Here is a 144,179-nt window from a genome sequence, read left to right on the forward strand (position 1 = left end):
AAAAATTTGTATGTTACAAAACAGTTTTAAGACTTTTTTAAATATATTCATAAACTAGTTTATCAGCTACCAACTAACTTATCAACTAGTTTGTGAAGCATGATCTTTACTTTTATTGATCGATTCGTGTAAAATGCATACAAAATTGTAGCTATAAATCGTTATTGGCACTTACATCGTTATATTGACAAAGTATGCTCACTAATCTAATCTTGATATAGAGTAAGGCCTTGTTTGATAAATGTCTGACTGGGTCGAGTCAGCAAAATGGGCTGACTCGGTCAGACCTTTTGGTGTTTGATTTTAGCTTTCTCGGTAAGATTGCTGACCCAAATCGCTTTCTGGCTCAGGCCTCAAATAGTTGCTGACTGGAAATTAGACAATATTGCCCTTATCTTGCCCTGCGTCGTTATTAGGTCTCGTCCCCCGTCGCTTCCCTTCCAGTTACCTAAAAGCACACCAGCCGCCAGGAACAACTCCACAACAAACGCCAAACAGTCGGATCGGACCTCCGCCGCTGGATCGCCGGACCTCCGCCACCGCCATCAGTGACGCCTTCTCGATCCGTCACACAGGTTACATGATTTTTCTGTTAATAATTTTCAAAATCAGATATCATTTATGCTTTGATGGTATGAAATTTGTAGTTCTTTATGAAATCAAATTAGTATTTGTTAGAATATTATGAATTCTTAAGCTGTATGTTCACATGATAAGCTTTTTTTTGTTCTTTTTTGTAGTTCTTTGTGTACAAGAAATCTGAAATTGTTTGTAAATCAAAAATTAGACTGTTTTTTTTTTGTATGTTCATATGATAAGCTGTATGTTCATATTATGAAATTGTTTGTTAGAAATCTGAAATTGTTTGTTCTAATATAATGAATTTCGAAATTATATGTGAATTGGAAGTTTGTTTATGTTTTGTTTTGTAGTTCTTTGTGTATAAGAACTGAAAATTGAAGTTTTTTTTTTTCTAATGTTATGAATTCTAAAATTGAATGTGAATTGTTAGTTGTTTTTTTTTTTTTTTTTTTTTTTTTTTTTCTGAATTTGAAGTTTTTTTCTCCAATTCACATTAGAAGTTTGTTTCTCCGGTTCATATTTTATAGCTTATGAATTGAAACTGAAAGTGAATTGGAAGTTTTTTTTTTTCTGAATTTTGATTTTATAGCTTGTGAATTGAAATTGAATGTGAATTGGAAAATACAAGTAGGTTTGTAAATCAAAAATTGGGCTGTTTTTTTTTTTTCTAATTTTATAGCTTTGATATTGTTGACCTTAATTGTTAGGTTGTTATCTTTTGTGAAATTGTTAGCTTGAATATTGATGTTTTGTGTATAAGTTATCAAATCATAATTTAGGATGATGTTAACTTCCTTAGTTGAAAATTGTTTTATGTTTAAAATTGTTCTTTAACTTGATAAAAACTATGATAAATTACTTTAAATATTAATGTTTTAGGATGTTGGTTTGGAACGAGAGTGAGGACAAAACTTTTCTTGATGCATGTATCCATGAACTAACCACTAATGGTCGTGAGGGTTCTGGGCTTAAGGCAAGTTCATGGAAGACAATACGCGAAAAATTGATAAACGAACACGGTAAATAGGCTGATCAGAAGCAAATGAGAAACCACTTTGACTACTACAAATCAAAGTATGTTGCTTGGGTGAAACTCAAAAACAAAACTGGCAATATATATGATCCTATAAAAAATAAATTTAATTTGACCGATGAACAATGGAAAGAGGAGGGGAAGGTAATATTTTTTTAATCAATACTATTATGATTATTTTTATAACATATACTATTTGATTAAATTTATTTTTTTAATCAATACTATTATGATTATTTTTATAACATATACTAATATTTATAAAAATTGTAAACAGTTGAACAAGTTCGTGTTGTCATTGAAAACTAAACCCCTATTGTTCCCTGATCTGTGCACCCATCTGTTTGAAGGGTCGACGTCAACCGGATTTCAAAGTTGGGGGCCATCTTCTACACTCCCTCGTCCTGTAGAAGAGTTTAGTCCCCATGATTTTGATGATGATGTTCCAATGGAAACCTCAACACAACACGTAGGTGCAAGTGAAGAATCTTCGGGGCGTTCAAAAAATAAGGAAGTTGGTGGAAACAAAAGAGTTGGTGGAAAAAAAGAGATGCAAGGGCATTAGAAGTTGAAGAGGAGATTGTCAAGCTTGCAAGGTCGTTAGTGGAAAAAAATGAAAGAATTGAAAAAAGTGAAATGGATAAGGATGTTGATGCGTGTATGGAGAAATTGAACAAAATGGAATGGGGAGAAGAAGATGAAAGACACAAGACCGCTCTTTTGCTATTTGGTGAAAGTGCTGATGTTCGAAAAGTTTGGTTACGACTTTCGCATAGTAGTTGTGAGTCGTGGGTGATGGGTGCGGGTAGGAAGTATGGTTACCTTTGATAGGTGCGGGTAGAAAAGTTTGGATACTAGTTTTTTTTTTTATGATGTTTACTAGTTTTCTGGATCCTATGTTTGATGACATTTTTGGATGATGTTTACTAGTTTTTTGGATCCTATGTTTGATGACTTTTTGGTTTACTAGTATTTTGTTATATGACTTTTGTTACTTTTGATGTTGTTTACTCATTTTTTTGGTGCATTTTTTTTTTACTTTAACATGTTACCTAATTGTTTGTAACAGATCAAGTATGGTTTCTGATGGTGAAGTTGTAGCTTTTCTTTTACTTGTGTTTTATTGGTTGAGGTCAAACCGGCGCAGACTAATCAGAATTCATAGAATTAGAGATAACGATTCAAGAGGGTATGCATATACACAAGATTTGATGTACGGAGACCCTACACAATGTTTCGATATGATGCGTCTTACACAAGAGGCATTTGCATTATTATGCAATCATTTTACCCTAAAAAATTGGTTGCAATCTAGTAGGACAATAAGCATTGAAGAGAAGATGGCTATCTTCTTACATGTTATAGGACATAATGAACGTTTTCGCGCGGTTAAGGGAAGATTTCATCATTCCACACAAACGATTCATCAATGTTTTCACGAGGTCCTAACAGCAATGATGTGTTTTGCAAAAGAAATTATAGTACCAACAACTCCTAACCCAACAAGACATAACTCGGAACGACATAGACGGTTAAAAAATATTTTTTCCGGAGCAATTGGTGCATTAGATGGAACTCTTGTACATGCAGTTGTACCTGTTGATCAACAAACTCGTTATAGAGGAAGAGGAAAAGGAGAATGTTTTCAAAATGTAATAGGAATTTGTGATTTTGATATGATATTCACCTTTGTTTGGGCTGGATGGGAGGGTATAGCATATGATTCAAGAGTTTTGAAAGAAGTTGCATTCAATTCGACTTCTGGATTTCCATTTCCTCCACCAGGTTTGTAATCTTTATATAATTTTTATTATCTATCTTCTTTATATAATACGTGTCATTATATAATGTGTCACATTCTTTTGCAGATAAATATTACTTTTGTGATGCCGCATATACAAACACCCGTGGGTTTATGGCTCCATACCGCAATACTAGGTATTGGTTAGCCGATTTTCGAAGAGGTAGACCTTTAACTAGAGAAGAAAGGTTCAATTATGCTTATGCACAACTTAGAAATGTTATTGAGCGTGCTTATGGTGTATTGAAGGCGAGATTCCCAATCTTAAAACAAATGGCTCCTTATCCTTTTACAGTGCAAAGAGACATAGTCATTGCTTGTGTCGCGGTCCATAATTTTATAAGGAAATACAATATAGAAGATGACTTGTTTAGAAATTTTGAGGAGGACACTATGGTTACTCCTGACGTTCAAGGTGGGGGAATTGATAGAGAAAACATACAAGACATAGAATGGGGTCCAGAAGCCGTTGAATATATGCGTGTTTTGCGTGATCAGATTGCAAATCGACTACTTTCACCTACTTTATATTAAATTATGTTATTTTAAATTTCATTATGTTTTTATTTGGATATTAAATTATTTATGTTTAATTTACATTTTGTATGACATTTTTTATTTGTGTGTAATTTAGATTTTGTATGACAATATGTATGTTTTAATAATTATTCAACAATTTAATCCATCAATATATATAACAGCAGGGTAAAATGGTCATTTTTCATCACTCAGCACATTCAGTCAGATGTACAATCAAACAACAGGATTTCTTAGCCAATCAGAATTTCTTACCCAGACAGACCTTTCTCAGTCAGCACTTTCTCAATCAGCAACTATCAAACGAGGTCTAAGATGTATTCCCTCACGACTTGCGTTCCCATGGGATATGTAAATTAATCTCATATTCTAGACATCATTTTTGCAATCCTCTCTAAAGACTGTTTTTATAATTTCATTACTATTACGCTAGAAAAATTATGGCCGTCTCATATAAGGACTATCTACGTAATTTTAGTATTATATGGACTATTTCTCTTATTTTACTATTATGGAAACAATTTATGTAATATTAATATTTCATGAGGATTATTTTTAACTTTATTTGACCGTAACTATGATTTTGTCTTATACATTAACTAATCCTTGATTGAAAAGGGACTGTTTTAGAGTGTGTCAGTCCAGGTTTTGGGTCCCAAACCGAGTTTCGGTTTTTGGACCAAATTGTAGCATCTGTTAGACTTTATATAACTTGTTTGACTACTAAATATTTGTTTGACTATATAACTTATTGGACTGTATGATTCATATATTCCATTTGTTTGTTAGACTTTATATAACTTGTTGGACTACTAAATATTTGTTAGACTATATAACCTATTGGATTGTATGATTCATATATTCCATTTGTTGTATTTCTTTTGCCCAACAATACCGTGTCCAAAATACAGTGAATTAGTAGCTAGATTTTCTAATCAAAACTAATAATGATTTTTTTAATCATACTACTACAAAATAAAATTTTCCTTGAATGTTAAATTTGTATTTATTTAAAAACAATAGTTCTTTTATATATATATATATATATATATATATATATATATATATATATATATATATATATATATATATATAATAACTACTACAAAATACGACAATCAATAACTTGTAAAATAGCTTATTTAATATTCAATTTTAAATATACAACAATTTATAATAAAGAGGGTTTAAGAGGATAATATGTAGTTAATAATAGAGAGTAGGAGATTAGTAGGTGTTTTTTTTGTATATTCGTAATCTACGATCAAACGGGAGAGAGAGTCGAACACAAAAAGTTTTTGACAAAGTGAAGGGAGTGCAAGAATTAGTTGATGTAGGTCGATCAAAAAAAAGTTTCGTCTACGTTTCTGTTGGGATAAAAACACATATTCCAAGTAAGGTCCAGTACAAACCCAAAAACCAATTTATGTGAAAATTAAAACCCAAAAACCGGCCCAATTAGATGTATTTCCGGTTCGATCAGAAATCGATCCTAATTTTTTGCTAATAGATCATATGTGAAAACTAACAAATGAAATACATATAACGGCTAGGGTTTCATATTATTATCAAAGAGAAGTACGAATATAATGAAAAGGAAAGACATAATATATAAACAAGCTAATTAGAGTTTCCTAGCGAAAAGGCCCAATCATAAAACCCAATACAAAATAAAGCCCAAAATATTATTAGGTTAACATCCTCCTTCAAACTCACAATGCAACAGCAATAAACATTGAGAGTTTGTTAGACAGAAAATGGAATCGAGGAGCAGTCAACGGCTTCGTAAGAATATCAGCAATCTGCAAAGAGGAAGGAACATAAGGAAGGGAGATAGTGCCCTTCTGGAGATGAGGACGTGTGAAATGACAGTCAATCTCAATGTGCTTTGTACGCTCATGAAACACTGAATTCTTGGCAATCATTATCGAACTCTCGTTATCACAATACAAAGGGGTAGGCTGAGAGATGTGAACGCCCATATCTACAAGAAGCCATCTCAACCAAACAATCTCACAAGTGGCGATACCCATGGCTCGATACTCAGATTCTATAGAAGATCGAGAAACAACATCTTGTTTCTTGCTTTTCCATGATATCAATGAATCTCCAAGAAAAACACAATACCCAGTAGTGGACTTACGATCATAAATATCACTATCCCAATTTGCATCACTACAGGCACGTAACTCAAGAGAGGATGAAGAAGGAAACATAAGAGTGCGGAACTGAGTACCACGTAAATATCTCAAAATACGAAGAACAGCTCCCCAATGAACAGTAGTAGGAGCAGTGACAAACTGGCTAACCACATGAACTGCGTGAGCAATATCCGGTCTAGTGACAGTCAGGTAAACCAAACTCCCAACAATGGTACGATAAAGACTTGGATCTGATAATGGGACACCATCAGTTGGAGAGTACTTTGCATTACTCTCTATAGGCGTATCAACTATTCGATTATCCGTGAGTCGTGCACGTTCAAACAAATCTGAAATATACTTCGTTTGAGATAAAAGATAACCCTTTGGAGATTGAGCAACTTCAATCCCCAAGAAATAACGAAGTAATCCCAAGTCTTTCATAGCAAAATGGTGAGCCAAATCATGCTTTAAAGACTCTATACCATCATGATCATCACCAGTAATAATCATGTCATCGACATACAAGGAAAGAATAATCCGCCCTGCATTCGTACATCGAATAAATAGAGCCGAATCATGGTTACTTGGTTGAAAACCAAGAGAAGTAATCACCATAGAAAATTTCTCAAACCAAGCACGAGGGGCTTGTTTGAGGCCATATAGAGCCTTCCGAAGTCGACAAACTTCACCTGGTCGGTGAGCAATACCAGGGGGAGGAGACATGTATACTTCTTCATGAAGATCGCCATTCAAGAAAGCATTCTTGACATCCATTTGATAAATCTTCCATTGACGAATGGAAGAAACTACAATCAAGGTGCGAACAGTCGTCATTTTTGCAACAGGAGCAAACGTCTCCTCATAATCCATACCATACTTTTGCGCGTACCCTTTCGCAACAAGTCTGGATTTATAACGCTCAACGGATCCATCAGACTTTGTTTTGATTTTATAAACCCAACGAAAACCAATCGTGTGTTTTCTAGGTGGAAGCGGAACCAGATCCCATGTATGAGCCTGATAAAGAGCTGCAAGTTCCTCAGCCATAGCGGTCTGCCAAAGGGGATCAGAAATGGCCTCTTTATAGGATGTTGGCTCAGAGAGACGATGTACATTAGCAATAAAAGAGGAAAAAGCCGGTGAGTAAGAGGAATAGACAAATTCAGGAAGCTTTGTGGACTTCTTATTACGATAAGGTCTCGATGGAGGGGGGTCTTGATGATTTGTAGGCAGAGGATCAACGATAGGTGCTGGATCAGCCACATGTGGTGGATCAGCAGCAAGTGGTGGATCAGTGACATGTGGTGGATCATCAATGTCAATGCTAAACGGATCAATAGTACAGAGCACCTCTCGGGTTGCATCATGTGACTAAACAGGAATGCTATAGAATGGAATATGCTCCAAAAAGGTGACATTGCGAGATACATACAGTTTCTGGTTTGAAGGATCATAGAACTGATAACCTTTCTGACCAATACCATATCGCAGAAAAACACAAAGAGATGATTTTGAAGACAACTTATCTCTCTCTACATGAGGCTTCAAGACAAAACATGTACACCCAAACACTCATAATGAAGAATAATCTGGGAGTTGTCCAAACAACATTTCATAAGGAGACTTCCCCGAAGTGTACGCAGTAGGAATGCAATTAATAACATAAGTAGCGGTATGAACAGCTTCTCCCCAAAACATATTGGGAACTTGAGCAGAGAGTAGTAAGGATCTAGCAGTTTCTAGGAGATGTCGATGTTTTCTTTCTGCAACACCATTCTGCTGAGGAGTGTCTGTACAAGATGATTGATGTATAGTGCCATCAGATGTCAATAATTGTTTAAAATCATTGGAGGTAAATTCTCCTCCCAGATCACACCGAAAACATTTTATGACAGCAGAGTGTTGAGTCTTGACAATAGCTCTGAATTCACTATATATGGTGAAAAAGTCAGACCTGCGCTTCATAAAATAAACCCACGTATAACGAGTGTAATCATCAATGAATGAAACATAATAGTTAGCTCCTGACTTGGAGGTTATCGGAGAGGGACCCCACACATCAGAATGCACAATATCAAAGGGAGCAACAGAACGAGTGACACTTTTATTAAACGGTAAAGCAGAAAATTTTCCCAGTTTACAACCACAACAATCAGAAATATCATCAAATTTCAAAGAGCCTAACACACCAGTGGAAACCAAAAATTGTAAACGAGACGCTGAAACATGTCCCAAACGAGAATGCCAAAGATAAAAAGGAGACGATGAAGAGTTTAAACAAAAAGACGACAAATCGACACTAGATGCAGCAACATCAACAACATGTAGCTGCTCCAAGACATAAAGCTCCCTGAGTCTACGGCCTATCCCAATCACCCTCCGAGACCGAATGTCTTGTACATAGCAGAATGAATCAGAAAAGAAGACCCAACAACCAGATTTACACAACTGACTGACCGATGCAAGATTCAAAGCAAGTGTAGGAATGTAATACACATCTGTTAAAGATATATAAGGAGTGACAATAGAACCAACACCCTCTACTGACATGGGTGTAGCACTAGCAGACATAACAGAGACAGGTGTACGAGAAGATAATGAAGCAAAAGATGAAAAATGTGGTGACATGTGATGAGATGCACCAGAATCCAATATCCACAAGGATGAAGGAATACTTGACGTGTTGGATGAAGACAGACCTGAATGAGACATGGAAGCTGACATGGCAGTTGGATTGGTAGCTAAGAACTGTCTGAACTGCTCAACAATCTGTGGATCCAAGGCTGATGGTGGTGTGAAATCTGTTTCATTCTCAACTGAAGGTGTAGCAGCAGCGTACTGTGCTGGCCTAAAAGATGAAAAAGAGGGACGTGACTGTCCAGAAGACTTGTTCTGCTGTGAAGACTGAGAGTGTGCTGGTGATCTTGTTTGTTGTTGCTGTTGATTTCCCTTGCTTGTCAGTAAAGGACAATTTGCCTTCCAATGGTTTTTCTTCTTACAGAAAGCACACTCATCAAATGCAACTCTGGGACGATTTTGGTTTGAAGATTGGGGTCGTTGTGAAACAGCAAAGACAGCAGGAGTGGCTGTCTTGGGAGCTTTGTCAGCATGGGACTTGATACGAGTTTCTTCAGCAATCAACTCGTGAACAACCGAATCAACAGTGGGAAGAGGTGTATGATGCAAGATTGATCCACGCAGACCTTCAAAATCTGAACGTAATGTCATCAGGAACTGAACCAAACGTTGCTCTTCCCTTCTATCAATATAAGGCTTAAAAGCCTTCAACACATCAGGTTCTGTAAGAGCTAACTGATCCCACAAATCCGACATAGCTGCATAAAATTCCTGAACACTAAGATTGCTCTGTTGGAGGGCTCGAATATCAAACTCTAACTGATACTGCTTTGCAAAGTTAGACTGAGTATACAACCGAGCCAAGTGATCCCAAACCTCCTTTGTCGTGTCATACTTCGCCAACTGAGTACCAATAGACTGGATGACAGAATTATTAATCCAAGTAATGATCTTGGAGTTATCAGTCTCCCATGAATCCAGTAAGGTTTCATAATTAGCGGCCTTCTCGTTTGTTGGTTTCTTCTTGTCACCTGTAACAATCCCCCACATAGTCTTGTCCCGCAAGAAATTTTTCATAACATAACTCCAATAGGCATAGTTTTTGCCATCAAGTTGAATACTAATGGACTGAAGAGAATCATCTCTTGGGGCCATATTTCAATATCAGTCAAATAGTAAATACGAGTAGTAGCAAAAAATGATCAAGATCTCAAAATCAACAAAGCTAGACGAAAACGAAACCCTCAAACCCGACAAACGAACAAATCAAACCAAACCAAATACAGAAACGAGCAAAAAAGGCATACCCCAAAATTGCAAATGGTGACAATGAACAGTACACGTGAATAGTTCCGATGAATAGTAACTGTGAATAGTTTCGATGAATAGTAACCGTGAACAGAAGTCGTTCGGTGAACAGTGTCGATGAACAGTAATCAGTGAACAGTACTCCGATGAACAGTAACTCCGATGAACAGTACTCGCCGCCCCAAAAAAAAAGCGAAAAACTACAGATAATCAACTGAGCTTTGATACCATGAAAACTAACAAATGAAATACATATAACGGCTAGGGTTTCATATTATTATCAAAGAGAAGTACGAATACAATGAAAAGGAAAGACATAATATATAGACAAGCTAATTAGGGTTTCTTAGCGAAAAGGCCCAATCATAAAACCCAATACAAAATAAAGCCCAAAATATTATTAGGTTAACAATATGTTCATCCCAAGTTTAAATGAGGCTGCCGAGTTATAAGATAGATAATAAAAAAGAAAATTGTTTAAAGAGGTCGACATTAGAGTCCATTTCGCACCCATTTGACCTATTTTTTAGGTTTATTTTCAGGTATGTTAACTGTTACTTAATTTTTTGTTAAATTTTCGAACAATTTAATGAAAAATAACTAATTGTCTTTTTCTCTTTAAAAAAATCATTTTCGCAAATTGCAACTGAACCATTGCTAAGTTGGAGTATTATTTTGTAGAAAGACTGAAAATTGTGATAGTATTTTGTTAAATTATATCATGCAAGAAAAACAAATATTAAAAAGAATGAGGTAACAAATTACACGTTTTCATAAATCATAGGCACCCAAACCCAACATAACCCAGAAAACGACTAGTTTTCCAGGTCACCTCTAATAACATTGTTTTCAAGAAACAGAAATCCTCCATTCCATGTGTTTGTGTTGTACTAAATTCTAGCTGAAATTTTTAAAACAGAGTAGAAGTCCGTGTTATCCATTTATGCACAGTTTCCAGTAATATATCTCTATCTTTATAACTAATAACCCCTTCCGGAGTGCTGCATCAAGAAAGCAGCGGCTGTTGGTGTAACTCGATGGTCTATAGCCTTTGTTCACAACAGTTTCCACGCTGCAAACGTAAAATATATATATATATATATATATATATATATATATATATATATATATATATATATATATATATATATATATATATATATATATAAAACCATCAATCTAACAATTTCCAATTCCATGGATTTTGTTCAAAAACATAAAATAAAAGGCAATATGCATAACAAAGTAGTATTCCCCCATAAACGGAAATCAGATGAACAAATAACGACAAAATGATAACCAATAGTAGTACAAGAATAGTCAGAACCAATAGGTAGATATATATAAGCTTTTACACCAAAGTTCCCCAACTTTCCATGGAAAGAACTTGTTTGCCAACATATTTACAACTTATTGATACCACAATTCGTTTCAAGATCTTAATGACATAAATTGATCGAGAATCAAACCCATAATATAAAAGCTAATCATTTACAAAGTCTTGCATGATGGAACCGAATCTTCAAACTATTTCACTCATTCAATTCTAGAAGATGTTCGACATGAAGGATATATACATACAGTGATACAGAGATAGATCATTTCAAATTTCAACAACTCTGAAGACTCGATGAGCATATAGTTACGTAAGGATTGTAGTTCAATTTACTGATCATAGCACATAAAAAAAATGGAGATTCTGAAGTTTAATGGAAAAGGCAATAATTGTATTTGTATGTCATACCAGGAACGCCTTTTTTAGGAGAAAAAGTATGGAAAAAAATGGCGCGACCGAGCATCGCTAGAGTCGAAATAATCCCAACAACATAAAACACCAAAACCAAGCCAAGCACCCAAGGCATCAATAAGAACCCTATGAAGAACGTTATCGATCCACACAACATCAACGACAATGATATCCCCAATAGCAACGATGCGAACCCCGCCGGCGTTAGTTGCGTTAACGGATGCCGTTGAGGCTGCCTTCGGGAAGACGTAGATACTTCATCAGAATCAGAGTATTGGATCGGCGTCGGAGGATACCGGAGTATGTTCAAAATTAAAGCCGATAGCTCGTAGAAAACCCTAGATTGTTGATCTTGCCGATGCTCCCTCCTTGACATATCGTTTAGATCCAAAACCATAATATTCCTTATCCAAAACCAACAACAACAACCAAATAATGATAAATACCCCTAAAAACAAAAACAAAACTCTGTGTTTTGCTACAATCGAGGTAATCGGATAAAATCTAAAAAGGTTTTGATGAATTTTCCTTTTTTTCCTCAAAATTTCGACATCCAAATCATTTCAACAACGATGGCTAACTTCTCTGGTCCAATCAGCGATCAAAACGCAGAAGATACAAACGTCAGAGGCTTTTGCAATCTGTTTGTTCGATTTTGATCGTAACTCATAAGAAATTCTTAAAACAATTTATGACACGTATAATCAGATCGCTTCAAACGACACGCCAATTCATTTATTTTCATTTATGTATAAAAAAATGATGAACAACAAATGCAAGATAAGAGATTAATACATGCGTGTGTGTACGCACATAATGGCGCGTCGGAGCCGTGTCGACTTGGGTTGCCTTACGTGGAACCTTATCGGCCTTTGGGTGACGATGACGACGTATTCTGTCATAGCGCGTGCGATTGCGCAAAAAGTGTAGGATGAAGAATGACAAAATTAACCTGCATGAGCGAACTGATTAGTATTGAAAGTGACAAAAGAAGTGATATTTGAAAACAACAATAATCTGTTTTAGAAATTATATGAAAAGATAAATTTATTTGTAACTTTTTATCATTTTATTGTATTTTTTGTTATGATTTTTATTATTAATACTTTTTTTTACTATTTTAATACTAATATAAATATAAAAATTCTTATTAACTCAAACTTAAGTCATTTATCTATTAGAAATTAATTGTCATCGTACAATGAGTTAGATGGCAAATGGGCATTATAGGACAAAAGAATGAGAGTTTCAAATGAATGTGGTGAAAGGAAAAAGACAAAATTGCAAAAATGGTCCCTGTGTTTGGCAAAATTATGCGACTTTGGTCCAAAACGATACTTTGATGCACCACTGGTCCAAAATTGGATTTTTCCATTGTTTTTGGTCCCTCCTACTAACTTCCGTCCATATACTCCGTTACATGCAATAAAGACCGGGGTATTTTCGTCTTTCCACTTACAGGGACCTTTTTTGCAACCTTATTTAAAATTAAAGCAGAGCTACATCACTCTTCCATCTTCAACTTCACGAGCTTCATAGTCTTCCTACTCTGTGTTCACAATTTCTTAGAGATCAAAAAGTAAAATGGTGATGTGTTTCTGTGGTAGGGAAGCGGTAGTTCGCACCTCCTGGACATCAACAAACCCTGGTCGGAGGTTTCTTTCCTGCCCTCAAAAGGTAAGTGTTCGATTTTGCTATTTTACCCTCATTTTGGACAATCACCCTCATGTTTAGGGTTTATTTTTTTTACGTGAAGGGTTCCAGATGCCGATTCTTAGGATGGATTGATCCTCCCATGTGTGCAAGATCTATATTGATAATACCCGGATTATTGAGGAATATCAACAATGTAAACTATCAAGTGGCAAGATTGAAGATGTGTTTGTTTGCAAGTTGGTTACTATTTGTGGTGGTTTGGGTGCTTTTCATTTAGTAATAAGCAATTAGGGACCCCTGTAGTTGCATGTAATTTTGGGTGTTTTTTGTCTTATGAAATTGTAACAAGGGAATGTGGTAGTTTTTGGTATTTGATAATGTAATATCAGTTTAGGGTTATTTAGGACAACTTCAGAAATTTGTACCTTTTTCAAGGATATAATGACATTGTATTGCAGTTATCACCTAATGTTAATGTTTATTTGTTGTTTCAGAAAAAAGTTGTTATAACCATAAATGTGTTCCATAAACATGACAACCAACAGTTGGTATAAACCATAAACATCATTCTTCAACAATGACAAAAGGCTGACATTAGTTTCATGACCAAAAGGGCTAAAAGACCAAAATAAAACCATTACAACAAACTAGTTTTAAACCATTACATCCAAATGCACAAAAGTTGTGTTAAACCAAAAGATAAGTTTTTAAACAAAATACACTAATTCCTGCATTGACTGCTACCTCCATTCCCTCCTTGACTGCATCATGCATTCCCTTCTTGACTGCTTCCTGCATTCCCTCCTTCATTGCTTCCTGCATTCCCACCTTGACCCTTGCACGTCCTTGAGTTATGACCCCTATTGTTGCATTTCCCACACATGACACTAACAAACTTTCTGGTAAGTTTTTCAGGTTCACCTGCACCATGATTTTGCATCTATTTATCATATTTTTCATCTGCACTTCTCTTTCTCTTGGTCTGAGGTCTCCCAGGTTGATTGTGATGTGGTGGTGGTGTTAATTGAAATGGACAGGTACTTTTTGGCCACATGGCTCTACCCTTTATAGGGTCAACAGTGTAAGAGTAAGCTTCATTCCATGTTTGAAGCCAATACACTTTGTTGACATAAGTGTAAAGCTCCCCAACATTGTCTCCACTATCAGCCATTTCATGTATTGTAGCTATGGCATGCCTGCATGGAATCCCATTCAATTCCCACCTTCTACATGTACATGACATATTTGTCATGTCAACCACATGCTGGTCATGCCAAGAACCATAAACTTCATACTTTGCAGTCCCATTCCATCTAGCTCTATATTGGACTGAAGCTTCCCTATTTCTCTCAAGTAACTTTGATGATGTTGGAGTGAATGGACCTGGAGCTTTGGACAACACTTTCTTCACATTGCAGATCCTCTTCATAAGGTACTGCCTGATGTACTCAAGAAAACTTATGATGGGCTTATTCCTACCATGAATAAGCTTACTGTTGAAAACCTCACATAAATTGTTGAGCAATATATATGATCCTGCTCTGCCTGTATTAAACAAGAAAATTATATGAACTAAATCATATACAATGAGCACTAGTAAAGCTTCACCTAAGTTAGGGAATATAACCTGAAAAGTGGCTTCTGGCCCAATGGTGAGGGGGGATTTTCTTCAACCACTAAAAAGCATCCTTATCAAACTTGTTAAGTTCATTCATGTAGTGTTCAAATTCTGGTACTGTGGTTGCTATTGCACACTGCCATAAGTGATCTTTATACTCTTTTTTTTTCATTTTTTCCTCATGTTCTCATAAATATGTCTTAGACAGAATCGATGCTCAGCCTGTGGGTATAGTTGTGCAATAGCAGGTAAGAGTCCCTATAAAGGATTATTCCACATAATCATTGCAACAATCATATACAAATAAACTATTAGTAATACAAAAAGAAGAAAATAGTACCTTTTGTCTATCACTCATGAAAGTAAAGTTAGAATTTGAGTACAACTCTAAGTCATCCCCCAAGCATTCTAGAAACCATTTCCAGCTACTCATATTTTCAGTCTCAACAATGGCATATGCAAGTGGGTATATGTCGTTGTTTGAATCCAATCCAACTGCAGTGAGTACTTGGCCTGGAAAGGGTCCTTTCATAAAAGCACCATCTAGTCCCAAAATATCTCTTAAGCCTGCTTTAAACCCTTTCTTTAATGCCCCTAAGCAAATATACACTCTTTTAAACTTCCTTGTTTCTCTAGTACTGTTAGGCTCATTAACAACCTCAAGCTTCACAGTTGTACTCACATTAGTTGCTTGTAGTTCCATAAGATAATCTCTTAACACCTCGTATTGCTTTGTGTAGTCACCACTCACTTGCTTTGTAGCTGTTGCTTTTGCTCACTGTACTTTGTGTATGGACACACCAACTTGAAGCCTCTTCTGAACTTGCTCTTGAATGCTTCGAAGGGGTACGGTAGGGTTAGACTCGACCATGTCTAAGATTTCTGCAGATATATACTTCGCAGTGCAAGCCCTAAGTTTTCTAGTTTGAACACAAGTATGTTTGTCCAGTAAAGTTTTCACATACTAATAATCACTATCTTTTGACCGTGAAGTCTGCATTGACCAAGAACAATTTAATTTATTGCCCTTACCTACCCCACTTGCATTTACATTAGGTACATTACCTTTACACACAACCCTAAGCCTTGTTTTGTCATTTTTCTTGAAGCCAAGATTCCTTCTAGTCTCAATGGCAAGTTTGTTGACTTTGTCCTTAATTTCCTTTTTACTTTTATACTTTTGACCCACTTGAAAAGTAACTGCATGGACTTCACCAAGAGAGCACTTCTTCTCCTTCACCATCTGTTTTAATATTGCTTTCCTTCTTTCATCATCACTATCTTCACCTAATGAGTCCCATTCATCATTATCAATTACTTCAACATCTTCAACATCTTCTGTATCAACAACTTCATTTTCAGTCTCAACACCTTTTCCTCTGTCAACATATTCAACATCTAGATCAACATTCATATAGAAATCACTCATGTCCACCTCCATATCACTTACATAGTTTTCTTCATCTTCAAGAAAGTCACTGTCTTCCTCACTCCCTTGACTACCCCCTTCACTACCTCCTTCACCAAGTCCTTCACAAACTCCCTCACTTTCAAATTAAACTTCACCTAGTCCTGTGCCAAGTTCTGCACCAACACCCATACTCTGATCATTACCATCATTAAAAGTATATTGATCAAAGAAAGGATCAAAGTCTTCAAATTGAAATGGTTGGTCATCAAAGGTATCAAAATCTCTTGTATTTACTTCTTGGTCACCAATATTTGCACCTTGATCATGAACTTCTGTCTCTTGATCACCAACAGGTGCACCTTGATCACTAATATTTGCACCTTCATTACCAATTTCAACATGTGCATCTTGACCACCAACAATTGCACCTTGATCACTAATATTTTCACCTTCATTACCAATTTCAACATGTGCATCTTGATCACCAACAATTGCACCTTGCTCACTAATATTTGCACCTTCATTACCAATTTCAACATGTGCATCTTGATCACCAACAGTCGCAGTGTGTTCCAAGTTGAAACATAATTTCTTACTACATGATTGACTCCCATCAACTAACCTCAATCTCTTATTTGAATTGTATTCGGGTGTCTCATATCTTACTAAACACAATTCAAGATTTGGGACATCTTGATCACCAATAGTTGCAGTGGGCACATCATCTGCTATTTCCTCAATTATGACCCTAGGTTTAACTCTTGGAGACATAAAGTATGTAAGTAACTTAGTTTCATTATGTTTAGTGTATACCTTGATGATCTTATGATGTTCAATGTATTGTGCAAGACTAAGTACATCAATATCATTCCCTAAAGCTCTAAGACCAAACTCCAAATCTCCATTTGGCAATTGATAGTGGTAGTAAATGACTGGTGGTACATCATAACCAAGCTTCAGCATCACCTCGTCCAACTCATGCACAGAGAACTCATCCATGTCTACCAAGTCAATGTGGTCTAATTTTCCTTCAATGTAGCTTATCCCTGGGAATTTTGTGAACCTCCCTCCATGATGGAGCTCAATTGTGAACATCGTGGGATGTCCTTCTGTAAAAATCATGAACCAAACCAAAAAAACATTACTTTATATGGATTGTAAAAGATTTTTTTTGTTTCAAAGAAATATGTAAGAAACAGAGTACGTTACCGTAAATTCGGATTGCATCAAAACACTGATTTCTTGGCCTGATTTCCCACATTTGGACCATACTCGTGGATTCAAACTTACGATTGCGGTTGATGATCAAATGCAAGATTTCAATGAACGATTAGGGTTTTCGATCAACAAAGTGGGTTTAGTGCGTAGAGTGAAGGGTCATTAACTATGTATATCATTCAATATGGCGGTAATCAATGATATGGAGGTGGAAAGACGAAAATACCTCCGTCTTTGTTGCATATAACGGAGTATATTGACGGAAGTTAATGGGAGAGACCAAAAACAATGGAAAATTCCAATTTTGGACCAGTGGTGCATCAAAGTATTGTTTTGGACCAAAGTCGCATAATTTTGCCAAACACAGGGACCATTTTTGCAATTTTGTCAAGGAAAAATGTTTCCTTTATAAGTATACTAGGTGAACGCCCACGCGTTGCGCATAAAAACCTATATCGTTGAAGTCTTTACAAATATAAGTTTTTTTTAAATATAGCAATAACGTTGTTAAATTTGATATAATAATTCGTATACTAAATTGATATAATATATTGATTATTTGAATTATAGGATAATATATACATCTATTATAACTGCATAATGTCAATCGTTTGAATGACTTTTATCCGCGAATTACACATGAATAAAATTAAATATAACATATGGTTTAATGTTATTTATAGTTGTTGTTGTTGTTAATTAATTTTTTAAAATTTATTTGCTTAATATTTTAATTTCCATTATTATAATTATTTAAAACATCAAACATTGTTTTTTTATTTTAAGGGTAGCAATATAATCATTTATATAGTGCTATTTTTAACTATTGTTATTGTAAGTTATTTTCAGTTACTTATTTGAAAACTTTTAACGATTATAAAAATATCTTTAGAAAATATTTTAGTTAAATTGAGATTACAATTTAGTTTTTGCATTTATCACTATAGTTTATCACTTTTAACTAATTACAAAATATTCTTTAGTTTTTTATGTGGAACTGAAATTTATATTTAAGTTGACATTTTTTTGTTATATTTAAATTAACAATTTAAGTAATTTGTCCAAACTGTTCAAAAGTTGTAACTTTAAACTGATAATGGTTTACATACAACAACATATTAAATCTAATAAATTAATTATAATATGTTAAAAGTTAAAGGTATAACTTTATAAGTAGAAGTAAATATATTATTTTAAAATTGAAATTTAGTATATTTATGATTACACTTTAGGTTTGATATTTATTTAACCTTATCAACCAACTTATAATCATTATTAGGAACACACTACACTTAAATCACTTTTAACTATTTACAAAATATTCTTTGGGTTGTTTAAGTTAAACTAAAATTATATATTTAAGTTGACCCGGTAATGTTATATTCAAATTAATAATTTAAATATTTTATACAAATTGTTCCAAAATTGTATCTTTAAAATGATAATGATTTACATCCAACAATATATTAAAAATATGAATTAAGTATAATATGTTAAAAGTTAAAAAACATAACTTTATAAGTACAAGTAAATATATTATTTTAATATTGAGATTTAGTTTATATATGATTATACTTTAGATTAATATTTATTTAACCTTATTAACCAACTTATAATTATTATTAGAAAGAAAATGAAAAGTCATGGGAGTTTCAAATGAATATGATGAAAGAAAAAATGTATGGGAATTTCAAATGAATATGGTGAAAGAAAAAATGTTTCCTTTATAATATAGTATGATATGATGATATGATTAGGCGTAACCTCGCGCGTTGCGCAAGAATGCATTTAAGTGGTTAAAATAATTATGGAAAAAAATAGAAATATTTTGAAATCTACGTTTTTAGTCATGTTTTGGGCATTCACCGAATTATCAAATAACATAAAAATCCATTATTTTATATTTTGATACTATCTAATATAGTTTATACCTTATAAACTTTACTTATACTTTTATAATATGCAATATATATTATAAGTTTTTGTATAACATTAATATAATCTACTTTTCTTATGTCCGATAATATTTTTGGATAAAATAAGAAATAAGTTGTTTTGAATGCGCTATTAATAAACAATATTGAACTAATAAACTTTGTATTACACTATTTATATTACACCAAAACATCCAAGGTTTCGTATATGAACTTTCAAATATTAAACATTGAAATTAAGAATGAAGTCATACAAAATATATCATTATACATAAATGTCATCAAGAGTTTTAAAATAAGTCGATTAGTAAATATGATATTTAATTTTAATTACGTATTTTGCAAAACGTACGTTTGACTTTATGTTGGTGCGCCGAGAATCATCTTCCTTAATTTGTACCTAAAAAATTAAGGTGAATAGGAATATAAAATAGATATTACTAAGCATTAATATAAATAATTAAAAAGGGTATGTGGATCTCCTACCACCAATTAAAGACAACATATCTCTCTAGTGGTATCAATTACTTGTGAAATTGAAGTAGTCATTCTATGTACACCATGTTTTCTAATTACATAAACAAATAAACACTACTAGAAAAACAGCCTTTTACGACGCTCATTGCGCGTCGTAAAAGGCTCAGACGACGCGCAAATGTGTGTCAAGGAAGGCCCTGTCATAAAGAGAGACGACACGATTTTGCGCGTCGTCTATAGACGACGCGCATTGTGACATCCCCAAAATCTCGGCCAGAAAAGACCGATTTTCATTTATGCTTTTAAAATAATTTCAGAGTAAATCCTTTTGATTTGAAAGAGTTACGGAATTTGTTCCCAAAAACAAAACATGATAAAACAATGTTTACCAAAGCATTTCATAAAAGAAATGTATTTTCATTATATAATCAAAACTCGGGGTGTCATGTTCCGATACAGACCAATAAGCATAAACGATAACATTACAAGTCATTCAACAAATATATACATATACAGACTTGTAAACAAAACAACTTGATGGTTCATCCATCTTATGCCCTTGCGCCACTTCCTGTAATACAAATAAAACTGAGTGGGTCAGGCTTGGGAGCCTGGTGAGCATATAGGGTTTTCAACCCACAATAAATAATTGTATTTAATTTCCACCAACCAACAATAACCCAATTACCCATTCCCGTTATTCTCACTTTATGTCCCTAAGACAACTAACATAAGGGACCTAGTATAAGAATATTTCATCGGGGCGACAACACATGCTTCGGGGGTTCCTCAGCAATATAAATCAAATAAGGCAACCATGAGGGGGATGGAGTACAGCGAATGAACACCCAAGTTCATTAACACCTACAGGTGGCGAACCTGCTAATGTTTCCACAAGACTATCTAGAAAAGTCCGTGGTCGTCATCTAAACTCCGCTAGATGACTAAATCAAACAACAACGAGGCCTCTCATCTGTTTATTACACACCAACTATCTACCCATGTTCTACCCAACATATTAGTAGATAAAAATATACATTTTATACATAGTTTAAAAACCTGTATAGCATGCTTTAATCAATATATATTCCACATAACAGATGAGGCACACACACACATAACACGTATTTCATAGAGAATAAATCTTCTCCATGAGATAGAAGAAAGTGAATACACATTCACACACATAACCACAAAATTATACACATAATACGTATTCCGTATAAAATACTTCATAATTATGCGTTAGAAGAAAGTAACTACACACTCACACATATAAACCACAATATACTTAATACACTCAAACCATACTTGTATTATTATCGTGTTTATGAAAGGTAGTATACACTCACTTGATCAGAAGATGATCGGACAGCACTACGACTTGCAGAAGTAGTATTCTTCAGCAGATCTGGAAGATCTCTACAAAATCGAACTTCTCGCGGGCAGAGCTTCGGATCGGGAATCGCACTTCTCGGGATCTTCGGGATCTCGGGACTTGCTTCGGGGCTCGAGAATATTACCGGGGCTTCGGGGTACTTCTAGCACGCAAATCGAGGTAAAACGGGAGAGAGAAGAGAGAAAAATTGCAAAGGAGTCGGCTGCCTTCGGATCCTATTTATAGAGGCTGGAACCTCGGAGTACGCGGGGCGTACGCCTCGGATCGTCATGGCTTACGTATCCGAAATACTCGAGTGCGAATGTCGACATACCTCGGTGTACGAGGGACGTAGGCTAGTACGTGGGGCGTACTTCGGATGAGTCCGATGACTCGTCTTCGGATAATACCGGGATTTAATAATTTAATTTAATTATTAATTATTTAATAAACTTCGAAAATTCATATCTTCTTCATACAAACTCCGTTTTCGACGTTCTTTATATCCACGCGAAGGTGAGACTACGCTCTACAACTTTTGTTTAGACTCCGTTGACTAATTTTAAATTAATTTTTATTATTTATTTTTAATAGGCCGGGACAGAAAAACTTCGTTATAAAATCATAACTTCTTCGTTTGACGTCCGTTCTCGCCTAACTTTTTATCGCTTCGATACCAACAACGAGACCTTCGATCCTCATTTAGATTGCTTCGGCTAAAAACCGCTCGATCTCAAATCGAGTATTTCAGGCTGCATACTGCTAAGCCGAAACTTCGATAAATCATAACTTCCTCATACGAAGTTAGATTTGGGCGTTATATATATATATATTCGGAAACCTTGTTTCAACTACTACAACATTAACCAAAGATATCAAGTTTATTTTACACTTAAATTTTGACGCTTATTTTTATTCTTAATTAATCAAACCACATAATTAAGCAATTAAGCACAAAACACATAATACTCAAATAATACAATCTTATTATTTCAAAACGGGTTACAAAGGTTAACCTAGACTATTACATTGCTAAAAATGGCAAGCCCGGAAACACAGGCGTTACAATTCTCTCCACCTTAGATTGATTCCGTCCCCGGAATCACACATCAACAAACAAATGCGGATAGCGACTCAACATGTCACTCTCCGTCTCCCAGGTGAGATTCGGCCCATTCGTGTGTTTCCATCGGACAAGCACTAACCCAACCATTTTGCGTCGCAACTTCTTAGTCTTTCGGTCAACAATTGCCTCTGGTTCTTCAATCAAACTTTTGTTCTCATCAATTCTCAATTCAGAAATTGGAATTATGTCGGGAACTTCCCCCGTGAACTTCCTCAAATAACACACATGAAAAGTGTTGTGAATTCCATTCAGTTCTTCGGGTAATTCGAGCTTGTAAGCTTGGTTCCCAACCCTCTGAAGAAATTTAAACGGTCCAATAAACCTTGGATTCAACTTTCCCCTTTTACCAAATCTTATAAGTCCTTTCCACGGCGAGACTTTAAGCAAAACCGAATCTCCAACCTCAAAAGTCATCGGTCTTCGCTTCTTGTCAGCATAGCTCTTTTGACGATCTTGAGCTGCTAACATTCTTTCTCTAATTATTTTCAACTTTTTAGCAGTTTGATGAACCATCTCCGGTCCCATAAACTGCTTTTCCCCAGCCTCAAGCCAACAAGACGGCGTACGACACTTCTGTCCATACAAAGCTTGATAAGGTGCCATCTTAATGCTCGAGTGAAAACTATTATTATAGGAAAATTCTACCAATGGTAAATGTTCATCCCAATTACCTAGGAATTCCAAGGTACATGCTCTTAGCATATCTTCAAGTGTTTGTATCGTTCTTTCACTCTGACCATCAGTCTGCGGATGGTAAGCTGTACTTAAACACAACTTGGTACCCAATTCCTCTTGTAGACTTTTCCAAAACCTCGAGGTGAAACGGCTATCACGATCTGATACAATCGTTAACGGAACACCGTGAAGCCTCACAATCTCCTTCACGTAAGAATTTGCAAGTTTTTCCATAGACCATTTCTCCTTGGCTGCTATGAAATGCGCACTCTTAGTGAATCGATCAACGACCACCCAAATCATGTCGTGGCCATTCTTTGTTCGGGGCAGTTTAGTGACAAAATCCATAGCAATGTCTTCCCACTTACCCATAGGCACAGGCAATGGTTCTAAACTCCCGTACGGTTTCTGATGTTGTGTCTTTACTCTCGCACAAGTCACACACTCAACCACATACTTTGCAACATCAAGCTTCATCGTCAGCCACCAGTAGTAGGGTTTCAGGTCCCTATACATTTTAGTGCTACCAGGATGAATCGAGTACATGGTTTTGTGAGCTTCTTCCATCAGAAGATCCTTAATTCCTCCTGACTTAGGTACCCAAATACGATCTTGGAATACCTTCAGTCCATACCGTTTGTACCAAACACCAACGTTTTACCCAAACGTTCCTCCTTTCGGTCATTTTTCTCAGAAGCTTCCTCTTGAGCTTTCTTTATACTCTCCACAATTATCGAGACAACTTCTATTCTCAACACTCTTGGCCTTTTCCTTTCAAGATTGACTTTCCGACTGAGAGCATCAGCAACAACATTAGCTTTATCGGGGTGGTAAAGTATCTCGCAGTCGTAGTCTTTAAGTAACTCCAGCCAGCGTCGTTGCCTCATATTCAATTCTTTCTGATTAAAGAGATATTGGAGACTCTTATGATCAGTAAAAAGTTTGCACTTCGTGCCATAGAGGTAATGCCTCCATATTTTCAGAGCGAAAACTACCGCTGCCAACTCCAAATCATGAGTTGGGTAATTCTTTTCATGCTCCTTCAGCTGTCGAGACGCATATGCTATCACCTTTTCTCTTTGGGTTAAAACACAACCCAATCCAACCCCAGACGCATCGCTATAGACAGCAAAGTCTTCAACTCCATCGGGTAGAGAAAGTATCGGTGCCTCGCATAGCTTCTTCTTTAACTTCTCGAATGCTTCTTTATGCTTATCACTCCAAGCATAAGTAGCTCCTTTGTGGGTAAAAGCTGTCAATGGAGTAGCGATCGAAGAAAAACCTTGGATAAACCTTCGGTAATATCTGGCTAATCCTAAAAAGCTTCGGATCTCCGTGGGACTTTTCGGTTGTTCCCACTTCATTACAGCTTCAATCTTTGCTGGATCAACCATTATCCCTTCTTGGTTGACCACGTGGCCCAAGAATTGGACTTCACGAATCCAAAAATCACACTTAGAGAACTTTGCATACAGCTTCTCCTTCTTCAAGACTTCTAACACTTCTCGCAAGTGTCTGTCATGCTCCTCCTGGCTTTTCGAGTAAATCAGAATGTCGTCTATGAACACTATCACGGATTTATCAAGGAAAGGATTACAAACCCTATTCATTAAATTCATTAATGCTGCCGGAACATTGGTTAGTCCAAACGACATAACTAAGAACTCGTAGTGTCCATATCTAGTTCTGAATGCAGTCTTCTCGATATCTTGCTCTCTTACTTTTAGCTGATGATATCCTGACCTTCGATCGATCTTCGAGAAATAGCTCGAACCTTGCAATTGATCAAACATGTCATCAATCCTTGGCAACGGATATCTATTCTTTATTGTTGCCTTGTTTAGCTCTATGTAATCAATGCACATTCTCATACTTCCATCTTTCTTCTTCACGAATAACACCGGAGCTCCTTAGGGCGATGAACTAGGTCTAATGAAACCTTTGTCCAATAACTCCTGAAGTTGCATCATTAGCTCCTTCATCTCTGTCGGTGCTAATCGATAAGGTGCTTTTGCTATTGGCGTGGTTCCTGGTAACAAGTCAATTCTGAACTCCACTTGTCTATCAGGTGGTAATCCAGGAAGATCTTCAGGAAATACTTCCGGATAATCACACACCACTGGAATACTCTGCATCACCTTCTTTTCCTTCTTAGCATCAATCACGAATGCTAAGTATGATGTACATCCCTTGGTCAAACACTTTCTGGCTTTCATTAGGGAAATGATTCCACAATTTACTCTGCGTTTGTCCCCATACACCATAAACGAATCTTTCCCAGGCGGGTTTACTTTAACTATCTTCTTCTTGCATAAAATTTCGGCATCATTGGCGCTAAGCCAATCCATTCCCAACACGATGTCGAAACCATTAAGTTTGATAGGCAATAATTCCTCATGAAACTTATTCCCATTAAGGTCGATTAAGATGTTTTTCATACGATGGCTAACAGGTACAAACTTGCGACTAGCAACTTCGACTAATAAAGCATTATCTAGTCTATCAACAGGCAAAGCTAGTTTTCTACAAAAATCATGCGAAATAAAGGAGTAGTTGGCTCCAGAATCAAACAAAATTTGAGCAGGTAGTTCGTTAACAAGAAAGGTACCTGAAGCGACATCAGCTTCATCTTTCGCAGCTCCGTGTGTCATCTGGAAGGCTCTCGCCTTCGGCTTTGGTGGAATGTTGGGCCTAGTTGCCTCCTTCTTCTTCGAACAGTCTTTCAAAATGTGCCCCTCTTCATTACAACCAAAACACATCCTTTTTTTGTTCGGACACTCATTAGCAAAATGCCCAATTTTTCCGCACTTGTAGCAGGTTACATCCTCGCTACATTTCCCAAAGTGCTTTTTCTTACACTTATCACACCACTTTGCTTCGCCTCCTTTTCCTCCAAACTTTTTCGAATCAGATTTCGAAAATTTTCCTTTCTTACCGGAACCAGATGTTCCCTCAAACTTTCTCTTCTCACCAACCTCAACCTTGTCGGTGGTCCTCCCCTTAATCATGTTCTCAATAGACTTGGTAGCCCAGATAGCTGCCTCTAGAGTATGTGCCTGACGCACTGGCACCTCATACTCCCATGGGAGTCCCTTCGCACACCGGTCGACCTTTGTCAACTCGTCTAGGACGATACGCAAGGCAAACTCCATTTTATCGGTGAAGTTATTGGTGTATTCATCAACTGACATGCTGCCTTTTGTCAATGCCAAAAACTTATTCTCCAACTCCAACAGATTTTGAGCCGAGCAGAACTTGCACTTGAACTGCACCAAGAACTCTGCCCATGTCAATTGTAGTGGCTCATTAGGGCTTAATGTCTTCCCTAGAGTGTTCCACCAACGAACGGCTCCACCTCGGAATTGACGCACTGCATAGATAGTCTGCAACTTGCCTCTGCAGCCACAAGTCATGAAGGCCAATTCCATTTCTGAGATCCAATCCATAACTCCAATCAGATCCTCCTTTCCATTGAAGGTCGATGGTTTGCAAGTTAGAAAGTCCTTGTACTTGCGTCCCATTCCATCATTCCTTCCATCCTGGTTATCTTGCCTAACTATTGGTGGGTTGGCTTGACCAACAGACCCACTTAAGTTTCCACCTTCCGAGTGCCCTTCATTTAATTCAGGCTCTTCCACACGAATTGACAGTTCTTCACGATTCTGCTGAAGCAACCGCCTAGTTTCATCCATCTGACGATCCAACATTGTTTGAATCATCATTTGCACACCATCCATGGTTATTGGCTCAGGTGCTACTGCTACGACAGGTATTTGTTCAATCACTGGTGGTTGATTCCTGTTTTCATCAGCATTTCCAACTCCACTTCTTGTTCTCACCATTTTTGATCTATACACCGAATAAGGTGAAATTAGATCCTCATTCACGATAGATATTCAAATCATCCTTATCACTCCAAAACGTTTACATGCTAGTTCTAAATTCGTAGACGTACGCTTAGAATCCTACACACATAAGGTTTCTAGATCCGGTCGGCAACAGACCATAGATCCGAACAAATAATATCATATATGGCAACATATAACATTTAGCACATAAAAGCATTTTAGGCAACTTTCCTAAAATAAACTAGTGCTCGTGTCTAAAACATAACAGACACATATCTCAAAATTTCACTTAGCATTTTAAGTTGAAGTCTAGAAATCCTACAAATTCCTAGTTCGCTTAAACTAATGCTCTTATACCAATTGTGACATCCCCAAAATCTCGGCCAGAAAAGACCGATTTTCATTTATGCTTTTAAAATAATTTCAGAGTAAATCCTTTTGATTTGAAAGAGTTACGGAATTTGTTCCCAAAAACAAAACATGATAAAACAATGTTTACCAAAGCATTTCATAAAATAAATGTATTTTCATTATATAATCAAAACTCGGGGTGTCATGTTCCGATACAGACCAATAAGCATAAAAGATAACATTACAAGTCATTCAACAAATATATACATATACAGACTTGTAAACAAAACAACTTGATGGTTCATCCATCTTATGCCCTTGCGCCACTTCCTGTAATACAAATAATACTGAGTGGGTCAGGCTTGGGAGCCTGGTGAGCATATAGGGTTTTCAACCCACAATAAATAATTGTATTTAATTTCCACCAACCAACAATAACCCAATTACCCATTCCCGTTATTCTCACTTTATGTCCCTAAGACAACTAACATAAGGGACCTAGTATAAGAATATTTCATCGGGGCGACAACACATGCTTCGGGGGTTCCTCAGCAATATAAGTCAAATAATGCAACCATGAGGGGGATGGAGTACAGCGAATGAACACCCAAGTTCATTAACACCTACAGGTGGCGAACCTGCTAATGTTTCCACAAGACTATCTAGAAAAGTCCGTGGTCGTCATCTAAACTCCGCTAGATGACTAAATCAAACAACAACGAGGCCTCTCATCTGTTTATTACACACCAACTATCTACCCATGTTCTACCCAACATATTAGTAGATAAAAATATACATTTTATACATAGTTTAAAAACCTGTATAGCATGCTTTAATCAATACATATTCCACATAACAGATGAGGCACACACACACATAACACGTATTTCATAGAGAATAAATCTTCTCCATGAGATAGAAGAAAGTGAATACACATTCACACACATAACCACAAAATTATACACATAATACGTATTCCGTATAAAATACTTCATAATTATGCGTTAGAAGAAAGTAACTACACTCACACATATAAAGATATCAAGTTTATTTTACACTTAAATTTTGACGCTTATTTTTATTCTTAATTAATCAAACCACATAATTAAGCAATTAAGCACAAAACACATAATACTCAAATAATACAATCTTATTATTTCAAAATGGGTTACAAAGGTTAACCTAGACTATTACATTGCTAAAAATGGCAAGCCCGGAAACACAGGTGTTACACGCATTTACGACGCTTATTTACGACGCGCAATTACGATGCGCGTTTACGACACGCAATGCGTATCAAGGAAGGTCCTGTCATAAAGGAAGACGACACGCATTCGCGTGTCGTAACCTTACGACGCGCGTGTTAATGACACGCAATGCGTATCAAGAATGCCCCTGTCAAGAAAGGCCATGTCATAAATGAAGATGACACATATTTTTGCGTATCATAATTTTAAATGTTTAAAAAAATATATTATTTATATATTTACTAATTTTCAAATTAAATAATACATTAAAAATCTCATAATACAAAATAAAATACCATAAATAACAAAGATAATTCATTTCACTAATATGTCAAATACAAATAATTATTCTAAAAGTGAGTAAATGTTTTAAAAAAATGAACTCATTTATATACAATTACGTCATCTAGCTTACTATGTGCCAACAATTCTCTATGTGTTTACTTTTGCTTGTGTCTCGTTTCCTCCAAAGCTTCTAGCCATGCCAAAATATGATATCTTGAGTCTCGTTTCAAGAACCAAAATCACCTTTAATCACCCAATTAAACTCTAATGTTGGTAGACTGAGAGTTCCAAAATCAAGTTTACATCCATCACCTTCAATCACCAAATTAAACTCTAGATCTTCTGTTGTTTGAAAGAAATTGGTGTTTGTAATCTATGAACAAAAAACGCAAAGACCAAGGTTAGCATTTGCTATATAGAAAGCACAACTGGACATATGAATATATAATACGCAACATAAACATTTTCATGAAAATGATATAGACAAATAAGTAAGAGTGATGATATTGATACCTTAATTACGCCATTAGTGAACGAAAATTTAATTAGTTGATAGCAATACTTGACCTCTGAAAACAAATAAACAAAGGATCGCATCATAATTAGCTCAATGAAGTAATTCTTATACATTGTCTCTACTAAAAGATTCATCATGGAAACATTTTTGTTGGAAATAACTAAACAAAAACCTAAATACTAAGCAAAAAATTATAGTAATCATCATTTAGAGCAGGATGAGGAGTCCGATCAGGCCATATGAGACCATTTAAGCAGAAATTTAAGTCTTTGGTGTATCTCCAAAGTCACCTCCATATGCCCAGTATTTACTACCATTTGCATTTTCCTTGAGTAACCCCTGAAACCAGATGCAAATATTTAGAACTACCCTTGCACCACATTTACAATTTTATAAAATTTAAGAGATGAGTTTCAAACCTGGTCAACCCAATCCCAAATAAACCCTCCTTGCAGACCAAATGTACAACTCTTGATGGATCCTTCCCACGAATCCACCCTGAAATACATGATTTTGTATCAATCAATATAAATTATAAAGTGAAAGATAACTTTGATGCAAAACAATTCGAATCATATATATATACCAGCAAGAGCAGCATGATTTGGTCCATAGCTTGCTTCATTTCCTAAAGACCAAGATATGATGCATGCATGGTTTTTGTCTCTTTACAACTCTTATTACAACTGGATGCCCATTAACAAGCAACTGTTTTGGAGCTTTTGAAATTTGTCGTATGCCTACTTGACATGATTCACAGTCGATAATGTTGCCTACTTGACATGATTCATAAGGTGTCCCACTTTTTGATGAAAAAAAAATATTGTAATTTTTGTCTTACTGTAATTAGTTATGGTCCCGTTGCAAGTCCAATACAGGTCAAACACTGTACAAAAGCATGCTATAATGTAAAGTAAAAAGTGCTAAAAAAGAATTTACTCTCAAAGCAAACATCCCAAATAGGGAAGAACCCTTTTGTCTTCTTATTAGAAGGATTCAAGCTTACTCCAGAGTACTTGCAGTCTTCTGTGAGTATATAATATAATATATAAACCTCAATTGCCATATAATATTTTAAACTATGATAATCAGAAGATACATTATTATTATTATAACTAGTATTATCATTTAGCCCAACTGACTATTCTATGTATTGTTTAAATCATTTTACTTTTTGACTGTTTAGAACAAGATTTTCTGGGTTATTTGGTTTTATAATCATGCCAAAACACCAAAAAGAACAATATACTTTCATCAGTTAATTGATTTATCCACTGAATGTTATGTTTTATTGATTTAGCCACCAAACTGTTATGTTTTATTGATTTAGTCACCAAACTATTATCATACTAATCATAAATAATGATTTTAGTTCAGTAGCTAAATTGATAAAATCTTGAAAGTATGTTATTATTTTATGTATTTTTCCCTTTTTCAAAACCAAGTAACCAATGAAAATGGTTTTCTTAAAAGGTAAAAAATAAGTATGATGGCTTAATCACTATAGATGGCAGTCAATTGGCTAAACTGATCAATGGTAAAGTATAAGTGCTTTTTATGTATTTTTCACAAATAACATATCCTACTTTCATCATTTCTTCCTATTATTTACAGCATAATATTTTCATTTTTTTCTCATTACAATTTATTATACCTTCTAACCCATTCAACTGTCCCAACAGAAGTTATCTTCTTCCCAATTGAAGTTACTGCACCAAAACCAGCTTCCTCCATATATGTACCATCATTAGCCTGCATACCATTAACAAATCAATCAATCATATTTATAAATAGAAAAAAGTAGTGATTTCATTTCAGTAAGGGAAAAACAGTAATTTTTATAAGGTACTGTTACATTGGGACATTTAGCAGCTTTGGCAGCTTCCCGGATAGCTTTTCCAATTGGATGTATTATATTAGATTCAACAGCAGTATCTAACTTCAGAACATCATTTTCTGACCATGTTTCTGTTGAACTTAGCCAACATTATAGTTGTTTATATTAAACGTTGTAAAATTATAAATTAGACACATAAGTTACAAGATTAGAACATAATTGTAATTCAAAATATTCTTGGGGTGTTTTTGTGAGTATTTTTGTGACAACGGGTTTACCGATTGTTAATGTTCCTGAAAAAAAAATCACCTGTAAGAACTATGATCATTATAGCCATGAACAAAAAAAAATCATTTGTATTAGGTAGTTACTGTAAAAAGGGGTGATTATTTACCTGAAGAAGCATATGCATGAGGTATATAAATTCGGTTATGCTTCTGAAAGCCACCCTCATTTTTGTCAAATATAATGGCTTTAAGAGTTTGAGTTGCTATGGTATAATAAGTCAAACAAAAAACACCCTTCTTTATCTGTCCGGATTAATACCATTAAGTCAAAAAGAAACACTTACTAAGATTATGCAGAACAAGAGTGAAATAATAACTAATGAGCATAAGCAACAAGTTTTCACACTACATTAATAACCTAACACAAAAAATGATAATTTCATACCAAAATTCAATTTTACCTTATTCACTAACAATAAGTACAAGAATAAGGGGTCTATGAAAATAGCAAATAAGTAAGAAATGACAATGAACTGGTTACGCTGTTGAACAACTTTGGCCAAACATAAAACGGAGAATAAGGGGTCTATTCACATAAATTAAATAGACCAATCAAAACCAAAACATAAAACGATTTTCCAGTGTCCTAGAAGTTGGAACCCAAACATAAAAGGAGAAACTAAAAAAATAGACCAATCAAAACCAAGAACCATGATATAGAACTTGCCCCTTCTGTATTTGTATTTTTCACAAATTCAAAGGGTAAACTACATGCAGCAACAAAGAACCTTGATATAGAACTTGCCCCTGAAATCATTCCCAGCATTAAAAAATCATTCAGTTCTGTTATAGTGGTTTTATTACAGTTTTATGGTTTATGGTTTTGTGATTTCTTACCTACAATTGTAGCTGCTTCAAAAAACCAAGATTGTCATTGAAGACCTCAACACTTTGATCATAGGAAGCAAGCATGCCCATGTTTAATGCCATTGCCCTAACCATAGTGGGACCAACACCTTTCCAGAGAGCTAAAACTCCTTCATCTGCAGTGATTCTGTAGAGGGTATGGAATGGGTTTGTGTAGTTACTACGTTGGGCTGGTATCAGCTTGCATCCGGATGAGTGCCAGCTCAGCAGGGCTTCCTACACAGGCTCCGATAGCACCAACTATCAGCCCGCGGAAAGATTTTTGATATAAGGGTAGTGGCTTTCCATCGTTGGCTTCAAGTGCCTTGTTTGTCAGAATCCTATCAAGTAATTAAAGAGTCACATAAACAACCAAAAACAATAAATCTGTGTTTTTTTTGGTTAATAAACCATTAATGGTGTACCTGAATGTACCAAGTTTGGTTTTTGTGTATGTAGCTTGTCTATGTAATCCATCAGAAAGAACCTGTTCAAAACAAATTGCTTCACAGATCAGTAGAAGAAGAATGATGAATGTAGTACTAAGGTATGATAAAGAAATGAGAATTAGGGAAGGGGTTATGAAGAATCAGAGTAAGAATCAGAGTCGAGGACTGAGGAGCAAGGGAAAAACCCTAACTAACCACAAATTAATCGGTTTTTACTAATAAAAGGCAGAAATCAAGAGAGAGTTGGAGTTTACCTGTAAAGGCGCTTGGTATGGTACCGCCGATCCACCGTCTTCTTCTACCACCAGTGTTAGTAACTGGAACGTCGAGAAAGCATCGATACAGTAGAACCGTAGTCGATGGGGAAGAAAACTGATGAATTGATGAAGGAGGTGTAACAGGTATTTGATATAAGAGATGGTGAGGGCAACATAATTTTTGAGGGGAACTATGTGTGGTCGCGAAGGGGCTGAAATCAATCAGACACAAGAACACCACCACATCTTCCCCTTCGTTGCTCACTTTTTCAGGGTCCAAGTAGATTATTCTCACTGGCGACGATGGAGGCAAGAATAGTGGTGGTTCAAGGCCGAATTTACGGATGAAGAAAGTTATTCCGAAAACCCTCGTAGAAGAAGAAAAAGAGAAGATGATGAATAAGAATAGTTATTGAAATAGGGAAGGAGGTGGAAACAAAATAAAAACCAGAGATTGGAGTGGTGGGAAGAATCGAAAGAGACGGTCAATGATATATATGAAATTAATAGGTGATAAAGGTGGTTGCTAACCCTGGTAAAGGATTAAGCTAAGCCCATGAACAATACCGTGTAAGGAAAGTCTAAAGAAGCAGCAATGGAGAATTCGGAGCACCTGAGAAGCGAAGGGATCTGATGACGGTGTGTTTGTGGAGACGAGGGAGAAGAAGGTGGGGGTTTAAAAAATTGATCCATAATTTTAATGTGAGGGTTGATTTGGAAGAAATCTCAAACCCTTAACCTTAAACATGATGTGAAGCAATTGATCCTTAATTTGAGGCTAGAAGAGGAAATGAGGGGTGCAGATGAAGGAGAAGAAGGTGGGGGTTTAAAAAATTTGGGGATTTCATTTTCCCTCCAAGACGCGCGACGCGCGTTTCTTAAAAAAAATATAAAACGACATTCACAGACGACGTACAAGTGCCTTCCGTGTTTTTAATATTTTTACACGAGACACTAATTTAAGGGCACTCAGTAACGCGCGACCTAAATCCTTAAATTTTTTGAAGATATGACATTTTTTTAATGTCGCTCTCTAATGCGTAACATAAATCAAAGAGCGTCGTGTTTTACGCGTCGTAAAAGGGTATTTTTCTTGTAGTGAAACTTTTCACTAAATGCTAATTAATCAGACCATCTTGTAATTTTTCTCGTACAAAATGACAATCTAATTCTGGAAGACGGGATTTTTTGCTATGTAAATTGCTGCTTGACTGTCACATTTAACTAGAATTGGGGTAACATTAGGAACATTCATCTCATGCAAAACCCTTGAAAGCCATGTCAATTTTGCAGTAACACGTCTCATGCTTCAGTATTCTGCCTCTGCAGATGATAAAGATATTGTGGTCTGCTTTTTAGACTTCCAAGAAATGGGGCTTCCACCAAGTAATATAAAGAAACCACTAATACTCTTTCTTGATTGTAGACATGATGCCCAATCAGAATCACAAAAAGCTTGTAAATTGAAATCATCTTTGTTGTTGAAGAATAAGCCTTGATTTGGATCATTGTTAATGTATCTAAGAGTATGCATTGCAGCTTCAAGATGTGGCAATCGAGGATCAGAAATAAATTGGCTAAGATGATGTACATCGAAAGCTAAATCAGGACGAGTGTGAGTAAGAAAGTTGAGTTTACCCACAATTCGTCGATATATTTCAGGATTAGGTAATAAATCTCCTTCATTAATCAAAATTTTGAGATTTGAAGGAAGAGGATAAACACATTTTCCAGAACATTCAAACTCCTTTAGCATTTCACCAGTGTGGCAAGGAGGGGCATTACGCGAAGGATTGTCTCCAGGCCGCCCCAGTTCAGGGTATGAGGTTATGTTATCACTTCAACCAGGTTAGTCACATGAGGGCCAACTGTCCACTACTTGTCGCCCAGTCAGTGCAGGCCGCAGCGCCGACTACTTTGAGGATCACGGATGGGAGACTAGTCAGGACAGAGCCTCCGAAGGCTCAGGGTCGTGCTTTCCAGCTTACGGCGGAGGAGGCCAGAGCAGCACCAGATGTGGTTGCTGATACGTTTCTATCCTCATCTCGTTTTATTTATCTATTGTACCTGTAATTAGGTACGTTTTTGGTGAACTCTTTGCCTGCTTTGGTCTTATTTAACTCAGGGGCGAGTCAGTCCTTTGTGTCTCAATCTTTTAGTAGAGAGTTCAGTGGGCGAGTTAGAGTGTCCGTTGCGATTGTCTATCGCCAACGAACACGGGGTTTCTGCTTCTTCAGTTTATCGAGGATGTAACTTGGAGATTTTCGGGGTGCCTTTTCCGATAGATCTGATTCTGATCCCCATGGGGGAGGTGTGAGTGCTTGTGGGCATAGTTTGGTGCTATGATTGATTGTGAGGGCCAGCAAGTAGTTCAGACCCCAAGTGGGGGAGAACTGGTTATATATGGTGAGGGCACCAGAGTAGGATCAGGATTTTGTTCAGCTGCTAGGGCTCAGCAGTACATTCAACATGGGTGTATGGGTTATCTAGCGTATGTGGTAGATACGCGAGTTAGGGACCAGACCTTGGTTTTCGATGTACCAGTGGTCAGGGAGTTTGCAGATGTGTTTTCGGAGGAATTGCCAGGGATACCTCCGGAAAGGCAGGTCGAGTTCAGGATCGACCTAGTGCCAGGTGCGGCCCTTATCGCTAAGGCGCCGTACCGATTGCCGCCACCAGAGATGCAGGAGTTGTCATCGTAGCTACAGGAACTGTTGGGCAAGCGGTTCATTCGACCTAGCAGTTCTCCATGGGGAGCGCCGATTCTTTTTGTCCGAAAGAAGGACGGTTCGCACCGGATGTGTATTGATTACCAGGAGTTGAACAAGCTAACGGTGAAGAACCGTTACCCACTCCCGAGGATAGACGATCTCTTCGATCAGTTGCAGGGCGCATTTTGGTTTTCCAAGATAGATTTGAGGTCTGGGTATCATCAGGTCAGGTTCAGAGAGGAGGACGTGGAGAAGACCGCATTCCAAACTCGTTATGGACATTACGAGTTCGTGGTGATGCCGTTTGGGCTCACCAACGTGCCAGCAGTATTTATGGACATGATGAATCGGGTCTGCAGACCGATGCTAGACCACTCGGTCATAGTATTTATAGATGATATTTTTGTGTATTCCAAGACTCGAGAGCAGCATGAGAAGCACCTGCGAGAGCTGTTGGGAGTCCTGAGGCGGGAACGAATGTACGCTAAGTTCTCGAAGTGTGAGTTTTTGTTACGAGAGGTCCAGTTCCTCGAACATCTCGTTAACCAGGAGGGGATTTTGGTCGATTCGGCCAAAATCAAGGCGGTTATGCAGTAAGAGGTTACGAAATCTCTCTCAGATATTAGGAGCTTTCTGGGATTGGCAGGATACTACCGGAGATTCATACAGGATTTCTCCAAGATTACAGTACCCCTCACTCGTCTGACGAGGAAAGGGGTGGATTTTTGGTAGGGCCTCGAGCAGCAGAGGGCGTTTGAGACCCTCCGACATCATTTGTGTGAGGCGCCGGTCTTGACACTCCCGGAGGGGGTTGAAGATTTCGTAGTGTTCTGTGATGCATCCATCACAGGTTTAGGGGTGGTCCTCATGCAGAGAGGGCGAGTGATAGCCTACGCATCGCGGCAGCTGAAGCCGCATGAGACGAGATACCCTATGCATGACTTGGAGCTGGGGGCGGTGGTGTTCGCCCTCAAGATATGGAGACATTTATACGGATCATAAGAGCTAGAGACATATCATGGATCAGCCGAACCTGAACATGTAGCAACGCAGGTGGCTGTATGTAGTCAAGGACTGGGATTGTGAGATCCTTTACCATCCGGGTAAAGCGAATGTAGTTGCGGATGCTTTGAGCCGCAAGTCGGCTGGTCTTCCACCCCTGCGGTATGTATGAGGATAGCAGTAGATTCCCCGCTTGTGAGTTTGATCAGAGATGCCCAGATAGAGGGAATGCGACCGGAGAATTTAAAGCTGGAGAGGATCAAGGGTGAGAACACCAGGTTCGTGCAGGATAGTCGGGGATTACTGACCCGATGTGGTCGGGTTTGGGTTCTGATGTCTGGTGGGGTTAGGCAGATGGTTATGGAGAAGGCTGATAAGTCTCACTTCTCCATTCACCCGGGGGCCACCAAGATGTATCGGGATTTGAGTTTGAGCTACTGGTGGTCGTATATAAAGCACGAGATTTCCTGGTACGTCGAGAGGTGCTTGAACTGTAGGATGGTCAAGGCCGAGCATTAGAGGCCGCATGGCAAGCTGCAGCCCCTGGAGATTCCCAAGTGGAAATGGGAACATATCACGATGGATTTTATCACAAAGCTACCAAGGACGATGAAGGGGTTTGACGCCATTTGGTTCATCGTGGATCGATTAACCAAGAGCGCCCATTTCTTGGCCATACGGGAGAGTTCGTCGGCCGAGAAGTTGGACGAGGTGTACGTTCGCGAGATCGTGTCTCGCCATGGGATTCCTGTTTCCATTATCTCTGATCGGGATGTCAGGTTTACCTCCTGCTTCTGGCAAAAGTTTCATGAGGATCTGGGCACGCGATTGCATTTCAGCACAACATTCCACCTGCAGACAGACGGCCAGAGCGAGCGGACTATTCAGACCCTCGAGGATATGTTGAGGGCGTGTGTCATCGACTTCCGTGGGAGTTGGGATTCTCACCTATCGCTTGCGATGTTCACCTACAACAACAGTTATCATTCTAGTCTTGGCGCCCCATCATTCGAGCTATTGTACGGGCGTAGGTGTCGCACCCCGGTTTGTTGGGGCGAGGTGGGTCACAGGGTAATGGGTCAGACGGAGGTGGTCTTGCAGAATACCGAGAAGATTCAGCAGATCAGACAGTGACTGCAGACAGCTCAGAATCGGCAGAATAGTTACGCCGACAGACACCGATCTGAGTTGGATTTCCAGGTAGGTGACATGGTACTTCTGAAGGTCTCGCCCTAGAAGGGTGTGATCCGCTTCGGGGAAGAGGGAAAAATTGGGCCCTTGGTATATCGGGCCATTCAGGATCATCGCCAGGGTTGGCAAAGTGGCCTATAGGCTTGAGCTTCCGGAGGAGCTTAGCCGGATTCACAACACATTCCATGTTTCATAGTTATGGAAGTGCATCACGGACCAAGAGGCGGTAGTATCACTGGATGACATTCAGGTTGATGAGCGCCTAAACTACGTGGAGAGGCCTGTGGCCATCTTGGAAAGGAAGAAGAAGATTTTGCAGAACAAGGAAATACCTTTGGTGAAGGTGCAGTGGGAACATCGGAAGGGATCCGAGTGGACATGGGAGCCGGAGGCAGAGATGCGCTAGCACTACCCAGCGTTGTTTATGCCAGAGGACTTCGGGCGAAGTCTAGTTCAAGTGGGGGAGAATTATAACGCCCCGATTCTCAGGTATGGATTTAAATAAAGAATTTCTTTAGTTTTAAAGGCTGCCCTACTCGTCGAGTAGTAGCGAGGTGGGATCGCGAATTAAGTGATCTACTCGCCGAGTCCACAAAGGGACTCGACGAGTAGGAGCTGGCAGATGAAACCCTAAATTTCAGGGCATTTCACCCTATTTAAAGGATCATTAGCCACCCTCTGGCATCCCCTTCACTGCCTCTTGTCCCTCTAAAGTCCAAATCGTGTGTGAGCTCATCTTGTGCATTTTTAAGCTTGAAGGAGAAATTCTTGGAGAGAAAAGAGCTTGGAGACCAAGCATTCAGAAGCAAGGAGCTTGGAGGACCTAAGATCTTCTCTGGTTAGCATCTTCTGGAAGGTATTAATCGTTACCCTAACCTCATTCATTCTATGGGGCAACTTCTAGGGTTTTCATAGTGTGTTTGGAAGCTATCATTCTTTGCAACCTCAGATCTAAAGTTGTAACTTCAGAACTGAGCTCCTTTGGGATTTTTAGTACATAAAGTTCCAGCTTGTGCAAGAATGAGACTCTCCCAAGGTGTAAAACTCCATTAGAAGCATAAATTGGTCATTTAGAGCCTTTAGAACCTTACATGTGCGTAAAGTTTGCAACTTTACGTGATAATCATGCCTTAGAGGCTTGGATCTGTAATTTGGAGCTTTGTCATGGCTTAAAAAGCGTCTGCATGGATGGAGGTCTGCGAGGACTTGGCGAGTTGGATGAACAACTCGATGAGCCCGATGAATTTGGCCATGAACTCGGCGAGTTGGATAAACAACTCGGCGAGCCCGGTGAACTTGGCCGTGAACTCGACGAGTTGATGAACAACTCGATAAGTCCGTTGAAGTTTGCCTTGTATGCGACGAGTTGTTAGAAAACTTGGCGAGTCGACTAAAGTTCCCCCGATTCTTGGACACGTATGAGCTCGGCGAGTTAAAGGAGGACTCGACGAGCCAATCAAGGATTTCACGACTTCTCGAGTCCATGAAGGACTCGACGAGTTGGTGAACTGTACTCAACGAGTCGAGTCAACATGGACTGTTGACTTTTACTGTGAGCATTGACTTTGACCAAGAGTTGACCAGATGACTTATGAGGGTGTTCTGTTAATTTGGAAACTTATGAAAAAGGATTGTATGGTAATCATAGGTAGTGGAGTTCGTGTTGGTGATCCGGGAGCTGAAGCTTTCTAGTTTTCTGACGTCAGTTGCGAGGTGAGTTATCCTCACTATACTAAGGGGTCTAAGGCACCAAGGCCCGCCCATTGGATTTGATATCCTAGTAGTTATTTATATGTTGAGTTGAGTTAGTAATGTATGCCAGTTGATATGCTAGTCGGGTAGGTCGGTAGGACTGCCTATGATACTAATTGATTACTTGTATGTGCATTTATATGTTACATGTCGACATGTTATGTGGGGTGGGTTGAGGTTGTACTGCTCCGTACGGTAGCCAACAAACCCGAGAGTATTCCAGATATGAGCTGAGGGCCCGGTAGGCATTCCAGACTCATATTGAGGACTCGGGAGCATTCCAGATATGATCTGAGGGCCCGGTAGGCATTCCAGACTCATACTGAGGGCTCGATGGCATTCCAGATACGAGTTGAGGGCCCGGTAGGCATTCCAGACTCGTACTGAGGTCCCAGGGGTAGTCCAGCTTGTAAAGTTGTGGGCCTAGTGCATGTTGTTCTGTTTTGATTGATATGATATATTAATGTTGATATTGCCATGTGGACTGTATGAGTATCGGTATTTTGGGGGTAACTCACTAACCTTTCGGGCTTCCAGTTTCAGTTTATTGTTTTAGGTACATCAGGGGATCGAGGTAAGGCCAAGATGTGATCGTACAGCTCCTCCTACTGTGTTTATGTTTCTGGGAAAAACTCTGATAATCAATATTTTGAAAACAAAGTTGTAATTTTTTATAACCTTGATATGTTTTAAAAAAGTTTAAATTGGTTTGAAATTTTGGATGTTACACTTGGTTTGAATTGATGTCACAGAATGCATACAAGCAGAAAAATGTGCACATTCATAATCATCCAAATATGCAGGAGGTCTAGAATGTCTTGAAGATCTTTGAAGTTCTTGTTGAGATGATGAAAACAGAACATAGTTGGACATGGTGAGTGGGGCAGTATCAGATGAAGAATGAACAGAAGATGATGAAGGTGATACATAATCATTATTGACCGGAAAATCACAATAATCCATTGATTCTTGAGCAGGAAACATTGGAATGGATTTGGGTTTCATGGAATGGAATGGGAAAATATTGTCATGAAAATAAACATCTCGTGAAATTACCACCTTCTTAGTGTCTAAATTGTAAAGCTTATAAGATTTCTTTCCAAATGGGTATCCAATGAAAACACAAGGAGAAGCTCAAGGGGTAAATTTTTCCCGATGTTCTTTAAGCGTACTCATAAAACATAAACACCCACATGCTTTAAGGTGAAAATATGACGATTCTGTCCGAGTTAACTTCAAGAAAGGAGTATCACCACTTAATAATTTTGTTGGAAATCTGTTTATGAGATATGTTGCTATGAGTACACATTCCCCCTAAAAGGCAATAGGAAGATTGGATTGAAAAAGAAGTGCTCGAGAAGTTTCCAACAAATGTTTATGTTTCCTCTCAACAACTCCGTTTTGTTGAGGAGTAATTCTACAGCTAGTTTGATGTAAAATGCCCTTTTCTTGAAGAAATAAAGATGCTTCTCTACTTGAACCAAGTTCAAAAGCATTGTCTGATCGGATGGTTTTAATTCTTGTTCCAAATTGATTTTCAATTAGTGAAATAAACCCTTTTAATACTTGAAAAGCATTACTCTTTGTGCTTAAAAGATGCGTCCATGTAGAGCGTGTAAAATCATCGACGATTGTTAAAAAGTAAGAGTAACCATCATAAGTTTTTGTATTATATGGACCCCATGTATCGATGTGTATAAGCTCAAATGGAACCCTAGAACGAATACAACTGTGATGAAATGGGAGTTTGCGCTGTCGAGCTTTAGGACAAATTTCACAAACAAAATCAAGATCAACATTTTCTTTGTTCAACACATTCAAGGTTTTGATCTTGTACATGGGTAAATGACCTAGCCTTTTATGCCATAAAGAGGCATTAGTGTCATTAGAAACAGAATTACAAAGAGAATTTGAAAAAATGACAAAGGAATCTAAAGAAGTTTTCGTAGAAACAGACATAACTCGACTCTTATTTGCTTCTTGTTTGGAATGATCAAAGTATAACCCAACATGATGTTTACCAAGAACCAGAGGCCTCTTCAGAGAAAGGCCGCCCTGCAACAGAAAACAATAGTGTTCTGAAAACATTATGAAAGATTTAAGATCTTTACATATCTTGCCAATAGACAAAAGATTGTAACGAAACATAGGAACATAAAGAACGTTGTGTAAAACAACTTCTTTAGTAATGCGAGTGCTTCCAACTTCAAATGAAATAGTCTTTTCACCATTAGGAAGAGTGATATGATGTGGAATATGAAGTTTGCGAATTTGAAATAATAAGGATTTATCAAAACACATATGATCACTTGCTCCTGAATCAATGATCCAGGAAGAAGTATCATTTGTGATGTCATGACATTTAGTTTCATTGAAAGGAGAAAATGTGTTACCAGCAAAGTTAACACTTGACTGGGGATGATTAGTTGATTCCTGATGCTTTGAATCTTGAGAATTCTGATCACCACTTGGCATTTTGAAATTGTTCAACATTGAGATGAATTGTTGATATTGGTCATTAGTTAACTCAGGAAAAACTCCCTTTTATGAAGAATCTTCAGCAACAACACTAGCAGCCACACTTCGTCCCTTTGTGAACTTGAACTCTTTTAGGAAACCAATTAGACGGTAACATTTGTTGATGGTGTGACTCTGATACCATGTTGATTCCTGAATGATGAAATGAAGTAGAGAGAGAAAAAAGGATATGTTTGAACATTTTCACTGTATTGATCGTGTAAGAAGAGTTACAAAACAGATTATATACAAAGTTCAAACTAAATAGAAAAATTAATCATCTAACTGCCTAACTAATTAACTAATCAGCTTAACACACGTGTCAAAGCATAAATACCAAAACTAATTAACGTTTCTAAAAACTACAAGTAACTCAATGCTTGGATGAAAAGTAAGCATTAGAAAAAAAAATAACATTTGTTTTTCAGCGAATTAAAACAAAAAACTAATAAATTTTGTTACACCTAGATTTAAGCCACTAAATTTCTAATGATTTTATTTTACAAGGACCATTTAGTAATTAATAAGCCTCTTTTTAGGTAATCTGGAACTTTTTATATTTTTTTTGTTTTTTATATTATGGCTCATTTATAGGACAACTTTTTGCCGTTAAACTTGGTTGATTCGTTTTTTTCTCAAACATTGACCATTTTTTAGCCTCTTTAATTTTTATTAAATATGGTCGATTCATTTTCTATTGTTCAAACAATGACCATTGTTGTCCTTTCGTTTATCATGTTATAGAAATGTATTTGGATGCTATTGTTTTGGTTTATGTGTAATAACAGTTGCAACAACCATATTGTAGCAATGTACTTTCAAAGTACATTGTTATTTTAAGGAAAAACTTAATTGAATAATACAAAGTAACAACTAACAACGCAGATGATAATGATGATGTAGTTGATGAAATAAAAAGCTATTATGCTTGTAGATATGTGTGTGCATGTGAAGCATCGTGGCGGATATTTGGATTTGACGTTCATACGATTCGAATGTAAAATCAATTTAAATGTTGTTTCAAGTGCTATTTATTCATTGTTATTGATAGAGGTAGGACATCACTCTCACTTTATAATTCCTCTAAATCTTACTGATGATTTTTTTCTATGTTGGGTAATGATGTTGCCAAACCATTAAAAAAATATCATTGATTATATGGGATGAGGCACATATGATTCATACGCATGCATTTGAAGCGTTGGATCAATATTTTAAGGATATATTGAGTTGTGATCTTTGTAGCAACTTAAAATTACCATTTAGAGGAAAAACAATTCTTTTCTAAGGCAATTTTAGAACGATTCTATCTGGTGTTCCTAATGGAAGTAGACAAGACATTGTGAATACTTCATTAAGTTCCTCTTACATTTGGTCAAATTGAAAAGTCTTAATAGTAACAAAAACATTAGGTTAAGTGTTCACACATTTGATATTGAAGAAATAACGACATTTGCAAATTGGCTTTTGGGTGTAGGACAAAGAAGGGTTAGCGGTTTAAATGATGATGATACAATTATTGATATCTCGGATGATCCTCTTATTATTGATTCATGTTATCCTATTGGTTCATTATTTAAATTTGTCTATCCTTATCTTATTTAAAATACCAAGAATCCGATGTTTTTTCTAGAAAAAACAATCATCGTACTGAAAAGTGTGGTCGTTCAAGAAATAAACGATCGTTTGTTATCATTATTTCCGAGAGCTAAAAAATAATACTTACATTTAGATACTCTTTGTTATTCAGATTTTGTTCATGATGACTTTGATAAAAGTTTGTAATTGTCTGATGTTCTAAATGGTCTTAAACTGTCATGTTTAACAATTCATAAGTTGGTATTAAAATTCATATTTCAGTTATGTTACTAAGGTAACATTTGGTTCATAGAATGTTTACGAATGAATTGGAATACGTCAAGGAATTGGAATCTTTTAGGAATTGTAATCCAATTCCATAGTCTATTTGTTTAGTTGGAAATGAATGAAATTAGAATTATGTAAAATGATATAATTGTCTTTTTTTTTTTGCTTTGTTTTTATCATTTTTGTTTGTATTTATTTCAAAATTTACTTTAAAAAATATTTAATGTTTATACATTATATTTTTTTTTAATTAACATGGGTCTCACACCTAAGATAATGTAGTAACAACTTTTAATTTATTTTTTTAATTCAAAAGCACCCTACTCGTTTTTAAGCAAAAAGTGTAGGCCGAAAAATGAGAAAATTAACCTCCATGAATGCACTAATTTATGTCGAAAATGACAAGGAAATGATATTTCAAAATGACAATATTTGTGTTTTGAATTATTTAGAAAATATAAGCTTTAAAGGGTTAACACCATCATTTCATGAAAAATTAGCTATCTTTATTATTTTTTATTCTTATTTACTTTCGTATTTATATAAGATTATGACATTTAGATACCATCAATTCTATTTCTTAATCTTTTTTTTTATTATTATTTTTTATTTTTATATATATATTTTTAATTTTAACACTTATCTTGACCTAATAAATAGAGGATTAATAGAAGTAAAAAAAATAAAACCTTAATTTTAACATTTTTCTTGACCTAATAAATAGAGGATTAATAGAAGGAAAAAATAAAACCAACTGAGTAGTAACTTTTAATTGTTTTATACAAAAGATTGCATTGTTATTATCAAATAATATATCATGCAACTAGATTTAACCAACTGATTATCAATAAGAGATTGTCTAAAGAAAACAATTACATGTCATCACAACCTCATACATCTATCTATCTACGCTATGTGGTTTAAGCGTTTAACTAATTATCGGCGATCCTTGGAAACAAGTGAGTCGATGTTCCAAACTGACTCTAAAAAATAAGTGACTAAATATAAAAAAGATAAATATCATCTACTCTTTCAATCACATTCATATAGAATAATGACATGTAGACATCACTAGTTTTCTTTTTTAACTTCATCTCTTAATTTTGACATTTATTTTAATTTAACGAGTATGAAGATGTGTATGATATTTTTCCTCCTACCTTTTGTTATATTCGACTTCTTAAAAAGATAAGTCAAAATCAAAAGAGTATATTAAGAAAATTAGATTACACATATCATTGTTCTAAATGATTACGAAAAAAAATAAGAATATTGGGATTAAGAAAAGTTCCGAAGATATGTTATTTCCAATACGTATGCGTATTTACTCTATCCAGGGTATCACCTAAAAAGGTTCGTTTATACGTATGTGTATTGAAATTTGAAGGTGCAGCTTTCCTGTAGGTGAAGCTATCACATTCTGGTTGACCATGTCATCCACTGCCATTTGAACACCACATCATCATAACCGATTATATATACTGCTTTGCCCCAATTTTTCTCCTTCCACGTATGACCTCCATCACAGTTTATGTTTGAAACATAAAATAGAAAATATACATATATTATTGTCCATATCATATTATTGTCCATATCATATTTGTAACATTTGAACACTTGTAGACTTTTAGTGTTCGAGGGTGGGTCAAACAAGATTTGTTGTTCTCTTTCTTTGTATTAACCAAGTGAATACGCATTCTATAAAAACCAATAAAGGGTAAATCAAAGTAGAGGGAGGGGGAGGGGGAGGGGGAGGTTTCTTCATGGGTAAGCTCTCTTGCAGGGCATGCTATTGCTATGATAGAGTGTCATCGTTGCTTTCAAAAAGAGGCCAACTGTTAAAGAAACCAAGATAAGCTAGCTTGAAGTTTTTGGCGATATATATATATATATATATATATATATATATATATATATATATATATATATATATATATATATATATATATATATATAATTCGGCATTAGGAATAAAAAATAAAGTCAAATGATACAGCAAGAGCACAAGCGTCTAGTGATGAATCAATAATATGCACAAAGTCTCCCCTTCTTTACTACTACATGCAGAGTATATAGTATATTTTTTCCAAAGTCGTTTTATTGATTTTGCAGGGGTGGGTACTCAAAGATTAATCCAAATCCTTGAAGTTGAAGAGAGGGAGTGTTATAAGTAGTTGAGATGAATTGGTCTTGTAGCAATGGCTACTTGCACCATCGTCCAAATATCCTTTCTGTTTTGCTGCTGATGCCACCTGTAATTGTAACTGTCACTGTAAGTCAACATCTAATCTCATTCTCATCACCTCGTCTTCCTCTTGCTTTTTTTTTTCTCACATATCCAATCCAATCAAAAACAAGTATAGAGTTCCATGTAATTGATTTACCTGCTGCTTCATTTCTTCCTTTTCCTCTGTTAATTTCTTTTCCTATATTAACAATGTATGAAAACTTAATTAGATTATTAACAGGGTATGTATGGAGGAAAAGTAAAATACCTACCTGTTCATGAAGGCTCGATATTCGCTCCATCATCAATTGTGTCTGCAAACAAACATTATTATAATTATTATATATTGTCAATTTAAATACAGATTCACTCCATATATAATCAACCCAACCTGGCAACCCAACCAATGACCATTCTATCTTGTTCAAAACAGAACAATATTGTATTTGTACCACAACACAACAAAACAAAACTATATGTACAATTACAAGCTAGCACACTATCATAAACAAAAATAAGAACCTTTCTAGAACGTGTATGCATAAGAGCAGCATTATATAAGTTCCTCCTCTAACTCTGTCATGTCACTCACAGATACCTTATTTCCCTCTTCATCAACCCTGTCAAGTCAACCTCTGGGCCGGATTAACATCCATAATATACATATTGTGAGTGCATCGATCCATCATGATTTGCTTACCTTCTCACTGATTCTAGAAGCTCTTTGCATGTTCGGAATCTTGTACAGGGGTAGTTAGTTCCCTCCTGTGAGATGGAAAGTTTTAGCGTTAAGATCTGGTGATATCTGATCAAGATTCAACAGAAAATTAAAATTATAGATAATAAATTACTTATTTACCATATAATCTTGGGAAGCCTTTTCTTGGGTGCTTCTCTCTTCTTCTTCTTCTTCTGTCTCAAGGATGCTTTTCTGATACCTAGAAAGGATAAGCTCCACACTGTACAATACCCATTTAGATAACATATGAGTCCATCCAATCATTATATTGCCGCCTTCAAAAATGGAAAATTGCCCAATAAGTTATCCAACTTTTGTAATTTCTATTCAAGGTAGCCAACTTTTTGAAAAAAATAAATCTATTTAGAACTTTATATATATATATATATATATATATATATATATATATATATATATATATATATATATATATATATATATATATATATATATATATATATATATATATATAAACTTCAGGGTTTTCAATTTAGGCAACCAACTCTCAACTTTTCAACCCTCATGAAATGAAAGTACAATTAAGTTGGCAAAAAGAAGAGGTAATGCGATCAAATATCTTATAAATATATACAAGAAATTTAAAGGCATATATATATATATATCCAAGTATTTTGAAACTACTGTTATGAAATAGCATGAGCTAGCTGATTTAAGGGCATAAAAACACATGTCACCTGGAGCTAATGATGTTGTGAGGATATGAAAATGCATGGGATAGCATACCACAAGTTGAATTTTACAAAATTGGAAAGTAAGGCTTTTTAGAAATCAAATTATTGTATGTCCAATGTTTTGTCTTAGGTTTCTATTTAAGCTCAAAATGGTGTTTTTAATCAACTTAAAGACTTATGTAACATTGAATTGGATTTTTTGTGGAAATGTCCACGTTAAAGAAACTTGATCTATATATACACAAAACCAGTGGCAGTCACATAACGTCTCCCATTCCTTTCACCTCCGCCACCTTCCCCACCATCACTATCACCACCTTTGCCACCACAGACACTACCACTTCCACCTGCATCTCTTATGTTACCAACCGTTATAATCATATATGATTAATCAATCGGTGAACAGACATATATGTATAATCATTTATGATTAGACATATATGTATAAACATGTATAATCATATATGATTATACCTCTCTGCCATATAATAATTTATGATTAGACATACCCCACTGTGATGTCGGTATGCTGGAACGTTAGAACGACAAATGAGGAAATATATAGTTGAGGTTGAATCTCAAGATCTCTATTTTTTTTTAATCTCTAGTGAACTATATATATATATATATATATATATATATATATATATATATATATATATATATATATATATATATAGCCTAGAAGGTATATAAGCTTAGGTACCCATCTTACTACGTCGTGTTTTGTGTATGTATGCATTGTAATCGTCTAAAATTCTTGTAATTCAACTCCTAAATTGATTTAGTTTCAAATTTTTTAGAACTTTCATCATTATCTTCTGCTAACATAATTTTCATTTAAAGCTATTATATATATGGCTAGAACTTTCTGCTAACATAATATATATATATATATATATATATATATATATATATATATATATATATATATATAGCCCGATAGATGTTCGACCAAAAAATGTGATATAAGAAGATATTGATGAAATTTCGAAAAATCTTTGAAGTAAATCAAGATAAGAGTTGAATTTTATGAACTTTGGACCATTACAATGGATATATGATACAAAAACGACGTAATATGGTGGGTTTGGGTACCTAAGCTTATATTGATTCTAGGATATACTCATGTTCCTTACACACACACAGACACACATTGTAACACCTGGTTCCTGGTATGAAAAATTTATCTAAGTATTTTGCATTTTTAGCCTTGGACTCGGCGAGTTGTAGGCCCGACTCGCCGAGTAGAGCCGGGATATGAGCACGTTTAAGTTGGCGACTCGGCGAGTCCATATTCTGGACTCGACGAGTCCCCGCTGTCTGATGAAACCCTAATTTTAAGGGTTTGCACCCTATTTAAACCATCATATGCGCGCCCAAGCTCGCCCCCTTCACCCTCAGAGCTCCCTATATCGTCCTAACCTCGTTCCTTGTGAGATTGAAGTGTTTTGGTGTGATTTCTTGAAGATTTTGAGAGAAAAAGGAGAGTAGATCAAGAGGAGAAGAAGGAGGCCAAGCATCTTGGTTTTATTTAAGAGATTCCTTGAGGTATAACTCAGTTTCCTTCTGTTTTCATGCTAAGAGTCCCTTAGAGCTCCATTAAAGTCCTTCTTGAACCATTTCCACGCTTGATTATGAATTAGGGTTTGTGATAAGTTGATTAAACTTTAGATCTAGGCATGATTGAGCTCTAAGAGGTCAGATCTACTGCCTTTTTGGAGCCATATTACTTGAAAGCCCTAGATCTACTCTTTTAGTGCATTTTGAGCCCTAAAACCTTCATTGGTGTTTATTTACACGTAAAGTTGGAAACTTTACGTGTTAATCAAGCCCTAAGAACTCAGATCTATGTATGGCATGAGATGGATTCAAGCAAAATCGAGTATATAGTAATTGCATGTGAAAGACTCGACGAGTCGTTCATCGGACTCGGCGAGTCGATTCGCGATTCCCCGAGTTTTCCCCTTTTCGTTTTTGCTGAGTAGGGTCGTGAGTCATGGGGGGTGACTCAGTGAGTCGGAAGCCAGACTCACTGATGGAGGAACTCGGCGAGTCAATGCCCTAACTCGGCGAGTCTAAGGCAATCTTCTTGTCTCAAGAACAGACTCGACGAGTTGTTCATACAACTCGGCGAGTCTCAGCATAGAATGTTCTTCGGATGAAGATGAACTCGACGAGTTGTTCATACAACTCGGCGAGTAGGATGAAGGACTATTGGACATCAGTTTAGAAGGAAAACTCGTCGAGTCAATGCCTAACTCGACGAGTAGAGACGGGATTATGGTCAATTGAATGGATAGGGACTCAACAAGTTGGCGAGCCAACTCGGCGAGTCGGGTCAACTGGAAGTTGACTTTAACCTTGACTCTTGGCTTGGGTAGGGGTAGATGGTCATTTTACCCTGAGGTCGGTTAGCAGTATTTGACTAAGTGTTTTGTGGGAATTATAGCCGAGGGATTTCCGGAGCAGCAGCAGCAGAAGGCAGTCAGTTCCCACGTAGATCAGCAACTATTTTGAGGTGAGTTACCTTCCAGTAGCGGTGGGTCTACGGCCACAATGCCGACCCACCAGTAGGGGTTGTATGATAGATGATTGTCTCTGTGATATTCATCTAGGGTTGCTACTACATGTGATGTGTTTATGTGCTAGTATGATATGATGCTATGTGCTAGTGACAGTACGGGGAGATAGTCCCCAGATTACCGGTCGATAGGGCCGAAGGGGCGGTCATGCCCAACCATGCTAGATAGATTATGTGATATGTGTTATGTGGTAGTAGTAGGGGGTGAAATAGTCCCCATCATCCGGTCGAGAGGACCGAAGGGGAGGCCAGCACCCAGATATGCTAGTCAGTATCCGGTCGAGAGGACCGAAGGGGAAGGTCGGGCACCCAGTTATGCCTGACGATATATGTATGTTATGTGGTTATATGGTATGTGGTACAGTGGGGGAACTCACTAAGCTTCGTGCTTACGGTTTACAGTTTTGGTTTCAGGTACCTCTTCTTCGAAGGGGAAGGAGCTGGCGCGGTAGCGGCACATCACATACATGCTTTGTATTCCGCACTATGAGATCTTCCTGGGGATTTGTACTCTGACATTATTATGTTTTATAAAATGGTTTCCAGATACGCGACATCTTTTATGAAATGATACGATCGGTGAATGTTTTATTTCTAATGTTTTGCAAAGTATATGCTTTAAAAATGAAATTTTTGGCTCGTATTTTTGGGATGTTACAAGTTGGTATCAGAGCCCTGGTTTGAGGGATTCGGACACACCTTCGGGGGTGTCTGAACTCAAATCGAGGGATTAAAAGATTTAAAAAAAAAAAAGAAAATGTTTTCTAAAAGACTAAGTAAAGAGTTTTAAGAAAGAACAAAGTGTGTGATGTGCGCGACCGGCCGAGCTCAAGTAAGTATTCCTCAAAGTACCCATACAAGCTTATGTTATGTTTATCAGTTTCATTAGATCAGCATGCTAGAATAGGACTAAGGATCTAGGAGTGATGCCTTATGTGCCTGCTTTATGTGCTTCAGTGTATGAAAAATTGCATGCTAGAATTGAGTAGACAACAGTAGGATAGCCTGTTTAGGTTATGCATGATAGTATGAGTTTATCATTGTATGCTAGTTCAGTTTCTCCCTATGAGGACGGATTTGCTTAAGATTGTTCCCTTTTGTCTAAATGCTATTTGCTTTGTGCTTCGTGGGACCCTGAGTGATGGGAGTTAGACATTAAGTGAATACATCACATCACATGTGACCAGGGTTGAATAATCCTAGAGTGCTGGATTTGGCCCTATTGCGCAGCTCTTATCTAAGTCTAACCGTTGTAGAGCCGAGTCTGTTACTCGAAAGATTATCTGAGCCTCACCACATGTGATGGTATTCAGGTAATGGCTAATTGGCATTACAAGGAGGCCTTTAGCAGCTGAGGACAGTAGGGTGGAGTTAGAGATTTCCCTAGGGCAAGCCTAGGACGAGTATAGTAGTGATCAGCAGTAGTGAAAAGGATCTGGTAGAGTCTAGGCAGTCCTTGAAGAAGGTATGGATAGATGTGGAAGGTAATATGGGCCCGTACTACTGAAAGCAAAGGATCTGTACACGAACCGAGGAGGGCCAAGATAAGACCAGGGAACTTGTAGTAGGTGTGATCCCTCCATAGGTATCAGTATCGCTAATGATTATTATTTACGTATTTCAGAATGGTGGTACTATGCTCGAGGCCAGCAGTTGGCAGTTCAGGAGAGGGATCGGGTTCGGGATCAGGTTTCGAGCCGGTGGATGAGGGGCTACGCGAGTTCATCGCGTCAGAGATCACCAGAGGCATCCTTGAGTCGACCCCCATTATCTTCGGGTCGATCAAGGAAGGGATAGTTGAGTTGATGGAGGATCGCCTCTGGGCATTCAGGAGCGACATGGCATCTGGCCAGTCGGGATCTCGCACACTGTCCTTTAAGGACTTCAGGGGCAGTGGTGCGCCGGATTTTCACGGGGCGAAGGACCCCATAGCCGCCAGGCGATGGATTGCAGACATTGAGTCTGCACAGTTGACTAGCTTCTGCCCTGAGGGGTCGAAGGTGAGATTTGCAGCGGGACGTCTGAGAGATCGAGCTAGGGATTGGTGGGAGTCCGTTGGTGACTTGTTGGGAGCCTCGGTTGTCGAGGCTATGACCTGGTCGGACTTCGTGACTAGGTTTAGGGCATAGTTTGCACTGGCTGTCGAGCTTCAGCAGCTGGCCAAGGAATTCCTAGATATGAGACAGACGACGAAGATTGTGGCGGAGATCACTGCCAAGTTCCGGGAGAGGGCGTTGCTGGTGCCCCAGTATGCGGGTGACGAGGATATGAGGAGGACCCGCTATCATGACATGCTACGAGCTGATATTCGGGAGCATGTCAGGTTTTCAGCTTGCCCTACCCTAGACTCTATGATTGCCAGGGCAAGGGAGAGGGAGATAGATCTGGAGCACATCCGGAAGAGGAAGGCGGAAGAGGGGCATGTTACGGGGGCTGCGGGGGAAGAAGCCCAAGGGACCAGATGCGGGGCCGAAAGGGCAACAGGGGCGGGGCCACTGCAGGAAATGCGGCAAGACGCACGAGGGAGCGTACAAGTTGGGATCGTCAGGCTGCTACAAGTGCGGCAAGTTAGGGCACTTCAGCAGGGATTGTACCGCCCCTGCACTTGTGATACAAACGTCTGAGTTGCTGTGTTTCCACTGCAACCAGAGGGGCCACAAGAAGGCCAATTGCCCCCAGTTGTCAGCATCAGCGCCAGTAAAGGCGCCAGCTCCAGCTACCCTGCAGATTACTGATGGCCGGCAGGTCAAGGCAGAGGCTCCAGTGGTGAGGAGCCAGACATTTCAGCTGACTACCGAGGAGGCACGCTCCACACCCGATGTTGTGACGGGTATGATTCTTTCCCTCTATTTTATTTTCATGATGTTATGATATTGATATGTGCTCTGTGTATATGCGTTAGGATCGTTCCATGTGAACGGTATCCCTGTTCAGGTGTTGTTTGACTTGGGTGCCACCCGATCGTTTGTTTCTCTTGCGCTTAGCAAGAAGTTTACTAAGTCCTCAAGCATGTTGGATTGCCCTTTAGAAGTCGAGATTGCCGATGATCGATCGGTGCGGGCCTCATCGGTGTTTAGAGATTGTGTCCTGAGGTTATTTGAGGAGCGCTACTTGGTGGATTTGGTTCCCATTTCGTTGCGTGGGAACAAAGTGATTATAGGCATGGATTGGTTGAGCCCTAATGGGGCGGTGATAGATTGCGCACATCAGCTAGTGCGGATCAGGACCCCGAGTGGGGGAGAGTTGGTGATCCACGACGAGAGGCCACAACGTGGACCCACGGTATGTTCAACAGCAAGGGCTAGGCGCTACCTTCAGCAGGGTTGCACGGGATATGTCGCGTACGTTATGGACACCCGGGAGGCGGGTAAGGCGACGGTGAGTGAGGTTCTAGTGGTGCGAGACTATGCTGATGTGTTCCCAGAGGAGCTTCCTCGAATACCTATGGAGCGTCAAGTAGAGTTGAGGATCGACCTAGTTCCTGGTGCGGCTCCGATAGCCAAGGCACCCTATAGGTTGGCTCCTCCCAAGATGCAGGAGTTGTCTACGCAGCTGCAGGAGCTGTTGGACAAGGGATTTATTCGACCGAGCAGTTCACCATGGGGAGCCCCGATCCTATTTGTAAAGAAGAAGGACGGGTCGCATCGGATGTGTATAGATTATCGGGAGCTGAATAAGGTAACGGTGAAGAACCGTTACCCACTCCCGAGGATTGATGACCTCTTTGATCAGTTGCAGGGAGCATCTTGGTTCTCCAAGATCGACTTGCGTTCAGGTTATCATCAGATGAGGGTCAGAGAGGAGGATGTGCAGAAGACCGCGTTTCGGACACGTTATGGCCATTATGAGTTCGTGGTGATGCCGTTTGGGCTCACCAATGCTCCTGCTGCGTTCATGGACCTCATGAACCGCGTGTGTAGACCGATGTTGGATCGGTCTGTGATAGTTTTCATTGATGACATCTTGGTTTATTCCAAGACGCATGAGGAGCACGAGGAGCACCTGAGAGAGGTTTTGGAGACCTTGAGGAGGGAGAGCTTGTACGCCATGTTCTCTAAATGTGAGTTTTGGTTGCGCGAGGTGCAGTTTCTTGGGCACCTCGTCAACCAGAACGGGATTTCAGTAGACCCGGCCAAGGTGGAGGCCGTGATGAGATGGGAGGTTCCGAAGTCTCCATCCGAGATTCGGAGTTTCCTAGGATTAGCAGGCTACTATCGGAGATTCATTCAGGATTTCTCCAAGATAGTCGTACCCCTAACCCGGTTGACTAGGAAAGTCGTGGTCTTTCGATGGGGGCCTGAGCAGCAGGCATCGTTCGAGATTCTAAGGCGGAGATTGTGCGAGGCGCCAATCTTAGCCCTGCCTAAGGGCGTAGAGGATTTTGTGGTATACTGTGATGCGTCTATCTTAGGCTTAGGCGTAGTATTGATGCAGAGGGGGCATGTCATTGCTTATGCCTCGAGGCAGCTGAAGCCTCACGAGGCGAACTACCCGACACATGATTTAGAGTTGGGGGTGGTGGTCTTCGCCCTCAAGATTTGGTGGCATTACCTCTACGGGGTTCGATGTGCCGTTTACACGGACCACAAGAGTTTGAGGTACCTCATGGATCAGCCGAATCTGAACATGAGGCAGCGTCGGTGGTTGGATGTGGTGAAGGATTATGATTGCGAGATCCTTTATCACCCGAGGAAGGCCAATGTGGTGGCCGATGCGCTTAGCCATAAGGCGGCACCGATTAGGGATGTGTGTATGAGGATGACGCTGGTGACTCCACTGTTAGAGAAGATTCGGGAAGCTCAGCAGGAGGCTATGAAGGAGGAACATCGGAAGAGCGAGCGAATAGTGGGTCAAGTCACCTCCTTCGATTATGATAGTCGAGGATTATTGACACTACATCGTAGGGTGTGGGTGCCATATCACGGAGGCGTGCGCCAGATCTTGATGGAGGAGGCGCACAAATCCCGATTATGTATTCATCCAGGGGCGACGAAGATGTATAGGGATCTTCGTCTAGACTATTGGTGGCCCTGCATGAAGTGGGATGTGGCTTGGTACGTCGAGCGATGTTTGACCTGCAGGAAGGTCAAGGCCGAGCATCAGAGACCGCACGGCAAGATGCAACTGTTGGATATCCCGTTGTGGAAATGGGAAGATATTACGATGGATTTTATCACAAAGCTTCCCAGGACTGCGCGTGGAGTAGATTCGATTAGGGTCATCGTGGATCGATTGACCAAGAGTGCCCATTTTATTCCAATCCAGGAGTGTATCTCGGCTTAAAAGTTGGCCGATATCTATATCAGGGAGATAGTAGCGTGGCACGGGGTGCCGGTGTCAGTGATTTCAGATAGGGATGTGCGTTTCACTTCCAGGTTTTGGAGGAAGTTTCATGACGAGTTGGGCACTCGTCTGCATTTTAGCACCTCCTTTCACCCGCAGACGGATGGTCAGAGCGAGTGGACCATCCATACTTTGGAGGATATGATGTGGGCGTGCGTGCTAGACTTCGGTGGTAGCTGGGATACCTATCTTCCCTTGGTTGAGTTCTCGTACAACAACAGATACCACATGAGTATTGACCGTCCTCCATTCGAAATGTTGTACGGACGGAGGTGTAGGACCCCGATATGTTGGGGTGAAGTTGGCCAGAGGGTCATGGGGAGCACAGAGGTGGTGCTCAAGACGACCGAGAGAATCCAGCCGGTTCGAAGCAGGCTTCAGACTACGCAGAGTCGGCAGAAAATTTACGCCGACAAGCGCCAATCAGACCTGGAGTTCCAGGTCGGGGATATGGTTCTCTTGAAAGTGTCGCCTTGGAAGGGCGTTATTCGATTCAGGAAGCGGGGCAAGTTGGGTCCAAGATACATTGGTCTGTTCAGGGTTGTAGCCCAGGTGGCAAGGTGGCATATAGGCTGGATCTGCCAGCCGAACTCAGTCAGATCCACAGCACCTTCCATATTTCCTAGCTGCGGAAGTGCCTAGTGGATGATTCAGCGGTGGTGCCGTTAGAGGATATCCAGGTTGATGACAACCTGAATTACATTGAGCGCCCAGTCGCAAACCTCGACTGGAAGTCGATGGATCTGAGGAACAAGAGGGTGGAATTAGTGAATGTGCAATGGCAACACCGGAAGGGTTCGGAGTGGACTTGGGAGCCGGTGGAAGAAATGATGGAGCATTACCCCGAGCTATTTCAGGATCGAGCAGCAGACTTCGAGGACGAAGTCTAAAATAAGTGGGGGGAGATTTGTAGCACCTGGTTCCTGGTATGAAAAATTTATCTAAGTATTTTGCATTTTTAGCCTTGGACTCGACGAGTTGTAGGCCCGACTCGCCGAGTAGAGCTGGGATATGAGCACGTTTAAGTTGGCGACTCGGCGAGTCCCCTCTGTATGATGAAACCCTAATTTCAAGGGTTTGCACCCTATTTAAACCATCATATGTGCCCCCAAGCTCGCCCCCTTCACCCTCAGAGCTCCCTATATCTTCCTAACCTCGTTCCTTGTGAGATTGAAGTGTTTTGGTGTGATTTCTTGAAGATTTTGAGAGAAAAAGGAGAGTAGATCAAGAGGAGAAGAAGGAGGCCAAGCATCTTGGTTTTATTTAAGAGATTCCTTGAGGTATAACTCAGTTTCCTTCTGTTTTCATGCTAAGAGTCCCTTAGAGCTCCATTAAAGTCCTTCTTGAACCATTTCCACGCTTGATTATGAATTAGGGTTTGTGATAAGTTGATTAAACTTTAGATCTAGGCATGATTGAGCTCTAGGAGGTCAGATCTACTGCCTTTTTGGAGCCATATTACTTGAAAGCCCTAGATCTACTCTTTTAGTGCATTTTGAGCCCTAAAACCTTCATTGGTGTTTATTTACACGTAAAGTTGGAAACTTTACGTGTTAATCAAGCCCTAAGAACTCAGATCTATGTATGGCATGAGATGGATTCAAGCAAAATCGAGTATATAGTAATTGCATGTGAAAGACTCGACGAGTCGTTCATCGGACTCGACGAGTCGATTCACGATTCCCCGAGTTTTCCCCTTTTCGTTTTTGCTGAGTAGGGTCGTGAGTCATGGGGGGTGACTCAGTGAGTCGGAAGCCAGACTCACTGATGGAGGAACTCGGCGAGCCAATGCCCTGACTCGGCGAGTCTAAGGCAATCTTCTTGTCTCAAGAACAGACTCGACGAGTTGTTCATACAACTCGGCGAGTCTCAGCATAGAATGTTCTTCGGATGAAGATGAACTTAACGAGTTGTTCATACAACTCGGCGAGTAGGATGAAGGACTATTGGACATCAGTTTAGAAGGAAAACTGGTCGAGTCAATGCCTAACTCGACGAGTAGAGACGGGATTATGGTCAATCGAATGGATAGGGACTCAACGAGTTGGCGAGCCAACTCGGCGAGTCGGGTCAACTGGAAGTTGACTTTAACCTTGACTCTTGGCTTGGTTAGGGGTAGATGTTCATTTTACCCTGAGGTCGGTTAGCAGTATTTGACTAAGTGTTTTGTGGGAATTATAGCCGGAGGATTTCCAGGGCAGCAATAGCAGAAGGCAGTCAGTTCCCACGCAGATCAACAGCTATTTTGAGGTGAATTACCTTCCAGTAGCGGTGGGTCTACGGCCACAATGTCGGCCCACCAGTAGCGGTTATATGATAGATGATTGTCTCTGTGATATTCATCTAGGGTTGCTACTACTTGTGATGTGTTTTTGTGTTAGTATGATATGATGCTATGTGCTAGTGACAGTAGGGGAGATAGTCCCCAGATTACCGGTCGATAGGGCCGAAGGGGCGGTCATGCTCAACCATGCTAGATAGATTATGTGATATGTGTTATGTGGTAGTAGTAGGGGGTGAATTAGTCCCCAGCATCCAGTCGAGAGGACCGAAGGGGAGGCTAGCACCCAGATATGCTAGTCAGTATCCGGTCGAGAGGACCGAAGGGGTAGGTCGGGCACCCAGTTATGCCTGACAATATATGTATGTTATGTGGTTATATGGTATGTGGTACAGTGGGGGAACTCACTAAGCTTCGAGCTTACGGTTTACAGTTTTGGTTTCAGGTACCTCTTCTTCGAAGGGGAAGGAGCTGGCGCGGTAGCAGCACATCACATACATGCTTTGTATTCCGCACTATGAGATCTTCCTGGGGATTTGTATTCTGACATTATTATGTTTTATAAAATGGTTTCCAGACACGCGACATCTTTTATGAAATGATACGATCGGTGAATGTTTTATATCTAATGTTTTGCAAAGTATATGTTTTAAAAATGAAATTTTTGGCTCGTATTTTTGGGATGTTACACACACACACATATATATATATATATATATATATATATATATATATATATATATATATATATATAGAGAGAGAGAGAGAGAGGGGGGAGCTAAAAAGTATAAAGTTTTTACAAGGGTTTAAATTATGTTGCTTGTACTATAGAAGGACATAGGAAACTACAGGGAAAATATAAGGAAGATTTTTATGGAAAATGTTATAAATTTTGTTAAAAAGAAAAGTGAAAGTAAACAAGGGAACACACAAATAACTTACCATATGCTTACAAAGGTGATGTAAGCATAACATAAGTAACAAGTCACCTAAAGCAAATAATGACAAATTCATGCCAAAAATAATGAACAAGCAAGTCCATACATACGTTGTACAACTAGAGGTAAAAGTTGTCCAAAAATTTAGGTGAAGAATCTGTGTTGTGCAAAATTAATTTTAGTTGATGAATCTAAGCTAGCTAGAGGTTGACATGGGAAAGCTAGAGGCTAGATATGTAAGCTTCTAATGAAAAAAGGTGAAACAAGTACATTGGTGTAACTCTCTCATGAATGTACCATGTTTTAAGCCTAAAGGACAAGGAAAGCAATACACATAATGTGCCTAATTACCTATAAATAGCATGCAAGGCTAAGTATTGTTCTTCATCCTAAAAATTTAGAGGTTTCAGTGAATGCATTTTTCCCATATATATATATATATATATATATATATATATATATATATATATATATATATATATATATATATATATATATAACACTTGTCATGTATTTTTACTGAAGTGATATTTCAAAGACATTCTATAGCATATTATAAAGTTAATATGAAAGTTTTATACATGTTAAGTATGGCCAAAAAATACCCAAAGTACATGGTATGGTATAAAGGACGGTCTTGTAAACGGACCTTATAGCATTACATTATGTGGATCATGAGGTTAGCTAATCTCCTAAAAGTTTGGCTTACTTATATGTAGCTATGATATCTTAAATTAATGTTTTTAAATTTCAAACATTAAAATTGTTACAAAAAAGAATTCATTAATTATTATTTTGCATTAATGTTCATGTTAAATGTTAAAACCATGACTAGTCACTAAGCTTAAAGCTTACCTATGGAAAGTGATTTATACAAAACAATTTGTTCCCATAAACAACAATTTATATTTTATAGAGTTATACAATACAACATTTCAAAGCATGGAGAAAAATTGATGTGTACAAGCACGAAGATAAATTGATGTGTACAAATCAACTCCCTTTACGTATCCATGTATCTATCAAAAGGAGTAGGTAAAACATTAAATAGTTCCTATTTTAACAACAATTTTGGATGTATTATAAGATGTTAGACAATTATTATGCATTTTCCCTCATGTAGTTTTGTTGTATCAAACCATGATGAAATAATATCTATTGAAGTTATGGAATTCCCTTGTTGTATTTAAAATAAAGCTGCTAAAAATAGATGACGGTGCTCGCAAAATTGAGGTGTCAAAATGCATAAAGTTTTTGCACATGTATTCATAAAATATCCAACTAACGTGATATGAAATTGCAGAGACGAGTTGCAGACCTTATGGGGCAACCCTTATGTGGACTCAAAGGCTAGTAGATAACTATGTCATACTTAAACCTTGCAACGAGATCTCAAAAGTTTATTTTCATGTGCTAATCAAATATGCTTAATGAAAATTATTTATTCATGAAACAATAACTGCTTACTAAGCTTAAAAGGTTATATATACCATGTGTGTAGGGAATAGGCATGTACCGACATATCAAAGCATCTCAAAATATTTAAGAACATGAGAAGAAGTGAAAAGGTTAAACGTTACCCTTAACGATCCTATAACCAACACAAGGTAGATAAATAACAATATCCCAAAGCAAAGGAAGGTGTTGCCTTCTAACCTCCTTATCACTAAGTGAAATACCTACAATTATCCATTAATTTATAATATTAAACGTATATTTTTATGTTGTATTGAATGGACATTCTAAAAGTATGAATTTGATATTAGTAAGAACCTTTTTGTAGCTATTACAATGTTGGGATTTTTCCATTTTCTCTTTCAGTTTTATAACTAATATTAGCTTTTATTTCTATATTTATACCTAATGGTTATTCTCCACATATTGTGGTCTAACATTTCATATGCAAGGGTCGTCCATCGTAGGCTAGCGTTTCTTATGCCATCAAACAAACATTAATGAAAGCAGTAGCCCTACCTTAGGGTAAAGGCTCATCTACACCTTATGTTGGAGGTCATCAATAGAAGCAATTCCCCTTACCTCATATCATATCAGACTTCATTATTGGTGTTGTTTTGTTTTGCAATTATAAGGAGTTCTACGACCTCAAGGTCTATGTGACTTACATATTTATTTAAGTTGGATCCCATTGAAAATAAGATTGAACAATAGGTCTAAGCAACTTGGCATGTGACTTAGGAAGATCAAGTAGGCACAACATAATGTCACTCAACTAGGCGATGTAGGACAAGCCATGTAGACAAATAATCAACCAAACAAAAAAAGTTCCAACCACATATAGGACATAGGCAAGCTTGCAAACAAACATACATTTAGCATTCTTTACAAGTCACTTACCATGAGTGGGATGTTTACACATGCTGTTTAAGTCAAGATGTGCTAGGTGAGTGGGAGAATTGAAGGAAACAATTTAGTGGTGGTTGTAATAGCAAAACTAGGAATAAATATTCTTTTTAACTTGGCTTAATCCTCAGTGAATTCAATTTGAAGTTAGGGTTTCAAATTAAGGTTTTGGTATTTGATGGAATATATATATATTTAATGATTATATAACATTAAAAAGCCATTATCTTAAAGATATATATATATATATATATATATATATATATATATATATATATATATATATATATATATATCGAGATATTTTCATAGTCCACCACTAATGTTAGGTATGTTAAGCATAATAAGAGGTTTGTTGGTAAAGCTTTAAATAATGCTTGAAGATTGAATAATTGTATACTTTGTTTTTTGTAGAGCAATACATAATCATTATACTAGTTGATAAAATATTATACTTTCATGTCTATAAACCTCCATATATGGTTGATGGTGGTGGAGATTCATCAAACTGGGATGTATATATATATATATATATATATATATATATATATATATATATATATATATATATATATATATATAAATAAAAGAAACATTTTTTCCTTTCACCATATTCATTTGAAAGTCACATGCATTTTTCATTTCACCACATTTATTTGAAACTCCCATGACTTTTCAATTTCTTTCTAATAATAATTATAAGTTGGTTAATAAGGTTAAATAAATATCAAACCTAAAATGTAATCATATATAAACTAAATTTCAATATTAAAATAATATCTTACTTTTACTTGTAAAGTTATGTTTCTTAACTTTAAAATATACTAAACTTATTAGTTTTAATATATTGTTGGATGTAAACCATGATCATTTTAAAGATATAATTTTGGAACAATTTGTATAAAATCCTCAAATTATAAATTTAAATATACATGATCAACTTAAATATAAATTTTAGTTTAACTTAAAGAACCTAAAAAATATTTTGTAAATAGTTAAAAGTGATAAATTGTAGTGTCTTTCTAATAATGATTATAAGTTGGTTAATAAGACTAAATAAATATCAAACCTAAAACATAATCATATAGAAACTAAATTTCAATATTAAAATAATATATTTACTTCTACTTGTATAATTATGTTTTTTAACTTTTAACATATACTTAATTTATTAGTTTTAATATATTGTTGGATGTAAACCATTATCATTTCAAAGATACAATTTTGGAACAATTTGTATAAAATACTCAAATTATTAATTTAAATATAACATTAAATGGTCAACTTATATATAAATTTTAGTTTAACTTAAAGAACCTAAAATATATTTTGTAAATAGTTAAAAGTGATAAATTGTAGTGTCTTTCTAATGATGATTATAAGTTGGTTAATAAGGGTAAATAAATATCAAACCTAAATGTAATCATAAATAAATTAAATTTCAATTTTAAAATAATATCTTTACCTCTACTTATAAAATTATGTCAATAACTTTAACATATTATACTTAATTTATTAGATTTAAAATGTTGTTGTATATAAACCATTATTAGTCTAAAGCTACAACTTTTGAACAACTTAGACAAAATACTTAAATTGTTAATTTAAATATAACATTACATTGTCATCTTAAATATAAATTTTAGTTCCACTTAAAAAACCAAAGAATATTTTGTAAATAGTTAAAAGTGATAAATTGTAGTGATAAATGCAAAAACTAAATTGTAATCTCTATTTAACGAATAGTAGTTCAAAATAACTTACAATAACAATAGTTAAAAACAACTCTATATAAATGCTTATATTGTTACCTTTAAAATCAAAAAACAATGTTTGATGTTTTAAATAATTATAATGATAGAAATTAAAACATTAAGTAAATAAATTTTAAAAAATTAATTAACAATAACAATAATAAATAACATTAAACCACATATTATATTTAATTTTATTCATGTGTAACTCGCGGGTAGAAGTCATTTAAACGATTGAGATTATACGGTTATAATAAATGTATATATTATCACATAATTCAAAATAATTAATATACTATATCAATTTAGTATATGAATTATTTTATCAAATTAAACAATGTTATTGTTATATTTAAAAAAACATATATTTATAAAGACTTCAACTATATAAGTGTTTCTGCGCAATGTGCGGGCGTTCGCCTAAGATATATATATATATATATATATATATATATATATATATATATATATATATATATATATATATATATATATATATGAGGATATGATTTTACCAAATGTTAAGCATTGTCAGGTTTACTGGTTTACATTACACAAAGTTCAGGCTTTATGTCTCTAAGTTTAAATATTCGAAAAAAAAGTGTTTCTAGTTTAATATGAATGGTATTGCATGATTTAGAAGATGGTTTAATGGATGCAATAACTTCATGTTTATTAATTGTAAAAATAATGATTTACATATATTGTGGAGTTAATGTGTCACACTCGTATGAAATGGTTCAAACAATTTTTATGTTTATATGCGGAACACATGACTAGTGTTATAGTGTACTAATTCTATACTCTCTAGTTTAAAAAATCGCACAATAGATACAATTTGGGTACAATCATGAAATTCCAACTTAGATCTAAGGTCGAGACATACTCTAAGGTAAGTCGTATGGTTACCGAAATAAGTGAATTTCCTGGTGCTTACCTCACTGGCCAATGGTTACAGGTTACAATGTTGGATGAGGGGTCGAGAGTGTTGTCCTCGATTTTGGATGTTTTCACATTTATTGTAGGATGCCATATTTGATAAAGTCTTGCTAAACCTTTTAACCACTTATGCCCGACCAAAATGTACCTCGAACTATACATTAGCATCATCAATTAATAATTTTTTATTTATTACTTCTAAACATTTGTCCTAATTCTTTTGTACGACACTCATGATAATCTAAAATACACCACCTCACTCCATGAATGTTATATAAAAAGTATGTGTTACCAAAAAGTTTGTCCAAATTCTTTTGTATGACACTCGCATAATATCATAAACATAACCCCGAGTAAATGATTCTCCTCTCATAAAAGTTCAGTTTTATCCTCATTTTCTTGAACAACGATCTCAATCTACTACAATCGCTTGTGGTACTCCCTAATACTTTGCTATGTTCTTATAAAAGAATTTACTCATCTACCATGCAATGGATTGGAGTAAATTGAACGTCACATGGAGTTAGAAAGCTATATATTGCTAATATAAAACTCCCACATCCATCAAAGGTAAGCATGTGATATAGTTGACACTTCCCCATACATCGCTTGAAGTTAGTAATGGATTTGGTTGGTGTTGCTCAATCTTGTCCCTCTGGGACATTAAGCATGTTAAGGCATAAGTTTTCAACATTTCCCCCATACATGGCCAATAATAAGTTTCTTCAATCAACGTTATTATCCTTTCAAGTCGCATCCATTGCTTTGATTCACTTTGAAAGGGGTTGTACATGTAGTGTATTTTTGAATGAACTGTCAATGACATCTTAATATATTTTACGATTTTTAATGTTTGAGCTTATTCCCTTTGAAAATCATGTGGATAGGTGTGTCTATGTAAGTTTCTCTACTATTAATTTCTTAAGGAAAGGAAAAAACAAGTTCTATATGATGAATAATGCATGAATGTAACAATCTCATAATATACTCTCTTTTGATAGTTTGGTATGTTGGTAACCTATAGTTTGGTTAATTTTTACATTTTCGTAGTTTGATATTTTGGTAGTTTGGTTTATATGTGTTGTTAGTTTGGCATTTTGGTTTATATATTTTGAAATTTTGGTAGTTTGGTATGTTGGTAAGTTGGTAGATTGGTTTATACATGTTAATATAAGTATATTAATGTACATATTTATTTTTTAGGCAGATTGTCTTGAGAGTATGCTTAGAGACCCGGTGCATAGAGATATATAGACTAGTCGAGTAAATTCGATGGTTCACGACACAAAAAATAATGGAGGCAACAAAAGAAACTAAGGGGATGAGGATGGTGATTCGGACTAGCTTTATTTTATGTTTGATGTATGTTTTAAGTTTGTGTAACAAACAACTTTATTTATTATAAAATTTGTACTAAGTGTGTTATATCATATTATCATTATTATGTTTTTCTTCGTTACTTTATTTGCCACTCTTTTTATGTATTTTTAATAGCCGTTTTTATGCATTTGTAGCTACTCTAATTCTAATAATAATAATAATAATAATAATAATAATAATAATAATAATAACAACGACAACGAAAACACTAAGACCATTGGATGTGGAGCAGGGAAGAGATGTGGGAAAGGAAACTGCACCTCGTCACACAATACCGCCACTGTGGTTCAGGGGGGTGCGGGGAAAGGATGAGAGAGGCTACCCCGCCATCTCTTTCCTCGTGTGATTGGACAGTTTGTTTTTTTTTTTTTAGTTTTTGTAATATATATATATATATATATATATATATATATATATATATATATATATATATATGTTCAGGTTCATTTGAGACCATACTAATTTTATGAGATCGTAAAACCAAATTTAAAAATAATTTTAAAATGCAAAATAAAAGGAAAAATCCAAAAATTCTTTTTTTTAATTGTTATTTTCAGAACTTTAATTACCTAAAAAATGCATTTTTAGAATGTTAGAATATTATACTAGATTTTTTTACACTATAAATATTCTTATGTGATTTTTAGAATGTTAGAATATTATACTAGATTTCTTATATATGTAGAATATTCTATTTATTCTACTAGAATATGTAAAAAAATGTATTTTTTTATTTATTTTTTATTTTTCTGGTATTTTTATTTGGAAAATATAAATTCCGAAAATAATATTTGAAAAAAAAGTTCAAAAATTTTCAATTAATTTGCATTTTAAAAATGTTTTTTGTTTTATCTACTAAATGAATGGCTATGATTACGTCTCACGGTCTCACAAAATTAGGCCGTCTCACATGAATCTAACCCTATATATATATATATATATATATATATATATATATATATATATATATATATATATATACACACACACACACACACATACACACACACTATAATTTATAAAAGAACAATATATTAAAATTCATGGTTTTTAATTTCCTACAAACGAATATAATATTCATATAAAATATACTTTTTAAAAAAAAATAAAAAATTTAAAGATAATGAAAGGTGAACATTTCCTGCATTTTGGTGAATGAAAGAAGAATAACGGTAAAACTGACATGACATTCAAAAAGTGAAAGGAGAAAGATGAGTATACCCTATGACCTAATAAAGGCGACATCACCATCGATAATAAGGGCATTAGTCGTGGCAGCTTTTGGCCGCAACATATGAGCAATAGCGATGATGCAATAGCAGCGAGCTTTAGGGTCTCTAGCGACGATATCTGTCGCCCATATGGACGCGATTTCTTGCACCGACACCTCATCTAAACTTTGAATTATAAAAAGGCCTTTATGAAAGTTCATATCAACTAATTCCAATATAAATTCTATTAAATACCTACCAATTTCTAATAAAAAACGTTCCTAAACCCATGAAACAGAATTAGTAAGTACTACAACAAGCATGGAAGAACAAATGCAATACCTATGGTATAAAGTGAGCATAAACGACTAATTTACCCTGAAAAAATAATGAAAATAAGTGTGTCGATAGGCGATAGCCTGGCTTCAAAATAGAAAGAAAATTATGAAGTTGTTATGGAAATTCGAGTCGAACATATCACATCTCCATTAATATCACCACAGACGACACAAGTTTTTCAGTTCACCAACCCCATGTCAATAGCCCTTATGAATTAATCGGATGATCGATTGAAACCTACTATATACATCTCAATAATCCGAACTCGCCACAGATTAGACATGACAGGAAATAATGAAGTCATCAAGTACATCGCTACCTGCTAATATTATATATGCACGTGAAATCGCTTATTGTGACCATTTGGATCGCAGATATATATGTCGGAAAATTTTATGCAGATAACCAACATATAAGCACACGTGTACAGAGCAGAAAGCGCAAGAATTTAATATCATCAAACAAAAGTCAAAACACAAAACGATATATGAATCGCTTGTTCGTACTGCCACTGCAATATTCATAGAGCTTGCCAAGAGAGGAGAAGACGACGACGGCGACGTCGACATCGCAGAGAACGAAAAGATGTCGGGTTTTCTTGTTCAACCCTGATCTCCGCTTTGAAAACGTCACTTGTCTACTATTCTTATCTTTGATTCGCTTCATCTCCAACTTCCTCCGTCCCATCTTAATTATATCCCCTCTCCAAATCAACTCTCAGACCTAACTTTTCCACTTCAGATGTCTATGCCCTATCTCTCTCTATTCCTCTCTCTACATTATATCCTTGAGAAGTACTGAGAAGTGGCGCCTCGTCAATCGTCAATGAAAGCAGAATCTTCCTTAATTACCCCTTCCTTACAATTCTTTATTTACCCTAAAAGGAAAAGAAAAGTACGTGCCCTATGACGAGTGACTGTTGGTACGACTGATCGTTTCCTTGGAGTGACCGACTCTGGCTTTGATTTTTCCTTTTAACGAAAACTATTATATATTTTATCTCTTTTGAACATATCAACACGAAACAAGGAATCCAACATTGGTAAAATACTTTTACACAAAGCTTCATAAATAGCTCTTACGGTTATTTGAAATTTGGGTTTAAGTTTTCATTTTTATTTTTATTTATTTACTTATTATTTATTTATTTATTTATTTATTTTTGTTTTAAGATGGTCCACATGGTTTAAAAATTTTCCATAGACCTTCCTTAATTATGACCATCTCCTTTTATCTACATGTATATGTTAATACTAGGCGAATGCCCGCGTGTTGTGCAAAAGTATCTATATAGCTGGAATATTTACAAATATATATTTTTATTAAATATAACAATAATGTTGTTGTTAAATTTGATATAATAATTCGTATACAAAGTTGATATAATAGATTGATTATTTTGAGTTATATGATAATATATGCATTAATTAAAACTGTATAATCTCAATCTTTTGAATGACCTCTATCCATGGGTTACTCATGAATAAAATTAAATATAATATATGGTTTAATGTTATTTATAATTGTTGTTATTGATAATTAATTTTTTAAAATTTATTTGCTTATCGTTTTAATTTCTATCATTGTAATTATTTAAAACATCAAACAATTTTTTTTATTCTAAAGGTAACATTATAATCATTTATATAGAGTTATTTTTAACTATTATTACTATAAGTCATTTTAAATAACTTATTTGAAAACTTTTAATGATTATAAAATATCTTTAGGAAATATTTTAGTTAAATTGATATTACAATTTACTTTTTGCATTTTACACTATATTTTATCACTTTTAACTATTCATAAAATATTTTTTTGGGTTTTTTAGGTGGAACTGAAATTTATAGTGAAGTTTACCCTGTAATGTTATATTTAAATTAACAATTTAAGTATTTTGTCTAAACTATTCAATAGTTGTAGCTTTAAACTAATAATGGTTTACATACAATAACATATTAAATCTAATAAATTAAGTATAATATGTTAAAAGGTAAAGACAAAACTTTATAAATAGAAGTAAAAATATTATTTTAATATTGAAATTTAGTTTATTTATGATTAAACTTTAGGTTTGATATTTATTTAACCTTATTAACCAACTTATAATCATTATTCGAAAGACACTACAATTTATTATTTTTAAATATTTACAAAATATTCTTTAGGTTGTTTAAGCTGAACTAAAATTTATATTTAAGTTAATCTTGTAAGGTTAGATTTAAATTAACAATTTAAGTATTTTATACAAATTGTTCAAAATTTGTAGCCTTAAAATGATAATGGTTTACATACAACAACATATTAGACATAATAAATTAAGTATAATGTGTTAAAAGCTAGAAACATAACTTTATAACTAGAAGAAATTATATATTCTTTTAATATTGAAATTTAGTTTATATATGATTACACTTTAGGTTTTATATAACCTTATTAACCAACTTATAATCATTATTAGAAAGAAATTGAAAAGTCATGGGAGTTTCAAATGAATGTGGTGAAAGAAAAAAAATGAATGAGAGTTTCAAATGAATATGGTGAAAGGAAAAATGCTTCCTTTATATGTATACTATGCGAATGCCCGTGCGTTGCGCAGAAGCATCTATATATCTGAAATCTTTACAAATATATGTTTTTTAAAATATAACAATAATGTTGGTATTAAATTTGATATAATAATTCATATACTAAGTTGATATAATATATTGATTATTTTAAATTAAATGATAATATATATATAGATCTATTAAAACTGCATAATCTCAATCTTTTGAACGACCCCTGCCCGTGGGTTACTCATGAATAAAATTAAATATAATATATGGTTTAATGTTATTTATAGTTGTTATTTTTAATTATTTTTTTTAAATTTATTTGCTTAACGTTTTAATTTCTATCATTGTAATTATTAAAAATCTCAAACATTTTTTTTTATTTTAAATGTAACAATATAATCATTTATATAGAGTTATTTTTAACTATTGTTATTGTAAGTTATTTTAAGCTATTTATTTGAAAACTTTTAACGATTATAAAAAATATTTAGAAAATATTTTAGGTAAATTAATATTACAATTTAGTTTTTGCATTTAGCACTACAATTTATCACTTTTAACTATTCACAAAATATTTTTTGGATTTTTTAAGTGGAACTGAAATTTATATTGAAGTTCACCCTGTAATGTTATATTTAAATTAACAATTTAAATATTTTGTCCAAACTTTTCAAAAGTTGTAGCTTTAAACTGATAATGGTTTACATACAACAACATATTAAATCTAATAAAATTAGTATAATATGTTAAAGTTAAAGACATACCTTTATAATTATAAGTAAAAATATTATTTTAATATTGAAATTTAGTTTATTTATGATTACACTTTAAGTTTGATACTTATTTAACCTTATTAACCACCTTATAATTTTTATTAGAAAGACACTACAATTTATCATTTTTAAATATTTATAAAATATTCTTTGGGTTGTTTAAGTTGAACTAAAATTTATATTTAAGTTGATCCTGTAACGTTATATTTAAATTAAAATTTTAAGTATTTATACAAATTGTTCAAAAGTGTAGCTTTAAAATGATAATGGTTAACATACAACGACGTATTAGACCTAATAAATTAAGTATAATAGGTTAAAAGTTAAAAACATAACTTTATAAGTAGAAGAAAATATATATTCTTTTAATAATAAAATTTAGTTTATATATGATTACACTTTAGGTTTGATATTTATTTAACCTTATTAACCAACATATAATCATTATTAGAAAGAAATTAAAAAGTCATGGGAGTTTCAGATGAATGTGGTGAAAGGAAAAATACATGAGTTTCAAATGAATGTGGTGAAAGGAAAAATGTTTCATTTATAAGTATAGTAGGCGCATACCCGCGTGTTGCGCAAGATTAGTATAACATGATAAGATTGACGATTTGAATTTCAAAAGACTTATATGGAAAACATTAAGGGTGAACATATTAACTGAAAAACCAAACCAAAACCAAATCAACCAATATAATTGAACTATTACTAAAAGATGGTGTGATTTCTAATTTTGATTAACCGAATACATATTATATATATATATATATATATATATATATATATATATATATATATATATATTATAATGTATATAATATGTAATTATAGTGGAAAATGAGAATTTGAAGAGTAATCATGCCATGGTTATCAAGTACTTAATTTTGAATTAGATTTACTTATATAATTTGGTATTAGTTAATCATCATTAATTTACCACTTTTATTTTTAGCAACCTACTTTCTAAATTTTCACCTTTATAGCAATTATTTTTTGTTGCTCACATTTTTATAGTAATGTATTTTTTATAGCAATTATTTTTTTTGTTTCTCATATTTTATAGTAATGAATTTTTTATTTCCATTTCATTTTGAACCGTTGTCGTTAACCGATATTAATCGATAACTGAACACCATTAACGGACTAAAATGTTAACCTATACACATTGGTTACCAAAATTCATTAACCAATTGCAATGATTATGGTTTGGTTTTGGCCTATAACAGTACCAAATGGACCCACACACCCTTAAAAAATATAGAATATACATAAATTTTAATTAATTATTTTTTGAAACAACATATATAATATATGATCACAACATGTATACAATATAATTTACATTAACTATTTAACCACAACATACAACAATTGTAATAAAAGAATACTACAAAATATATATATATATATATATATATATATATATATATATATATATATATATATATATATATATATATATATATATATATAGCAAACATATAAGCTAAAAGCTCTACCATAATAAAATTATTCAAAAAATAATCAAAATACTTCTAACCAACACAAAACGTTTTCTAACCAACACAAAAGGTTTTATGGTTGTTTTCATTGTCAATTGTATGTTATTTATATGGGTGTGTACACAAAAGATTCACCTTTTTATTGTAATGTTTTCATTAAATGCATATTAAACATAATATATATATTATAAAACTTTTGAGTATTTAAGTCATTATTAAGAAAAATTTTGAGTGGTATTAATTAAAAGATGGGGTTTCAAATGAATATTGCTCTAAGATGTTATAAAATATGATAATTACTTTAAATATATTCTAATGCATATATATATATATATATATATATATATATATATATATATATATATATTAAATTCAAATCATTATAATAGCATCTACTTATGGTCAATCAAGTTAGATAGGTGTATTTTAGGATCATGTCATCTAAATGGAATCCATTTATATGTTTTGTGTCAATTTAGTTAGTTAAATGTAGTTTTTTATTTGATATATTTTTAGCTATTGACGTTGTTGATTAGAAAACAATTTATTTAAACTTTTTTTTTTTATTTCATTTATGATTAATTTCAAACATTAATCGTTTTTCCAATGTATCATAATCTAATTTTTTTTTTCTAATTTTACGTTGTTTAAGCTATTATTGTTATCATGCTGTTTTATGAGAATAGTTATAACAATTTTAATTTACTAGTCATATAAAAAACAATATTTGCTAATAAAATGAGAACTATAAACATCTATTGGTGTTTAATTGGTAATGAAATTAAGCATTTTGTTGAAAATACTTCAAATACTACAACTGGATGGAATTTTAAGTTATTTATAAATAAAGTTACTAATAATGCTAATTATTTTAAATCTTACTTGTCTTCGTTTGTGTCGTACAATAAAGGGCAAAAATAGAAAGGAAAATTGCATTCCAATATTACAAAAAATGAAAACATCTAAGAATTTGTTTTATATAAGTGGAACAAAGATAAAACTTTAAGAGAGTGTTTATAACAATTTTTATTTACTAATCATAGAAAAAACAATATTTGTTAATAAAATGAGGATTATAAACATCTATTGGTATTTAATTGTTAAGGAAATTAAATATTTGGTTGAAAATACTTCACATACTACAACTGGATGAAATTTTAAGTTATTTATAAATAAAGTAATTAATAATGTTAATTATTTTAAATCTTACTTGTGTTCATTTGTGTCATACAACAAAGAGAAAAAATAGTAAGGACAATCACGTTCCAATATTAAAAAAAAGGTAAACATCTTAGAATTTCTTCTATATGAGTGGAACAAAGATACAACTTGAGTAACAAGATTTTTTCAACACAAAGATAAAGGTACCTAAATAAAACAAATATATTTTTTTTACTCTATCATAACATAAACCATAAGGTTAAATATTCATCTATGTTTAACGTGGATATGATGCATACAACAAAAAAACGCCTACAATCAAAGTATCGATCATTCTCATATTTTTCTTGCCCATAAACACCATAAACACAAACTAAAATACAACTACGAATATAAAGTATAATTACAACCACCCATAAAAGGAAACTATAATATAATTACAAACATAAAGTTACCACAAAACAACCAACAATGCACAATAATCTTCATATAACATAAAAAAGATATTAACATAGAAAAAGAATATTACGAACCAAATCTTAATGTTAGACATCCACTACAATTAAATATATACAATATGAAACCACCATTTTTTTAAATACATAGCACAACAAATCATATTTTGCCTTTCCTATTTAAAACACAATGTAATCAACATTCTTCTTGCATGAGTGATTGGAGAAGTGTAGTGTAATGTTGTTAAAACTGAAATGTTCCAAGTTGGTGATATTATAAACTAAGAAGATGCAGAAAGAATTTCACTCAAAGTGAGATGCTTAGGAAACCAAGAACTAAAGAGAGAAACAAAGATTCATAAATCACATGTAACAACTTATATAATATGCTTGATGTATAAGTAATTAATAATCATTATTAAAATACATTTGAAAAGTCATTGGAGAATATGAAAAAACATGGAAGTTTCAAATCAATAATCATTATTGATTAATTATTTTGAAGTTGAAGAGGCATGGGAGTTTCAAATGCATGAGGTGCTAGGAAAAAGAGGAGTGGAAGTTTCAAATGCATGAGATGCTAGGAAAAATGCATCCTTTATAAGTATAGTATGATAACGATAATTATGTCATAACATATGAAAGGTATGTGGAAGTAAAATTGTCGCTTACAAATCACATGGACAACTCATAAAGTTTTAAATAAATAAACTTTACCTTCCCCCAACCCTTTCCACCCCTAAAACGTCAGCGACACCAACACGGTCAGCCACCGCCACCGCCACCATCGTCTCCCTCACCTCTCTCATTATGTTTATACTTATAGTGTTTTAGATTTTGTAGGATGTAGCATACGAATTTGAGTTTAATAAGAGGAGCAACACAACAAGTTAAACAACTTACGACATCCTATCAGATAACATGACCTTATTGATAAAGATATGTTTCTATGGTTGGTATGCTTACAAAGTAAATATGCATCTTTAAGACATGGATTAACCTCTTTGTTTGCAACTTGGAGAATGATTTAGATCCTATTATTAAATTTAAGATAGGAGGGAAGCATGTGTGTGTGGATCTTACTGGGGTCTCTCATCTCGTTGGTTTGGGGAGCGGGGGTTTCACAGTTGGGCATGCCGCTTTGAAAGTTGCTGCGTGCAAAGTGGTAAAGCACAAGAATGAATGTATAGAAAATAAACATGTGTTTGTACATTTTGCATTCGATATATTCGGTTTTCTCGCACCAGAGGCGGTGGAGCTCCTCAATAGAGTCCAACGGGTCATGCATTCTAATGTCATATCTCCTAGATCCACAAATGTTGTTTTAAAAAGAATTGGTTTTGCCATCCAAAGGGCTAGCGGCGCAGCTTGTTTCCCGTTTGCCTTCAATCGATATGTATTGAACATTTATGATTTGTAAATGAATTTGTGATCTGTAAGTGTTAACAGTTACTGTTCAATCTACGAGTTATTTAAACAAGTACAATAAGAAAGACCAATAAAAAATTCGAACATCAAAAATCTTATATCTTAGTATCCAAGTTACACATACAGGATGTCAAGATGTAACACTCTAAAAATCAAAGAAATTTAAAATTTCTTCCAAAAATCAAAGAAATTTAAAATTTTCAAAATCAACCATTAACCAGTATTGTTTACAAAAGAGTTATTGTTTCAAAAGCATTATTTCAAAATCAGTGTTTTCCTAAGACCCAGTAACATAAATCAGGAAGTTGTGCACGATCAAGCATTCATTTTCCCACGATCCTCTGAAGTACCTAAAACCATAAACTAAAACTGTAAGCCAAAACTTAGTGAGTTCCCCCAAAATACCAACACACCACATAACAAACAGGCATACAAATATGAGCAGCCAGCCTGACTGGACCACATCACATGACCTACAACCTATATGGACCGCTCTATGAGCCTTCGACATGACTAAACCGTCTTGCAGGGTCTACAGCCTATCTGGAACGCTCTACGAGCCGTCGGCCTGACTGGACAGCCTCATAAGGCCTACAGCCTATCCGGTCGTCCCCGGGTGTGTTGGTCTACAGCACAAAGCAGGACCGCCTCAACCCAACACAATATGTCGACATATATAATAGATAAACACAACACAGAACCAACAAATACAGATAATCATACAAGTCTACTAATCAACTACAAACTAGCATAATACTATCCTAAACAAGATAAATAGTCCAGTGGGCCAGCATTGGTGCCTTCGACCCACGGTACAGTGAGGAAGACTCACCTCTCAGTTTTATACAGTCTGAATAAATCCCTGCTCCAACAACCGACTCTACCTGACTCCTAAATATTAAAACATTTCCCATTCTAAATTAATAGCATTTTTCCCAAAATACCCTTGGTTAAAACTGGCCAAAATAAACAAATCAACCGAGTTAACCCAACCGAGTCAACTCAGGCCTCGTATGCGGGGCATACTCTTAGTCTGAGGCATTAGGGCTCAACCTGCATACGCACAGCGTACCATTTGGTACGCCCAACATACACATACGTTTTCTTCTTAACCACTTAAAAGCTTAATACTTCGACTTTTTACGTCCAAATGCATATCCAAGGCCAAAATACCACTGTGAGTCATAAAGTTTCCAACTTTATGACTTTGAATGCCCATTAAGTGCTTAATACAGACAATCCCTACTTCTTAACACCTAAAGACCTTCTAGAGCATGCATGGGGAAGAACTAAGCATCAAGATCTCCTTTTTATGACTCAAGACCCCTCATTGGGTCTGAAAGGACAACTTATTTGATCAAGAGCATGCCATGCGCAAGAATCACAAAGGTTAGGACCAAAAATGCCCCAAATGGAGGAATATCTAGATCTAAAAGAAAGGATGATCAAGCTAGGAGCTTTTTACCTCCTAAAGGTTACTATCAAGGTGAGAATCCCATATCCAAACTCCTTCTAAGCTCCAATGTCTTTCTACTACCTTCTTCTTATTCAAGAACACCACCAAAACACATAAATGAGCTCAAGATGCAGTTTTCTTAGTTAGGGTTAGCTACAGGAACATTTTTTAGGTGGATGCTAATGAGGGTGAAGGTCTTGGGGCTTTAAGGATCTTTAAATAGGATCCAAACCATAAATTTTAGGGTTTGAAACCCTTGCACATACTCCCTGTGTACGCTGTGTACGCCCTACATATTAAGTTCTTCGCATGTATGCCTCGGGTACGAAGCGTACGCCCAACTTAAGAAGTCTCGACCCAAAATTACCAAAATGCTACCTTGGGCCATTTTTCAATCCATGCACAGGGGCCAAAATGAAATATTTCTTCATACGTAGGGTTAAAATTGAAATTACCTCATCATCGGGATGTTACAAACATCCTAATTTTAAATAAAATAAAATACCAAGTTCATAAAACCATCCATGATAAACCAATTGTTTCAAGAGTCAACATCCCAAAAATCAGAGTATCACATAACAATGCGGAATTTAAAAAACGAAAGCTACTGATGTATGTGTACAATCACACATATGCCTGATGGGTTTTGAGCATTCTAACACTCCTAAGTGTGCATGCAACCCTAAATACCTTGGATCTATGTTTTCTCTATTATACATGCAAATATGAACTTTCCAAGGTATTACCCTATCTTGCATACAATACTTGATACTTGGGTAATCAAATGGATAGAATACATACCTTTGTTTGATGTAGCTTGTCTTCATGAAGCTTGAGTGCCTAGTGCCCCAAGTGTGACACCTTAAATGGTTCACACAACATCAAGTGCACATGGAATGACTTGAGAGAAATTGAAACACTTCTTGAAATCGTCTAGACCTCACACTCACACTAGTGCCCGATTTCTTGAGCCATGGGATTCTTTTATATGGTGGCTATTAGGGTTACACCATGTAACTCACAACTTTACCCATTCCTTACACTCCATGGATTTTAACCTCCACGGAGTATCCATGGGTCACCCCATGGACTTAGTCCAACATAAGGAATCTTGGATCACAAGCCCACATATATAAGAATGAATGATTTACACAATCAACCCATATATTTAATTAGTCTCCTTTTGATCACTTAATTAATTTCAAATTAATTCTTGATCAATACTAATTAAATAACCTTATTAATATATTAGAACTTATAATATATTAATAAACCTTAAGTTTTATTTCTCTCATTATAGTCTATCCAAATGCATGATGCCATGCAACCCATATGGATCATGCCGTGTCGGGTCAAGTCTTAACAATTATAGTTATGGACTTAGACATTAATCCAACAGTCTCCCACTTGGATAAGTCTAAAACTAGAACCGAACAGCAATTGTAGCTCTCAAAAGCTTCTGTCGAACTCTGACCTTTGTCAATGACTTGTCCATTAGATAAGTGATCATATATTCCTCCATTCTAGATATCATATGGACTGAGACATGGATTATAAATCATTCTCTCTGTCCATTTGTTGTTTCCCGATTTTCGATTCATGATGACTGACTGTTTGAACAAATCAAATCAGTCCTGGCTTGGCCAAGCACTCACATGTATCATCATTAAAGCATCGAGGGGCCCACAGGTATCGCTTTTATCCCGAAGGTAAAAGGAATGGATAAATTTCGACTCATATGGCTTGTTCTACTACTTGTTGAATCATACACAAAGGCACATTTTATAACATCGAGTTACCGAATGCGTTTTCGTGCAATCAATGTACAACCAACTCATAGTAACAAATCGTATCTCTAGGTTTGAAGAATATAAGATATTATCGTCTCATGATCACTCGTGATAAAATCCATGAAGTGATTCCAATGAGCGCGGGTTGAATCCAATACTCAGCACTTATGAGCACTCATGAGTGTTGTAGCACAACTTTGTCCACCAACTTGGACCTCTACAAGCCAACCCATGACAGTCTTGATTCATATCTACTTCCAACATACGACCGACTGTGGATGGTTTGAATAACTTAGTCATTCCAGAAGAATAACCTAGTTTATTCTGGAAGTCAAAACATGCAAAATGAAACACAAGAATAATTGAATCTAATATGGTATCAAAACCTATGAACATAAATAAAACACCTTTTATTTATCACCATATGATTACACATTATTCATTGCATACTGTTTCAGCTATCAACTTTATTCTTGAATTAAAACAATAGTTGTCCCATGCTCCGAGCATGTACACTATGTTTTTCTAAACAATAGCTTTGCCATACACCAAGTATGCACTCTATGTTTGTCTATGATCCTTACTTTGTGAAATAAACCAATTGAACAAGCTTTCAATGATTCTAATTTCACACTCTCGAATTCTTATGGCAAATGCAGGAATTCCAAATTCATGCCATTTTACCGAAATCTGTTAGATTCTAAACTTATATGCAATGATTCTCTTGTAATGATTATGCACAAAGTCACAAAGACTTGACAACAAACATTACAGAGCATTCCAAAGGAGATCAACTCCTTGGAAACATCCTTCTTGCATTAAGTTTCCTAATCTTACACAGATTTATTGAACAACTTCCACTAATGGGATCATTTCCACATTCCCCTTTTGACTATCACTTCTGAACAAGAGTTGCCTCTTTTCAGAATATGTCAATATGGTCCTTCCAACAATTAACACTATACTTCCAACTGTCCCCGAGCAACCCAGTCTTTGGTAAACCTTAGATTTTCCTCGACAATTGCTTAATCGTTTTAGTCATATCCAGTTCTAGACCTTTTCCCTTCTTAATGCCCCAGACATTTGGAAAATTTTAGAAAGGATGAATACAGCACATGTAATCGATACTATATCCGAAGCATATTGGACACGATTCATGATGTCTCACATAAAGACTAAACTAGTCTTTTGCTATAATATTTCCATTTCTATTTGCCAAGTTCTCATAATTTAGATTATGAAAAGGGATGTCGTAATCATAATCGAATTTTAGAACGCAAATAATGAACCCATATATAGAATTTCCTTATGAAATTCATATATATTCTTCACTACATTTGATTAAAATCTCAATCTAAGCTTTTAGAATTGAAATGAAGTATAATTTCCTCTCCCTTAATTATAGCAAGACAACTTTTTCAACCCCTGCAGCCTCACGAATTGAAACTTTTGTTTTCTATAATTAACATTGCTAACTTGAAATACTTATCATAATTATCATGCTTCTACTAACATGATGATTATTAGCATAACACTTATGCTCCCACTAGCTTTGACATGTACTCAGAAATCAGCTGAACTTCTAGAAAAACAATACTTTATTGACTTTCTTACTAAAGTCCAGATTTCTGATACTAGATTGTTTTGATAAAACTTTGTCAATATCATACACCTTATCTTAGATAGCTCACAGTTGTGTCTAAACAATTTAAGAACTATGAAAAGGGATGTCGTAATCATAGTCTCAATTGTTTAGACCTTTGCCACTTCTCACAAGCCCATGTTAGTGTGTCGGTTAACCACACAACCTCCACTAACGACTTTGAGAATGCAAATATCACAATTGCTATCTAGTTAAAATCTACTTAGTGAAAGTGTTTCCTCACCATCATTTTCATGAATCGGAGAGAAACCTTATGACACTTAGATTTAATGGTGTATGTGTTCTTATCCATGTGAATTGTCAAAACCATAGTCACAAGACAAGGATAATGACAAATCCAAACTCATATGGACTGAACTCAATCTTAATTTCTTGCCATTTGGCAGCTCAAAGGCCTGCCATTGCTTCCCAGTTGTTGTGCAACCAATTAATAACTCTAAGAACTCATATGCAAAGCCAACTTTAACTGGAACGGGCACAGAATATGTCAACACAATAGGTTATAAACCTCAAGTCGTGTGCTAGTGAAGAAATTCAGGTTTTATTCTTGATTAGTTCTTGAGACTTTCAATACCTTTAAAACTCCCACTGTCCTCTTGACATATAAGTCTCCCTTGTCAAACATCCAAGAGATAGTGTGGATTCTAATCAAGACAAACACTTCACACAATTGGCCTTAGTTGATCTTTGTTTTGTCCAAAACATCACAACTTACCAATTTCAAATGTACATGAGTAGAAAACCTTTTACTCTTACATTTGACTAATGTTAATAAACCTTTCTTTAAGATATTTCACTCAACTTACAGTCTTGGAGTATGACTCTAAGACTTGTTTTGGAACGAAGTATGACTCATCTTCTTGATTTGACCACTTCAACAATTCATAGATCCTCTTCTTAGCTATCAGAATGCACTTAGAGGATGAATTGCAATAAGGTCTCTTAATCATTAAGATGATCATATGACATGATACTAAAGTACTCTCCCATCTTTTCAGATTTGAGAAACTTTTATCCTCCTGCCTAATTTGATTCTTCTTATTCGCTCTGCCATACATTGGAACCTTTTCCAATGTCTCAGAATTACACTTAAGCTTGTAAGTATAACCATATTTACTGAGCTTTAGTAAATTATGACAAATAATCTTATCGATCTTTTGTGGTGGACTTGACCAGTGCACAAGAATGTGTACTCGATCCCTTAGTCCTTCACTTGACTCACATATACATGTGAATAAGGAACTAGCTTAATTTTCTAAAGATGAAAAATTATCATTTATCATGCTATACAACTTGCATGATTCCAAGTTTCGGTCCAACTGAAACTTGGGTGATGAGGATCTTTCCTTATTTGGTAAATTTAGACATTACCACAAATGAAAGAATCAATTTCATATTTCCACTCTTGCTATTAATGAAATCATATAAGCAACAATTTTTTCCTCAAATGCCATTGTAAGGATATTTTAAAATAAATAAAATCAAAAATTTCCTTTTATTTTTAAAACTTTGCGGAAAAACTTATCCTTACAATCCATATGAAAACTTGTTGTTATCTATTCCTAAGCAATACCTCATAACTCCTAAGAAGTAGCTAAAGAATCCGATCTTCAAACTATGCGATAGAAATCCATCTACGCAATCTGATTCGGCATATTCTTTCTTTAAGTTTCTTCACTTTTCTTTGATTCTTAAAACATCACCATGTGACCCAGTCACATCATGTATCAAGAATCTTAGAGTAGAAACTTAGCAGAGTTAGATAGTGAACTTTACCTAGAGTCAAACTTATTGACTTTAACACCCTTACGTAAATTTCCAGCTTCGCAACCAATTCCCCTTCCTTTGGAAATTTAACATATGGACACTTTGGTAATGGAACATGGGACTATCATAGACTTAGCCTTTCTCTTTACCATTTGGTCAACCGAGTTGACTATGGTCGATCCCTTTCCATTAGGAAGAGAGAGCTTTACTGGATATCCAAAGTCATTATTTTCAATGTCCATAAATTTTTAGGAAGTTGATCTTAGCAAATAGATAAGATCATTAAGGGTCTTGTCATAGTCTGTTTCATAGGAGTCCCAAAGGAAATCACTATGTGACTTAGAAAGTGATTGAACCACCAACTTTCTCAAGACTTTGACACCCAACTCTCCCGGCTTGTCAGTATGTGACTTCATCTCCAAGATGTGAGCACACTTAGACCTTGCCTTGCCAATAGGGCTTGAGTGACCTTGAACTTGTGGGATAGGGAGAATAATTGGAGGAGGTGGAGGAAGTGAAGTTCCAAGAGATTTGGGAGGATCATAGATGTTTGAACTAGACATCTGTCACACCCCCAAACCAGACGGCGGAAACGTCCGGGGGTGGAGGATTTCATTTGTAGTATCACAACACATGCATCATAGTAATCAAAGTACAAACAACCATTGTATTTAAAAGTGTAATATTTACATGTGTTCAATCATTGTATATTGAAATCAAAACAGTTATACAAAGGAAGAAGATAAGACTCCTAATGGCTTCATCTTCTCAAAAAGCTCGGGGAGTACCTGTTATTATTTCCCTGATAATACAAGTAATTTGAAAAGAGAGTATCAACAATAAGTTGAGTGAGTACATAAGTCTTTATGTTTTGAATGGGTGTATTTGTATTTTGAATATGAAAACACTTCTAGAAAATCCCATATTTTCTGTGGTATGTGAAAAGTAGTTTTATTCCTATAAAACCGTCTTATTTGTAAACCATTGTATTTGTAAAACTTGTATTTGAAAGTGTGCCTGGCTTCACCAGCTGTTATTGAAAACTATAGTATAGCATTGTACTTTGCATTTTGTAAACTGGTACTTTGAAGATATACTTACGTTTAGTTGTTTATACACTAACGTGTTGTTAATATCTTTTTAATGAGTTATTATAACCATACTAAGACATGAACGCCTGAAACAAACGCCTGATGAGCGCTTAAACTGTTGATAACAATTGCCACTCATTGGCATGTATGCCTGACTGTAGCTAGCAGCCTGAGTGCGGGGTTGTCAATCCCGATATAGATCTACACACAACTTGTTTCGATCTCCGGACTGGAGATTCTGGTTATAATGTCAGGGCTTTACCTTGGTTGTCTAGACTGAATCTAAACAACCTGAATTGAATGTCTCATAAAAAGCATATAAACGTTACATGTATATTAGTTATGAAAACCCAATCATTCTGAGATAAATGATTGACATTATGTTCTTGACTTAGGATCCCGAACATGTATTTGATAAGTGTAAACCCTTGATTTGTTTTGAGTTAAAACTCTTGTTGCATGTAAAACAATGTATTCATATGAATTATTGCTCTATGTATCATAAACTATACCTATTATAATTTATATGTACTTTATGAATTGGTAAATAACTATTTTTGCATGTAATCCTTTGCTCAACATGTTACAAAGGGTGATTAAACTGATGAAATAACTTTTAATTTTATATACATATACAATTTTATAAATAAGTAAAATTTGAACGACCTTCGGACAAATAACTGGTACTATAAGTCCACATCCAAACAAGGAAAAGGACCTAGCATGAATTATTAGTCCTAAGCCTTTTAAATCTTATTTATATTAAATTATATATACAAATATGTATATTTGGGAAAAATATAAGTTTATAAAAGAGTTCAAAATTTGAAGTATTTTCGATGCTTTAAAATCATTTTATCGTGATTTGAAACCATTTATTTATAACACAAAGTTGTTGTGTTATACTTGTATTTCCCCCCTTAAAATAGTAGAAATTATGAAAATACGGGGGTATGAACTCACTTGGTAGGTGGTAATTCGGACAGGGTTTCGTTTCACAAAAAGGAGTTTATTTGTCGAGAAACCGGCTCAAATTGGGCAGAGTTTTGACAGGAGAGAGGATGAATTCTCAAGAATTTCGGGGCTTCACGGCTTACTTCGGGCTCGAGTCTTGATACCGGGGGTTTAAGGGTTGTATATAAGCTTAAGGATGTGGAAAAAGTGAAAGAGAGTAAAATTTGGGGTGAAAAGTGTAAAAAATCCGGAAACCCTCGCATGCCTTATATAGGCCGAAGCCTCGGATCCGAAGCTTGTGCGAGGCTATGCGAGGCTGACATTCTGCGAAGGGAAGCAGCTTCGGTTCGGAGGTGGTAGGCTCGGATTGGTCTAGCCCTCGGTCCAATGCAAAGAAGCCACGTGCGAAGGGGTGTCCGAGGGTGGTGCGAGGCGTGTGCGAGGAGCATCCCCGGTGTGTCTCCTTGCGAGGCTGTCCGAGTGGGATTGGACCGCAGCAGTGGCCGAATCAGGAGGTGACACGCGAGACTTCGGTCCACTCAGCAGCCGACACGTGGAGGCTCGCATGCGAGGGGTGAGGTGGCGCTACTGTTCATGCGAATTTTCCCGGGTATTTCTATTTTTCTTTATTTTTTTGCCAAAACTTGTAAAATTCATAACTTTTGCATACGAACTCCGTTTTTGACGTTCTTTATATGCACGCGTAGCTAAAATTATTCTCTACGACTTTCGTTTTGACTTCGTCGGCTAATTTTGAATTTATTTTTAATATTATTATTTTAAACAGATCGGGACGTGAATCCGTTATAAATTCATAACTTCTTCATACGACGTCCGTTTTTGTCTGTCTTTTTACCGTTGTACTACTAATGACGAGACCTTCAATTCTCGTTTAGGTCATGTCGGCTAAAAACCACTCGATCTTTATTTCGAGTTTTTAGCTGTACACTGCTATATTGAAACTTCGAAAAATCATAACTTCCTCATACGAAGTCGGATTTTGGCGTTCTTTTTATGAAAGTTCTCGGTTTAACATAAACTATAACTTTCATTTAGATTGTTAAGGCTAGAAAGCCTTTTATCAAAAATTCAGTTTTTACACTGAACAATGTTTTGCCGGTTTTGTCGCGGATTTTCGATTGGTCATAACTTCTTCGTTATAACTCGGATTTTAGTGTTCCTTATATTTTTGGAAACCTTGTTACAATCTCTATCACTTGGTTCAACCCAATTGAGATTATTTAATAACTTATTTTTGAGGGTCAATTATGTAAATATACATAGTATGCCAAAATTTCTCTTTATTTAATTAAAAAGAATAACAAATTGACCTCCACTATTACATAAGTTTGAAATAACGGTTTGTTACATTATCCCCCCGTTAGAGAGAATTTCGTCCCGAAATTTACTTTACAGATAGACTAGGGAAAAAGATGTGGGTATTTTTGTTGCATTTGATCCTCCCGCTCCCAAGTGAATTCAGGTCCCCGTCTTGCATTCCAGTGAACCTTCACTATCGGGATGCGGCTTTGTTTGGTTTTCTTAACTTCCCTGTCTAGTATCTCTACGGGTTCTTCCACAAAATTGAGGCTCTCGTTTAACTCGATTTCCTCGAGTGGTATCACAAGAGTCTCGTCGGAAAGACACTTTTTCAAGTTCGAAACGTGGAAGGTAGAATGAATGTTACTTAGTTCTTCGGGTAATCGAAGTTTGTAAGCTACAGGGCCGATTCGGGCAAGAATCTCGAATGGTCCTATATATCTTGGGTTCAGTTTGTCACGCTTTCCAAAGCGTATCATGCCTTTCCAGGGTGAGACCTTTAGCAAAACTCGGTCGCCAACCTGGAATTCCAAGGGTTTTCTCCTTTTGTCTGCGTAGCTTTTCTGTCTATCTCTGGAAGCTTTAAGTCGTTCCCGAATTTGTACGATCTTTTCGGTAGTTTCTCGAATAATTTCTGGACCAGTGAGAGCACTGTCAGGAGTTTGACCTCTAGCTAGCTGCGTGTCACCCACTTCAGCCCAGCACAGAGGGGATCTGCACTTGCGACCATAGAGGGCTTCGAATGGAGCAGCTTTTATGCTAGTGTGATAACTGTTGTTATAAGAGAACTCAGCAAGGGGTAAATGAATATCCCATGCTTTTCCAAAGTCTATCACGCAAGCTCGTAACATATCTTCTAACGTTTGAATCGTCCTTTCACTTTGTCCATCAGTTTGCGGATGGTAGGCTGTGCTCATGTCTAGCCTAGTTCCCAGAGCGTTTTGTAAAGATTGCCAAAAACGGGAGGTGAATCTACTATCTCGGTCTGAAATAATAGATATTGGTACACCATGTAATCTAACAATCTCCTTGAGGTACGTTCTGGTTAGCTTTTCCATCTTGTCGGTCTCCTTGATTGGTAAGAAGTGTGCGGATTTGGTTAATCTATCGACGATTACCCAAATAGTATCATAACCACTTGATGTCTTGGGTAACTTGGTTATGAAATCCATTGTAATCCGCTCCCACTTCCATTCAGGGATTTCAGGTTGTTGTAATAAGCCTGAAGGTTTCTGGTACTCTACCTTAATTTTGGCGCAAGTAAGGCACTTGCCCACAAAGGTAGCGATTTCGGCCTTCATGTTAGGCCACCAATATAACTTCTTAAGGTCCAAATACATCTTGTCTGAACCTGGGTGGATGGAGTATCGGGTTTTGTGTGCTTCATTCATAACCACATCTCTGTAACCACCAAACTTTGGTGTCCAGATCCGATTCATGAAATAATAGACTCCATCATCCCTGACTTCGAAGTTCTTATCCATTCCTCTTAGAGTTTCACCTGCTACGTTTTTGGGTTTCAAGGCTTCAAGTTGGGCTTCCTTGATCTGCGTGGACAGATGCGAATGGATTGTCATGGTCAACGACTTTACTCGGCGTCCCGAGTATTCTTTTCTACTAAGGGCATCAGCTACTACGTTTGCTTTACCAGGGTGATAACGAATTTCACACTCGTAATCGTTCAGTAGCTCCACCCATCGTCGTTGTCTCATATTCAGTTCTTTCTGGTCGAAGATGTGTTGGAGACTTTTATGGTCCGTGAATATTGTGCATTTCGTGCCATATAAGTAATGTCTCCAAATCTTCAGAGCAAACACCACTGCTCCTAGTTCAAGGTCATGTGTTGTATAGTTGACTTCATGTGTCTTTAGCTGTCTTGAGGCGTAGGATATAACCTTTCCTCTTTGCATAAGAACACATCCAAGCCCTTGATTAGAAGCATCACAGTACACTACGAAATCCTCTGTCCCTTCAGGGAGAGACAGGATTGGTGCACTACACAAGGCTCGCTTCAGCAATTGGAACGCTGTTTCTTGCTTTTCTCCCCAACTAAAGGTTACACCCTTTTGGGTCAGAGTAGTAAGAGGCTTAGCTATTCGAGAGAAATTTTGAATGAATCTGCGATAATAGCCAGCAAGACCTAAGAATTGACGGATTTCTGTAGGTGTTTTGGGTGCTGACCAGTTTTCAATTGCCTTTATTTTGGAAGGGTCGACATGTATTCCTTCTGAACTAACCACGTGACCTAGGAAATCTACCTTCCTGATCCAAAATTCACACTTTGAAAACTTCGCATAGAGCTTCTCCGACCTAAGTTTTTGTAATATTTGATGAAGATGTTGGCCATGTTCCTCTTTGCTCTTTGAGTAGATAAGGATATCGTCAATGAAGACTATAACGAATTTGTCCAAGAATGGACGACACACTCTGTTCATTAGGTCCATGAACACTGCAGGTGCATTCGTCAATCCGAATGGCATCACTATAAACTCGTAATGACCATAACGAGTTCTGAACGCGGTTTTGGGAACGTCTTCCTCCAAAATTCGTAACTGGTGATACCCGGATCTTAAGTCTATCTTCGAGAAGTAGTTCGCCCCTTGAAGTTGGTCGAACAGATCGTCAATGCGAGGCAGAGGGTATCGATTCTTAATGGTAAGTTTATTCAGCTCGCGGTAGTCTATACACATGCGGAATGATCCATCCTTCTTCTTTACGAACAAAACCGGTGCTCCCCAAGGTGAGAAGCTCGGTCTTATGAAACCTTTGCTTAGGAGTTCGTTAAGTTGGCTGGATAATTCCTGCATTTCAGAAGGTGCAAGACGATAGGGGGATTTGGCTACAGGGGTAGCTCCAGGGATTAAGTCGATTCGGAATTCGACTTGTCGTTCGGGAGGCACTCCTGGAAGATCATCGGGAAATACATCGGGAAAGTTGCAGACTTCAGGAATGCTTGCGATGTCTTTCACTTCTTGCTTTTTATCTACCACATGAGCTAGGAATGCACAATACTCCTTGCGAAGGTATTTCTGTGCCTTGATGCTTGAAATGATCTGAAGGTTTGTTCCGGGTTTGTCACCATAGATAATAAGAGTTTCGTTAGTTGGTAAGTTCAAACGAATAGCTCTTTCATAGCATAGGATATCGGCATGGTTGGGGCACAACCAATCCATACCTATTATGATGTCAAAACTTTTGATAGAGACCGGCATAAGGTCTATTGGGAAAGGCAAGTCATTTAACATAAGGGTACATCCTATGTATATATCGTTGGTGGATTCTGATTTCCCGTTAGCCATTTCTACTGTGAAGGTTTTATTTAGTGGTTGGGAGTTCTGATTTAGTAGATGTTTAAAGTTATGGCTCACGAAGCTCCTCTCGGCACCACAATCAAAAAGAATGCATGCATAAGTATTGTTGAGAAGGAACGTACCCGTGACCACAGCAGGGTCTGCCACCGCTTCTTCGTGACCTAGTGCTAGAATTCTCCCAACCCCACGGGCATTTCCAGCTTTTGGACAATCTTTCTTGAAATGCCCCACATCACCGCATTGGTAGCATGCTCGACTTACTCCAGCGGCAGGTACTTGGTTAAGGGGTTGAGGCAGTGTTCTACAGAATCGGGCAGTATGCCCTTTCCTGTTGCAGTTACGGCACTGCATTTCAGGGCAATTTCCGGTGTGGTGAAAATTGCACTTGTTGCATTTGGGTAGGCTACCGGCATAGGGTTTAGTTGGTGCTGAGTAGTTAGGGGCAACAACAGGTGTAGTAGTAGGTATGGTAGCAGGCACAGTAGTAGCATGGACTGCCACTATTTGTTGCTTCTTTGAAGGTTCCAGAGGAGATTTTCCCTTCCTTTTGTTCCAGCCCTTCTTGTTGTTGTTGTTGTTCTCCCTAGGTTGTTCTGGGGCGGTAACCACAGAGTTTTGACGGTTTCTGTGGTCAATAAGTGACTGTGCCAGTTCCTTGGCACTGTCAAAGGTGACAGGTTTTGATGCAATGACACTTGCTTGTATCTGGGGTGACAGTCCCCAAATATACCTTTCAATCTTTTTGCTCTCTGGAGCAACCATATCTGGACACAGAATCGCCAAGTCACAGAATCGATTCGTGTAAGTCGTTATGTCGGCACCGGCCATAGTAATACTCCAGAGTTCTTGTTCCAGTTTCTGGATTTCCCCTCGCGGGCAGTATTCACGCATCAGCATGGTTTTTAGGTTCTCCCAGCTTATAGTATTAGCCACCACCAAAGTTAGTGACTTAACATGGCCATTCCACCATGTTAGGGCCCTATCTAAGAAAGTAAAGGCAGCAAATTTAACTTTGCTACCCTCTGGACAGGAGCAGATTTCAAATACTGCTTCTATCTTCTCAATCCACTGCCTTAAAACCATCACTCCTCCAGTTCCATTAAAGGTCCTGGGTTTGGCATTCGAGAAGTCTTTATAAGTGCACTCCCTCGAGCGCTCATGACCCTCGACAAGGTTAGAAGGACGTGGATCAGCTCCCGACCCACTAGTGCCGCCAGCATTGATATGAGATAAGGCAGCCGCTACAGCTGCTGTGACTGCCGCTTGGAACATGGCAGCATCGAATTGAGGGGGTGGTGGTGGAGGTGGTGCCGGTGCTTCCGTTTCATTGTTACGTCTAGGATTCCTACGAGGAGGCATCTTTTTCTATAAAAGTCAATAGATAAAAAGATAGTGAGATATCAAGAATGAATATGAATTTGATATCTCTGAACTTAAACACTTAATTCAACAAGAATCTTGTAAAGAATTGAAAATAGATGTCCACTGCAAGTATAACTTGCAGTAGGATAATATAAATTGGAGTGGTTATTTTTCAAAGAATATCTAAATACATGTCGATTGTGTTGATATCTATGTAATCTGTATATGTGACCTTCAAGTAGGTCCACAATACTATGAAAGTATCGACATTAAACCGACCTACCGAAAATAAAAATTTTCGCGGCCGTATCGAAAAGTATGAAAAACAACACTGGAACATATCCTTAATCCCAAAACTTTGGAACGGAATGTTTGTGAAAATTGTAATAGCTCTTGTTGAAGTAAGGTGCTTATTATTTTATTGATACTTAATTTTGTACATGTCCTGAAAGTAGTCTATACATTCAGTATATTAAACTAGAAAAGTAGTGTAAACACTACTTGCGACGGTTGCTACGACGGTTACTGGGTTCCGCTTCGTCTTGTGATTTCCAACGCCTTTCTTGGGCAGCTTGATGCTCCCTCAGTCCTCTGATCTCTGATTCGGCAGCATTAAGTTGCCTTTGAAGGGCTTCAGTATGGTGTTGGGTATCATCTTGCATCTCGTCAAGACGAAGGATATCGGCAGCGTTAGCCTGTGCAGCCGCATTCACCTCTAGAATACGATTGATTGACATCCTTGATTGATCGAATTGTCGGGCAATTCGATTCACTATAACTGGAAGAGCTCTGTCAGCTGCTCCTCCTTCTGAGACGTTATAGAAACCCTGTTGCATTCCGTAGGGAGGGCGTTGGCCGTCTTGTCGACTCCAATGGTTTATGTATTGGCCCCACTCGGGTATAGGTATTGCTTCCTCTTGTCTCGGGGGACGTATCCCCGGGTTGCAGACTTGTGGCTCTGTATCGGTACCGCTTGACTCGCTGTCCTCAAATGGTTCTTCATCTGAGTCTTCTTCTGGATCTTCCACTATCCATTCCTGATTGCCATGATTTGGAAAATAAGGGTCCCCTGGTGGATGATGTCCTGCCATTGTGTCTGTACGAGAATAAGGTTATGAGAAATGCTTGAAAAGAAAACTAAAGCATATCGATGTTTATAATATTCTTATAGTATTTTATGTTCTGTTCTTAGAGTTTCTTTGGTAGTTGGTAAGTTTTAGATACGTCACAACACTACTATCACTCCCAAACATATGTTGGTCATGTCTGAAATCAATATAGTTGATCAGGCTATATTAATTCTAGACATGATTACATAACTGCTTGGGTTTAACTATAATGTTCAACATTCAAATACTTTTAAGTTCTTATGACTATGTACTTGTAGGGATGAGGGTTAGTATACTTCTTGTAAAAATACTTAAAATTCTTAAAAGTATACTTGTAGTCAGAGCTCTTAGCCCCAATGTATTTATAGTTTGTATATCTTTTATGGATTGATATACTGAGTTCACTATAAACAATGCTCTGATACCAATCTGTCACACCCCCAAACCAGACGGCGGAAACGTCCGGGGGTGGAGGATTTCATTTGTAGTATCACAACACATGCATCATAGTAATCAAAGTACAAACAACCATTGTATTTAAAAGTGTAATATTTACATGTGTTCAATCATTGTATATTGAAATCAAAACAGTTATACAAAGGAAGAAGATAAGACTCCTAATGGCTTCATCTTCTCAAAAAGCTCGGGGAGTACCTGTTATTATTTCCCTGATAATACAAGTAATTTGAAAAGAGAGTATCAACAATAAGTTGAGTGAGTACATAAGTCTTTATGTTTTGAATGGGTGTATTTGTATTTTGAATATGAAAACACTTCTAGAAAATCCCATATTTTCTGTGGTATGTGAAAAGTAGTTTTATTCCTATAAAACCGTCTTATTTGTAAACCATTGTATTTGTAAAACTTGTATTTGAAAGTGTGCCTGGCTTCACCAGCTGTTATTGAAAACTATAGTATAGCATTGTACTTTGCATTTTGTAAACTGGTACTTTGAAGATATACTTACGTTTAGTTGTTTATACACTAACGTGTTGTTAATATCTTTTTAATGAGTTATTATAACCATACTAAGACATGAACGCCTGAAACAAACGCCTGATGAGCGCTTAAACTGTTGATAACAATTGCCACTCATTGGCATGTATGCCTGACTGTAGCTAGCAGCCTGAGTGCGGGGTTGTCAATCCCGATATAGATCTACACACAACTTGTTTCGATCTCCGGACTGGAGATTCTGGTTATAATGTCAGGGCTTTACCTTGGTTGTCTAGACTGAATCTAAACAACCTGAATTGAATGTCTCATAAAAAGCATATAAACGTTACATGTATATTAGTTATGAAAACCCAATCATTCTGAGATAAATGATTGACATTATGTTCTTGACTTAGGATCCCGAACATGTATTTGATAAGTGTAAACCCTTGATTTGTTTTGAGTTAAAACTCTTGTTGCATGTAAAACAATGTATTCATATGAATTATTGCTCTATGTATCATAAACTATACCTATTATAATTTATATGTACTTTATGAATTGGTAAATAACTATTTTTGCATGTAATCCTTTGCTCAACATGTTACAAAGGGTGATTAAACTGATGAAATAACTTTTAATTTTATATACATATACAATTTTATAAATAAGTAAAATTTGAACGACCTTCGGACAAATAACTGGTACTATAAGTCCACATCCAAACAAGGAAAAGGACCTAGCATGAATTATTAGTCCTAAGCCTTTTAAATCTTATTTATATTAAATTATATATACAAATATGTATATTTGGGAAAAATATAAGTTTATAAAAGAGTTCAAAATTTGAAGTATTTTCGATGCTTTAAAATCATTTTATCGTGATTTGAAACCATTTATTTATAACACAAAGTTGTTGTGTTATACTTGTATTTCCCCCCTTAAAATAGTAGAAATTATGAAAATACGGGGGTATGAACTCACTTGGTAGGTGGTAATTCGGACAGGGTTTCGTTTCACAAAAAGGAGTTTATTTGTCGAGAAACCGGCTCAAATTGGGCAGAGTTTTGACAGGAGAGAGGATGAATTCTCAAGAATTTCGGGGCTTCACGGCTTACTTCGGGCTCGAGTCTTGATACCGGGGGTTTAAGGGTTGTATATAAGCTTAAGGATGTGGAAAAAGTGAAAGAGAGTAAAATTTGGGGTGAAAAGTGTAAAAAATCCGGAAACCCTCGCATGCCTTATATAGGCCGAAGCCTCGGATCCGAAGCTTGTGCGAGGCTATGCGAGGCTGACATTCTGCGAAGGGAAGCAGCTTCGGTTCGGAGGTGGTAGGCTCGGATTGGTCTAGCCCTCGGTCCAATGCAAAGAAGCCACGTGCGAAGGGGTGTCCGAGGGTGGTGCGAGGCGTGTGCGAGGAGCATCCCCGGTGTGTCTCCTTGCGAGGCTGTCCGAGTGGGATTGGACCGCAGCAGTGGCCGAATCAGGAGGTGACACGCGAGACTTCGGTCCACTCAGCAGCCGACACGTGGAGGCTCGCATGCGAGGGGTGAGGTGGCGCTACTGTTCATGCGAATTTTCCCGGGTATTTCTATTTTTCTTTATTTTTTTGCCAAAACTTGTAAAATTCATAACTTTTGCATACGAACTCCGTTTTTGACGTTCTTTATATGCACGCGTAGCTAAAATTATTCTCTACGACTTTCGTTTTGACTTCGTCGGCTAATTTTGAATTTATTTTTAATATTATTATTTTAAACAGATCGGGACGTGAATCCGTTATAAATTCATAACTTCTTCATACGACGTCCGTTTTTGTCTGTCTTTTTACCGTTGTACTACTAATGACGAGACCTTCAATTCTCGTTTAGGTCATGTCGGCTAAAAACCACTCGATCTTTATTTCGAGTTTTTAGCTGTACACTGCTATATTGAAACTTCGAAAAATCATAACTTCCTCATACGAAGTCGGATTTTGGCGTTCTTTTTATGAAAGTTCTCGGTTTAACATAAACTATAACTTTCATTTAGATTGTTAAGGCTAGAAAGCCTTTTATCAAAAATTCAGTTTTTACACTGAACAATGTTTTGCCGGTTTTGTCGCGGATTTTCGATTGGTCATAACTTCTTCGTTATAACTCGGATTTTAGTGTTCCTTATATTTTTGGAAACCTTGTTACAATCTCTATCACTTGGTTCAACCCAATTGAGATTATTTAATAACTTATTTTTGAGGGTCAATTATGTAAATATACATAGTATGCCAAAATTTCTCTTTATTTAATTAAAAAGAATAACAAATTGACCTCCACTATTACATAAGTTTGAAATAACGGTTTGTTACAACATCTTTTGGGAGACATTCAAGATATTTGATTAAAAGTCCTTAATATAACCCTCAATATGAGATATTAAGGCTAGGACCCTACAAACTATTTTATAACTTGGAAGATGGATGCCGTAATCCAAGCTATAAAATATTTGAAGGTAGGTGAATGACGATTCACCAATTTCCACCAAGATAAACGAAATGTATTATTAGGTTTTAATTGGTTTTGAAACTCCTAGATTCTGTTGAGATTCATTGAACTGTTCAATGGCATGTTTCAATCTCGAGTGTGCCCTTCAGGTTTTGTGACTGGGATGCCGAGGATCACAAAACAAGGTGTGAAGTAACCATGCAAATATATTTGGTACCCTTAATTATTTACCCCTTAATCGATGTGCCGGTTAACCACACACGCTCCACCGATACTATGATAAATATTAAGTTACCCTTTGCCTACCTTGTTAAGTCCAGGTTAGTGTGTCGGTTAACTACATACGCTCCACTAACGACTTAAGCAAAGTGCAAAATGTAATTTCATGGGTTAGCACCTTATTCACTTTTTCCTAAGTAACTAAGATTTGGTATTAATAAGAGTTTAGTTACTTAGTATTTATCATCAATACTTTTAATGAAGGGAGAATTCTAGTCCTTGTCCTACCCGTTTGGCTAACGACCCTCCACCGGTCAAGGAAGCGGTGGGTGAGAGTGGACACCCATTAAACAGCCATTTTATAGGCAGTAACCTTATACCCCCCCCCCCCCCCTTATAGACCAGCTTCGTGAATGAGGCCTACTAACGGTAAGACTAACTTTACTCTTATACATACATACATACATACATACATACATACATACATACATACATACATACATACATACATACATATATATATATATATATATTATTAACTTATAATATTATAAAGTATAAGGGTTGAATTTTAACTTTTAAAATTCTAAGGGCTAATTTGGAATTAAAGTATTTATAAGTGAAAACTTTTCAAATTCCAAAACTTGAGGGAAAGTTTTGAAACTATTCAAAACTAATTAATTCCATAATTTATGTGTTTAAAGTAGTTTTAATTAAAAAACTCTTCAAGTTCCATAACTTGAGGACAAGTTATGGAAGACTTCAAACTAATAAAAGAAGGTAACTTTTCTTTATTTTGTAACTTATGGAATTAATTAAAGTTACACATTTTATTACTTAATGAAGTGACTCTTGAACCTCCATAACTTGAGGACAAGACTCTTCATTTTTGTAACCATTGCCAACTTTTATGAGTTTTATGAAACTTAATTGTGACTTTTCATATAACTTGAGGACAAGTTACAAAAACACATTTTAGAATCAACTCTTAGATTAAAATGGATTGAAAACACATAATCAATTAACTTTTCTATTAATCTAAGCAACTCATAAGAACAAGATAATTCAAATCAAACTTTTTCATGTAATTAGTCTAAACCTTAAACTAATACAAAACATGAATTTATTGCCAATTATCTTTGAAATTGGATTAGCATGAACATAAAAACTCGATTTTTCAGCCAATTTTGCAAGTATAACAAGAAAACAAGCCTAGGATCTGATACCACTGATGGGTTTTGAGCATTCTAACACTCCTAAGTGTGCATGCAACCCTAAATACCTTGGATCTATGTTTTCTCTATTATACATGCAAATATGAACTTTCCAAGATATTACCCTATCTAGCATACAATACTTGATACTTGGGTAATCAAATGGATAGAATACATACCTTTGTTTGATGTAGCTTGTCTTCATGAAGCTTGAGTGCCTAGTTCCCCAAGTGTGACACCTCAAATGGTTCACACAACATCAAGTGCACATGGAATGACTTGAGAGAAATTGAAACACTTCTTGAAATCGTCTAGCCCTCACACTCACACTAGTGCCCGATTTCTTGAGCCATGGGTTTCTTTTATATGGTGGCTATTAGGGTTACACCATGTAACTCACAACTTTACCCATTCCTTACGCTCCATGGATTTTAACCTCCATGGAGTATCCATGGGTCACCCCATGGACTTAGTCCAACATAAGGAATCTTGGATCACAAGCCAACATATATAAGAATGAATGATTTACACAATCAACCCATATATTTAATTAGTCTCCTTTTGATCACTTAATTAATTTCAAATTAATTTTTGATCAATATTAATTAATAACCTTATTAATATATTAGAACTTATAATATATTAATAAACCTTAATTTTATTTCTCTCATTATAGTCTATCCAAATGCATGATGCCATGCAACCCAAATGGATCATGTCGGGTCGGGTCAAGTCTTACCAATTATAGTTATGGGCTTAGACATTAATCCAACAATGCCTTCCTACGAACATCCGAAGTATTTGAAACACTTAATCCATAACTTTAAGCCAAAGCTTAGTGAGTTTCTCAAAATACCACATACAACAATATACATACAAGCAGACAATCAACGCTCTCGACACCTAAGACTGATCCGCCTAAACAAACATCAAGTATCTAGGCTCACAACACTTTAGTTTATCTTGCCATCAACTCGCCCCTTGTGAGTGTCTAGATTCATAACACTTAATGTTGATATTGTCATTAACTCACCTGTCGAACTTTAGCATAAAGTTGGTACGCCCGCATCTTGGTCATTCGCGCAAAGTTGCACGCCTCAACTGGTGATTGTCGAGGCCAACAAAACAAATAACCCTAAATCTTGTACACTAAAACATTGTATATTGGTAAAGGGATCGTATCCACATAGATTGGTTCGGTTTGTTACTTCTATGAAAATCTTGTTGTACAAACACTTGTAAACTAAAATAAAATAAAAGTGGGATATTTTTGTCTTTTGATGTTTTTAAAGAAACTAAAATTACACTAAGATATATAAATTGCAAATAAACAATTAAAGAGTTTGATTTAAGTCAAGAAGAGAAAGATGGTTGATATTGGCATTCACCACATGGACAACAAGTTAACTTATCATTAGATGTTATGATGTAATACTTGTGACTTCATTTAACTTGACTATAGCAATTTATAAGCATAAATCACATCAACTCTTCTTTGTTATTAAAATCGTTAGAGAAGCTCATAACATATTTCCTTAATCAAACTCACAAAGTTAATGAAGCATATAATTTTGTGAAAATCAATTAGCATTAAGTTTTAAGAGTCCCCAAGTCCAAAAGGTAATCAGATGGGTACATTACCATTATGGATGATGTATTTACATGGATTGTTTGAAATGAAAACAAACACATAAATCATTTGTTTCTTGCTAATTTGAAGATCTAGTACTTAACCAAGAAATTAGTCAACTAATTAAACATCCATTCATCTAAACTCATGATTAAAGATAAACAAACATAAAAAGATGTTTAACTATAAAATACTTCCATAAACTTCAAGCACGAGTTCATAAACAATCTTTAAAATAACTAATCATCCATGGATTAAACTAACATCAACCAAAATGAACTTAGCCTAACATGGCTAAGGGGTCGTTTGATAGTTGCTAACTGAGTTAGAACTGACTGGGTTAGAAGCTAACCGGGTTAGATGTTCGGACTGAACTAACTTCTGACTGAAACTTGTTGTTTGATTTAACATCCGTCTGACTATACAAAATGACTATATTACCCTCACCCAATATTTTCATAAGAACCATTTTCATTGTCAACCACAAGAATCATGCTTGCATTTTTCTTGTAGTCTAATAAAAAGAAAATACACAAATTTTTCACATTTTCATAAGAACCCAAATTTATACAACACATAAACATATAAAAAAAAAGATTAAATCAACATTCAAACATCATTTTTATAATCAAACCAAAATTACAGCATTTTCCTTAATGTAAAATGAACCAAGTGACATAGTTAGACAGTGTATTTCAAGATCATGCCCAATGAAACGCCTGATAAATCACATGAACAATAATAATATAGTTAGCTTTTTAGAAGAACGATATTTACCCATCATTCAATTGAGCAAGCTTTCCAAGTCTTGCGATTTCTAAACAATTGATCAGTGGGATACTTATTCCATAGGCCCACAAAAAGAGTTTGATCTTTATTTTTGCAAAACCAGAATCCAAGTCTTGTGATATCTAAAGTCCATGGTGGAAAGTCAAACCAAGATAGAAATCGATTTCACGAATCAATTTCAAAAACAATTTCATGAATCTAAATAAAAAATGACTTCATTAATCGGGAAGGGGCATGAATAATATTAAAAAATTATTGAAGGAGATGAATGGATAGAAATCGATTTCATGAATCAATTTCAAACACGATTTCATGAAACAATTTCAAAAACGATTTCATGAATGGGAAGAGACATGGACCGGAAAAAAGCATGGTGAAGAATTTTACCGGAGATGGAAGAAGTCCCAGACAGGAAGAATCATGGTGAAGAAGGCGCCGACGATGGCAGAATGGTGGAAAACTCGATGAAGACAGAAGCGGTAGAGGAGAAACGATGGAGGTTGTCGTTCACGATTGAACATTCATCAGGGCAAAATGGGGAAACGTTCGGTCAGCCTCATTTTTTCCATGGACCCTGTAAGACAAATACTCAGGACTGAATCAGAATATTGGACCGGGTCAGACGTGATTAGCCTTTTATCAAACAGTTTGATCGGACTGAGTCAGCCAAAAGTGCTGACCTGACCCGGTCAGCTGCATATCAATCGACCCCTAAGCTTAAACAAAATAGAAAGGGTTTAGAAATACCAAACATTCAACAAGAATCTAGATGAAAATATGATGTTTTCTTCAAGTTCTTACGATCTTCAAGAGCTCAAAAACCCCAAAGAAAATGCTCAAAAATTGATCTAAGAATGCCCCAAAAGCTCCCACCAAACTACCTTCAAATAGCCATAACAGTTGAAAACCCAAAACTGCCCATGAAGGAGTCACGTGGTCGCGTGAGCTGCAGTGTAAAAACTCACGTGGCCTCATGGGTTGTGCTGATTGAGAATTCTTTTGTTGTCCCTTTTTCCTCTTTGGTCTTCTTTGACTTCTTTGACTGATCCTAGAAGCCCAATTGCAATTTTAAGTAATCCAAAACATGTCCATCTTATCTTATTACCCTCAAAAGTCTAAATAAAATAGCCATAAACATTAATCCATAATCCATAAATATTCATCTTCCAATCATCCAAGGCCCATGTTTCTTGCATGTAATCTTCAAAGCAAACTCGAATGACATCAATCTTTAATCTAACTCTCTTTAATATGTTCCAACAATTCAAATCATGCGCTCGAACTCTGTTTGTCTTTTGAATCTTCTTCCATACTCCATTCCATTTCTCCAAATATCTGTAATAAAGCTCAAAAAATTATAAAATACCCAATATAGAAATAAAATAACAAAAAGGAAAAATATGCATGAAGATTAACTAAAAATAAAACAAAAATGCTAAAATAAACTATAAAAAGAAGTAAATAAAATGAAACTGCCAAATCATCCCAAGCTTAAACCTTACTTGTCCTCAAGTAAGACAAAACTAAAATGAACTTTGGATGAACTATCCTAAAAATAAAAAGAACGGACAGAACCATAGAACCTTATCAAAGTTAGTCAATATGAGCAGAGTTGATCTTGCTATTATCCCAAGAACTTTTCATCCGGTTGACATTGGAAGCATAAACCATAGCCAGAACAAGTCCTTCAGGTGAGTAAGGAAGGAAGGTCAGTCACAGCCCCCAATAAAACATGCATATAATAAAAAAACCTCTGTAGTAGGGAGAAAGTAGATGGGTGGTCTCGGATGGAACTCTTCTTTGCGTGTACACTCTTATCACGAAAGTTGTGTGATCTCACGAGTGATAGTTTCTCTCCTGTGTGACTGGGTTTCATCGCTCGACATCGTTGTAAGAATCGGCTAACTTAGTGTTGGCCCGAACCTCATGTAGTATTCGACTTGATAGACTCCCTAACATCACCAATTTGCAAAAAAAAAAAAAAAAAAAAAAAAAAAAAAAAAAAAACTCGATCTATATACAAAAAAATCTACCTATCTACATGAATATCAATCGTCGGGTAACCAAAATATAAGAAATATTGTTCAATAATTGTACTCGTCACCCATCTAAAACAGCCGCAACTTAAAATTTCTTATTTGAGCTTCTCTTTTCTGATTTGAATTTTTTTTTAAATACTTGAACATCATGTTGCAACATAGCGAAAATTTTACTAAAAAAAACTTTTTGACTCGATATTTGGTTCCAAAAATATGTATGCAGAACTGAAAGATACTGATCTGAATGGTCTAAGTGTAAAAATGACCAATGTGTGGAGCATAAATTTGTAGGTTCCTTTTCAAAATTTTGATTTTCAACATATAATGAAAATGTCTAAATGTAGACTAAAAGACTCTAAAAACCTAAGAAACTCGTAAAAAAATGGTGATGTAAAGAGACCTGATAAGGATTCTACTCGGGGACAAGCATCAATGCTTCATCCTAATGATTCAAACATGATCGAGTGTGATCTTCTCGGCGGCATGGACCTCAGGGTAAAAACATTCATTGCTATAGTATATCCTATAGTTATTAGTATTGCATGCATAACTCTTCATGAAAACTGCCCTGACAATGATCACTTACCCCTTTAAGCTCTAGTAGTTGATCCCAAGTATGAAGTCCCAAACTGCGACCTAGTGGTCCCGGTTCTATGTGTGAGATAACAAACAAGATCCTGGACCAATAATGATACAATAAATATAAACCTGTTCCATGACATCTAATGGGGGTGAGAAGAAAGCAGACAACAAAAATGCATGCATGCTAATGTCCTAATTAAATGTCTTGCTAAATTAAAAGAAGAAAAGAAGAAAGTAAAATCTTTTTGGATTTTTTTTTTATAAGAATACAATTAGCTAAAAACTAATATGTTATGCAACCTAACTACCAATGCATGAAAAAGTAAAAAGAAAAGGGAATACCCCACCCCAAGCTTAAGAACAAGCATTATCCTCAATGCTCAAGGTAAGGGTAGAAATAACCTATATCGGAGAGTCGAGATAAGGAGGGGGATGTTGATCAAAGTTCTCCTCCCTATTGTGCTAGCCCCACATCTGCTGGTTTTGAAGCCAAAGCTTGTTGAAGTTTTCAAAAAAAATCAGGGGGAAAAATTGGGGCATATGTAAGGATGAAGGTTCGACATCCATGGATACATGTTCATTATCGGAGTCGGAATCGTGTTGTAAAGGTGCTTCCATGTGCAACGTCTCACGGTCGAAAGTGTCAAATTCTACGAGCCTCTCATTGGTTGGAATAATACAGTTCTTGTTCGAATAGGTGGTGATACAATAGTATTCATTGGCAGAGTATGGAGTGATTTGCCATATCTTGGTTAGACAAGGTATGACCAACAAACAAGAACCTCAAAATGGAGAGTAATATGGAGAAGTGATGTTGTGGTTAAGACCATTTTCTAAAATGGTGACCATGCCGCCGATATAGATATCACATGTAGGTCATGCCCCGGTCTCAAATCATTTCTAGAAGAAATAGGATGAGCAGTCGGGCCGGGGGCCATTCCTTTGGTTCATACACCAAAGGAAAAACAATTGGTTTTTATAATTTGGTTGACCTCCTGTCAAGCAAAGATCGAGAAAACCAAAATTTGATGAGCGATCAGGATACAAGGATAAGTAATATTGTTCACTCTATCTCATCCCTAAGTAAAAGAATACCAGCGCATGAGATCATGCCAAAATTCACCCTCTTTAAACTTGGGTGGGTAAGGCCTGGTGCAAAAGTGAGTTCCCTATCTAGAAGTTATCATAATAGTGTTAATGCTTTTAAAGGAGGCCTCAAATGATTGGCCAAGAATATGAAATTGGGATATTTTCTAGTCGTTTTCATGACTCATGGAAGCAAGGAACTCATGAGTGGGGAGCTCAAAGGTTTTGACATAGAGAAATAGGAAGTTTCCTCAACCAATGTTTTCAACACCCCTAATAACAAGTATGTGTCATGAAAAATGGATCTAGATGGTTTTATCTTTCTTTCTGAAAGGGAACGATAGGGTTCACGATGTTGCTTATTAGATAATTTTGGCCCCTAGGTTCTTTTCTCAACCCTTTTTTCGCGTTAGACGCGGGGCGCTTGCATGATGTCGACATGTGCAAAGGGTTTCTACAAGAGATTTATACCAACAAAAACAAGCCAATATATGATCTAAGGCAAACAATCACAAATCACCAACGTAATAGACAGGATATACAGAATTCCTAAGTGTTTGAACAATTAAACAAATATTTAAGATAATAGCATGAAAATGAAAGAATATACCAAATCCATTGTGAGCTCGAATTCGGAATTCTATATTCGGGAACTTTCGGGTCGATCAGAATCTGAAAAATGCTCTAAAATAAACAACCCCAAGCTTGAGTCTTGATTAAAGGTGCAGTACAATGAGTTCTCCGTTAAAAGCTGATATTTCCGGTGGCGGATCGTTTTTCAATAAAAAAAATCCGGTGAGTTTTCGGAAAAAAAAAATAGTAAGGCGCGTAGAAGAAGGTGAGTAGAGCACAAATCCGGTTTCAGAATTGGAAATGGCGGCCGGAGGTGGCCGGTGATGGCAACTCCAGTCACGGATCGGGGGATTTTTTAGTCGGGTTTGTATAGGAGAAGAAAGGAGAAGATTGGAGGTGATTTTGTGAAAATCCGACTGGTAGAACTCCGGCAAATCATGTTTTTCTAATGAAATGGGTTGTGGAGGGTAGAGCTATAGAGAGAGAATGAAGATAGGGAGTAGGGCCAACTGTGTTTTACTATTGGGGTTCTTGATGGTAACGATACAATCAACAACTAAAACAGTTGAGTCAATATGTTAAGAGCAGTCAAACGTGGTCAAATAAGTCTACACCATCAAACGGTCAGCATCCAATCGGTCAACGTGGGCATGAGGGCTTCTACACGGGCCCAATTTGAAATTTTCAACAAAAATGGGACCCCAAACACGGAAAAAACTTGATTTTTCTAAAACAAACACTTTTAAAATCTTCAAAAATATTTTTAAAATAATTTTATTTTGTTTTAAAATTGTGAAAGCACAATGCTTTCCAAAAATGCCCTTTTTAACGTCTTTTGCGAGATGGCTTCCAACTTTTGCTTTAGTATCCCGGGACATTCAAATGGATAATGTCTAGGATATTTGCATCGAAACCCTCATAGAAAGGCTTCAAGTGATTTTTCTTGACCTTGAAGATTTCCCCTTTTCTTCGCTTTGAATCTCCACCGTTTCATGTTCAAAAACTTTTATCATAATGAAAGGCCCTATCCATCTTGATCTTAACTTTCCCGGAAATAACTTCAATTATGAATGATAAAGTAAGACCTTGTGCCCCGGTTCAAAATGCTTCCGGGTGATGGACTTGTCATGGAAAAACTTCATTTTCTCTTTGTAATGCTTGAGTTTTCATAAGAATTATTTCTTAATTCTTTTAACTCTTGAAGTTGAAGCTTCCTATGTCTCCCCACCTCATTAATGTTGAAATTGCATTGTTTAACCACTTAATATGCATTATGCTCTGGTTCCACGAGAAGATGACATGACTTTCCAAAACCCAATCTAAATGAGGACATGCCTATCAGGGTCTTGTAAGCGGTTCTGTAAGCCCATAAGGCATCATCAAGACTTAGACTCTAATCCATTCTTGTTGGATTCACCGTTTTCTCAAGGATGGACTTAACTTCTTGATTTGAAACATCTGCTTGACCATTCGTTTAGGGGTGGTAGGAAGTAGAGACACGATGGGTCACATTGTACTTCATTAATAACACCTTCATCATCTTGTTGCAAAAATGCCTCCCTCAATCACTAATCAAGGCCCTAGGCACACCAAATCTCACAAAAACATTAGACTTTAAATATTCAATAACCGTTTTGGCATCATCTGATCTTTTAGCTTTGGCCTCAACCCATTTAGAAACATAGTCAACCACGAGCAAGATGTAAATGTCGCCAAATGATATGGGAAATGGGCCCATAAATCAATCCCTCATACGTCAAAAACTTCACAAACAATGATTGGATTTTATGGCATTTGATTATATGAGAAATATTCCCCTTCCTTTGGCACCGTTCACAACTTTTACAAAACATGTGTCATGGTTGGCCAAAGTAAACCATGAAGGTTTGTATCGATCGGATACACTTTAAGTATAAAGAACGAAAGAAAATTAACCAAGAAAATAAAGAACAAAAAGTAAAGAACACAAGATATTCTCCAAATTGTCTTTCACCAAGAAAAGGGTTGTTTTCACCAAGAAAATAGGTTTTCACAAAGACGGTCACCAAGACATGTACATTAGGGTTTCACCCTAGTGTTGAATATATACTAATCTATACAAGTATATCCCTTGATTGAAGGGATTATATCTAATCTATACTAAGAACCGATCTTCATAACAAAGATATTGGATCTGCTATTTCTTATATACTTATATGTATCATTACCTAATATACAAAAGTTACACAAAATAATATGACTACACGATGAAGCCGATAGACATGACACACTGGCGTTGGCAGTTAGCATATAGAGTGTTTGACTTATCAGATCATAAGGTGTGACCTTACAATCTCTCCCTATCTGATGATGGCAAAACTAACCTTCAACAGATTCTTTAGCTCATGTTGTCCCTAAGAATAAGATTGAAACTTTAAGGTCTTTAGTTTTAACGACCCCCCTCCCCCCCTAGAAAGTGTGATTTCCAATTTTTGATCATCAACAATAGAGACATTGTTTATCAGTTGCAGCGGACAGGTAGATGTGTGCAAATAGAATGTTGATATTATACTGGCTCCCCCTCAAATTTTGCTTTTCTTCAAATCAATAATATTTAGTAGTTTCTCACATAGTTTCTCCCCCTTTTTGAGATCAGTAGTAAATATGGGACTAGAGGAAGTGATCAACGTATCAGAGTTGCAATGTGTAATTGTTAACATGTCGCTCCAGGAAACTTCAAAAGAGAATTCAAACTGACACCGAGCTTGGCCAGGTCAGAACCCAATCTAAATCCAAGTCCGGGTCGTCGACAATACGAGGGGCATTGATAAGGCGGTTAAGGTGCAGAGTCGCGCCTTAACCGCTTCTCCGAAAAATCATACCCTGGCAAAAATGGGACCAATCGGAGAGGCCCATTCGCTCATCAGACGATAGCCACGATCTTCGTGAACATTTGGAAGATCTCCTTCCAGCCAATGGGAGGAGGAGGCAAAAGACGTGACAGAGGACCCTCCAATATGGGTCCGCCACATCGTACCTCACGAGATAATCCTCAACAGAACCAGTTGAGAAACATTGTCGCACCCCAAACCTGAACGGCGGAAACATTCGGGGGCGGAGGATGTCATGTACATTATCACAACAATTGTATAATAGTAATCAAATCAACAAAAACCATTGTATTAATAATAAAGTGTTTACATTGTATTTGGATCAAAACTGGATTGACTCCAAAAGGAAATAACATAACAAATACTTGAAGCTACTATGATCCATCTTCTCAAATCTGTGCGTGTACCTGATTTCTGTTCTCCTGAGAATACAAGTGATTTTGAAAGGGTATCAACATTTAAGTTGGTAAGTTCATAAGTATTTTATTTGCAAAGATATGTTCTTTGTTTCTTTGAAAATGATATTGTGTTCCTCTAGAAAATCCTATCTTTTCAATAGAGTTGATTTGTTAACTTGTTTGCTCGCAATGTATTGGCATTTGTTCCAGAAAATCCTATATTTTCCTTAAAGCTGATTTGTAAACTTGTTAGTTTGTAAAATAATCGTATCTATCCCGGAAAATCCTATATTTTCCATAAAACTGATTTGTAAACTGTTTATTTGTAAAGTAATCATATTTATCCCGGAAAATCCTATATTTTCCATAAAACTGAGTTGTAAACTGTTTATTAGTAAAGTAATCGTATCTATCCCGAAAAATCTTATATTTCTATAAAACTGAGTTGTAAATTGTTTGTTTGTAAAGTAATCGTATCTATCCCAGAAAATCCTATATTTTCTATAAAACTGAGTTGTAAACTGTTTGTTTGTAAAGTAATCGTATCTATCCCGGAAAATCCTATATTTTCCATAAAACTGAGTTGTAAACTGTTTATTTATATATTAATCGTATCTATTCTGGAAAATCCTATATTTTCCATAAAACTGAGTTGTAAACTGTTTATTTATAAAGTAATTGTATCTATCCCAAAAAAATCCTATATTTTCCATAAAACTGAGTTGTAAACTATTTATTTGTAAAGTAATCGTATCTATCCTGGAAAATCTACATTTTCCATAAAACTGAGTTGTAAACTGTTCATTTGTAAAGTAATCGTATCTATTCCGGAAAATCCTATATTTTCCATAAAACTGAGTTGTAAACTGTTCATTTGTAAAGTAATCGTATCTATCTCGGAAAATCATATGTTTTCCATAAAACTGAGTTGTAAACTTAATTACTCCAAAACCGAGAAGTGTAAGTATATTACCATACTTAAAGCTGAATTGTAGTCTTAATTACTATAAGACTGACAAGTGTAAGTATATTACCATACTTAAAGTTGGATTGTATTCTTAATTACTCTAAGACTGAGAAGTGTAAGTATATTACCATACTTAAAGTTGGACTGTATTCTTAATTACTCTAAGACTGAGAAGTGTAAGTATATTAACATACTTAAGTTAATGACATGTAGTTTTATTCGTTTATAAAACCATTTGAAGAAATGTGTTTTCACATAAAATAAGTGTATTGTCAATTTCAAGTAAAAAAAGCATATTGTCGTTTATCATGTGAGTTTCCACAATTGTGCTAACAAATGATTGCCTGTCGCGACGTTCTTCAAGCGTCGTTATGTTTGATATTTGTCACCCATAACCTACCGGTCATGTTGTAGATAACAGCCAGTGTGCGGGGTCATCAATCTCATATAGATCTATACACAAGTATCATGCTCTCCAGGAGGAGACTCGGGGTTATAAAACATGACTTCCATGTATACCTAACGAAGACGATGTCTCACAAATGTCCAACAATTTTACGTATTTTTGCAATGAAATAGATTGTATATAAAATTGTTACCTCTTTCGTAATAGTTATAAGATATAAAAATAATTGTATTTTTATATAATCATTTCTTTGCCCCAAAAGAGTAAAATAATGAGAATTTTTTCCAAACTATACCTATTATAGTATAAAAATACATGTTTGGTCGAAAATGATAACCGTTTCATTTGAGCATGGTTTGCATGTAGGCGTTTGTAAATTTGGTAACAACATTGTTTCACATATTTGATGTTTTCACGTAATAAATACATAAAATGTAAGAAAACATGAACAATGGTTTGTATTTTAACACAAGTTTCCTTGTGTTTTACTTGTATTCCCCCCCCCCCCCCCCCCTCTTTAAAACATGGAAAAAGCTTATAAAAAGTGTAGGGGTATGAACTCGCATGATAGGGTGGTGATTCGGGCAACACTTCACTTCTAGACAAAACCGTGAGTTTTTGTTGAAAAACTAGGGTTTGCGCAGGCAGAGTTTCAAACCGAAAAGTCTATTTTCTCGGGGACTTTGGGTGCTTCGGGCTTTCTTCGGGTGTCAGGGATGTTCCCTAAGTTTCGGGGGGTTTTAAAGTGGCTTGAGAAGGTGTAAAGTGTGAAAGAAATGGAAAAATGACAACTAAAACTGGGTAGACTCACATTCCTTTTATAGTAGTCTGAAGCCTTTCACTACGTTGGGCGTACCTCAGTACGCTGGGCGTACTTCGGTACGCAAGGCGTACCCATATACGTTGCGTGTAGTGAAGGAACGTGGTGAATCATCGGACTCTAGGCTTCGGACATGGCGGATATGTGTCTACATGCGAAGGAAGGGCGACGTGGTCAATCCGAGGCCCAACTTCTGAGTACGCGGGGCGTACTCCTTCGGACCAGCCTCGTAATTTGGGCCTTGAACTTCAAAATTTCATAACTTTCGAATGTGAGCTCTGTTTTTGACGTTATATATATATTCCCGTGTAGGTGAGACCGTACTCTACGACTTTCATTTAGACTGTCGGCTAATTTTGATTTATTTTTAATGTTATATTCTTAACAGGCCGGGACATGAAAAGTTCGTTAAAAATTCATAACTTCTTCATCTGACATCCGTTTTCGTCGGTCTTTTTACCATTGAACTACTATTGACGAGATTTTCAATTCTCATTTAGATTGTGTCGGCTAAAAGTCGCTCGATCAATATTTTGAATTTCGGGTTGTACACTGCTGTACCGAATCTTAGAAAAATCATAACTTCCTCATACGAAGTCAGATTTGGACGTTCATTTTATGCATGCTCTCGGTTTAATGTATGTTACAACTTTCATTTAGGTTGCTAAGGCTAAAAAGCATTCAATTGAAAACTCACTTTTTACGTCACACAGCGTTATGTCGGTTCTGTTGTGAAACTTCGATATGTCATAACTTCTTCATTATAACTCAGATTTAGGTATTCTTTATATCTTCGAAATCCTTGTCACGATTACTACCACTTTATTCCTTAATATTGGGTTTATTTAACATTTTATTTTTGACTTGAAATAATGGGTTGTTGCAAACACGCCTTTGAGACAGGTATAAATGGACCATTCTTCCTCACGAAGAAGGGGATGAAATTCTCTCTTTTTTGTAATCACTTACCATCTCTCTCAGATCTCATACTAACTATATTGTCAGAGCTTCGTACCGGAACCCCCTCCCATACATCGACTAACGATCTATATCCTGTTTTGTACTGTGATATCAGGGGAAGTCATTTCAGTAAGATTCGTCGGCAATTTCGACCCATCCATTCTCCGACATATTACAACATTTGGCGCCATCCGGGAATATCTCTAGAACGATACATCCACGCAACAAAAGTCAAAGAGCAGCAACGGTAGGCGAGATTCCAATAGTGTCAGGAGCACTAGAAAAAAGTCGGTTGCATTCGATGCAGTCACTAGAAAGAGGGAAAACTTACGTTCAGGAAGAGCACACATCAAATCGCACTCCGGTTTCACAAACGCCATCTAGTTCTGCAGTACAGATAACAACAACTCTCACGGCCAGCCTTTGGCGCCCAAATTCCAACACAATTCCACAAGTGGCGATCGTAACCACAACTCCACAAATCGTCACAACACATCAAACAGAGATCCTTGTTTCGCAACAACAACCTCTCCCACTTACCTTCGGCACCGAAACGTGGATCCCACACACCATTCAATCACAGCCAATTTATTCCCCAATGGTATACCCACAAGCCACCATGACATGTTCGCCCCACATGCCGATATATATACAACAACCACTGATCCTCAACACATTGGTACAACACACCCCAGATCCAATCCATGCACTATCCCAACCGCAAACCACAGGCGGCTATATCTCGACAAGCCAGGGACCCACATTATGGATCCAACACCCAGTTCCCAGTACAATCCGATTTTACCCCATATGCTCAGCAGTATACAGGAGCAAGCCATCATATGGCTCCTCCAGCAGGATAGTACGGAATCCAGCAATTTGGGTCGGTGCCAAACCTACCACAGTATCATCCATACATCTTGTCCGAGGCCATGCATAACCAGATGTATGCAATCCCATACCAAATGCAGCAGCACGTGGCTTGCGGCGGGATGTCATACTCATACACGGACAACCCCATGCAGAGCACCAACTTTAATTTCAGCCACAAGCTGCTGCAATACGAGATTCCACACATAGCGATGATCCCACACATGCCCAAATATGACGGTTTTATAGACCCAGATGACCACATTGACAATTATGAATGGATGATGACATCCCTCAAGATGGATTGTCGCTTCACCTGTACCTGTTTTCCTAGCACCCTAACTGGAAATGCAGGCAAGTGGTTTAAATCTCTGAGGTCGGGCAGCATCTCCAGTTTTGATCAACTGAAATACCTTTTCCACAACAATTTCATGCAGTTGAGGAAAGGCAAGGGGACGCTAATTATGTAATGGCATGCAAGCAAAGAGAGGAGGAGTCGATTCGCGAATATTATGATCGGTTCACACTAGCGACCTTGAATGTTCCAGGACATGAAGAGTTCCTGGTAACAGGCACTTTTGCCCAAGGCTTACTCCCGGGGCCCCTATCGAAGAAGATACAGGGAACTGTCCCCAAATCCCGGGACGAACTCAAGTTCCGTGTTGAAAAATACATGAGGCAAATCGAAGGGGAAGAGCGAAAGGAGACCAATATCAAAGTTATAGCCAATGCGTATGCAAAACAGGAGGAGACGGTGTCCCGACCAATCTCGGCCCAGCAGGAAAGGCAAGATGGCGACCAACAGCGACACAATCATCACCCCGGGCATATGTCTAGAAGGTACAGACCGTTCTACTGGGACGATAGCAAGAGAGGTCATATCGATGTTCATGCAATTAACAAGGCCCCAACCAAGGAAAACAAAGACAAGCCCAAGTTTTGTGAGTATCATAAAAGCAAAACTCACGATACAAACGAGTGTACAATGCTACAGAGGGAGATTGATGAAAAACAACTAGTGTGGAACATTGTTGATATAGCAAAAGACCTCAAGGAAAAATTCAACGAGGATAAACACCAGCCAAAAAATCAAAAGGATGCAGGAAAAGACCGCGAAAAAAGGGCAGAGATACTTACCATCACCGGGCCCCGCCCATGCACCAACCGCCAAAGCCATACCACCAAAACATCCTCAACATAGCATTCTTAGTAAATGATCCGAGGACAGAACATTGGGACCCCAATGATCCATTGCACATCACCGTCTTTGTTAGTCAACTCCGTGTAGAACAAGTTTACATCGACAACGGAAGCAGAGTCAACGTGATCTACCAGCATTGCCTTCGTCAACTGCCAATCAAATGGAAAGAGTACCTCCAGCCACCAAGCCAGGGCCCACTAGTTGGCTTCACTAGTCACCACATTTGGCCAACGGGAACAGTCAGACTCCCGTTCACATTGACTAGTCATGACGGAGCAAAGAAGATAACAAGGGCGCTCGAATTCTCAGTTGTCGATCGCCCGACAGAGCACAACATTCTCTTAGCCCGGCCTGCGCTTTTCCAGCTGCAAGCAATCCCATCTACTCTCCACGGTAATCTCAAATTCAGCACGAGCGATGGGTCAGCAACGGTAGTAGTGACCAAGCCGAAAATTGGGCACGAAGTCGAAAGAGCAGCAAGGCAAGAAACTCAATCGCGTCAAAACGAAGGTCGCCAAAAAAAGAGAAGACCCACATAGGAAATTTTTTGTGGCACAAGTGCCAGCCCACAAGACTCTAAAATGACGGCGAGATGTGTTCAGTCAACTCACAACATCTCTCCCATAGAAGGGAACTCACGCCGATCCAAGGAACGCTCAACAAGAATACAGAGTCACAAAAACACAGCGAGAAAACACTAACCCACAGGCAAAGGCGCATGCCTGGCCCATAATTGAAAACTAGGCAAGGCCCAGCAAAAAAACAATTCATGATCCAGAGAAAATCTTCGTCGATAAACCAAAGCCCCTCAGAACAGAGGGTGCAAGTCCTCGAAGCAACAACAGCGGAGGTGGAATGACGTTCTTTTTAACGAGCAGGTTTTCTCATAGGAGAGCACCAACAAGACTCCTCAGTAAGCAAAGTAGCATCTACAGTGACAGCGGAACATGCATGGAAGATGGGTGTTGTAACACCCCGACTCCCATGTATAATTTTAAAGCATTATATACATGTTTATGGGCTTACTCGATGATTTGGTTTCCCCCAACTCATCGTGTAGAGGCGGGATATCCTGCATGGATTAGTGGATCTACTTGACAAGTCGGAGGACCCGGACTCGACAAGTAGGAGCAGGGAGATGAAACCCTAATTTTTAGGGTTTGCCTCCTATTTAAAGAACCTTAACTCCTCTCCCCAGCCTCCCTTACTAGCCTATCGTCCAGAAAGAAACCCTAGCATGCTAACTCTTCATTTTTTAGTGTGTGAGTCTAAAAGAGTGTGTTTTGGTGCATTTCTTGAAGAGATTTGAAGATTTAGAATCTTGGAACGAGAAGGATCCTGTAGATCTAGCATCTACTTCATATTGGCATTCATTTGAAGGTAAAAAGTCTTTACCTTGGCTTTCCATTTCATAGATCTTCTCTCATGCAGGAATATGGTCATTTTTGGGGCAAAATGGGGTCATTCTCGGATTTGAACTTGTCCAGAAGATATGGTCTCTGATCTGGACTCCTCTAGGTCCCAAATTCTGAAATATATTAACTTTATCTAGTATTAATCCCTCACCATGCCCTAAACCTCATTCTAAGACTTGGTTTCGGTATTCTAAGCCTTTAAGACCTTGCATGCACGTAAAGTTTGCAACTTTACGTGGAATCTATGCATTGGGAAGCTAGATCTCCGAGTTGGAGCTTTGGAGTAGCTTAAAAACGTCTGAATGGAAAAGGACTGAAGGCACTTGACGAGTTGCATGGTCAACTCGACGAGTCCGATGAAGATTGACCGTGGTTAGTTTCTCCATGAACTCGACCAGTCAGTAAGACGAATCGACGATTCAGTTAGGGTTTTCCCAAGTTTTGGACACGCATGGACTCGACGAGTTGTCTGGAAACTCGGCGAGTAAACTAGGGTTTTTCATGAATTCTCGAGTTCTGGAAGGACTCAACGAGTTAGTGAACTGCACTCAACAAGTTGGGTCAACATGGACTGTTGACCTTGACCGTTGACTTTAACTCTGACCAAGGGTTGACCAGTTTGACTTCTAGGGGTATTTTAGTAAATTGGGAATTTATGGAAGTGGTTCTACGGTGAATATAGGTGGTGGAGTTCGTGGATGTGATTCGAGAGTTTGACATTATAACTACAGTTTGACATCTGTGAGGTGAGTTTTCATCACTATATTCAAGGGTCTAAGGCACCAAGGTCGGCCCTTTTAGATTGTTATCTTGATATGTTATGCTAGTATGATTTGTTAGATCAGTATCCTGGTAGATAGGATGGTATTATGCTGCTATGATCTGTTAGATCAGTATCCTGGTAGATAGGATGATGTTATGCTAGTATGATCTGTTAGATCGGTTTTTCTGATTATAGACTGTTATGTGATTATCTGATATATGTGAACATTTTTTATTGGTGGTTGAGGCTTATCTGCTTTGTGCGTGGGCCAACAAACCTGGGCATTCCAACCCGATGGTTGTGGGACATGAGTATTCCATCCCGAGAATGATTGGACCGGTAGTATGTGGGCATTCCAACCTGATGGTTGTGGGCCTGGGGTATTCTATCCCGAGGATGACTGGACTCGTAGTATGTTGGCATTCCAACCTAATGGTTGAGGGTCTGGTGTATTCTAACCCGATGGTTGACTGGACCCGTAGTATGTTGCTTATGATTATATGTATATTATTATGTGTATGGGTATTTTGGGGGAACTCACTAAGCTTCGGGCTTACAGTTTCAGGTTTGGTTTCAGGTACATCAGATGATCGCGGGAAGGAGAAGGCGTGATCATACAACCCCTCACATTTTATGAATTTTAATTCTAGGATACTCTAACATGAAAATATTTTGAAAACACTTTGTAATAATTAATGTTTTTTTTAATTGGGTGAAAAAGTTTAAATTTGGCATGATTGTTATGGATGTTACAAGTTGGTATCAGAGCCTTAATTTGAGCAAATTGGAGGTACACTTGTGTGAATCCAATCTCAAACTAAGGAAGAATTTTCTCAAATGGTTTTCAAAAGGTTTTCAAAATAATTAAAAGAGGATGCAAAGCGTACGATCATCCAGAGCAAGTAAGTAGACCCCAAAATACCATGCAGTTATTTGATTTTGTGATATGTTAGAACAGCATGCTAGTAGTGGGCTAGGGATCTTTAGGAATTGCATGATAGAATTGCCTGATTGTATGATGCATGATAGCCTAGGGCTTTCGTTATACGAAATTGACATCATTACTGTAGTTACTTAGTGTATGCATCACGATCGTACATAATTAAGATCTTATAGCCTGAGAATGTTTGGTTTGGCCTTATTTTCGGTTCTTGTCAGATGAATTTAGGGTAGGATCAGGTATTCAAAAGTCTATAGGGTCCAGCGTTATGTATGGCTAGCATACACGAGTGTTGCAGGGTCAGTGGAAGTTTCATGGTTGAGTTGTGCGAGGTCAGTAGGCCAGTTATGAGATAGTTAGCCTTCCACTAGAAATGAGGATTGGGCGATCACCATGCATATGTATGTAGTTAGGGTGTTGTGATGATACTTGAGACAAATATGGGTTGGTGTCGAAGGTAGTATGGGCCCATACTACTGAAAGCACAAGACTCATACGCGTAGCAAGGAAGTCACAACCCCTAGGGATTAGTTGGGAGTTGGTTCCCTATTATATTTTTTGTTGGTGATTTGTTATCATCAATATTATTTAAGTGTAATAGGATTACTTTGTTAACTAAAAATGATCTTGATAAATATTAAACAAGTAAGGAAGGTGTGGAGTACACACTTGTTTAAGTTTAATCAAGTATCAAAGTATACTGTCATTTAGGGGCAAAGCCCCTTAACAAACGGGGGTCCGGGGGCAACGCCCCTGGGAGCGGGGTCCAAGGGGCGGCAGCCCCTGGCTGGCTGGCTGGGGTCGAGCTGTATTAAAAATGCAGCAGAAAATCCAAATTTTGACTATATGACCCGGTTTTGACTTTGCATTAATCCTTAAACAAAACCCGGATTTATAACAGTTTTGATTGTTGAGAAAAACTGTTATATGATAGTTTTGACAGTTTTTCAGATAAGGAAGGTTTATAACCAATTTTAGTCATTTTTCTGGTACTCACGAAATTACACCATCTCATTCTCTCTTCATTTCTCTCTGATTTTCTATGAGTCTTATCCAATTGAGGATTTGAGAGTACCACCCAAATACTTCGATTTGAAAGTGATTATCACGATTCTCAGATTTCCAAGTGCCACTAAACCATATTTCTAACATTTTTTCGGATTATCTGATATCTTCCTGGTGTATTTTTCAGTATGGTGGTTACGAGGCATTTTGTGACTCGACTCGGATCGGGATAAGGGTAGGGCAGTCAGGATGCCCCTACAACGCCCAAGATTATCGGCCAGCGTAGGCTAGTGTTGACAGAGGATCGTGTCAAGGAGATCATCCGTGAGAAGGTGGTCGAGATCTTCCGGGGTCAGATTCTGGAGATGTTTGGGTTTATTAAGACCGACATGATGGAGTATTTAGATGAAATATATGTAGCCCTAGCTGAGACGGCTGTCGCAGCAGCTACAAGAGCTGTAACAACGGCAATGGGGAGGAGCCAGTTGGGGCTTTCAGTACCAGGACTTCGATAACACGAAGCCCCCGACTTTCAAGGGAACTCAGGATCCAATCATAGCCATGAGGTGGCTGTCCGACGTGGAGGGATGTTTCTGTTGGATTAGTGTCAAGTCCATAACTATATATTTTGGTATGTACTTGACCCGATTATGAGCATGGTCCTTTTGGGTTGCCTTCACCATAGCAACTTGTAAGATGAATTAAGAAGATAAAGGTTTAATTATGATTTATTAATATATTTTAAAAATAATATATTAAAGGAGAAATCATAATGTTTAATTAATGTTAGTCAAGAATTAATTAATAATTAATTTTGTGGCTAAAAGAGATTAAGTAAAGTTAAGGGACTGATTGTGTAATTATAAGATAATTACATAGATGGGCTAATGGAATCCATAGAAGGTGGAGTGGACGAATTATATGGGGAAGCCCATAAGAATTCGTCCAAGGCTTCTAAAGAAGGAGTCCATGGACTGCTTAAGGCTTAAGCAGTCAAATTAGGGTTTCCTTGTTAGATAACCCTAATTGCCTACCTATTTAAGGAGTCCCTAAGCCCAGAAACGTGGTGACTGAATCCTTAGGGTTTCCTGGACGTTTTGGAGCCTCCATCCCCTTCTCTTCTTCATCTTGTTGCTTAGTGGTGTTTGTGACTCCATTAGAGGTGCAACACTTGAGGCATTAAGCCTTCTGAAGCCAAGGATTAGATTGTTATTGCTTTATAACAATCAAAGGTTAGATCTATTATTCTCCCTGACCCACAAGTTTGAAGGCTTAAAAAGTTCAAGCTCACTCAATCCCTTTTGAAAAGTAAACACGAAGATGGGAAATCTATGTGTGCACACGTCTTAGAGATGAAGTCACACATTGACTAGGGGTGTTCGTTTGGATGGATCGGTTTGATCCGATCCAATCAAGTAAATCCAAATTGATTTCGGTTTTTAAAACATGGATCCGAATTGTCCAAACTAAATTCAAATCCGATCCGATCCGATCCAATTACAATTCGGTTGGATCGTTTTTTATAATTCGGTTTTCAAAAACTGAAACATTTTAAAACAACATATAATTATAATATTACCCAACTTTATACAAGAAGCAAAAAAACAAATAATTTAGTTGTGATTTTGAAATTTATAAAAAACTAATAAGAAGATATATTATAGTTAAATATTTTATACATACAAAACTTTCGAGTGAATGCATATTAATGTTTTTTTATCAGGTGAAAGGTTTTGAACCTATTTGAAAATATAAATTACAAAATTAATAAATAATTATAGATATATATTATAAATAGATAAATAATAAATGTTTATTCGGTTTTTTTGGACTATTCAGTTCTTATTTTATAAACCAAAACCAATCCGAAATCCAAAATAATAATTCGGTTTTGTTGAAAACCAATCCAAAAATCCGAATATCCGAACCAAATAGTCCAATCCAAATTGTCCAATTGGATAATTTGGTTTTATCCGAATAGTGAACAGTCCTAACATTGACAGGTTAAAGATGTTCGGTGTCGAGATTTCAGGTGAGTTGGTTGTTGACTGGGTTCTTCAGTCACTTCTTGAATCATATAGTGAGTTCGTTAGAAAGTATTATATGATGGACCACGACGTGACCCTCATTGATCTCACCTATTTGCTTATAGATGCTGAATCAACAATGATTTGGCGTACTGATCAAGCAAATTTGTCTGGTGAATCAAACTCCCAAACTTCAATGGACACTGGCAACATTGGAAGTCCAGAAAGGACTAAGTATGTGATTGTCCCATGTGCTGTTCTAAAGGAGTCCATTTACTTTTATTGCCAAGAGAATGGGCATTGGAGACGAAGCTGCCCAAACTACCTGAGAGATCTAAGAGATGGGAGAGTCAAGGCATATGGCTCTACTTCAAGTAAAATCCATTATCTAACTCTGTTGAGTTCATATTCTAGATTATTAATTCATGATGTATAAGATTACATTTTGATGTATTGTAGGATCAAAGAAAAGAGAGGAAGCTTAAGGGAAGAAGTGAGTTGAATCTAATCGTCAAGAAAATGGATTTCGATCGCATTGTTTGAAGATTGGATTTTTGAGCTACTACTTGGAGTTAGAATAGATTGTTTAGGAATATGTAATAGCATAGTTTTTCAGTTGAATTGCATTGTAAGGACAAAGTTTTTCCGCAATAAAATAAATTTTTTTTTTGTCTTATTTATTTATCCTTGCAATGGCATGTATGAAAAAAATTGATGTTTGAATGTTTCTACTAATTAGCAATAATGGATTTGATTCTTAATTATGTTATTTGTGGAAATGTCGAGGATTTACCAAATAAGGAGAGTTTCTCATCGCCCAAGTTTTAATTGGACAGAAACTTGGAATCATACAACTTGGTTGTGTGATGAATGAGAAACTTCATATTTGTAAATTAGACTAATTCTTTGACAAAGTGTCAAGTGAAGGATTAGGAGATCAAGTACACTAGGTTGTGCGTTGATCAAATCCACCACAAGAGTGATAAAGATATTCGTCATGATTTACTAAAGTTTACTAAATATGGTTATACTTATAACATTAAATATAATTCTGAGCTGATTGAAAAGGTTTCAATAAATAGCAGAATGAATAAGAAGAATCAAGTAGGCAGAAAGATAAAAGTTTCTCTATTCTAAGAAGGGAGAGTACCTTTTATTATGTTTTATGATAAGTCTTAATGATTAAGAACCATATCTCAGTTGATCCTCTAAGTGAGTCTTAGTATGTCTAAGAAGAGGAGCGGGAATTGTGTAAATGGTTAAATCAAGAAGTCAATCATACTTCGTTCCAATATCGAGTCTTAGAGTCATACTCCAAGATTGCGAATTGAGTGATACGTCTTTAGTAGGTTTATAACACTCAACAATTGTGGAATTGGAAAAAGGTCTTCTTATTCCTGCACATTTGAAATTGGTAAGTTGTGATGTCTTGCAGAAGACAAAGACCAACAAGAACCAATTGAGCAAAGTGTTAGTCTTGATAGGATTTCGCACTAACTCTTGAATATTTGTTTTGTCAAGAAAAGTTCCTTGACAAAGAGAATCATATATGTCAAGAAGTCAGTGGGAGTCTCTATTGTCTTGAAAAGTTCTAAAGCTAATCAAGAATAAACCAATAGTTAATCACTAGCACACGACTTGAGGTTGGCGACCTATCGTGTTGACATAATTTTGTTTCTGTGCCATTCCGGATTAAGTCAACTATGCAATATGAGTTCTATGAGTTCTCAATTGGATTGCATAAAGGCAAGGCACTCTGATCAATGGAAAGTACATTGATAAGGTAAGGGTGAGCTGCTTAACAACCTGGAAGCAATGGTGGGCATTCGTGCTACCATGATGCAAGAAATTGAGATTGAACATGTTCAGTCCATATGAGTTGGATTTGTCACAACATTTTCTTATGATTGTTGTTATGACAAATTCACATGGATAGGAACGCATACACTTTAAAATCTAAGTGTCATAAGGTTTCCCTCCTTCATGAAAATGATTGCAATTGTGAAAATTGTATTATCAAATTCGTTATGATTACGGCATCCCTCTTCATAGTTCGAATTGTGAGATTTGGCAATTACTCTAAACATTTGGGACTTAGTAACATAAGTTTTGAATTTATTTAGACACACGTGTGAGCTTTCTAAGGCAAATGTGTATGAGTGTAAGAAGCTTAGATAAAGGCTTATCAAAGCATTAGGTATTTAGAAATATGAACTTAAGGAATTCAATAAGCATTGTTTTCTGGAAGTTCAGATGTTTTCTGAATATATGTCAAAGATAGTGGGAGCATAAGTGTTATGCTTGTATGGTAATAATCATCGTGTTAGTGGGAGCATGATTATTATTTCAAGAAGTGCAAGTTAGCAATATTAATTACAGAAAACAAAGATTCACTTTGCAAAGTTGTAGGGGTTGAAAAGTTGTTTTGCTATAATTAAGGGAGAGAATATTATACTTCATTTCAAATCTAAAGGCTTAAATTGTGGAATTTTAATCAAATTTAGTCAAATATATATGAATGTTGTGTTGGAATGGTTCAACATGAGGAAATTCTATATATGGAAAGGATAATTGCATTCTCAAATTTTGGTTATGATTACGACATCCCTTTTCATAATCAGAATTGTGAGAACATGGCAATTAGAAATATTATAGCAGAAGACTGGTAAAATATCACGTCTTCATGTGAGACAATATCAATCATGTTCCATACGCATCAGGTATAGGATCGATTACATATGCTATAATGTTTGATCATTCTAAAATTTTCCAAATGCTTAGCACATTAAGAGGGAAAAAGGACTAGAACGGTTTTGACTAAAATAATTAAACAACTATCAAAGGACGATCTAAGGTTCGCCAAGGATTTGTTGCTTGTGAGTAGTTGGAAGTATAGTGTTGGATGGACCATATCGACATTATTATGAATAGGTAAGATTCTATTAAGAATGAGTTGTCATACGGCAAATATGGAAATGTTTCCATATTGGGAGTTGGAAATTAAGAATTTATGTCTAGATTAGAAAACTTTATGCAAAAAGGATGTTTAAAGGAATGTACTTTGAGTGAGAGACATCACACCTATAGAATTGTTTTGTAACAAATTCAGATAGAGAACCTTGTATTTTTCATAGGCCAAGTCTTGGTGACTTTTGTGCTATGACTTTACGAAAGGATTTTTGCATAAAATGTTAGAATCTAACATATTCTAGTAGTGGCAAGAACCTTGTAATCTTACACTAACGATGAGGATTAGGAATTGTGAAATGAGCATCATTGGAAAAGTTTTCAATTGATCTATTTCACAAAGCATGGACCATAGGAAACAAAGTGTGCATGCTTGGAGCATGGGACAATTGTTGTTGTAATTCAAGTAATCAGTTGATTATTCGAAACATTAAATGATAAATAATGAGTAATCGATATGGTGGTTAAATAGAAGTGTTTTATTTACTCTCACAAGTTTGGGGCCATATAGGATTAAGTATTATTGTTGTGTTTCAGTTTGCATGTTTTGACTTCCAGAATAACTGGGTTTTTCGAACCTCCACAGTCGGTCATACGTTGGAAGTAGGTATGAAAGAAGATTGTCATGAATCTGCCTATAGACTGTCTAAGTATTTAGACATAGCACAAGTTTGTTGCAGAGTTCATGAGTGCTTTAATAAGATTAGGGTATTGGATCAAACCCACACTCACTTGAATCACTTCATGGATTTTATCACAAGTGATTGTAAGACGATAATATTGTATATTCTTGAAACCGAGACGTGTGAGTTGTTATTTGCTGGGTGGTTGCACATTGATGATAAGTAAACGCACCAGTAACTTGGTGTTATAAAACTTATTGTTGTGTGTGATTCGATCAGTAGGTGCAAGCAAGCATTTGAGTCAAAGTTTATCCATTCCTTTCACCAAAAGTGGGATAAAAGCGATATATGTGGGCCCCTCGATGATTTAGTGATGACACCTTAAGCGCTTGGCCAAGCCGGGACTAAGTTGATGTGTTCAATTGTAGTCTGTTGTTAGTCATCATAAATCGGAAGTCGGGAAACAGTATAGAGAGAATGATCGAAATTCACGTCTTGTGTCTATACGTTATCTTGAGAATGGAGGAATATATGATTCCTTATCTAAAGGACATGCGTATCTGATAAGATTAGAGTTGACAGCGGCTTTTGAAAGCTACGATTGTTGATCAGGTTCTGAAGCTATGTAAAATAGTTATTAGACTTATCCAAGTGGGAGACTGTTGGATTAGTCTCTAAGTCCATAACTATTTTGGTATGTACTTGACCCGATTATGAGCATGGTCCTTTTAGGTTGCCTTCATCATAGCAACTTGTAGGATGAATTAAGAAGATAAAGGTTTAATTATGATTTATTAATATATTATAAGAATAATATATTAAAGGAGAAATCATAATGTTTAATTAATATTAGTCAAGAATTAATTAGGAATTAATTTTGTGGCTAGAAGAGATTAATTAAACTTAAGGGACTGATTGTGTAATTATAAGATAATTACATAGATGGGCTAATGGACTCCATAGAAGGTGGAGTGGACGAATTATATGGGGAAGCCCATAAGAATTCGTCCAAGGCTTCTAAAGAAGGTGTCCATGGACTGCTTAGCACTTAAGCAGTCAAATTAGGGTTTCCTTGTTAGATAACCCTAATTGTCTACCTATTTAAGGAGTCCCTTAGCCCAAAAAACGTGGTGACTGAATCCTTAGGGTTTCCTGGATGTTTTGGAGCCTCCTTCCCTTTCTCTTCTTCATCTTGTTGCTTAGTGGTGTTTGTGACTCCATTAGAGGTGCAACACTTGAGGCACTAAGTTTTCTAAAGCCAAGGATTAGATTGTTATTGCTATATAACAATCAAAGGTTAGATCTAAACCCTATTTTATGTTAATATGATTAATTGTATGCAAGATCTAGGATTTATAGCTTTGTATATTCAATTGCATGTTCATTAGACAAACTAGATCCAAATGCTATTAGGGTTTGCATGTACACCACAGGAATGATGTAGTGCTAATAACCCATCAGTTTCTTCACCTGCTCATGTCCTGCTGACTAGACGGTTAGATGTGCCCTGAACTTGTTGAGGTATGGGGCAAAGGATTGGTGGAGGTTGATGATTGGATCGTATATAGATGATCAGAGAGCTGCAGTTCCTTGGGAGCAGTTCAGAGATATGTTCCGCTCTCGCTACATTCCACGGGTCGAGTGCGAGCGGCTGTCACATGAGTTTTTGGATATGAGTTAGACACCTACATGTTTACTGAGAGGGCAATGTTTTGCCCAGATTTTGCTTCCAAGCAAGCTCAAATGACACGTTATCTATGCATGCTCAAGACTAATATCTACCGGTTTGTTGCTACCCAGCACTGCGATACACTACTGGACTTACAGGAGGCTGCTAGGCGGCGTGAGCTGAAGATTGAGTTACAATTATGAGAGCAGAGGCAGGCCCCAATACAGTCACAGTCGGCGCCGAAGCGGTCCAAGACCGCTGATACTAGGTCTGGGGTACAGTTGGGCCGCACTTGTGGGAAGTGCGGAAAGGCTCATTCGGGGGTTTGCCGATCAGGGAGAAGGTGCCACAAATGTGGCAAGTAGGGCCATTTTGACAGGGATTGCAGGCAGCAAACTCCAGCTCCCGGAGTCCAACTTTGTTACCATTGTGAGCAAGTGAGCCATCTGAAGGCCCAGTGTCCCCTACTAGCCGCCAACTCGGCATAGGCTCCAATGCCGGCTACACTGAGGATTACTGATGGGAGTCAGGATAGAGTAGCGCCCCCGAAGGATCAGGGACGCGCCTTCCAGCTTATGGCAGAGGAGGCCATGGCAGCACCAGATGTGGTTGCTGGTATGTTTCTATCCCTTATCTTACTGATTTTATCTGTTTTATGCTTATATGTTTGTACCTGTGATCAGGTATGTTTTTAGTGAACTCCTTACCTGCTTTGGTATTATTTGACTTAGGGGTGAGTCGGTCGTTTGTCTCTCAGTCATTCAGCAGGGAGTTCGGGTTACCAATAGGAGAGCTAGAGTGTCTGTTGTGAGTCTCTATCGCTAACGAACACGAGGTTTCAGCTTCTTCAGTTTATTGGGGTTGCGGGTTGGAGATCTTCGGGGTATCTTTTCTGATAGACTTGATTCCGATTCCCATGGGGGAAGTGTGTGTGATCGTGGGTATACACTGGCTTAGTCACTTCGGTGCCATGATCGACTGTGAGGGTCAGCGAGTGGTAGTTCGAACCCCAAATGTGGGAGAACTGATTGTCTATGGTGAGGAAACCAGATTAGGATCACGGTTTTGTTCAGCCACCAAGGCTCGGCAGTACATCCAGCACGGGTGTGCAGGTCATCTAGCGTATGTGGTGGATACACGGGTCAGGGATCAAGTTTCGATATCACATGTTCTAGTGGTCAGGGAGTTTGTTGACATGTTCCCGGAGGAGTTACCCGGAGAGGCAAGTCGAGTTTAGGATCAACCTAATTCCAGGTGCGGCCCCTATCGCTAAGGCGTCATACCGGTTAGCACCATCAGAGATGTAGGAGTTGTCGTCATAGTTACAGGAACTGATGGGCAAGCAGTTCATTCGTCCAAGCAGTTCTCCATGGGGAGCGTCGATTCTCTTCGTCAAGAAGAAGGATGGTTCACACCGGATGTGCATTGATTACCGGGAGTTGAACAAGTTGAGGTGAAGAACCGTTATCGACTCCCAAGGATAGATGATCTTTTTGATCAGTTGCAGGGAGCATCTTGGTTCTCCAATATAGACCTGACGTCCGGGTACCATCAGGTCAGGGTTAGGGAGGAGGACGTGGAGAAGACCGCGTTCCAGACTTGTTATGGACATTACGAGTTCGTGGTGATGCTGTTTGGGCTCACAAACGCACCAACAGTATTTATGGACCTGATGAATTGGGTCTGCAGACCAATGCTCGATCGCTTGGCGATTGTATTCATATACGATATCTTGGTGTACTCCAAGACCTGTAAGCAGCATGAAGAGCATCTACGGGAGTTATTGGGAGTTTTGAGATGAGAACGGCTCTATGCCAAGTTCTCAAAGTGTGAGTTTTGGTTGTGAAAGGTTCAATTCCTTGGACATCTTGTTAACTAGGAGGGGATTTTGGTCGATCCGGCCAAAGTCAAGGCGGTTATGCAGTGTGAGGTTCCGAAATCTCCCTCGGATATCAAGAGCTTCTTAGGATTAGTTGGGTACTACCGGAGATTCATACAGGATTTCGCTAAGATTGCAGTACCCCTCACTCATCAGACGAGGAAGGGGGTGGATTTCCGGTGGGGCCCTGAGCAGTAGAGGGCCTTTGAGACCCTCCGACAGCGACTTTGCAAGGCTCCAGTCTTGACTCTCCTAGAGGGAGTTGAGGATTTTGTTATGTTATGTGTTGCATCTATCATGGGACTGGGAGCTGTCCTCATGCAAAGAGGACGGGTGATAGCCTACGCGTCTCGGCAGTTGAAGCCGCACGAGACGAGATACCCTACTCGTGATCTGGAGTTAGGAGTGGCGGTATTCACTCTCGAGATTTGGAGACATTACCTCTATGGGGTCCGTTGTATAATATACACGGACCACAAGAGCATCAGACACATCATGGATCAGCCGAACCTAAATATGAGACATCGCAGGTGGCTGGATGTAGTCAAGGACTACAAGTGCAAGATCCTTTACCACCCCGGTAAAGCGAACGTGGTTGCGGACGCCCTAAGTCACAAGTCAGCTGGATCTTCTACACCAGTGACATGCATGAGGATATCGGCGGATTCTCCATTTATGAGTTTGATTCGGGAAGCTTGGGCAGAGGATATGCGTCAGGAGAACTAGAAGCTTTAGAGGATTAGGGGTGAGAACACCCGGTTTGTACAGGATAGCCGAGGATTATTGACCTGTTGCGGCCGGGTCTGGGTTTCGATGTCTGGTGGGATTAGACAGACTATTTTAGAGGAGGCACATAAGTCTCGCTTCTCTATTCACCCGGGGGCTACCAAGATGTACTGGGATTTGCGATTAAGTTACCGGTGGCCGTGCATGAAGTGAGAAATCGCTTGGTACGTAGAGAGGTGCTTGACCTGCAAGATGGTCAAGGCCGAACACCATAGGCCGCATGGCCAGTTACAGCCCTGGAGATTCCTATATAGAAGTGGGAACAGATCACGATGGATTTTATCACCAAGCTGACGAGGACGGCGAAGGGCTTCAACGCTATTTGGGTTATCGTGGATCGATTGACCAAGAGCGCCCACTTCTTAGCTACACGGGAGAGTTCATCGGCCGAGAAGCTGGTCGACTTGTATATCTGCGAGATTGTTGCTCGTCATGGGGTATCAGTCTCTATTGTCTCAGACCGCCATGTTCGGTTCACCTCCCGTTTCTGGCAGAAGTTCCACGAGGAACTAGGCACGCGACTGCACTTCAGTACAGCTTATCATCCATAGACAGAACGCTAGAGTGAGCGGACTATACAGACTCTCGAGGATATGCTGAGAGCCTGTGCCATTGACTTCGGTGGGAGTTGGCACTCCTACCTACCTCTTGCAGAGTTCTCCTACAACAACAACTTTCATTCCAGTATTAGTGCCCCACCATATGAGCTATTGTATGGACAGAGATGTCGCACCCCCGTCTGCTGGGGTGAGATCGGTCACAGGGTGATGAGACGGATAGAGGTAGTTCTGCAGACTACCGAGAGGATCCAGCAGATCAGACATCAGAGATCGGCTGTAGAATGCTCAAAGTCGGCAAAAGAGTTACGTTGATAGACTTCGATCTGAGATGGAGTTCCACGTGGATGACATGGTACTCCTGAAGGTCTCACCCTGGAAATGTGTGATTCGCTTCAGGAAGAGGGGGAAGTTGGGTCCTCGATACATTGGGCCATTCAGGATCATTGTCAGGGTTGGCAAAGTGGCTTATCGACTGGATCTCCCGAAGGAGCTTAGTCAGGTCCACAACACTTTCCATGTATCACAGTTGCGGAAGTGCATAGCAGATGAGGGGGCAGTGGTATCATTAGATGACATTCAGGTCGACGAGCGCCTGAATTATGTGGAGAGGCCAGTGGTCGTTCTAAAGAGGAAGATAAACGTTCTACGGAACAAGGAGGTACCTTTAGTAAAGGTACAATGGGAGCACAGGAGGGGATCCGAGTGGACATGGGAGACGGAGGCAGAGATAGAGGAGCACTACTAAGACCTTTACCATAATTGAACCACAACCCCAATTACACCTTGAAAGACCTAAAATATCCCCAAAACCAACTCAGAACAACCGGACAGCCCCGAAATCGATGTTATCCAAGTTGGACAACCATATACTCAATTTGACGAGCCTGAATCAACCTCACATACTCCTGTCTCAGCCCCGTTTTCTTCAGCCTCACCTCATATGGAAAGCCCTTCTAGTGAGATTGGGCCAAAGGGATTACGTCCGTTAACCGATATTTATTCTGAAGCCGAAAATGTGTTCCTTGAACACGGAGAATTGTTGATGATTGCAGCGGATCAACCCTTGAATTTTAAAGAGGCGGTAACCTCTAAAGCATGGCAGGAGGCTATGCAAACAGAGTTGGATGCAATCGAGAAGAACAAGACATGGCAACTTACCAATTTGCCACCCGGACACAAAGCAATCGGATTGAAATGGGTGTTTAAAGTGAAGAAAGACAACTTGGGAAAAGTGGTGAAGCATAAAGTTCAACTTGTAGCAAAAGGATTTGTACTAAAGGAAGGAGTCGACTTTGATGCAGTTTTTGCACCGATAGCACGACTTGACACCGTAAGGCTCATTCTTGCCTATCACCTTATATGTCGATAACAAGTAAGCAATCACATTGATGAAAAATCTTGTGTTTCATGGTCGAAGCAAACACATTGACATTCGTTATCACTTCATACGAGAATGTGTTGAACGTGGGCAAATTATAGTGGAATATGTCAACTCGAAAGATCAACGGGCAGACATCTTTACAAAGCCTTTAGCATACATAAAACATGGTGAAATGCGAGGCAGGATCGGCGTGACGAATCTCAAGCCAAGTTTGGTTTAAGGGGGAGAATGTGAGCGTAAACCTACTTGGGTGTGAACCTGACATGAGTAACTACACCAACACCTATGTTGACAATAAGAAATGGCAGCTTCTTCATTTAATATGGTGAACACAATAAATAAGTAGGCTCGTTTAAATATAAATAGAGGTTTTAACGTCATCTGTAAAACACCATTAAAACAGAGAGTGATAGAATGAGTATTTGTAACAGGGTTTTTTTCTTTTCTTGTAATTGAGCTAATAAGCTCCTCCTTTTGTTCTTCTTTTGAATAAAAGTGTATTTCAACCCAACATTATTTGCTTTGTATTTTAAGGTGGAAAAAAACTCCCGTGATACAGTTTTTGTGATACAGTATAAAACTCTGAAATACTTTATTCTTTATTGGTAGTTTATGTTTTAAAAAACCCCAAGTACATTACACCACCGGCTTTTCTTGGATAGCACAATGCACGTCTGTCTTACCCAATAGGAAGCGAACAGGGTATAAACCTTTATAGTACTTTGTTTTGTGGGATGAAACATAAAAATTAAAAAGGTGAAACTCGTGGTTTCTTCTACGGGAAGTTAGGTTTTACTATTTGATTAGTATTTTATTGAGATAAATCTGTATTCTCTATTGTCACATTTTGTATACACAACTCCCCACACCCACTCATAACAAACACACGGTATAAGGATGAGACGTAAACTCCAGAACTCGCACACTTTGGGGTTCCATGAGATGAGCCTTTGAGGATCAAACTTGCAACCATATAATCAGCTTCACCATGGCATTAAAATGCTTGCTGTGTTTTTTTGAATGGGATCTTCTTCCAAACATAATTATTTGGCTTAAATTTCCCCTTTTAAATATCTGTTTTTTTTTTTCAGGAAGCAAGGGTAGTGACTTTTAGACATTAATTAAAAAGAGAGAGAGAGAGAGAGAGAGAGAGAGAGAGAGAGAGAGAGAGAGTGAGATGTTGAGGCTAATTCATCTTGTTAGTTGCAAGGTCGATCGTTCAGACCTTCAACCCCTTCTTCCTCTATCTCTGCTTATCTTCTGATGCTGTAATCTGTGTGCATATGATATATGTAAGTCAAAGATCCGGCTTAATTACTTTCCAATAAATTTGCAACTTCTTAAAGATAATTTTGTTAGGAGTAAAAAAATGTTACCAGCTTCTCCAGTTGTTCCTTATCTTCACCCAACTTCTTTTCCTGCTCAAAATCATAAATTTAAAGATAATTCATGTTGCGTTTATTCATACAGTTATCATGACAGGAAAAATTAATGATCATGGTCTGGATGTGCACAAATAACACAAGGGAACGGAATCTTAACGACCTTGCAATTAAATTAGCCTCTGACATACAAATACATTAATGAAGCAAAGCAACTAGGTAGGTGGAGGAGGTGGATCCAGTAATATCACCAAATGTGGTAATTTTCTTTCTTTTTCAAATTATGAACATCGATGTGCTTAGTCTAACTTACCAAACATCATGAATCCCAACTCTAATTTCTTGACAACAAACAAAACAAATCCAAATAACCAACAATAAAACCAGAATTAAGTTGTCAAAGTCAAAACGTTGGCCTTCAAATTTCGATTATATATGAAGTTATGTAACGGAATGGACCTCAAACTCAAGATTTTGTGTAGTGGCGTGGCATACCTGTTCTTGGAGGGTTGATATGTACTCCACCATCAACTCTGTCTGCATCCATTAACCAGAATGTCTGTTAATTTTTTTATCTGGACTCTTCAAAAATAACCTTTTATATATAGCACCTTGTTGCTCAACTCAAAGATGAAGCTTAACTAATATTACACACACACACACACACACACACTATATATATATATATATATATATATATATATATATAACAGAGCTCATATGCATTATAACCAAACAAGTTCACTACCAATCCAACAAAATCAAGTCGAGTATGAAGATGATTCAAAACCAACCAACCAACACACACACACACAGATATATATATATATATATATATATATATATATATATATATATATATATATATATATATATATATAAAAGAGAGAGCAGCAACAATCTGGAAAGTGAAACGAAGACGAAAAGTACGTAGTCAAACAAACACATGACCTTTACCCTTCTTGACCTTGTTTGCAGAAGAGCAGCATCAAGATATTCTTCTAGTTGTGTAATCTCAATCAGAGAGAGCTCATTATTATTATTTTTATCTTCAACAGGCCTGTGCAAAAGAATTGGACCAATTTTCATATGCCATATCATGCATTATCATCTCTCTCGCATTCCATTATATATCTTTCTATTCTGATTTCTGAGTGCATACATGATGTAATTAATATGTTGGTGGCTTTACTTTACTTACCTGTCCACCATCTATAGAAGCTCTTTACATGTTTGAAAACGTTTGCACTGCAACAAAAACTCCAGTTGTAACCACGAATTCAATTCAATGTTTTATAAAGATTAACGCATTTGGCTTCCTATTATGGGAATGTTGAAATCCTTTTTGTTCTTTTCTTAAATAAATCATAAATATTTGTGTGATTTTATTTTTTACACTTTTATTTCATGACAACTATCCACATATATATAGTGAAAAACAATTTGGGAGGGCAATAATTATGCCAAATCTGATTCATGACACTCTATTTGATAGATAAGATGACTCCACATGAAATAAAACTAGCAAGTGACCTTTTTGACCTACTAGGATATGATCATCTTAACTTTTATAAACTAATTAATGGGTTTAATTCCTTAACCACACCGTATATTTTTAATCTGTTTTGATGCTTTAAAACAAATAGAAATATATATTCATTTATTTGTTTGTTATAGCATCCTACTTTTATTTCTTTCTATTACAATATTATACTTTGTAATCTTTTTTTTTATTATTAAGGCATTGTAGTTTGTAAAACAATCTTCTCTACTAAGAAACCTAAAGCAAGAGATTTGTTCGATTGGGATTGGGTCGTCTCTCAGTTTTTTATTGGATTTAGGATAGAAAGAAAAAAGGTAACATTCGTTAGTTGGGTTTTGGAATGGATTTTGTTGTTGTTCAAAAAAACAACTTTGTAAAATATACCCAATTAGAATAAGTATAATTGCTTTGTAATATTGTATTTACAATTTGGCTGATTTTTCAAAGTCACAATGTTGTAACAGAAAGAAATGAAAATAGGATGCTCTAATAAACAAATCAATAAAAGTACATTACGATTTCCTGTATTTAGCCTGTTCTTTCTACTGATGTTTAAGCTTCTCTCTAGTTATTTGTTTATGCATCCGGCTGTTAGTTAGTTGAAGTACTAATGTTTATGTTTATCTCAAGTTTTTTTTTTTATTCAGCATCACTTCTAGAAAGAAGGGTAAAATGTCCAAAAAAAAAAAAAACTGACTTTTTTTTTCGTACAACAGACCCTTAGCTAGACATCGGTTGTCCATAGTTTTTAACCCATTCAAAGCTTAAATAGAAAAAAGGAAACATGCTCTAATCATATTTCTCACATGCCTTTAAAAATTGTTTGCCCTTTCTTGCTTTTGATCAGCTTCTAAGTTTTAATACAAAAGCTATAGCAGACGTCTTCTTTAATCGTAAACGCCAATGAATAACATTAGAAGATGGTAATGGTATTATTTTTGGCAGATTGATATTTTAAGTAGGAAAGTTATTAGTTTATATCGAATTTATTACTGTGAAACAAAGGCTTTTTTTTTGTGAATTATGAATTTTCTGGATTATTAGCTCAGCAGCATAACATATGTCACGACTGATATAGTTAATACAATAGCTCTTTAGAAAGTAAAATTTATTAATGCTTACTAAATCTTCACCAACTCCTTGGAAGGTTCTCTCCTCTTCAAGGAAGCCTTTCTGATATCTGGAAAGAATATGTTCCATCCTAAGAGAGAGAGAGAGAGAGAGAGAGAGATAGGTAGTTGAACCACAATTAAACAATTAGTAACAATATGAGGGGCTTAATGCAATATACATTGATTGGTATCCAACATTTACAGAAATCTTGAAATAATCAAACTCATTGCAGAAAAAAAAAATGTTCATTTCCAAGAAATATTGAAACTGTTAAGCTGTAGGGTTCAATTTTTCACCATAATACTAGGGGATCGAGAACATGATGAGTTAAAATAAATCAATCTGGATGATCTAGATTCCTATTCCATAGACAAACTTTAAGTGGTGATTATGGAAGAGGACATTGTTATTGGTAAATAGACTTCCACAAAAACTCAACATAATGAAATGAAGTTCCAAACTTCCAATACCTATAAAATCTTATTTAAGAAATCACCCAATTAGTAATTTTGTATTGATTGCATATATAGCCTCTCCTAGAGATTATGCAACTCATGGGGGAGGAACAACTCATTTTTCGATCATGGAGTAAATCATTACAAAACTAGAGATCAAGTTTCCATGTTAATTTGTAATAAGAATCATACATGAATGGGTTGATTGGGAGTTCAACACTTACGTGCAACGGATTCATAATAAGATTTGATTAGATACCGATATGTTGGACTTTCTTATAGCTTTTTTAGTTATAAGCTTTATTCTAATTATTTCCTATTTATAGTTTCTTTTTCCTGTCGCTCTAAATATACTTTTTATTAATTATACAAGAGAACATTCTTTGACTCTCAATCTTCATGGTATTAGAGTACAAACAAACAAGGCTTATCATAGCTAGCATTTGGCTCTCAATCTTCACTGAGTTTGATCAATCAATATTGGAAGACACAAGGTTTATCATAGCTTTCATTTTATACCATGCTTAAATATTTGAATACAATTGTGTGTTTTAACTGATTATCAAGTAAATGATGTTTCAACACCTCAAATCAAATTTCCTTCACCATCAAACTTACTTACCCAATTCTATTCTTCTCATCAAAATTTCGTAACAATCTTTAATTAACTTTGAATTTGATGCAAGAAGTTTAAACAAAAAAACCAAAAACCCCTCCCCCATTTTACTTGTGGTTTATAAATTGTTAAACTAAGAACTAACCTAAAACATTTCCTCATCGCTCGACTACATGCCACTAGTACTCCATAACAATGTAATATAACAATATTACTTTTTTGTAAAGTCTCGACGAATCCCCATCACATATGAAAAAAAAAATGTGGTGTAAGGATTTGTTAAAGAGATTTGTTGTGTTTGAAAGAAGAATCCATCTCAAATTTCTAATTCTTAATGATAGTGTTTCGCTTAGGATTTGTCAAAGAGATTTGTTGTGTTTGAAAGAATCCATCTCAAATTTATAATTCTTAATCATAGTGTTTCGCTTTAGCTTTTAGAAGAAAAAAAATTATCGTGATTGTGTAAATCCAAAATATATATATATATATATATATATATATATATATATATATATATATATATATATATATAAACTTAGAACACTTTTCTTACAACTATGACACAAAGTGCACTTACGAATAAAAGAGATAATCAACCAAAAAAAAGGCGGTCAGTTTTCAAGATATCATTTGCCTCTTCCTAAGACCCTAGAAAACCATTAATAAAGTGGAAAAACTAAGCCCCTAGATTATTTACCCCACCTATAGGAAAGAACCAATTTGTCCATCATCAAACCATTAATATAAAGTTGAAGCCCATACATAGGTCTAACATTAGCCCCATCCCAAAAAAGACACTTTGTTCTTCAAGGTTAATCCATAAACCTTTGTCCTACTCACTAACAATCAACTCTAGGATCCCAATTTCTCTCTCATTAGCCTCTCAACACCAGTCAAATTTGCCAACATTAACCTCCCGATGAGCAAACTTGTTAGGGTTAAGCAACTCAACATCTTGATATACGATTTCACACACACACAAAAATTATGTAAATGAAAAAAGTGCTTTGCTATGTCCACGCACAAACACGAGAGAGAGAGAGAGAGAGAGAGAGAGAGATTTTATTGATTATCGAATTGCTTACATATGTTAGGTTACACGAGGGATATATAAGAGAAGACCTAAAATCTGCTAAATCTAGCCCTTGACGCATTTTGATATTGAATATGATATAGGAACTAGCTTAGTCTACCTAGCAACTATAATGTTAAAGAGTGAATCAGACTCCACGACTCAATAAAACTAAACCATCATTTAACCCACTTGTAACTTGGAACAATTTTTTTTTCACGCCCATTAAATATGGAAATGTTAAGCTCGCCATTAAACCCACTATCAAACATAACAAACACCTTTGTTTTAGTGCAATCGTTTCACCCAACACCATCGCCATTCATGAGTAGCTCTCATTTCCGATATCACATCCTACTCTCCTATTTGAAGCAAATTGTGTGCCCATTTCAACGAACGATACCAACATCATGGATTTCTGGTCCAAGTTTTTCTTCCCACTACTCTACTTGCTTTGAATTTTGATGACATTATCCAACAACATATGAGATGCTATTATACCAATTTCAAATGACCCTATACTTCGTTATGAATAATGGTGATTAAACAAAACATAAATAGAAGTTCACCAACTTTCGAGAGGTGGATTGTCTCTCCCAAACCCTAATAATATGTTCTCAAGGTTTTTCTCTTTTTTTTTTAAAGATATTGGAGAAAAAAAAGGTTATTTTATTCATGTTCTCAGAAAAAGGTTATCTTATTCATGTTTTCGAGTCAGACAAAAGGAAGAAAACTAATGATTTTAGGATTGTTTGCTTATTGTGCAAATATATGCTAAATGGTAAGAAGAGTTAATTAAGTGAAGATATTCTTGTCATTATGAACTTTTATAAAAATGTTGTCCACCCTTTCCCTCAAAAACCTAGGGGAAGTTTAATCTATATATATATATATATATATATATATATACCTTTCTCTTTCTTCTCTTTGTGTCTTCCCTTTCTCTCTAGAGTTTGAGAACACAGTGTAAATGTAAATAACTAATAATAGATTTAACAAATAGTTTTTCTACCTCCATACTAATTTGGTACCAACACTTTTCCTTATTATCAAACAATCCGGGTTAACATCGATGCACAAGGCTAGCACTATATGGTTTGTTTGAATTCTAAAGCCTAGTGTTACAATGTATAACATTGTATAAATTTCTCTTTATAACAAGATTTATCTTGTTGAAACCTATGACTACAATGGGTAGAAGTGTTGATAAGTTGATATTATTTTCCACCATCATACAACACAAAGTTTTAGAGATAGGGAGAGAACAACCATGTAATTTACAACAAATATGACACATGTCCCTAAATCATGGACACATCTCAATCTCATCTTAACATGGGGGATTAATCTATTTCCAATGTGAAGAGACCATCTAATCAAAGTGAACAAACTTAATTTGATCCAAAAAATATATATATTATTCTGTTAAATGCTTCTCAGTTTTCTAATAATGCATGGCTCAAAACCAACAAACCAAAACAGCAAGTGATACAATATACATTCAAGAATAGGTGTCATTAATTACAATTATGCAAGAACGAATGCAAGTACTTTACCAAAAAAATAATGAAAATAAGTACAAAAGTACAAAACTATATAGGATGACTTAAGAAAATAAAAGGCATGTCAAAATTAGTATGGGAAAATCAAATCAACGTGTAGCCTTCCACCAACTACATAATCCTCATCAGTCATCACAACTAACGACTTTGAAACCCTATACGCCACCGACAGATGATAGCTGATTACAACTCCAATGAATGAAGCCTACTACAAGGTTACATCCTATCTATTTCTAGAATATAAATATATATATCAAGCAGACTCTTGGTGTATTTTAAGCACGTTACACATAAAATCACTCGCTAAAGCCCTAGAAATCTCAGCATAATATATATACAGCGAGAAAGATACGAACAAATTTTTTGAACAGAAAATCGGAAACTGATATTGAATAACATATATATATATATATAGAGGACGATGAATTGAAGGATAACCTGTTAGTACTGCCGGTGCAGGATTCATAGAGCTTGCCGCGGGCGGAGAATACGATAACGGCGACATCGACGTCGCAGAGGTCGGAAAGATGCCGTGCTTTCTTAATCAATCCCACTCTCCGCTTCGAAAACGTCACTAACCTGCTACTCTTATCTTCGATCCGCTTCATTTCGAGCTTCTTCCGCCCCATTCTATGTGTTTTCCTTTTCCGAAGATCTTCTAGACCTAATTAGCTTTTCAACTTCCGATGGCCTCTCTCTCTCTCTCTCTCTCTCTCTCTCTCTCTCTCTCTCTCTCTCTACCACTTATATATGTAACCGATCGCATGTGTTTAACTTGGAACCAAGATCTGTAAAATTGTTGAAGATGACCGTTCTTTTATATTTTATCAAAACAGCCTCCGGTTTTGATCATTGCATACCAAATAGTAACAAGATTTGTACTATATTGCTTCGTATTGAAAACCAAAAATAAGTAGGTGTTAATAATTATTTTATTTTATATCGGTTATAAAAAGTTTAGAAAAAAAAAAAATAAGATCACTTGTTATCTCTTTCTACCTTAATTATGTTCATTAGAGTGTTCATATTTATTTTCTATTAAAAAATCAAATTCTAGAAAAAAAAAAAAAAAAAATCATCGTGTTTCTCAATAAAAGGTATCCCACGACACATTTATGTTCAAAAAAAAAAAAGAACAAAATTGAATTGTCGATCAATTTGTTTAACTAGTGAAGGTGTTTGCGTTTTGCGGCAAATTTATTAATCTTATGCTTTTAAAACTATTTGTGTAATGAATGTAATGCTCATTTACACGGAAGTCATTTCTATAATTTCGTTATTAAATCGGGACAAATATTGCAACCAACGCATATTATAAAACTATATATGGACCGAAATTATAATCACTGAAATTAAAAACTTCAGGTACCAAATTTTTAGTTATTGAAATTAAAAAGTGCATAAAAAAATTATAATTAATAAAAATTAAAAACTAAAAGGACTAAAACTATAGTTATCTTAAATTTAAAATTACAAGAACCAAAGCTATATCTCTATATCTAATGCAAATTATAAATTATAGGGACCTCGAAATGTAACATTGAAGTAAAAAACTAGATGGACTTAAAATATAATTATTACAAATTAAAAGTTACATAGAGTAAAACTAAAATTATCTTTTGTTAACAATCACCAATTACTAAATATCTTATTACAACTATATATTATCTTTATTTTTATATAATTCTTATAAAAAAAAGTGATACAAATCAATATGGTTTAAAATAAATCATTTTTCTTGAATAATATTCTTTTGAATATTCAAACTCTTCAATTTGTTTTAATTAATTCAAATATTTTATCTATATAAAAACATTATCTCTTATGTTTGTTACCATACTTGTTTTCTTTTTCTTTCAAATTTTGTTACGTAGAATACATAAAAATTAAGAAGAATATTGTAGTTATCGTATATCTAAAAGAAAAAAGTTTAATAATGAAATATGTTGGTGCAATACGATCTTCTTTAGGTATGTCGAAGATTCAACCAATCAAGTGATTTGATTGATCAAAAGCAAATAATATCAAATATTTAAAGTCACGGAAATGATATAACCCATTGTCTCAAGGTTTTTTCTATATTTTTAATTTTACTTTGCATAATATTTTTATGTTTCATATATTATAATTAGATACTATAAATACATTGTTGTGTTAGATTGTAAGCGTGAAAGATCTTGGAGCAACCAACAATCAACATTGATGTGTATTTCATAATGTTAGATCATTCTTCAAGTAAAAGAGATTTTTTTTCTCAATCAGTTAAGTAATTAGTCGATTGTATTATAATGTTATAATTATAACAAAAAATGTTAAAGAGGTTAGGGGCATTTGTATCACGAATGGATAGTTTTTATTATGGATATGTTTTATCCTTTGTGAATTGTTGAAAATTTATGATTTGTAGTTACATATGTATCTTTTTTATTGAAGCATTTAATATTAACTCTTGTTATTTTCTAACATAGCATGAACAAATTAAGTAATATTAAGATATTGACATGAATATTAAATGTTATTTTAGATATTTAATCAGTCTTTTTAAAACAATCTTCTTTAGCTCAAATACATAAAACCTTTTTATATTTTGTTTTTCTTTTTATAAAAGCCATCGCAATTTGAAAATATTCTAAAAAACTACTATTGACAAGTAGAGACATATTAATATTTGTATACACCTTTTAAAAAAATTTGGTTTTATAAAATTTGAGTTTTGACACATTAGTAGTCATGAACGATATTGTAACATCCGTTTCAGGTATGAGTTAATTTCTAAATGTTAAATTTTTATTTTGGGTGGCCACGACGTGGTGGAGCTTCACCACAGTGTGGCCGTATTTTTGTGATCGCGAAAATTTAATGATTCGCCACGGTGTGGCTATAGGTGCCACAACATGTCAGCTGTTTTTGGAGAAAACCCTAATCCTTGGGGTTTGGGCCTTATTTAAAAGACATTATGGCTAGAGTTTCGTGATCATTCAGCCTCTATCACCCTCTCAAACTCAAAAATCCTAACCCTAGCCTTCATTGCATTTGTGAACTCATTTTGGTAATTTTTGGTGATCTTTGAAGGAGAAAGAAGCCTTTTGTATGGTGATTTACCTTGCCATATCTTTTGGACCTTGGTCAGTGCCCAATACTCAACATTTTTCCTCGCTAAGTTGCTAGATCTTTAGATTGTGTCCCCTTTCCTCATGTCTTGATGGGTTTGGGTGGTGAGATCTCATAAAGTTTGCAACTTTATGAATCTCCAGGCCATTTGGAGTATTTGGTATTTTGGATCTGAAGTAAGAATGAGTTTTGGTGTCATGCATAAAATCTTGTTCATCAACCCTTGTTTTGACCTAATAGGAGTTCAAGGCATGCATTGGACATGTATGTCTGAACAACATGAATTTTTATGTTAGTAATGGTGCTAGGAACCCTTCTATAATTGTTAGACAAGAGACCTTCAAAATTAATTGCTTAATGATTAAGCCATGTTATGTTTTTGCCCTTTATAAACCTAAGAGTTGAGATCTTGATCTCTTGGAGAGTCTTAAGGGATAAAGTTGGAAACTTTATCCATTTAGACCATAGAATGGACCAAATCTGAGCTTTGGAGCCCTTAGAATCGAAGAAAACGACTTAACCCATTAAGCTATTGTAACACCCTGAATTCAGAAGACCTAGAAAGGTTAGAAAAACCTCAAAAATCAGGAGGGGACTCGTCGAGTTGATGGGATGAATCGATGAGTAGGAGTGTGTTGTGGGTCGCGGGTTAAGTGACATACTCGGCGAGTTGGTCTGGGTTTGGAAAACCCTAAATTCAGGCCTTGTACCATATTTAAAGAACATTATAACACTCCCTCAGTCTCCTTAATGCTCTCTCAAGTCTAGAGCGATACCCTAGTGCCTTCCATGAGCTTGTGAGCCATTTGTGAGCATCCTTGAGTGGTTTGGAGCTTGAAGAAGAAGGTGAAGCCTTGGGGATACAATAAGAGACTAGTAGATCCATAAAACTCTTGTACCCTCCTCCATTTTCTGGTAAGAAAGTTTCAATCTTGACCATTATGCCTATAGATCTATCCTTTGTCACTTTTGGGGGTTTTTGGTCCAAGAACCCTAGCATGAGAGGAATGGACGTCCCAAGGGCTTATGTTTTCAGATCTGGCACCATTAACGGTTGTTATGGCATAAAGGTGCAAGCTTTATGCCATAGGAATCCCCATGCAAACATATCAAGTGTTTATTTGTCCTTTTTAGCTCAAAAGGCCACGAGTGGAGGAAAAAGGCAAGAGCTTTGCATGTCTATAAAGTGGTTGGGTCCAAATCTATGATTTGGATGCTTTGTGCTTGAGTAAAATCTTCGGAATAGAATTAGACTTAGGAGGACTCGAAGAGTTGCTCTACATGGCCAAATGTGACATCCCCAATTTCACGGCCAGAAAAAACCGATTTGTTTATGCTTTGTTTTATAAAATCAGAGTAAATTTTTTTGATTTAAAAGAGTTGCGGAATTTGTTCCCAAAACAAAATATGATAAAATTTATCAAAACGTTTCTCAAAGAGAACATATTTTCATTAATTAATAAAACCTCGGGATGTCATGTTCCGATACAGACCAAAAGCATAAACAGAAGAAAATAGACCTTACAACAGTTATTTATAACTACTGATCTATAATCCAAAACCTCTCGTCAAGTCCACCAACTTATACTCTTGTTCCATTACCTGTAATGCAAAGAAAACTGAGTGGGTCAGGCTTGGGAGCCTGGTGAGCATATAGGGTTTTCAACCCACAATAAATGATTAATGTAATTTCATCAACCAATAATAACTCAATTACTCATTCCCGTTATTCTCACTTTACATCCCTAAGACAACTAACACAAGGGACCTAGTCTAAGAATATTTCATCGGGGCGACAACACATGCTTCGGGGGTTCCTCGGCAATATAAGTCAAATAAGGCAACCATGAGGGGGATGGAATACAGCGAATGAACACCCAAGTTCATTAACACCTACAGGTTATGAGCCTGCTAGCGTTCCACTGGACTGTCTAGAAAAGTTTGTGGTCGTCATCTAAATTCCGCTAGACGACTGGATTACAATGACATCGAGGCCTCTCATCCCTTTATCACAAGACAACTATTTACCCATGTTCTACCCAACATTTTGTTAGATAAAATATACATTTTTAGACATAGTTTAAAACCTGTATAGTATGTTCATTCAAAACACATTCCAGATAAAAGATGAGGCACATAAACATAACACATATTTCATAGAGAATAAATCATATCTATAAGATTAGAAGATAACATCGATACACTCACATAACACATATACTTAGTACATTCAAACAATACTTGTATTAAAATCATGTTTATGAAAGGGACTATACACTCACACATATAAACAACTTTATATTATACACATAACACGTATTTCATAGAAAATACTTAATATTTATGTGTTAGAAGAAAGTAACTACACACTCACTTGATCAGAAGATGATCGGACAGCACTACGACTCTAAGAGTAGTATTCTTCGGTGAAACCGGGATCACTTCACACATCGGGCTTCTCGCGGGCAGAGCTTCGGCTCGGAAACTCTTTTTCTTCTCGGGATCCTCGGGCTTCGGGACTTACTTCGGGTCTCGGGGTTGATACCGGGGCTTCGGGATATTTCTTGCATGCAAATCGGGGTAAAACGGGAGAGAGAGAGAGAGAGAGAGAGAGAGAGAGAAGAGAGAATGAGCAACCAAACTCGGCTGGCCCTTCAAATCTATTTATAGGGCAAAATTAGCCCTTGCCACGTCGTGGCACCCTTTTTCCACGTCGTGGGCTTGGTCTTCACTGCATGCGTCATCGCTAGTTGCATCTGGGGGACTCCCGGAGGTGTCAGAAGACTTGCCACGTCGTGGCATCTGACAGTTTTGGGGTTTCGTGCCCTGAACTTCAGAAATTCATAACTTTCACATACGAACTCCGTTTTCGACGTTCTTTATATCGACGCGAAGGTGAGATTATGCTCTATAACTCTCGTTTAGACTCCATTGGCTAATTTTGAATTTATTTTTAATATATTATAAATATATTATCTTTAGTAGGCCGGGACAGAAAAACTCCGTTCGAAATTCATAACTCCTTCATCTGAACTCCGTTTTGGTCTGTCTTTTTATCGTTGGACTACTATCGAAGACATCTTTGAATCTTGTTTAGATCACTAAGGATAGATATCTATCTACCTTAAATTCACTATTTACGTCGCGCTGGGTCGTGTCGGTTCTATTGCGAAACTTCGACAGGTCATAACTTCTTCGTTATAACTCGGATTTTGGCGTTCTTTATATGCACGGAAACCTTGTGACATATAATACAACTTGTTTAAGATTAATCCTTCTAAATAATCTTACATCAAAAAGTCATTTTTGATGCTTATCGTCTCTAAATTGACTAGCCCGAATCTGCGGGCGTTACACCAGAGGCTACGTACCAGTACCAATGTGAATCTAAGTCCTTTAACTGATCACATGGTCAAATGTATTACTTTGCTATATATTAAAATAACGAATAAAAATAACACGGGAAAATAACCCGGAATAATAAAACTAAAAAGCACATAGCACATATAACATATAACATACAATTGTTCCTATATATTGAACTCACCATGAAATAACTGGGGGTTAAAGTAGTAATTTGTGCAGCACTTCATTATAATAAATAGCTTTCTTCGTTAAAAACCGAGAGCTTTATAGAAAACCGGGCCCTACGAGGGTTGAGCTTCGAACCAAAAAGATAAATTTCTTGGGCTCTTCGGGCACTTCGGGGCGTGTTTCGGGTGTTGGAAATGATTCCGGGGCTTCGGGGGAAGTGGAAATAGCTAAAATATGAAACTAGGGGTGAAAAAGTGGCAATTTTCTAAATCTAGTCGGGTAATCTCGCACCTCCTATTTATAGGGGAGAGCCTCGGATCTGAAGCAATGAGGAGCAAGCACGAGGCTCTCATGTGAGGCTCCAGGTGGCTCGCTTTGCAGGTCAACACGGGGAAGGGCAGGTGGTGGCTTCTGATTGGTCCGAGGCCTTGGGTGCGAGCGTTGCGACACAAGGCATGCTTCGGTTGGGACTCCTTTCGGTCGTATTACAATCCAACACGGGGCACACATGCGAGAATCCGGGTGACGTGTCCGGGTACGGTTCATGCGATTTTTCTGGGTTTTCAAGGATTTCTCGATTTTTTGAGCCAAAAAACCTTCTAAAATTCATAACATTCGCATACGAGCTCCATTTTTTACGTTCTTCATATGCACGCATAGGTAAAGTTATTTTCTACAACTTTCGTTTAGACTTCGTCGGCTAATTTTGACTTTATCTTTAATATTATTATTTTTAACAGTCCGGGACAGAAAATTCGTTAAAAAATCATAACTTCTTCATCTGACATCCGTTTCCGTCTGTCTTTTTATAGTTGTACTACTATTGATGAGACCTTCGATTCTCGTTTAGGTTGTGTCGGTTAAATATCGCTTGATCTTTATTTCGAGTTTTTAGTTGTTTACTGTTATTCCGAAACTTAAAAAAAATCATAATTTCCTCATACGAAGTCAGATTTAGACGTTATTTTTATGAAAATTTTCGGTTTAACAAATACTACAACTTTCATTTAGATCACCAAGGCTAAAAAGTAGTTTATCGAAAACTCATTTTTTACGTCATTCGGCGTCGTGCCGTTTTTGTCGTGGATCTTCGATTGGTCATAACTTCTGCGTTATAACTTGGATTTCGATGAGGTTTTCGCCTAAATGTTTATAACGAGATTCTTTACAACTTTAAATAATAAAATTTTACTTATTTCAAATTTTATATTTTCGTTAAATTTCGATATTTGTCTTTTGATTAGAATCTCATAAGAGTTTCAATATTTTCCGATTGATTCTAAACATAGTTTTACTTCATTTCTAGTAAAAACTATCTGTTAGAACTCAATACTCAATATTACATAATATTTCATAATATTATTTACTTTTAACATCTACAAAACACGATTTCAAAACGTGTATGTTACACTCTAACTGTCGGTTTTGGGTTTATATTTCTTAAAACCGAAAAAAACCGGTTTGGGTTCGGTTTTGTATTTATAAGAAACCGATCAAACCCAAACCAATCCAAATATATGTATATATTCATTACGTCGTTCGTGTCCAAGAAGAAGCCAAAACGACTCTATAGTGTTGAACTGTTGATTTCCATCACCCCTTTAAGTAATTTAGTCCATTAAATAAAATTGGATTTGTTTAAATAATTAAATAAATATCTGCAAAAATAGTTATTATAAAAAAAGAGGTTAACTCCCATGCTTTTAAATGTAAATTTAGAGGAGTCCAACATCGAATCTGGGAACAAATTCCAGAAAATATAATTCTCTATATAATGAAATCTTTGGTATTATCTTAGGCTGTGTTTTGCGCGCCATAGCTAGCTGAAAAGCTAGCTTATTTTTCGAGCTTTTTTATGTTGTCGTGTTTGGTAAGCCAAAAAGTAACTGATAAGCTAGCTTTTTGAAAAGCTACTTAGACTAGCTTTTTAGAAGCTTTTTTTTTAAATTTTCCAAATACACCCCTTAATTAATTATAGAAACACATATTCTTACATGTCCTTTTATGTAATTTTATATATTTCAGCTAGCTTTTCAGCTAGTTTTACCAAACGTTATTTTTTATCAGCTAGCTTTTCAGCTAGTCCGTCAAACATAGCCTTAGCCTCAGCCAAAACCCATAAATCGGTTAGTTTGGATTTAACCCTCAAACCAAACCAGGGAAAACTGAGAAACCGAGCCCATTGGTTTCGGTTTCGGTTTGAGTTTAAAATTTTAAAACCGAAGTTTGTCGTTTTGGGTTCGATTTTATGTCAAAACCGACCCATGCTTAACCCTACTTAATGAGACACACACTTGACATGGGTAAACTATGGTCAATGTGGCAACAATCAGTTATGTGACACTTGATTGTTGGGAAAATATAGAGAACCAGTTATTTCGTTGATATTCCAACAAAATAATAAATATAATAACATAACTAAAAAAATACGGTGTTAAAATCTAAAGTTTCAATAAACTTGGTGATAAAACATTTTAATAAAATTAAAAAAAAAAAAAAAAACCAACGGTCCTTTTCAAACGATAAAATTTAATAGATTATAAAGAATTCAACTTAAATAATGCAATTTTTCTGCAATTTTTATTTCAATTACTCTAAATTAATCGAAATTCGTAATTCAAACCCGCCCTAAATTTACTCTAATAAATAAATGCTTTTTTGTCATATGTCATATTCTCCTTCATTTGGACACATGACATTTTCAAAAAAATTTAAATTTTTTTATTTTCCACTTGTCATTTCATTGTATTTTTCATTTTATTAAATTAAAATTTCACATTTAATATGTATGTAAGATAATATATATGTAAGGTATTTATTAGAAAGAGGTTATATATGTAATGTATTCAATACATTAAAGCCTCATTAATTTTAATAATTAATTTTTTTTTTCATTTTTCTCATAAATTCAAATTGTTAAAATTTTATATTTAGTTTTTTTTTTAAATATACCTATGTAATACGTGTGTCTCACACCTAATAAAAAAATAAACGCTTTTCTTTTTGTTTGTTTAAGCAACAAATAGTAACAATTAGTGGCCACGTTGTATATGATCATGG

At 36.4% G+C, this 144,179-nt stretch overlaps 2 protein-coding genes, 2 long non-coding RNA genes and 1 pseudogene across 9 annotated transcripts in view; 1 reads left to right on the forward strand and 4 right to left on the reverse strand.

Annotated features, from left to right (window-relative positions):
- Positions 1-2,180, forward strand: part of LOC145097716 (uncharacterized) — a 3,947-nt gene extending 1,767 nt beyond the window's left edge. The window contains exons 2-4 of the mRNA XM_079035354.1: positions 1,462-1,555; positions 1,610-1,759; positions 1,893-2,180. Coding sequence (XP_078891480.1) covers positions 1,462-1,555; positions 1,610-1,759; positions 1,893-2,180 — 532 coding nt within the window. The remainder of the gene's footprint in view (positions 1-1,461; positions 1,556-1,609; positions 1,760-1,892) is intronic.
- An 8,541-nt stretch (positions 2,181-10,721) lies between these two features.
- Positions 10,722-12,661, reverse strand: LOC145100900 (uncharacterized). The gene is made up of 2 exons (XR_013705350.1): positions 11,727-12,661; positions 10,722-11,054 (listed from the first exon to the last, which is right to left on the reverse strand). It is a non-coding gene; the product is annotated as an uncharacterized LOC145100900 (long non-coding RNA).
- Positions 12,662-46,133: 33,472 nt separating this feature from the next.
- LOC145100901 (agamous-like MADS-box protein AGL27) lies at positions 46,134-67,660 on the reverse strand (annotated as a pseudogene). The gene is made up of 7 exons (XR_013705351.1): positions 67,471-67,660; positions 47,272-47,375; positions 47,113-47,174; positions 46,935-47,032; positions 46,685-46,726; positions 46,570-46,611; positions 46,134-46,437 (listed from the first exon to the last, which is right to left on the reverse strand). The product of XR_013705351.1 is annotated as an agamous-like MADS-box protein AGL27 (transcript).
- Positions 67,661-97,719: 30,059 nt separating this feature from the next.
- Positions 97,720-102,773, reverse strand: LOC145100902 (uncharacterized). 3 transcript variants are annotated; one of them, XR_013705354.1, is made up of 6 exons: positions 102,262-102,773; positions 100,968-101,560; positions 100,570-100,660; positions 99,528-99,629; positions 98,332-99,279; positions 97,720-97,874 (listed from the first exon to the last, which is right to left on the reverse strand). It is a non-coding gene; the product is annotated as an uncharacterized LOC145100902 (long non-coding RNA). The 3 variants fall into 3 exon arrangements; XR_013705352.1 differs by lacking the exons at positions 99,528-99,629; positions 100,570-100,660; positions 100,968-101,560; XR_013705353.1 differs by lacking the exons at positions 100,570-100,660; positions 100,968-101,560; positions 102,262-102,773 and having other exon boundaries at positions 99,528-100,563.
- Positions 102,774-127,521: 24,748 nt separating this feature from the next.
- Positions 127,522-135,327, reverse strand: LOC145100903 (MADS-box protein FLOWERING LOCUS C-like). 3 transcript variants are annotated; one of them, XM_079038037.1, is made up of 5 exons: positions 134,913-135,327; positions 129,071-129,173; positions 128,609-128,650; positions 128,108-128,149; positions 127,522-128,004 (listed from the first exon to the last, which is right to left on the reverse strand). In XM_079038037.1, exons 1-5 carry the CDS (start codon positions 135,101-135,103, stop codon positions 127,975-127,977), a joined length of 408 nt encoding a protein of 135 aa, XP_078894163.1. In that variant the 5' UTR covers positions 135,104-135,327; the 3' UTR covers positions 127,522-127,974. The 3 variants fall into 3 exon arrangements, with proteins under 3 accessions (XP_078894163.1, XP_078894162.1, XP_078894164.1); XM_079038036.1 differs by having other exon boundaries at positions 129,065-129,173; positions 134,913-135,326; XM_079038038.1 differs by lacking the exon at positions 129,071-129,173 and adding an exon at positions 130,779-130,857 and having other exon boundaries at positions 134,913-135,324.
- Positions 135,328-144,179: the final 8,852 nt, after the last annotated feature.

The sequence above is a fragment of the Lactuca serriola genome, chromosome 4, assembly GCF_051521515.1.
Source record: "Lactuca serriola cultivar US96UC23 chromosome 4, Lser_US96UC23_V15, whole genome shotgun sequence".
In the NCBI taxonomy this organism is placed as follows: Eukaryota; Viridiplantae; Streptophyta; class Magnoliopsida; order Asterales; family Asteraceae; genus Lactuca; species Lactuca serriola.

What these genes read in the sequence shown, in the direction of transcription:
- LOC145100903 (XM_079038036.1), bottom strand. Translation starts at nt 135,103, where the DNA reads ATGGGGCGGAAGAAGCTCGAAATGAAGCGGATCGAAGATAAGAGTAGC. An exon ending in CAAGGTCAAGAAGGGTAAAG is followed by an intron (nt 128,651 to 129,064) that starts GTCATGTGTTTG and finishes TAATGGATGCAG; the next exon opens with ACAGAGTTGATGGTGGAGTA. An exon ending in AGGAACAACTGGAGAAGCTG is followed by an intron (nt 128,005 to 128,107) that starts GTAACATTTTTT and finishes ATATGCACACAG; the next exon opens with ATTACAGCATCAGAAGATAA.